Source organism: Bufo gargarizans, chromosome 1 (assembly GCF_014858855.1).
Source record: "Bufo gargarizans isolate SCDJY-AF-19 chromosome 1, ASM1485885v1, whole genome shotgun sequence".
NCBI lineage: Eukaryota > Metazoa > Chordata > Amphibia > Anura > Bufonidae > Bufo > Bufo gargarizans.
In genome coordinates, this window is record NC_058080.1 from 274428943 (window position 1) to 274573121 (window position 144179).

The 144179-nt window shown below is 44.7% G+C and overlaps 1 protein-coding gene and 1 long non-coding RNA gene across 5 annotated transcripts; one reads left to right on the forward strand and one right to left on the reverse strand.

Annotated features, from left to right (window-relative positions):
* Nucleotides 1-3304: 3304 nt before the first annotated feature.
* LOC122944855 lies at nucleotides 3305-18645 on the reverse strand. 4 transcript variants are annotated; one of them, XR_006391058.1, is made up of 5 exons: nucleotides 8706-8738; nucleotides 8170-8247; nucleotides 4473-4658; nucleotides 3843-3906; nucleotides 3305-3383 (listed from the first exon to the last, which is right to left on the reverse strand). It is a non-coding gene; the product is annotated as an uncharacterized LOC122944855 (long non-coding RNA). The 4 variants fall into 4 exon arrangements; XR_006391057.1 differs by lacking the exons at nucleotides 8170-8247; nucleotides 8706-8738 and adding an exon at nucleotides 18495-18645; XR_006391059.1 differs by lacking the exons at nucleotides 8170-8247; nucleotides 8706-8738 and adding an exon at nucleotides 18505-18636.
* A 25-nt stretch (nucleotides 18646-18670) lies between these two features.
* Nucleotides 18671-113385, forward strand: MOB1B (MOB kinase activator 1B). The gene is made up of 6 exons (XM_044303531.1): nucleotides 18671-18803; nucleotides 56781-56947; nucleotides 71429-71522; nucleotides 77192-77325; nucleotides 96140-96303; nucleotides 112487-113385. The coding sequence occupies exons 1-6, from the start codon at nucleotides 18790-18792 to the stop codon at nucleotides 112562-112564; spliced, it is 651 nt and encodes a 216-aa protein (XP_044159466.1). The 5' UTR covers nucleotides 18671-18789; the 3' UTR covers nucleotides 112565-113385.
* The last annotated feature ends 30794 nt before the right edge of the window (nucleotides 113386-144179 follow it).

Below are 144179 nucleotides of genomic sequence, written 5' to 3' on the forward strand. Positions count from 1 at the left end.
TTCATATATTGCGGGATTATTTATAGTGCTAAAAAAGTGGTATGCTATCTTATGAATATTAAGTGCAAGATAAATATGCATACATTATTAGATATTTACATGATGAAAGGGGAAAAAGGTAGTGCAATTATATACATGATTAGACATCAAAAATAATCAATTATACATAAATAGGTAATAATATAAAAATGGATAAAGTGCTATAGTGCAAATTTAAATTAGATACAATTGCGGGCATTAAGCCAGCTATAATTAGGTGACTAAACACATAATGAGTTTACATAGTGGACAGATATAATATAAAAAAGTATATATAAGATGTGCCTTTTTCAAATAACATTTTGCTCCTCCAGCATGCCCCATACAACCGTATTAGTTACTAACTTAGGCATGCATAGCATGAGACGAGATTGGCACAGTGCGCATGACGGTCCTGTGGCCAGCGGACTTCCCTCTGTCTCCAAGGAGACCGGACGCCGGTGACGTCAGCCCGTGCCGTACGCGACGCGTGGCTGCCCTCGCCGCCGCCTGGACTCGGGAGACGGGCGGAAGCAGTCACAGCAGCGGCCGGAAGTGACGCGCCATGCGCCAGCGTTGCCCATCTCGTCCTAGTCGACACATGTGATCCCAAACGCCCCATTTCATTGGATAACATATATCAATATAAACTGGTCATCTAGCCCCATTAATTTACTCCTCCTGAGGACGCAGAACGGCGAAACGTACGTCGGGGAGATCCAGAGCCTCATTCTTTGACCCCTCTTGACTGGTTTCACATTTTCATCTTACGGTTAGTAGCTTTAGATTTTAGCTTTACTAATTAGCACTTTGCCCACCGCCCTGGTGTCAGTCTCTTTTATATAGCTAAATGGGTGTTTGCTACTAGTATACAGATTCTAGTACACCCCAGATACAATTCCTAATAGAGTCCACCATTGTGCAGTGTTTTAGACCCAGATGATCCCTTTCTATGAGAATAGTCACATTATATGAACCGGCTCTGTAGCAATTAGTTACTTTCACTTTTATGGCTTGGTACAACTTTTACGAAATATTGTTATAAAGTTATGTAATCATGTTCATTCTGATTTTCTAATAAAGACTATATAAATTTTAAGATGATATGGGTTTCATTGTACTCATTTATTAAGGGTGTTTATTGATATTTCCGAGTACCCCAGTAACAGTATAGTTACTATTTTTCTGACCGTCTAGGTATTTTTTACGATATATTTTCTGTTTTCCCAACAGATTAAGGTCAACGACATGGAGATGGGAGCCAGAGAACAAGCGTGGCTCTTACAGGCAGATAGCCTTTTTAGTGGAGGTTCTAATTCTATTTTAAATGACACAGCATTTCAGATGGGGGAGCTTCAAAAAAAGTATAAGACCTTGTGCCATAAGAAAATTAAAATGTGGTGGAATAAAGCATCCCTACAAAATTATAGTACTAAACAAATTGTCCCTAGGGGTTTGAGGATACAAATTTTCCCAAGCTTTGGCCTAGATGATCAAGATCTAAAAGACAGGTGGGAAGAGGGAATCACTAAATGTTCCCTGGAATTCCTGGATATCCTGACAGAAGCAAGTAATAGAAAATTAAAAATTCTAGAGGAGGAAATTACTACTTTAGAGTCAGTCCTAAAGAGAGATATGAGTAGAGACAACTTCACAAAATTGGAAGAAGAAACCAATGATTCTTTTCAGATCTGGGAGAAAGACATCACGGCGCAAAAAATTAAAAAATTTCAGAGGGATCTTAGCGATTATAAGAATAAGAAAGTTTATAGATGGCAACAGGTGAGAGGAGGGCAGGATGTAAGAGTTAGGGCACCCTCCTTCTCATCCACTGGATCTCTATCTGAAACAACCTCACGAACTGGTGATGAAGTATCCTTAAGATCAGGAAGATCTAAAACCAACTGGAGGGGTGGTAATCAAGGAGGCAAAAGAAAACTGGATATTAAAAATGACAACAAAAATAAAAAAGGAAAAGATGATCTATTACAGGTAATAAACCTATCTAAGGTCACATTGACATCTAATCAACTTAAAGTGTTATCTAAAGGACTCAGTTTTTGCCCCACAGCTAATATGGATCTTTTTACAGTGACCAAAGATGTACACCTATATGCCAGGAAACTGCTTTTAAAACGTTTACATTTTCATGGAGAAGAATATCAATGGTTTAATACACCAGCAGAAAAGGAGGCTCTTCAAATTTTGGAGGATTTAGAGAAAGAAAATGAGGGTGAAGAACAGGTAAGCTTATTGCCTAGAGGAATGGGCAAAAAGTCCACAACTTTCCCGCCATTCAATATCTGCCCCGCTTTGGACATCTTTGTAAAACTGGTCTGTGAAGACCTGAAAAAACTAGAAAAAGAAACAGGGAGATTTAACCTGACTAGAGCTGAAAATAATGCTCTACAGGATTTAAAAAAACTTAACGGCATAGTAATTAAACAAGCAGACAAGGGGGGCAATGTTGTAATCTGGCCCTCAGAAATGTATGAAAAACAAGTCTTTAAATTACTAAAAGACAAAACCTGCTATAAATGCATGCCAAATAATCCCCTATTGATTTTTCAGGATAACTTATGCGAAATGCTCCTGCAGGCTTTTGAAAATAACATCATCCCCAAAAAGACTTTGGAAACTCTACAAGTAACTCATCCTAGGACGCCAACCTTTTATATCATCCCCAAAATCCACAAAAATAAAGAAGATCCGCCAGGAAGGCCAATCGTAGCTGGTAATGAGGGACTCTGCGAGAATATCTGCCGTTTTGTAGATTATTATTTGCAATTGCAGGTGGCTAATTTACCTTCATTCGTACAGGATACCACAGCAGTACTAAAAAGATTACAAAATATTCAAATGGATGATGATATGTGGTTGGTGACGGCAGATGTCGAATCACTATATACAAGTATCAGACATGGCGATGGCCTGAAGGCAACAGCGGATTTCCTGAAAGGTAATAACTGTGACCAGAGCCTTAATGGCTTCATTTTGGACCTCCTACAATTTATATTGGAACATAACTTTTTCGTCTTCAAGGATAAATATTATTTACAACTGCAGGGGGTTGCGATGGGGGCCACTTGTGCCCCGTCGTATGCCAACCTTTTCCTTGGAGCATGGGAACGGTCCATTTTTCAGGATGGGCAAATCGTCAATGTAGACAAGGTCCATAATCGGATACGCTACATTGACGATATCCTATTCATTTGGGAAGGACCATTGGAGGATCTAAATGATTTCATGTATGTGCTCAATACGAATGAGCTAAATATCAAACTTACCTTTCAGGCTGCAAGAGAGCTGGACTTCCTGGATCTTCACATTCTGGTGGGTGAGGATGGGATGCTCAAAACAGATATCTACAGGAAAAAGACAGCAGTTAATTCCATCTTACATGCAGAGTCAGCACATCCCAGGACAACTATCAATGGAATCCCCACAGGTCAGTTTCTAAGGCTAAAAAGAATCTGTTCGGAAAAAACCCAATATCACAAACAATCAAAAATAATGAAAGACAGATTCCTAGATAGGGGTTACAGTAATCGGCAAATTAAAAAAAAGCATGAATGTGGCAAAACAAAGAACAAGAGAAAAATTGCTGTACCCGAATGATAAAATTATCAAGGATCAGAGCCAGGAACCAAGATTTATAACTAATTACAACAGACAGTGGGGGCAAATTAACAAAGTCCTAAATAAACATTGGGAGGTGCTGCTAACTGATATTAAATTAAAACAAATTGTTATGAATAGACCTTTAATCACTGCAAGAAGGTCAAAAAATTTAAAAGACATCCTGGTTCACAGCCACTATATACCTGAGGTAGTGGGAAAGAAGGATGAAATGAAAGGCGGCTCATATGCTTGCGGCAGATGCAAAGCCTGTAAAAACATGGAAAGGACAAATGTGTTCACGGACGGAGATAAACAGAGAACTTATGATATCCGGGAGTATATATCTTGCTCCTCCACGGGAGTAGTTTATTATGCTACCTGCCCGTGTGATAAAATATATGTAGGTCTGACCACACGAGAATTGCGCAAAAGGATCAGAGAACATGTTAGAGACATAGAAAAGGCGAATGATGAGGAAGACCTAGCAAATTTAAAAGCCATACCCAAACATTTTAAAATTTTCCACAAAGCTAATCCAAGTGGACTTAGGTTTAGGGGTATTGACCTAATCCATTTAGGGACCAGAGGAGGAAATAAGGGCAAAAAACTAGCACAACTAGAAAGCAAATGGATCTTTCGACTAAATTCCCTCACACCGGTAGGACTTAATGAAAATTTTGGATTCAGCTCTTTCCTCTGAAATGCAGTGTCTTTTAATCCATTTTATGGGGAAAATAAATGTTATTTTAATGGCTTCTAATTATTCTAGGATATAATATTTTCATATTATATTTTTTTAACAGCTCCATTTAATCATGACTAAATATACTTACTTTAATTTGTTTTGTCCAAAAGCAGTTTGGGTTCCATCTTCCCACACACATGTGCGATTTTTTTGGAGAAGTATTATGCAGGATGCTGTAGAATCAATCCATCAGGAGAAGATACACCGTCTTCGGTCCCTTCTTAGAAATGAATTTATATGCACAATTAAACCTCCATTAGCAGTTGGAGGTGGACTATAAGATAAAATAACATAGTCAACACATCTTATATATACTTTTTTATATTATATCTGTCCACTATGTACACTCATTATGTGTTTAGTCACCTAATTATAGCTGGCTTAATGCCCGCAATTGTATCTAATTTAAATTTGCACTATAGCACTTTATCCATTTTTATATTATTACCTATTTATGTATAATTGATTATTTTTGATGTCTAATCATGTATATAATTGCACTACCTTTTTCCCCTTTCATCATGTAAATATCTAATAATGTATGCATATTTATCTTGCACTTAATATTCATAAGATAGCATACCACTTTTTTAGCACTATAAATAATCCCGCAATATATGAATTCATTTTTAAATTTGATATTAATTAATAGTTCCAACTATATATTAATATTATAGAAATCAGTTACGGTGGTTGTTGAACATTATTCATTATTAATTTCCTTGTTTACACCATCCATCATATTTATCCCCAGGTTTTATATATTGTAGAGTCCTTAACAATGATTACACAATTATAATAAGCCTTTTTCAAATAACATTTTGCTCCTCCAGCATGCCCCATACAACCGCATTAGTTACTAACTTAGGCATGCATAGCATGAGACGAGATTGGCACAGTGCGCATGACGGTCCTGTGGCCAGCGGACTTCCCTCTGTCTCCAAGGGGACCGGACGCCGGTGACGTCAGCCCGTGCCGTACGCGACGCGTGGCTGCCCTCGCCGCCGCCTGGACTCGGGAGACGGGCGGAAGCAGTCACAGCAGCGGCCGGAAGTGACGCGCCATGCGCCAGCGTTGCCCATCTCGTCCTAGTCGACACATGTGATCCCAAACGCCCCATTTCATTGGATAACATATATCAATATAAACTGGTCATCTAGCCCCATTAATTTACTCCTCCTGAGGACGCAGAACGGCGAAACGTACGTCGGGGAGATCCAGAGCCTCATTCTTTGACCCCTCTTGACTGGTTTCACATTTTCATCTTACGGTTAGTAGCTTTAGATTTTAGCTTTACTAATTAGCACTTTGCCCACCGCCCTGGTGTCAGTCTCTTTTATATAGCTAAATGGGTGTTTGCTACTAGTATACAGATTCTAGTACACCCCAGATACAATTCCTAATAGAGTCCACCATTGTGCAGTGTTTTAGACCCAGATGATCCCTTTCTATGAGAATAGTCACATTATATGAACCGGCTCTGTAGCAATTAGTTACTTTCACTTTTATGGCTTGGTACAACTTTTACGAAATATTGTTATAAAGTTATGTAATCATGTTCATTCTGATTTTCTAATAAAGACTATATAAATTTTAAGATGATATGGGTTTCATTGTACTCATTTATTAAGGGTGTTTATTGATATTTCCGAGTACCCCAGTAACAGTATAGTTACTATTTTTCTGACCGTCTAGGTATTTTTTACGATATATTTTCTGTTTTCCCAACAGATTAAGGTCAACGACATGGAGATGGGAGCCAGAGAACAAGCGTGGCTCTTACAGGCAGATAGCCTTTTTAGTGGAGGTTCTAATTCTATTTTAAATGACACAGCATTTCAGATGGGGGAGCTTCAAAAAAAGTATAAGACCTTGTGCCATAAGAAAATTAAAATGTGGTGGAATAAAGCATCCATACAAAATTATAGTACTAAACAAATTGTCCCTAGGGGTTTGAGGATACAAATTTTCCCAAGCTTTGGCCTAGATGATCAAGATCTAAAAGACAGGTGGGAAGAGGGAATCACTAAATGTTCCCTGGAATTCCTGGATATCCTGACAGAAGCAAGTAATAGAAAATTAAAAATTCTAGAGGAGGAAATTACTACTTTAGAGTCAGTCCTAAAGAGAGATATGAGTAGAGACAACTTCACAAAATTGGAAGAAGAAACCAATGATTCTTTTCAGATCTGGGAGAAAGACATCACGGCGCAAAAAATTAAAACATTTCAGAGGGATCTTAGCGATTATAAGAATAAGAAAGTTTATAGATGGCAACAGGTGAGAGGAGGGCAGGATGTAAGAGTTAGGGCACCCTCCTTCTCATCCACTGGATCTCTATCTGAAACAACCTCACGAACTGGTGATGAAGTATCCTTAAGATCAGGAAGATCTAAAACCAACTGGAGGGGTGGTAATCAAGGAGGCAAAAGAAAACTGGATATTAAAAATGACAACAAAAATAAAAAAGGAAAAGATGATCTATTACAGGTAATAAACCTATCTAAGGTCACATTGACATCTAATCAACTTAAAGTGTTATCTAAAGGACTCAGTTTTTGCCCCACAGCTAATATGGATCTTTTTACAGTGACCAAAGACGTACACCTATATGCCAGGAAACTGCTTTTAAAACGTTTACATTTTCATGGAGAAGAATATCAATGGTTTAATACACCAGCAGAAAAGGAGGCTCTTCAAATTTTGGAGGATTTAGAGAAAGAAAATGAGGGTGAAGAACAGGTAAGCTTATTGCCTAGAGGAATGGGCAAAAAGTCCACAACTTTCCCGCCATTCAATATCTGCCCCGCTTTGGACATCTTTGTAAAACTGGTCTGTGAAGACCTGAAAAAACTAGAAAAAGAAACAGGGAGATTTAACCTGACTAGAGCTGAAAATAATGCTCTACAGGATTTAAAAAAACTTAAAGGCATAGTAATTAAACAAGCAGACAAGGGGGGCAATGTTGTAATCTGGCCCTCAGAAATGTATGAAAAACAAGTCTTTAAATTACTAAAAGACAAAACCTGCTATAAATGCATGCCAAATAATCCCCTATTGATTTTTCAGGATAACTTATGCGAAATGCTCCTGCAGGCTTTTGAAAATAACATCATCCCCAAAAAGACTTTGGAAACTCTACAAGTAACTCATCCTAGGACGCCAACCTTTTATATCATCCCCAAAATCCACAAAAATAAAGAAGATCCGCCAGGAAGGCCAATCGTAGCTGGTAATGAGGGACTCTGCGAGAATATCTGCCGTTTTGTAGATTATTATTTGCAATTGCAGGTGGCTAATTTACCTTCATTCGTACAGGATACCACAGCAGTACTAAAAAGATTACAAAATATTCAAATGGATGATGATATGTGGTTGGTGACGGCAGATGTCGAATCACTATATACAAGTATCAGACATGGCGATGGCCTGAAGGCAACAGCGGATTTCCTGAAAGGTAATAACTGTGACCAGAGCCTTAATGGCTTCATTTTGGACCTCCTACAATTTATATTGGAACATAACTTTTTCGTCTTCAAGGATAAATATTATTTACAACTGCAGGGGGTTGCGATGGGGGCCACTTGTGCCCCGTCGTATGCCAACCTTTTCCTTGGAGCATGGGAACGGTCCATTTTTCAGGATGGGCAAATCGTCAATGTAGACAAGGTCCATAATTGGATACGCTACATTGACGATATCCTATTCATTTGGGAAGGACCATTGGAGGATCTAAATGATTTCATGTATGTGCTCAATACGAATGAGCTAAATATCAAACTTACCTTTCAGGCTGCAAGAGAGCTGGACTTCCTGGATCTTCACATTCTGGTGGGTGAGGATGGGATGCTCAAAACAGATATCTACAGGAAAAAGACAGCAGTTAATTCCATCTTACATGCAGAGTCAGCACATCCCAGGACAACTATCAATGGAATCCCCACAGGTCAGTTTCTAAGGCTAAAAAGAATCTGTTCGGAAAAAACCCAATATCACAAACAATCAAAAATAATGAAAGACAGATTCCTAGATAGGGGTTACAGTAATCGGCAAATTAAAAAAAGCATGAATGTGGCAAAACAAAGAACAAGAGAAAAATTGCTGTACCCGAATGATAAAATTATCAAGGATCAGAGCCAGGAACCAAGATTTATAACTAATTACAACAGACAGTGGGGGCAAATTAACAAAGTCCTAAATAAACATTGGGAGGTGCTGCTAACTGATATTAAATTAAAACAAATTGTTATGAATAGACCTTTAATCACTGCAAGAAGGTCAAAAAATTTAAAAGACATCCTGGTTCACAGCCACTATATACCTGAGGTAGTGGGAAAGAGGATGAAATGAAAGGCGGCTCATATGCTTGCGGCAGATGCAAAGCCTGTAAAAACATGGAAAGGACAAATGTGTTCACTGGACGGAGATAAACAGAGAACTTATGATATCCGGGAGTATATATCTTGCTCCTCCACGGGAGTAGTTATTATGCTACCTGCCCGTGTGATAAAATATATGTAGGTCTGACCACACGAGAATTGCGCAAAAGGATCAGAGAACATGTTAGAGACATAGAAAAGGCGAATGACTGAGGAAGACCTAGCAAATTTAAAAGCCATACCCAAACATTTTAAAATTTTCCACAAAGCTAATCCAAGTGGACTTAGGTTTAGGGGTATTGACCTAATCCATTTAGGGACCAGAGGAGGAAATAAGGGCAAAAAACTAGCACAACTAGAAAGCAAATGGATCTTTCGACTAAATTCCCTCACACCGGTAGGACTTAATGAAAATTTTGGATTTAGCTCTTTCCTCTGAAATGCAGTGTCTTTTAATCCATTTTATGGGGAAAATAAATGTTATTTTAATGGTTTCTAATTATTTTAGGATATAATACTTTTATATTATATTTTTTTTAACAGTTCCATTTAATCATGACTATATATACTTACTTTGGTTTGTTTTGTCCAGGGGCAGTTTGGGTTCCATCTTCCCTTACACATGTGCGATTTTTTGGAGAGGTATCGTGCGGCATTCTGTGGAGTTAATCCATCTGGAGAGGATACATCGTCTTTGGTCCCTTTTAGAAATGAATTTATATGTACAATTAAACCTCCATTAGCGGTTGGAGGCGGACTATAAGATAAAATAACATAGTCAACACATTTTATATATATTTTTTCATATTACATCAGTTCACAATGTTTATTTATTATGAGTTCAGTCACTTAATTTTAGCTGGCCTAATGCCCGCAATTGTATTTAATCTACATTTGCACTATAGCACTTTATCCATTTTTATATTATTATCTATTTATGTATAATTGATTATTTTGATGTTAATCATGTATATAATTGCACTACCTTTTTTCTCGTTCACCATGTAAACACTTAATAATATATGCATATTTATTTTGCACTTAATATTCATAAGATAAGAATACCACGTTTTTTAGCACTATAAATAATCCCGCAACATATGAATTCATTTTTAAACTTGATATTAATTAATAGTCTTAACCAAATACTAATATTATAGAAATCAGTTACGGTGGTTGTTGAATATTATTCATTATTGATCTTCCTTTTTATCACCATCTATCACATTTATCCCCAGGTTTTATATATTGTAGAGTTCTTAATAATGATCACGCAATTATAACAAGCCTTTTTATAATAAAAAACATCTTGCTCCTCCAGCATGCCCCGTACAACCGTATTAGTTACCACCTTAGGCATGCATAGCATGAGACGAGATTGGCACAGTGCGCATGACGGTCCTGCGGCCAGCGGACTTCCCTCTGTCTCCAAGGAGATCGGACGCCGGTGACGTCAGCCCGTGCCGTACGCGACGCGTGGCTGCCCTCGCCGCCGCCTGGACTCGGGAGACGGGCGGAAGTAGTCACAGCAGCGGCCGGAAGTGACGCGCCATGCGCCAGCGTTGCCCATCTCGTCCTAGTCGACACATGTGATCCCAAACGCCCCATTTCATTGGCTAACATATATCAATATAAACTGGTCATCTAGCCCCATTAATTTACTCCTCCTGAGGACGCAGAACGGCGAAACGTACGTCGGGGAGATCCAGAGCCTCATTCTTTGACCCCTCTTGACTGGTTTTACATTTTCATCTGACGGTCAGTAGCTTTAGAATTTAGCTTCACTAATTAGCACTTTGTCCACCGCCTTGGTGTCAGTCTCTTTTATATAGCTAAATGGGTGTTTGCTACTAGTATACAGATTCTAGTACACCCCAGATACAATTCCTAATAGAGTCCACCATTGTGCAGTGTTTTAGACCCAGATGATCCCTTTCTATGAGAATAGTCACATTATATGAACCGGCTCTGTAGCAATTAGTTACTTTCACTTTTATGGCTTGGTACAACTTTTACGAAATATTGTTATAAAGTTATGTAATCATGTTCATTCTGATTTTCTAATAAAGACTATATAAATTTTAAGATGATATGGGTTTCATTGTACTCATTTATTAAGGGTGTTTGTTTAATAACAGTGTGTCATCCACAGATCCCCCCATAACAGTGTGTCATCCACAGGTCCCCCATAACAGTGTGTCATCCACAGTGCATCCATAACAGTGTCATCCACAGATCCCCCATAACAGCGTATCATACACAGATCCCCAGAACAGTGCCCCAGAACAGTGACATCCACAGTGCCGCAATAACAGTGACATCCACAGTGCCGCCATAACAGTGTCATCCACAGCACCGCAATAACCGCGACCTCCACAGTGCCCCAATAACAGTGACATCCACATCGCCTAATAACAGTGACATCCACAGTGCCCCTCTTGTGCCATCCTGTGCCCCTCTTGTGCCCCCTTGTGCCATCCAGCGCCCCTCATGTGCCATCCTGTGCCCCCTTGTGCCATCCAGCACCCCTCATGTGCCATCCAGAGCCTCTTGTGCCACCCTGTTCCCCCTTGTGCCATCCTGTGCCTCTAGTGTGCCATTCAGTGCCCCCTTTGTGCCATCCTGCACCCCTCTTGTGCCATCCTGTGCCCCCTTGTGCCATCCTGCACCCCTCTTGTTGCATCATGTGCCCCCTTGTGCCATCCAGAACCCCTCTTGTGCCATCTAGTGCCCCTCTTAGGGCATACTGTGCCCCCTTGTGCCATCCAGCACCCCCCTTGTGCCATCCTGCCCCTTCTCTTGTTGCATCCTGTGCCCCCTTGTGCCATCCAGTGCCCCCTGACATGCACAGCATAGCGATCAGCCTCTGTGGCTGATCGCTATGCTGTCACTCCTGCACAGCGCTTACATCGCGCTGTGCAGGAGTCAATACAGGCTTCACATGCAGTGTGAAGGACCACCCCCCCCTGTCTTCTGTTTATACTAAAGGGAAGACAGATAAGCCATAGCAACGGTCTTTTAAGAGCCATTAGAGACATTAATGAAAGCTGTTATTATAAGGTAATTACAGATGTTTTGGCGATCATTGACAGACTAACTCAGGTATACATGCCTAGCTCTAATAAACTAGCAGATACAAAAATGACAGTTACCCTTTAAACCACATCAAGCACAGGAAAGGCATGGCCGGTTGGTTCTAGCTGCTTTTGGTTGCATCACTATCTGTAAGTGCACCTTAAGTATTTAGGGCTTGTGCTCATGTAGTGAACAACAAGACACCAAAATTCCACAAGTGTCACCATAACTGGTTACCAGTATAGTTAGGGCTCCCAGGAGGCTTAGGTCGCATGAAGAGGTCATGTCACTCGGAGACAGGTGGTGGGGAAAAGTAGTATTTGGGGTGTGTTCAGTTTTTTAGGGGCTGTGAGAGTGTTTCTATTTTAAGTGTGTGGTCTCGTGTAGGGTTGCACTGGGTATCAAAGTATCTATACTTTTAGACCCGGATTGATTCGATACCGGGATTTGCCATTTTCCGATTACTAGGCTGCGCTACTGTAGTATCTGTTAGAAAACATGGCACGCTCCACTCTCTGAGCGCACCATGTTCTCCAGAGAAGGATAGTGGAGGAGGAGGCAGACGCGGCTGCCGCTGCCACCAATGAAGGGATAGTGCTGAGGAGGAGGGGAGGGGCTGTGACTACTGCGCCACCAATGAAGATAATTGACCCATTAATTCAAATGTAGGCTGCGGGTGCCGGCGGTATCACATACCGGACCTCTATGACAGGGCATTTGATCCTGCGAATCGCGGCAATTAACTCCTCAGGTGCCGCACCTGAGGGGTTAATTGATGCAGACCGCAGTGCCCTGTCATAGAGGCTGAGTGTCGGGTATGTGATACCACTGGCACCCGCAGCCTACATTTGAATAAATGGGTCATTGGTGGCAGTGGCTACAGGGTCCTCTCCGCCCTCTTCACTCTTCATTGGTGGTGCAGTAGCAGCTTCCGATCGTAGCCCCAGCAGTGAAATCGCGGTGCTCCGATCGGTTACCATGGCAGCCAAGACGCTACTGAAGTCCTGGCTGCCATGGTAAGCTCCCTGCTGCCGTGTGCACTATGCATAGGGCAGCAGGGACAGTGTAAAATCCTATTCAGCCTTAATAGAGCTCTATTAAGGTGAATAGGACAAGGGATTAAAAGGTCCCAGGTTCTAGCCCTAAGGAGGCTAATGGTTATTAAATAAAAAGTTTAAAAAAAAAACACCAAAATATAAAAAGTTTAAATCACCCCCTTTCCCAATTTTACATGAAAAATATATACACAATAAAAAAATAAACATATTACATATCGCTACGTCCAAAAAAGTCCAAACTATTAAAATATAAAAAAATATCTCCTATGCGGTGAACGCCGTAACAGAAAAAAAAGCACAATTCGCCAATTTTTTTAGTTACGTTGTCCCCCAACTGTCATGGATTCGGTGGGACAGGATTTTGGCGGCCTTCCTTTGGTCATGGAGGGTACGGCAGAGGGGTTTGCGCTGAGTACGGGCACCCTTATATCCCACTATCACCCACATGGCTCAGTCTATTCATGTGTAGAGAGGCTGGCATCATTCCTGACTCATCCATTAGGAAGAAATCTGTGGCACTCACCAATAAAACTTAATCCATAAAATACAGCCAGGGCTAGAGGAATGTTTTTGTAATTGTCTATAAAGTCCAAATGTGTGATAATTACTATGTTTATAAGATGTCATTTTAAAGGGATTCTCCAGGATCACTATGGTTATTAACACATATGCTCATCTAGGTGCTTTCCTCATATACATCTTCCCCATGACTTTATTATTATTATTTTTTTGGACTCTCCTGACCTGTTTTTATCATAGCACTTCCTGTTCCTGTAACCAACCAAACCCATGATGCACCTCTCCTTTCTCTACCACAGCTCCAGCACCAGCCCTAACACCCAGCTAGTTAGAGATATACTACCCTATCACTGCCAGGTAGTAGACTAGGAACTTAACCTCTTGGGTACCAAAGGTTTTTGCATTTTCATTTTTCTTCCCTGTCTTCCTAGAGTCATAAGTTTTTCATTTTTCCGTTCACATAGATGTATGAGGGCTTGTTTTTTGGGGGGACAAGTTGTACTTTCTAATGCCACCATTTAATGTTGCATAGGATGTAGTGGGAAGCAGGAAAAAAATCCAAATGGAATTGGGGAAAAAAAATAACTTTTTTTTTAATGGCGTTCACTATGCAGTAAAACTTGTGCTCTTCATTGTCCAGGTCAGTATGAATCCGGCGATACCACATATGTATAGTTGAAATAAAATATATATTATTTCTTTCTTTTTTTTTTGAGAAGCAATGAAATAATGGCGAATTGGCCGGTTTGATATTTTTTTCCTCTGGATAGATCATCAGCATCTGAGAGTCAGGGGTCCGACACCCGGGACCACCGCCGATCAGCTGTTTGAGAAGGCAGCGGCCCAGTGATGTCACGACTAGTCTCACTGGCCTGGGCCGCGGCTAAGCTCTGTTCACTTGAATGGAGCTTAGCCCCGGCCAGGCAAGTTGATACAAGTCGTGACATCACTGGGCCAGCAGTAAACAGCGTCTCAAACAGCTGATCGGCGGTGGTGATGAAGCGCCACTGCCTTCTCAAACAGCTGATCAGCTGATGATCTATCCTGAGGATAGATCATCAGTTTAAACAAACTGCAGAACCCCATTAACCCTTTAAGGACCCTTTTTTGCATTTTCGTTTTTCACTCCCTGCCTTCCCATAGTCCTAACTATTTTATTTTTCGATTCACATAGCCTTATGAGGGCTTGTTTTTTGTGGGACAAGTTGTTCTTTTTTGCACGCGGCTTCTGCTTCCGGACTGATCCGATGCCGTGGTCACATTTGACCACAGCATCTTAAGGGGAAAATGTATGCGATCAGCCTTATGTGTCGCGGGTCTCTACCATTTAAAATAGCAGAAACCTGGCGGCTATGGCGCCCGTTGCACGTGCAAGCGGGCGCCATGTTTAAAGACTAGACGGATCGCCGTAATCTCGCGCATGCGCAGTGCCGGCATAGTATTCCTTCCCTGTGCTGGCATCAGCCTCAGGGAAGGAACTCCGCAATGCGAGATTATGGCGACCACCTAGAGGTCACTACATGAAAAAAATAAACATTGCTTTCTTACCCCTAGTTGTGCTATAGGACCCCCTCCCCCCAGGCCCTAGAGCACTCACGAAGGTCTGCCTACACTAGCGTTCGATCGGATCCGTTCTGAACGGATCCGCTCATATTAATGCAGACGGTGGCTCCGTTCAGAACGGATCCGTCTGCATTATAACTTAGAAAAATTTTCTAAGTGTGAAAGTAGCCTGAGCGGATCCGTTCAGACTTTACATTGAAAGTCAATGGGGGACAGATCCGCTTGAAGATTGAGCCATATGGTGTCATCTTCAAGCGGATCCGTCCCCATTGACTTCCATTATAAGTCTGGACGGATCCGCTCGCCTCCGCACGGCCAGGCGGACACCCGAACGCTGCTTGCAGCGTTGAGGTGTTCCGCTCACTGAGCGGAGCGGAGGCTGAGCGCTGGCAGGCGGGTGCATTCTCAGTTGATCTGCCTCCACTGAGAATGCATTAGGGCCAGACGGCTGCGTTCAGGGCCGCTCGTGAGCCCCTTCAAACGGAGCTCACGAGCGGACACCTGAACGCAGGTGTGAAAGGAGCCTTACATGTAATTCTTTCTTTTTTTCTATACAATGTAATTTCAATATTTAGGACCTCCTTAACTGACTGGGTACAATCAGTAAGGACATTCTGCAAAAACTCGAAGGTTTGGATTAAAAGTACAGATGGGTGTCCCTGCACAGTCTGATTGGACAGTGTAAGACTGTGCAGGGACAGACCCCTAACTAGTAACATTTTGTTAAACATTTATTAGTACATTTCTAGCAGGAATAAGAGGAATGCCACAACACAGAGTCATAAGGATAAATGCTCTGGAATTGTTATTACATGGGGAATACAAGTAGCTACTAAAATAGACATGTCTGGAGAGGTGTCATGTCCTCTTTAAAGGGGTTCTCTGGGCTTTTACTATTGATGACCTATCTTGAAGATCAGCGGGGGTCCGACACCTGGCACCCCCGTCGATCAGCTGTATGAGGAGACGGTTCGCACAAAGACCAGGGACAGCTGCAGCGGACATGAAGAAAGAAGGGAGACGGCACGTGTGCACTGCGCATGTGCAATCTCCTCATACAGCTGATCAGTTGGTGTGTCGGACCCCCACTGATCTGATATTAATGACGTATCCTGAGGATAGGTCATCAATAGTAAAAGCCTGGACAACCCCTTTAAGTTACTCTTCAGAAACTGCTTGGTATTATTTAAAGTGCTCCCTTCACAGGCAGTAATATGCCCAGTAAAGTGCTCCCTTCACAGGCAGTAATATGCCCAATAAAGTGCTCCCGTCACAGGCAGTAATATGCCCAGCTGTGCCCCTTCACAGGCAGTAATATGCCCAGTTGTTCCCTCTTCACAGGCAGTAATGTGCCCAGCTGTGCCCTCTTCACAGGTAGTAATATGCCCAGTAAAGTGCCCCCTTCCCAGGCAGTAATATGCCTAGAAGTTGCCCCCTTCACAGGCAGTAATATGCCCAGTAAAGTGCTCCCGTCACAGGCAGTAATATGCCAAGCTGTGCCCCCTTCATAGGCAGTAATATGCCCAGCTGTGCCCCCTTCACAGGCAGTAATATGCCCAGCTGTGCCCCCTTCACAGGCAGTAATATGCCCAGCTGTGCCCTCTTCACAGGTAGTAATTTGGCCAGTAAAGTGCCCCCTTCCCAGGCAGTAATATGCCTAGATGTGCCCCCTTCACAGGTAGTAATATGCCCAGTAAAGTGCTCCCGTCACAGGCAGTAATATGCCCAGCTGTGCCCCCCTTCACAGGCAGTAATATGCCCAGCTGTGCCCCCTTCACAGGCAGTAATATGCCCAGCTGTGCCCCCTTCACAGGCAGTAATATACCCAGCTGTGCCCCCTTCACAGGCAGTAATATGCCCAGCTGTGTCCTCTTCACAGGTAGTAATTTGGCCAGTAAAGTGCCCCCTTCCCAGGCAGTAATATGCCTAGATGTGCCCTCTTCACAGGTAGTAATATGCCCAGCAAAGTGCTGCCATCACAGGCAGTAATATGCCCAGCTGTGCCCTCTTCACAGGTAGTAATTTGGCCAGTAAAGTGCCCCCTTCCCAGGCAGTAATATGCCTAGATGTGTCCCCTTCACAGGCAGTAATATGCCCAGCTGTGCCCCCTTGACAGGCAGTAATATGCCCAGCTGTGCCCCCTTGACAGGCAGTAATATGCCCAGCTGTGCCCCCTTGACAGGCAGTAATATGCCCAGCTGTGCCCCCTTGACAGATAGTAATATGCCCAGATGTGCCCCCTTCACAGGTAGTAATTTGGCCAGTGAAGTGCCCCCTTCCCAGGCAGTAATATGCCCAGCTGTGCCCCCTTGACAGGCAGTAATATGCCCAGCTGTGCCCCCTTGACAGGCATTAATATGGCCAGTAAAGTGCCCCTTCACAGGTAGTAATTTGGCCAGTAAAGTGCCCCCTTCCCAGGCAGTAATATGCCTAGATGTGTCCCCTTCACAGGCAGTAATATGCCCAGCTGTGCCCATTTCCCAGGCAGTAATATGCCTAGCTGTGCCCCCTTCCCAGGCAGTAATATGCCTAGCTGTGCCCCCTTCACAGGCAGTTATATGCCCAGCTGTGCCCCCTTCACAGGCAGTAATATGCCCAGCTGTGCCCCCTTCACAGGCAGTAATATGCCCAGCTGTGCCCCCTTCACAGGCAGTAATATGCCCAGCTGTGCCCCCTTCACAGGCAGTAATATGCCCAGCTGTGCCCTCTTCACAGGTAGTAATATGCCCAGTAAAGTGCCCCCTTCCCAGGCAGTAATATGCCTAGATGTTGCCCCCTTCACAGGCAGTAATATGCCCAGTAAAGTGCTCCCGTCACAGGCAGTAATATGCCAAGCTGTGCCCCCTTCACAGGCAGTAATATGCCCAGCTGTGCCCTCTTCACAGGCAGTAATATGCCCAGTAAAGTGCTCCCGTCACAGGCAGTAATATGCCAAGCCTTGCCCTCTTCACAGGCAGTAATATGCCCAGCTGTGCCCCTTCACAGGCAGTAATATGCCAAGCTGTGCCCCCTTCACAGGCAGTAATATGCCCAGCTGTGCCCTCTTCACAGGCAGTAATATGCCCAGCTGTGCCCCCTTCACAGGCAGTAATATGCCCAGCTGTGCCCTCTTCACAGGCAGTAATATGCCCAGTAAAGTGCCCCCTTCACAGGCAGTACAAATAAATAAATCTCCACATACTTACCTAGTTCCCCAGCACCCTGCCACGCCCCCTCCCCAGACCTGCAGTGTGGAGCGCCGGAATGATGGAGCAGGGAGCCGACGGGCGGCTCTTGCTACATCCTTACAGGCAGCCGTCTCTGCTTCCTATGGAAGACAGCTGCCAGAAAGCAGGCTCCTTGGCGACTGGGACCTGTCATTACTGGCTCCATTATTGTATAGTAACTGCAGAAGGAAATCACTCACCTCAACTCTGCGGAATGGTCTATATTTTCTGTGAGCTAGAAAGTTCTAGGAATCAAATGACATGACACCAACATATGCCACAGCACTGTACAGAGATTGCCATCACTTACTGGGACTCACAATCTATATGCCTCGCACACAGTAGGGCCAATTATCTAGAAAGTCAATTAACATGAAAAGACAAAGCATGTCAGAAACTGGCTACTGATTGCGGTCTAGGTTTTGGAACATTTTCTGCTCGTCCTTGTTTTGTCATCCTTGTCCTTTTTAAATAAAGTTGCGGTGAAAAAAAAAGGCGTTGTGCAGCGTGTGGTTCACACCCCCGTCTGTGGCAGAAGGAGCACAGCTGCTGTTCGGAGTGGACTGTCACCTCCTGCGCTCTGCTGCTGCCCCCGCTGCAAGGAGATGAGCTTCTTGTTGTGAGTGTCACCCTGTCCTTCTCTCTTTAGTGTCCCTTGTCACCCCGAGTTAGGTGTCCGTCACTCTGTGGTTTTGCCCTTTGGCTGTCTGGACTCACTACTGAACTCAATGCGTTTTTATGGGTAGGCTTTCTCTAGTGCTAGGTCGGTCCGTGCATTATACAGTGTGGGGTTGTGTTCTCCTCTATAGGTGTCATATACACAATGGCAGTAAACTTTTCAGGACCTCGGGGCCTAGCCTGCACCGTTACTATCAGGCAGTATGGCAGGCAGGGATTGTGCTCTGCAGGAAAGGGACCTATGACAGGCTGGGGTATTATGGTGTAATTGGATGTGTTGTATTCATCAGCTATCCTCCTAGTCACCACTGAAAAGGACCTTCAGTCGGTGGAGCTGATGTGTGTGGTTGACTGAGAGGGACCACCGATCCATGTAGAAGAATGGTGCTGTGCAGGTGCAGCCCTAGTGGCAGTGGGACCCACCGCTGTGTACAGGTGAAACTCGCAAAATTAGAATATCGTGCAAACGTCCATTTATTTCAGTAATGCACATTAAAAGGAATTGCATTAATGCAGCTTAAAATTAGAATTTTGTGAAAAGGTTTAATATTTTCGGGCTCAAAGTGTCATACTCAGCTAATTAATCCATACCCCCCGAGCAAAGGGTACCTCAAAATTGAGACTTTGGGGTTTCATTAGCTGTAAGCCACAATCATCCAAATTATAACAAATGAAGGCTTGGAATATCTCGTTTTGCATGTAATGAGTCTATCTCATATGTTTAAGTTGCATTACTGCAATAAATGAACTTTGCACAATATTCCAATTTTTCGAGTTTCACCTTTTATGAAGTAGTTTTAGAGGAGTTGTACAATTTAGAGCCTAGTTTCATAGACCCTGTTAGGAATTTCTGAGTTAAAGGGCTTCTGTCACCCCACTAAAGTCATATATTTTTTTTTGGCTAGTTACATTCCTTATAGTGCGATATATGAGAATATAATGGTGTTACTTACTTTCATTCGGCCCTTTCTTATAAAAACGAAGTTTTATAATATGCAAATCAGGTCTCTACCAGCAACTAGGGCGTCTACTTGCTGGTAGCCGCCGCAAAAAACCGCCCCCCTCGTCGTGTTGATTGACAGGGCCAGCCGCGATCTCCTCCTCCGGCCGGCCCTGTCAGCATTTTAAAAATCGCCGAAAGAGAAGACGTCATCGGCGCAGGCGCACTGAGGGAGTTCTGAGGAGACGAGCCTCCTCATCTCAGAGCGCCTGCGCCGAATCAACAGAGGCGCGCGATTTTTAAGATGCTGACAGGGCCGGCCGGAGGAGGAGATCGCGGCTGGCCCTGCCAATCAACACGACGAGGGGGGGGCGGTTTTTTGCGGCGGCTACCAGCAAGTAGACACCCTACTTGCTGGTAGAGACCTGATTTGCATATTATAAAACTTCGTTTTTATAAGAAACGGCCGAATGAAAGTAAGTAACAACATTATATTCTCATATATCGCACTATAAGGAATGTAACTAGCCCCCCCCAAAAAAATGACTTTAGTGGGGTGACAGAAGCCCTTTAAGCTGTAGGCCTCTTTCACACTACCGTATGGCTATTTCAGTGTTTTGCAGTCTGTTTTTCACGGATCCGTTGTTCCATTTTTTTTTTTTTTTTTTTTTTTTTTTTTTTTTGTTTCCGTTGTGTTTCCATTTCGGTTCCGTATGGCGTATACAGTAATTACATAGAACAAATTGGGCTGGGCATAACATTTTCAATAGATGGTTCTGCAAAAAACGGAACGGATACGAAAGACATACGGATGCATTCCGTTTTTTTATTTTTTTGCAGACCCGTTGACTTTAATGAAGCCACGGAACGTGATTTGCGGTCAAATATAGGACATGTTCTATCTTTGCACAGAACGGAGATAAGGAAACGGAATGCATACGGAGTACATTCTGGTTTTTTTTTTGCGGACCCATTGAAATGAATGCTTACATATACAGACCGTATAAGGAACGCAAAAAAAGCCTGCAAAACGGGAAAAAAAAAAAAGGTACTGTGAAAGAGGCCTTAGGTTACATGCACACAAACATTGTTTCCGTGTCCGTTCCTTTGTTTTTTGCAGATAGGATGCGGACCCATTGATTTCAATGGGTCCGCTAAAAATGCGGACAGCACACCGTGTGCTGTCCGCATCAGTATGTCTGTTCTGTAGCCCCACAAAAAAAAAAAATGGAACATGTCCTATACTTGTCCGTTTTAGTGATTGTTACAACGGATCCGCAAAAAAAAAGGATGGCATACGGAGGTAATCTGTTTTTTTTTTGCAGATCTGCAATTTGCGGACCTCAACACACATACGGTCGTGTGCATGTAGCCTTAATCACACGTCAGTGATTGAGTCAAAACCAGAAGTGGAGCCTCCACAGACATAAGGTATAAGAGAAAGATCTGCACCTGTTCTGTGGTTAGACCCGCACCTGGTTTTGGCTCAGAATCACTGACCAAACATTGACGTGTGAATGAGGCAATAATAGAGTTGTGCCCTCTGTTCAGGATCCTCATTTTTTGGGATGGAGAGCATTTACAACGAGTGTATGTCACTTTGGTGAACCATTCCTTAGTTTCCTCTATCACAGAATGAGCAATGTGTAATACTTAATTGAACACTTACTGCCAGGTTTTCTCACAGATTACAGCTGAATATGAGGGTCCTGGCAGGGTGCACTTAGTGGTCAGTTCGTTGTCGAGAGACCCTTCTAATACTTGAGATTGTGAAGAGACCCTTTAAAGGATAACTGTCACATTTAGACCCTAATTTCAATTTTCATATATGTAGTTACTAATAACATGATATTCCAGAATCAGTTCCTATTAGACTGACTTATCCCATATTTAATAAGATTCAGCCCTTAGCAACCAGTCTGCATAAAACTGCAATTTCACTATTCAGGTAAGATGGCCGCCACTGCCCTCACCCTGAGGCTAATCCCGCCTGCCCTCACTAGCCAGTAACAATAGCCCCCCAAAACCCCAAAAGTGTCAGTAACCAGAGCCCTCCCCCCTAAAGGGTTAATCTCCTGCAGCACAAAGGGGTCCTCTTACCACATGTTGCTTTCATTTATACACTGAGCTGCAGATCTCCCTTCCCTGCGCTGCGCTGCTCCAACTCTGCATCCTCCAGCTCTGCTGAGTGAGGGAGCGTCTGCCAAGCGCAGGGACAGGGAGAAGTGCACACAGCCCAGGCACTGTTATCAGCTGCTGGGGAGACCTGGCTTTAATCATTTACACACAGTCCCTGGCTGTCAGTAACCTGACCTTGCAGGCTGCGTGCTTCTGCGTCCTGCAACACATAGACGGATCATGCCTAGCAACCTGATTTTAAGCACAGGTAAAAGTAGGCAGTACAGGGAACAAAAGTGTGGAATTAAGGGGTAATTGAGTACACAGTGAAAAGTTGAAATAGGGCCACCAAGGAGATATTAATCACCACAATCCAATACTCCAAAAAAAAAAGAAAAATGACAGTTATACTCACATTGCCAGTGAGTGGCGAGTGTTCACCTTTGGGGCCTTTCTGTCAAACCCCCTGCCTCCCATGCTACTGGACCATAGTTACCTGCTCTCCGCTGCTCAGTTTTGGCTCCTTCTGTCCCCCACCACCTAGGGTTGTTGCGGGTATCGAAATTTCGATACCCAATCGATACTTTTGTCCCGGTATCGATACGATACCGGGATTTCCGTTTTTTCGATACTGGGCTGCGCTTCTGCGCAGTCTAGTATCTCTGAACATGAGCGCGCTGCTATCGGCGCGCTCATGTTCTCTCTCAGCAGCACGGGGAGAAGGAAGCTGTCCTCCCTCCCCCTGTGCTGCTGCTGCCGCTGCCACCAATGAGAAGCGAGGGGCGGAGGAGGGGCGGCAATGAGAAGCGAGGGGCGGAGGAGGGGCAGCGCCGGCAATGAGAAGCGAGGGGCGGAGGAGGGGCAGCGCCGGCAATGAGAAGCGAGGGGCGGAGGAGGGGCAGCGCCGGCAATGAGAAGCGAGGGGCGGAGGAGGGGCGGCGCCGGCAATGAGAAGAGAGGGGCGGAGGAGGGGCAGCGCCGGCAATGAGAAGCGAGGGGCGGAGGAGGGGCAGCGCCGGCAATGAGAAGCGAGGGGCGGAGGAGGGGCAGCGCCGGCAATGAGAAGCGAGGGGCGGAGGAGGGGCGGCGCCGGCAATGAGAAGAGAGGGGCGGAGGAGGGGCGGGCGCACTGCGCCACCAATGATAGGATTATTTCAACACAGAGCTGCGCCCAGCGATGCCCCAGCACTCACCATTAGTCCTGGGCGCCGCTCCGTTCGCCTGCAGTGCCCCATTACTGTCTCCTCTCCTGCTCCACATGCTGCTGATTACTATCGGAGCGATGGGAGGAGACATCAGCTTCACTAGTAGGCGTTCCTTCTCCCTGCGCTGCGATTGGACAGCGCTACAGCCAGGGAGAAGGAACGCCCACTAGTGAATCTGATGTCTCCTCCCATCGCTCCGATAGTAATCAGCAGCATGTGGAGCAGGAGAGGAGACAGTAATGGAGCACTGCAGGCGAACGGAGCGGCGCCCAGGACTAATGGTGAGTGCTGGGACATTGCTGGGCGCCGCTCTGTGTGGCCTGATAGTGAAAGTCTGGACTCATATACAGTAGTCAGTCTTTAACACATACAGGAGGCGGGTGCCGGCAGCAGAATCGCATTGCCGGCACCCTGCCCCTGACAGGGAGCTGCGATCAGCGGCAGTTAACTGCCGCTGATCTGCCAGTACCCGCCTCCTGTATAAAGAGGTAGTTATCATTGCCCCCCCCCCCCTCAACCCACCCATCCCATTAAAATCATTGGTGGCACAGTGTGCCGGCCCCTCTCAACCCCCCAGTATTAAAATCATTGGTGGCAGTGGCCACAGGGACCTCTTCCCCCCCCCCCCCTCATTGGTGGTGCAGTGGCAGCTTCTGATCGGAGCCCCAGCTGTGTAAGCCTGGGGCTCCGATCGGTTACCATGGCAGCCAGGACGCTACAGAAGCCCTGGTTGCCATGGTAACATCCCTGATGCTGTGTGCACAGAGCAGCAGGGACAGTGTGGAGTCCTATTCACCCTAATAGAGATCTATCAGGCTGAATAGGAAAAGGGATGAAAGATCCCAGGTTCTAGCCCCTAAGGGGAAAATAGTCATTAAATAAAAAGTGTAAAAAAAACAAACAAAAAACACTAAAATATGAAGTATAAATCACCCCCTTTTCCCAATTTCACATATAAAATATTTAAATAATAAACATATTACATCGCCACGTCAGAAAAGTCCAAACTATTAAAATATATAAAAAAAAATCTAGGTGGTGAATGCCGGAACAGAAAAAATAAAATAAAAACTGCGCGATTCGCCATTTTTAAAAATGAGGAATGCACGTGGCTTTTTTTGTTTATTTTTTTCGCGTGGTATCGAATGGTATCGAGTATCGCAATACTTTTTCATGGTATCGAAACCGAATCAAAAAATTGGTATCGCAACAACTCTACCACCACCACTGCCTGTCAACATCCTGTGTGACGAGAGTCACTCGGACCCTGTAGCCAATGACTGGCCACAGAAGTGACGTGACCCGTGTGGGCTTTGGCAGAAAGGCCCCCAAAGGTGAACAACTCCTTTAGGCATCTTGACAGATGAATTGGAGAACAGTTTATCCTAGGGTTCTTCCATGATGCAGGGGGTCCTGAGAACGGCTCAGGTTTGCCAGGTACTGAAGCTGGGACTGTCCTGTGGGATTGGTAAATGAATGTCATTGGAATTTACATACAGGATACTGCATTTCAAACCTAAGAGCTCCTCACACACAAGCATACTATGGGGGAATTCATCAGAAAACTGGCCTAAAAAAGTTGCAAATTTGGCACAAGCCCTACTTGTGGGGCCTAGGTCAGGTAAATTTATTATTATTAACGTCAGAAAACTGGTCTAGATTTCAGCTGTGGCACACATAATAGGTGTCCGCCTCTTTATAACTGTGGCACACCTGACACCAGCGGACCACAGATTAAAGGGGTAATCTGACTATTTGTAACTGATGACCTATCCTCTGGATAGGTCTCCAGTATCTGATCGGTGGGGGTCCGACCAGGGTGTCAGACCCCCACCGATCAGATGCTGATGACCTAGCCAGATGATAGGTGGGTCATCAATTACAAATAGTTGGACAATGTAAAAAGCCAGTCTTCTAAATGTCCCCCAGTGTGGTGAGTACAACGTAGCCTTTATGTTCATAGATATGGATATGATACTTTAATTTTTTACTTTTTTACATTTTCCCATTCTTTTAGCCTATGAATGAATCTGGTCAGCAATCAGAACATATACAGCAGTTTCTCTGTTAATTCATCTTAAAGGACATCTGTCAGCAGATTTGTACCTATGAAACTGGCTGCCCTGTTACATGTGGAGCCTGTGTTGGTCCCATGTTTATATGTGTCTGCGTTTCTGAGAAAAATTATTATGTTTTAATAAATGAAAAGGAGCCTCTAGGAGCAACCGGGGCATTGCCTTTGCTCCTAGAGACTCGGCTCTCTCTGCAACTGCCACACCCACTGCACTTTGATTGACAGGGCCAGGCTGGCGTGATGCCGTTTTCAGTGCCTGACCTTGTCAATAACATTCTCAGAAATGCGGGGACATATGAACACAGGACCAAAACGCACTTGCAGCAGGTCAGCCAGTTTCATTGGTACCAGTCTGCTGACAGATGCCCTTTAGGGAGGGTGCTGAGGATGGTCATTTAGTAGGTCCTGCAGGCTTTAAGCATTTTATAGCTCCAAACTTCTGGTTGGAAACATCTTTTTGTTGCTCAAGTGAAGTTCTAGTGTCCTTTACTTTCCATGACATAAATCTCCTGTACAAGCATGGCCCGGAAAGGCTGAAGGAAAGAGAAAAGCGCAGCTGCCTAGATTATCAGTGTATGTTTCCAGTAAAAAAGTGAAATAACACTCTAGTGTTATCAACCCCCTATTGTGTTGGTTTAAAGGGGTTTTGGCACTTCCGCAAATGGCATTTATCATGTAGATAAGGCCTGTGCACTCCGTGGCCGTATTGCGGACTGCATTTGTAGCACAGAGCACAGAACTGCAGTGTAGATGAGTTGTGGGACCTCACATGACCAGAAGACTTTGTAGAGAAATATATATCCCCAATGCATGGGCAACATCTGTTCAGCGGGCCGGACCCATTCAACTTAACATGTCATATTTTTTCATGGTGCGGTACTACGGAATGAAACCCCACGGAAGCACTCCGTAGTGCTTCTGGTGTTCCGTTCCATGACTCCGTTCTGCATCTCCGGAATTGCGGACTCATTCAAGTGAATGGGTCCGCATCCGTGATGCTGGGTGCACACAGCCGGCATCCGTGGATTGCAGACCCGCGCCGCCCAACGGCCGTGTGCTTGAGGCCACTGACCGGAAGACTGGGGCCGGGCTTCGGAAATGTGGATTCGGACAGCACACTGTGTGCTGTCCGCATCTCTTCTGGCCCCATAGAGAATGAATGGGTCCGGATTAGTTCCGCAACGTTGCGGAACGGATTCGGGCCCATTCTACGGACGTGTGACTGGATCTTGAGAGAGTTTTTGTTTTCCACATTTTTTACTAGTTGTAATTCACATATGTGCATTTATTTCCAAAATCCCCCTTGAAAAATATACTTGCTGCAGTCTGCTATGTGGCTGTAGGCTTTGCACTGGTTACAAGAAGACTCTTATTGGTGAGCACCATGCGAACCAGTCCATTTCTTTAACATAGCACCTATTGTGTCTTATATTGTTTTAGTATTCATGTATGATTCCTGAGAGATCTCAGAATTTCGGTATTCATAGAACAGTGGGTTGTATCCGTGCATCCGTTCCGTGCATTGGGGACCGCAATACAGCCATGGGCACACAACATTCAAGAGGCCTAAGGATCAGCCTGGATTTCTGGTGAAAAGCTATGCATCAGCTATAGGCTTCATGCACACGGCCGTGTTCCGCAGCCGAGAGCGGACCGTGGAAACCCGGCCGGGATTCAGTAATACACTAGTATAGTGTATTACTGTACAGCAGCGGCTGCATGAAGCGCACGGCGTCATAGCAACCCATGACGCTGTGTGCTCATGCTGTCAGCAGGAATCCCGGCCGGGTTTCCATGGTCCGCTCTCGTCCGCGGAACTCGGCCGAGAGCGCCGGTATGAGGCCATACCCTGACATCAGCATATTCCACTTTCAGAGAACAGGTCAGAAGGCGGAGGAAGTTCGGATTTCCTTAGTTCTGTAAATATGATTTCTGACTTCCTAAAGCCTTCTGATATATTTTTCTAGTAGTCGTGACTCTCTAGGTAATAAGTACTTGAAGTGAAGATGTGGTATTATACAGCGGAACGCTTGTTCAGCTAACCGCTATTCCTTCTGACCATCCTATACATTTTAATGCTCAGCCTTAGGGCTCATTCACACGATCGTATCAGATTACGGATCCGCAGAACAAAGATATCGTCCATTTTGTATTGCACATTTTGCGGAACCGAACGTCCGGCCCTCTATAGAACTGTCCTATCCTTGGTGCGGACCAAAAATCCATTTGTGTGCATGAGACCTGACATATACTAGACAGGCCACTACTTTGTCACCCTTGAGAGATTGAGAATGTTGAAATCTAACATGCCCAACCATCCTTTCTTGCCATGTCGTTGGGAGACCCCGAATATGTGGATGGCCACATTTAGTCTTTGCTATGTAGATGTACATTTGTATGGACAGGCATAGCATGTTCCTACAGCCCTGTTATTGCAGTCTGTAGCATGATTCCAAAGTTCTCTGTGTCTTTGCTGTTGTGCCAAGTCCAAAAACAGACAATGTAAATTGTGGTTTTGAAGTCAAGGGGGCAGCAGCTTTCTCGCTTGAAGTCATGCTTGCCGCGCCCCCTTTCCCGCCCCTTAACGTTTGATAGAAGTTTTTATTCCCTCATTGGCGGACACCAGAACGTAGTCTCGCGCATGTGATGTTTCCCCACCGTTCCGGGCCAAAGCTCATGACCGGGCCAACCAGTATGACTGTAGGTGTAATGGCAACACCCCCGTTGCTCCTAGAGGCTCATAGGCTCATATGAAGATGAGACCAACACAGATGCCTTCAGCTGCCAAGCGCAGATGTAACAGGTCCGCTAGTCTCATAGGTACAAATCTGCTGACAGATGTCCTTTTAGAGGGCTTCTGTCACCCCACTAAACCTTTTTATTTATTTTTTTGCTTACTTATAATCCCTACACTTCGATTTATGGCTACATGATCAAATTAATCATTTTAGTCCTGTAGATTTAGTTTAGAACAAGCTTTTAAAATATGCTAATTACCTTGCTACCAGCAAATAGGGTGGCTACTTGCTGCTAGCAGCCACATCCTCCGATCGTAAAGATGCCCCCTCCAAATTGTGATTGACAGGGCCAGGGAACGGGATTTTAAATGCAAACAGGCAGGGCCAGCAGAGAGCGATCCCGTTCCCTGGCCCTGTCAATCACAATGTGGAGGGGGCGTCTTTACGATCGGAGGATGCGGCTGCTACCAGCAAGTAGCCGCCCTACTTGCTGGTAGCAAGGTAATTAGCATAGTTTAAAAGCTTGTTTTAAACTAAATCTACAGGACCAAAATGATTAATTTGATCATGTAGGCATAAATCGCAGTGTAGGGATTATAAGTAAGCAAAAAAAAAAAAGGTTTAGTGGGGTGACAGAAGCCCTTTAAAGGGGTTCTCTGGGCTAACCCTAAATTTGGGGCATAATTCTAACCTGTGGAGGGAAGAATGTTGGTCTGGTACTTAACTTCCACAGCGCACCCCTTTCCAAGATTCGCCTCCCGGTCTTGTGACTGGTCTTCCGGTAAGTCTCAGTCTTCTTCTCTTCCTTTCTTGAGCAGGAGACGGATCGTCATGAATGACATCACTGCCTCCTGCAAAAGAAAGCTCCGCGCCGGCTTCACTCACCGCGCATGCACACAAGCATTTAGCTAGTGCGCATGCGCGGGATTATCGGCCGCTCTCTGCAGTGTACAGGCTTCTATGTGAAGCCTGTACTGACTCCTGCACAGCACGATATAAGAGCTCTGCAGGAGTGACAGCATAGCCACAGTGGCTGATTGCTATGCTGTGGATCTCACTGGGGGAACTGACTGGCACTGTGGATGGCACACTGGGGCAATGAGGATGGCACATGGGGGCACTGGATTTCACTGGGCACTGTGGATGGCACATGGGGCACTTTGGATGGCAACGGGAGCACTATTGATAGCACATGGGGGCACTGGATGGCACATAGAAGAACATGATGGCACATGGGGCACACTGGGTGGCAATACTAAAGTGGTAATACTAAAGTGCGCATACATGAGGTGAAGTGGGGCAACGGTGTCCTTTTGGCATAGGGACTGTGGGGGAAATGGAAACCCTTCTGCAATATATATATTAGATTTGAGTCTCCTTATTTGCTTCAATATAGAACGTGAGGCTTCTCATAGCTGAGCTGTTTGTAGAATACTTACAGGTAAAACTCGAAAAATTAGAATATTGTGCAAAGTTCATTAATTTCAGTAATGCAAATTAAAAGGAGAAACTAATATGAGAGACTCATTACATGCAAAGCGAGATATTCCAAGCCTTTATTTGTTATTTGGATGATTTCGGCTTACAGCTTATGAAACCCCAAAGTCACAATCTCAGGTACCCTTTGCTCAGGGGGTATGGATTAATTAGCCGACTGAGTGTGACACTTTGAGCCTAGAATATTGAACCTTTTCACAATATTCTAATTTTAAGCAGCATTCATGCAATTCCTTTTAATTTACATTACTGAAATAAATGGACTTTTGCACGATATTCAAATTTTTCGAGTTTTACATGTATGTGCCTCAAAATATCTGAGTTGTATTCATGATCCTTAAGGCCTCTTTCACACGGGCGTCATATTTTTGGCCTGGATAAGGGGGTGGGTGCTTTGCGGGAACACGCGCGAGTGCAAAACATTGTAATGCGTTTTGCACTTGCGTGAGAAAAATCGCACATGTTTGGTACCCGAACTTCTTCACAGAAGTTCGGACTTGGGATCGATGTTCTGAAGATTGTATTATTTTCCCTTATAACATGGAAAACAATAGCATTCTGAATACAGAATGCATAGTATAATAGTGCTGGAGGGGTTAAAAAAAATTAAAAAAAAATTTAACTCACCTTCTCCTCTTGATCACGTAGTTCCCGGTCTCTTCTTTACTTAATGATGAGCTGTGGGCTAAATGACCTGTGGTGACGTCAGATCACATGCTCCAATCGCATGGTCCATCGCCGTGGTGATGGAGCATGTGATCTGACATCACCACAGGTCCTTTAGCCCACAGCTCATCATTCAAGAAGTAAAGAAGAGACCGGGAACTACGCGATCAAGAGGAGAGGGTGAGTTAACTTTTTTTTATTTTTTTTAACCCCTCCAGCACTATTATACTATGCATTCTGTATTCAGAATGCTATTATTTTCCCTTTTAACCATGGCATTAGGGAAAATAATACAGTGAATAGACTGTCACCTAGCAACCATGCATGAAAATCGCACTGCATCAGCACTTGCTTGCGGATGCTTGTGATTTTCACGCAACCCCATTCATTTCTATGGGGCCTACGTTACGTGAAAAACGCAGAATATAGAACATGCTGCGATTTTCACGCAACGCATAAGTGATGCGTGAAAATCACCGCTCATGTGAACAGCCCCATAGAAATGAATGGGTCCGGATTCAGTGCTGGTGCAATGCGTTCAACTCGCGCATCGCACCTGCGTGGAATACTCGCCCGTGTGAAAGGGGCCTAACTGTTCCTTGCTGAGTTGTAAGGAGCCTTTCTGGACTCCTCTGAATTCAGATGATATTGTATGTGATTGTTCATGCCACACAAGTTTTTTCACTGCAGGGCATTTAGTCCCTTGCTGTCACGGACGTTCCCGCAACAGGTGGCAGGAGATCGGTGAAACTGGCAACGCGTGGTTTGATCTGACAGGTTTTCCCTGTGGATCAATAAGCGTCTGTGTTGTTTCTGGTAATGGCCACACCCCTTGCCTCAGGTGTTGCTAATGTGGTAATTTAACCTTCCTTATTTATTGTTTCTTCTCCCACAATGCTGTACGGTTTATAGCTTCAGTGTCAGTTGTGGAGATGATGTGCAGATCTCGGCAGAGTTCCTGGTGCTTCCATAGCCCCTTTGAAATTTAAGTCTTTTTTTCCTTTTTTGTATTTTGTTTGGGTTCTGTGTGTTGCATTTCCCTATTGTTTGTATTAGGCCTGAGGGAGACTCCTATTCGTCCTTCCTTTTGGAGGAACAGGTAGTCTCGTCCCTGCCATTAGTACCAGGGTCCTATAGGACTCTAGGTATTCTTGCGTGAACACCTACCTCTGGAGTCTGTTCATACTGGTAGTCAGTTAAGCCGTGCCCGTGCTGCGGGCCGCAATGCACGATTGCCAGCCGAGGGTGAGCCGCATCGGATCGCGGACCCATTCACTTTAATGGGTCCGCGATCCACCCGTTCCGCAAAAAGATAGGACCTGTTCTATCTTTTTGCGGAACGGAAGTATGGGACGCAACCCCACGGAAGCACTCCGTAGTGCTTCCGAGGGGTCCCGTTCCGTGCAGCCATTCCGCAATTCCGGGTTTGCGGACCCGTTGAAGTGAATGGGTCGACCCCCCCCCCCCCCCCCCCCCCCTCTTCCAATGCTTGGTGTGGTGTTTTCTTCCCACACTGAAGCGTGACACTTGAGCACTGACCACACCATGAGCTGTAAATACGCTTCCAGCGGCACAGCTTGCACGTGTTGATTGTTTCCTGACATTATGATATTGATTGTTGCTCAGGGATGCTTGGATCTGTGCCTCAGGGGGGGAACAGCATGGCCTCTTGCTTTCTTTTATTTTTCTTCCCACGTGCATTGTGTTGTTGCTCTGTGAAGGCCATGTGTTTCCATTAAGCTAACTGAAGTATATTTATATATCTTTTAAAGGGCTTCTGTCACCCCACTAAATGCATTCTTTTACCTTTCTACCACTAAATGCATGGTAGAAAGGTAATTAGCATATCATAAAAGTATGTTTTTGGCTAAATCTACTGAACGAAAATTATTAATAACATAATGTATGGCAATATGGCAGGATAGGGATTAAAAGTAGACAAAAAAAATAATATACGTTTAAGGCTACTTTCACACTAGCGTTCGGGCGGATCCGTTCTGAACGGATCCGCTCATAATAATGCAGACGGAGGCTCCGTTCAGAACGGATCCGTCTGCATTAAAATGGAAAAAAAAAAGCTAAGTGTGAAAATAGCCTCGGACGGATCCGTCCAGACTTTCAATGTAAAGTCAATGGGGGACGGATCCGCTTGAAGATTGAGCCACATTGTGGCATCTTCAAACGGATCCGTCCCCATTGACTTACATTGTAAGTCGGGACGGATCCGCCCGGCCAGGCGGACCCCCGAACGCTGCAAGCAGCGTTCAGCTGTCCGCCTGTCCGTGCGGAGGCGAGCGGAGCGGAGGCTGAACGCCGCCAGACTGATGCAGTCTGAGCGGATCCGCTCCATTCAGACTGCATCAGGGCTGGACGGCTGCGTTCGGGTCCGCTCGTGAGCCCCTTCAAACGGAGCTCACGAGCGGACCGACGAACGCTAGTGTGAAAGTAGCCTTAGTGGGGTGACAGAAGCCCTTTAAATTTATTTCATTACACCGAAGTAATGGTTTACCACAAAAGAACAAGATGGAGGTATTTTAAAATGTTCAGAAAGAATCTGAGAACCTCCTATAGATGTCATTCAATATCAAAAATGAATTCTGAAACTTCATTCTAGAAAACTTTTTGGCCAGGTTCAAAACTGGCACAACTAATGGTACACAGTGTTTTGTCAGTCGAACATGCCAAGAACGGTGGGTTTGGCTGACAGTCTAATGTGTTTGGGGAGATCCTGACTGTCCACCGACAGATGATGCCAGGAAAGAGAAGGGTTGGGCGAAGTGAATATTTTTGCCCAATCCCTTTGTATTCCCAGGAGATGCCTATCTGGTTGTTCCAGGTCCTTAATTGTCCTTTTGTGATCGAATTAAAATCAGATCACCAGGCATCCGACACCAGCGACCCTGCACTGGCAGTGGATCGGCAAAGTTATGTAGAGGCGAAGTTAATACAAGACACTAATTTATTGTGATTGTCCATATTGCCTCCTTTGCTGGCTGAATTCATTTTTCCATCACATTCTATCTACACCACCCATTTCCAGGGGTTACGACCACTGCTGCAACAGCGCAGATACGATGTGGTGGGGACGGGAGCTGCTGCGCATGTGTGCCTATGCATTAATTTCATATTTTGAAGTTCGGGTTGTGGTATAATCTGAATTGCATTATGGATTCCGTTACCACGAACCATAACGCAATTCCAGAGGGGCTGGCACATTTTTCTACAGTGTACAAGCACAGCCACTGCTGCTGGATTACAGCAGTGGTCGTAAGCCCAGAAGCTGGTAATGTATAATGTGATGGAAAAAGGAATCCAGCCATCAAAGGAGGCAATATGGACAATCACAATACATTAGTAAGTGCTTTGTATTAAAACAGTATTCTAGTTAATTGAAGTTGAACTTATGCTTATCAATATAATAAAGTCCCCAATACACTGTTATTTAAAGTATTCTTTGTAGTCCTCCCTGCCTAATAGTTACCCTCCGTTTCGCTTGGTTACAACCTGTAGTCTCTTGTCAAGCTACATTCAAACATGTGCAGTTCCTTCCTCTCTTGTCCATTTAGTTGTCCAAGATCATTAAAAATCTCACAGTCCCACATACAATGTGACAGCTCGTCACTGCTACAACCAGTCCCTCTCCTCAGTGATATACATTTACAAGACCACTGAGTTCAGTGATTGGCTGCAGTGATCACATGCCGTATACAGCTTTGTCACTGCTACAGCCTGGAAACAGAAACTGGAGATGGGACCTGGAGAAGCAGTGCAAGAACGGTGGGGACTAAGTGACTGGTATATTCTTTTATCACATGCACGAAGATTGAAGCTCTATTGAAACTGTAGTTTGCAGGATGACGATATCCCTAAGGCTACTTTCACACTAGTGTTTCTGGATCCGGCAGGGTTCAGCAAAAAAGCTTCTGTTACTGACAATACAACCGTCTGCATCCGTTATGAACAGATCCGGTTGTATTATCTTTAACATAACCAAGACTGATCCGTCATGAACTCCATTGAAAGTCAATGGGGGACGGATCCGTTTTCTATTATAGCAGATTGTGGCAGAGAAAACAGATCCGTCCCCATTGACTTGGATTGGGGGTCATGCCGGATCCGTCTTGATCAGTTTCCCAGGACGGAAAGCAAAATACAACATGTTGCGGTTTGCTCTCCGGTCAGGGAACGCAACTAAATGGAACGGAATGCATTTTGGAGCACTCCGTTTTGTTCAGTTCAGTTTTGTCCCCATTGACAATGAATAGAGACAAAACTGAAGTGTTTTTTTCCGGTATTGAGCCCCTATGACGGAACTCAATACCAGAAAACTAAAACGCTAGTGTGATAGTGCCCTAAACCTACCGTAACATTTGCCAAGGAGTGGCTGGAAAATGAAGGGTTCTTGAATGATAAAGTTAAAGCCTGGTTCTATATCCTATTTAGATGCTGTTGGGGGTGTTTGAAATGGGTTCTCTGTACAGGATTGGGCAAAATATCTCTCAATCCATGTCAGAGACAGACATTTAACAAGCCGCTTCAGGAAATCGTTTCTGTTAGCAGCAGGTTTCTTCCTGCTCAGTATACATAAGGTTTCCTCTGGCTTGTCTCTAATTTTTGTGCTGCTTTCTTGTCCATGACGGCACAGTACAATTAGTGTTTGGAGCTGGTCTAGAGAACGCTTCCTATAATCTTCTTTTTCCTGTTTTCTTCTGGGTGGCTGGAGTCATCCATTTCCTTATTGGCTTTAAACAATGCAATTATGTTTAGAGAATTGGAGTAATATTTCTTACATAGCCTGTAACCTCATCATGACTCGTGTTTGTCTTCTGGACAGAGGAAACAAAGCATCTACTTCAGTTGTGGTTGTGTGCAAGAGGTCTAATGCCTGGACAATACTTCTGTAGTAATACTTCGTTCCACCGGCTAATCACAACATGTTGGCAACTTTGAGGCTGTGTTCACACCTGAGCGTTTTACAGCGCGTTCCTACTCGCTGTAAAACGCTCAACAAGGGGAAACCAATGCTTCCCTATGGGAATGGTTCTCACCTGGGCCTTTTACAGCGCGTACGATCGCGCTGTAAAACGCCCAACGCCCCAAGAAGTACATGAGCTTCTTTGGGGCGTCTTGTCGCGCGTTCCCGTACATAGACTTTCGGGAACGCGCAACAATGGGCGTTCGCTTGTCTCTGTATGCGCGATTGCAAACGCCCGTACAATCGCGCATACAGAGCGCTCCTTCCAGAACGCTCAGGTCTGAACCCAGCGTAAAAGGTTGAAGACCTCCTTTACCACCTTGGCCCATACTAATCCTAAGGGCTGTTTCACGTTTGGAGTAAACAGATTTGGCAGGCTGTCTGGCCCAATTTACTGTAGATGTGTGGTCTAACAGAATGTGCAAACTGGGGGTACTTTCAGACTAGCGTTAGAAGAATCCGTATGTAAACTGATCTCCTTTTTTTTTTTTTTTTTTTTTTTTCCGGATCCGTTAGACTTTTGCATTAGAATAATGGATCCGTCTTTCCGGTATCATCTGGAATAATTGATCCGGTATTAAATTTTTTCAAAGCTAGAAAGAACTGCGCATGTGCAGACTGGAAAACTGGATCTGGCAATGCGGCAATTTCCAGAACACTTGGTACCGGATCCGGCATTAAAAGGGTATTCCCATCTTAGACAATGGGGGCATATTGCTAGGATATGCCCCCATTGTCTGATAGGTGCGGGTCCCACCGCTGAGACCCGCACCTATATCGAGAACGGAGCGGGGAGCACTGTGGCTAGAGGACCCCAGATTTCCCAGGGTCCGTCCACCACCAAGCACTAATTCCCACCTCTCCCATAGAAGTGAATGGGAGTGTGCCGCGCATGTGCAGCCTATGCTTCCATTCATTTCTATGGGGCAGGCAGCAATAGCTTAGCCAGCGCTCGGCTATTTTCGCGGCCCCATAGAAATGAATGGAGGGCAGCTGCGCATGCGCAGTGCACTCTCCTTCACTTTCGGGTCTCCGTTCTCGATATAGGTGCGGGACCTGCTGCGGTATTTTGTCCGGTCAAATACCGTACAAGGGACTGAACTGAAGACATCCTGATGCATACTGAACGGATTGCTTTCCATTCAGAATGCAATAGGACAAAACTGATGCGTTTTTTTTCCGGTATTGAGACTCTTTACCGGATTTCAATACCGGAAAAGAATAATTCTGGTGTAAAAGTACCCTTAGGCAGTCTAAATAAAAATGTGGTCCTACAGGAGAAATAAAAGGGCCGAAAAAACCACCATACCTGGAACATCGGATTGATCCTTTCATTTTCCAAAGGAACTCTGAAAAATTAAAGGTGAAATCTGCAACTTAGCCAGTTTGCCTTTGCACCAATTTTGATAAGTCACCCCATTTGTATGTAGTCTTATAAAAAATTGATCATGGACTTAATGTCATGGAAATAACGTCTGACTGCAGCATTTTTTTTTTTATTGCAAAAAACACTACAAAATTCAGCAAAACACTGTGGTTACTAATGTGCCTGCGCCCCAAATCTGTCTAAAAAAGTTTCTCAATTTTGCACATTTAGGGTTTCTACACTTTTTCCCCGACATGCTTAGTGGAAAGTGGGGGGAGCGTTGTTGGAAAATGAAAGGTGCAATTTGGTTGCTATGGGCGACTACGTTTTTCTTTGCACCATTCCCCCACAGAGTCGATGAGCCTCTGTGATAGACCTGGTGCAGATCTAGACAGCCTGTCTAAGCTTACACCTATATAGGATTAGTAAGGCTAGGACTACTTGGCGGCACGCGCAGCAGAAAAGTCGCTCAACATTTTTTTATAATGATAGTCAATGGTGTCGCACTGCAAGTTGTATTTTTGTGCAACTGTGGAGTCCCAGTTGCAGCATGTCACAGTGTGACACCATTGACTATAATTATATAAAATGTCATGCCACGTGAATGTCACAGTGTAGTTGTACCCTTTTGTCGCCGTGGACCCCTAGCCTGCATCTGGGCCTTGAAGCAACTTTTCTATTAGGCCCCTTTCACATGGGCGTTCCGGATTTGCTCCGGATGTATCGTGTGTGCATTGCGGGAAACCTGCTTGAGTAGGCGCGCAATTGCAGTCAGTTTTGACTGTGATTGCGTTCCGATGTTCAGTTTCTTTCCGCCCAAGTGCAATGCGCTTCGCACGCGCTTGAGAAAAAACTGAATGTGGTACTCAGACCTGAACTCGGACTTCTTCTTCACTGAATGGTTATAAAGGAAAATAATAGCATTCTTAATATAGAATGCTTAGTAAAATGTGGATTGAGGGGTTAGAAAAATGTAAAAAATGTACTAACCTCATCCACTTGATCGCGCAGCCGGCATTGTCTTCTTTCTTCTTCTATCAGGACCTGCAAAAGGACCTTTGACGTATTTTGCGCTCACCACGAGGTCCTGCTGAATGAAGACAGGTCCTGAAAGAAGAAGAAAGAAGACAATGCCGGCTGTGCGATCAAGTGGATGAGGTGAGTTAATTTTTTATATTTTAACCCCTCAAGCCACATTTTACTTTGCATTCTGTATTAAAGAATGCTATTATTTTCCTTTATAACCATGTTATAAGGGAAAATAATACAGGGAATACACTTTAATGGGGTCCAGGGTTGCTTTCATCCTTATCATCTCCTAGCAACTGTGCGTGATTTTCACACACACCCATTCATTTCTATGGGGCTTGCGTTGCGTGAAAAACGCAGAATATAGAACATCCTGCGATTTTTCACGCAACGCAGAAGTGATGCATGAAAATCACGTGTTCTCCACGGACAGCACACGTCCCTATTCATTTTAATGTGTGTATTCACACATTAGTGTTTCAGCACGGTCCGTGGGTCCTTTTTTTTTAACCACGGATGCATGCTTTATTTTGTCCACGGATCCATCACGCTTATTATAGTCTATGGGTCCATGAAAACCACGGATGCCATCCGTGTTGCATCCGTGTTTCACGGATCATTAACGAGATTTTAAAATTATTTTTCAGCTGTTGATTGTTAGTGAAACACTGACAGCAAAAAACTGACCCACGGATCTGTCACGGGAAAAAACACGGATTGAACACGGTCCATGTTACCACTGATCCAAAACTGACACGGGCGTCCACATGAGGCATTAGGCTGGGTTCACATGACCTTTTTGCTTAAAATAAATGATTTTAGTTTTAGATTTTTTGATGGATCAGAAGAATGGAAATGAAAACGGTGATTTGAACCAGGCCTTAGTTGTGTTGAGCTGTTTACCGGTAAATTGTTCTTATTTGATTGGTTTATCACAAAGAGTTGAAATTTGGTAAATTTGTACAGAATCACAGGTATTTTACTACATTCAAAGAACAGAAATGAACAGACTTTAACAGAACCTAAACGTGGTGTTTCCTTTTTAAAAGGTGCAGTATGATATGTGTAGAATACCTATGTATCTATCTGTACTTCTTCATTAATAGGGAACATCATATTTCTCAGTAATGCGGGCGCATATGAACATGGGACCAACACAGATGCCTTCAGCTGCCAACCGCACATGTAACAGGTCAGCCAGTGTCATAGGTACAAAACTGCTGACAGATGCCCTTTAACTATGGGGTGCTGGTTGGTTATCCCAGATGGACTTTAGTGACAGAGGGAAGGGGTCTAGAACCTCGGTTCATCTCAGCTCCTCAGTTCTCTAGTACTCGCCATACCCTTTGGTGCAGTCAAGTCCTCATTTGTATACAGAATAAAAGTTTTTATTTATTTATTTTTCGCGGGGGAAGCCACAACAGATTTTAATCAGCAGGGTCAATCCTACTAGAGAGTAGGTCTGGGGTTATAGGGTTGATCCTGCTGACAGGTGCTCTCTAAAGTAGCTAGTTAGATTCTCTATTATTGTGTAACTGATCTTTCACACTACTTAACGGCCTGACGTCAGGTGTGGAGAGACATAGGTGGCACGCCAGCTTGGACACTTGCCAAGTAAACTGTACAACGCCTGAGGAGTCCTGTGCCCGGGATGTCTAATAGGACCCATGCTAAGTGTGCTTTCTGCATTTCTCCATGTCTTGTGTAAGGTCAGCGGAGGTACAGTGACACTTCAATACTACGTTCCCTATGTCATGACTTATTCCTCTAGACACAGGCTGTAGCCTGTCATTTGGATGTATATGTAAAGTATGTAGGTTACTTCTGTACATACTGCAAAGTGATGCTCAAGGATGGACACGTTTTTCGTGATTCCATGATGTAAACTTAAATCACTGGGTTAAACCACTGGGTTGGCATTTTCTTGTGTTTAGGGAAGGAGCCCATGGTGCCAGGTCTCCAACTAATAACGGACTATATAATGCAGCTGAGATCTGAAAATACGGTATTCGTGAGCGAAGGAGCCAAAATGATACTGGGGAGCTTAATGCTACATTGTCAAAGAAGGCACAGCTGGTAAATTATAGTTATTTCGGTCTTTCACTGCATCATGCCCACATACAGTTGCCAAGAGGTTTTGGATAGGAATGATCTTTCTCTGAAGGAAACAAATGGAGAAGTAGATTGTGTCACAGTTCCAAGACTCCTAAGTGTTGTGCATCCCCTGCAGGTGGGGCTCAAATATATGTGGTAAATAAAGACTTCTTGTGGGCGGTAAGATTGGATGTGTGCTGTGTCATTTGTGCTAAGTTAAGCAAAATTAAACTGGAAAATAAGAAAGAATTACTTCTAAAAATATCTTTACGTGTATGCAGCTGCTTCTCTAACGTGGCATAGTAATTAGAACAGTCATTGATGGGTTCATCCCTTCTTCTACCCAACAAGGTGAGATACACCTATCCCAGTTTCCCATGTAGACCTCCATTCCCCCTCCCCCCATAACATACCTTAAAGGGGTTGTGCAGTGTCATGATATTGATGACTTATCTTCAGAATAGATCATCAATATCAGATTGGCATGGGTGCTGGGAGTCAGGCCCCTGCTAATCTAATATTGATGATCAGCTGTTTGAAGGGGTCTTCTTCAATGTTTACTTAGAGTTTAGCAGTTGTAATGACACTATACAGTGTGCAGGTAAGCATTGAAGAAGACACAGAACTCGCACAAGGACCACAACCCATTCAAACCTTCTGATTGGTGGGGGTGCTGCCAATCCTGAGGATACCTCATCATTATCCTGACACTACGAACAAGGGGACAACCTTAAATCCTGGGGGGAGGAACCTTGACCTGTAGCCTGCTTTCTGCACAACCTAGTCCTCCCACATCCGAACTCCCAGTTGTACTGTTCTTAGGATTAAAGTGGACAAAAAGTAGTTCAGGGTCACTTTTTCCTGACTAATATCACGCACTGATTGCATATTCTACCTATGTGTCATCAATGTTAGATCTTAGCAAACCTCCTTGAGAAAAATGCAGACATGCATGAAAAGCATTGTATTTGTGGTACTGTCAATCATATTTCTATAGAAACAGTTCTAGGAACACCCTAAAAATCACAGTGAAAAATAAATGACTTATGCTTTCTTCACACTTGTGTCAGAGGTTCCATTAGGAGCTTCCTTAAAAAGACAGGTTTTGTTGCAATCTGACCTTATTGTAAGGCAATGGGGTCTATCAGTCGCCATGAAGGACACCACAATAGAAATGTTAACAAAGCCTTAGGCTACTTTCACACCTGCGTTAGGTGGGGATCCGTCTGGTATCTGCCTATACCTATATATATATATAATATATATATATATATATATATATATATATATATATATATATATATATACCTATAATGCAAATGCTTGTATCCGTTCAGAACGGATCCGTTTGTATTACCATGATCATGATACCATGATGATGCAAACTGATCTGTTTTGACTTACACTGAAAGTCAATGGGAGGCGGATCCGTTTTCAATTGCACCATATTGTGTCAGTGAAAACTGATCCGTCCCCATTGACTTACATTGTAAGTCAGGACGGATCCGTTTGTCTCAAGCAGCGTTTTGGTGTCCATCTCCAGAGCAGAATGGAGGCTGAACAGAGCCAAACTGATGCATTCTGAACGGATCCTTATCCATTCAGAATGCATTGGGGCTAAACCAGGCATCTCCAAACTGCGGCCCTCCAGCTATTGCAAAACTACAACTCCCAGCATGCTCTAATAGCTGTAAGCTATCCAGGCATGCTGGGAGTTGTAGTTTTGGAACAGCTGGAGGGCCGCAGTTTGGACATGCCTGGGCTAAACTGATCCGTCTTGGGCCACGTATGAGAGCCCTGAAACGGATCTCACAGGCGGACCCAGAAACGCCAGTGTGAAAGTAGCCTTACATGGGTCTTTTTGCTGCAAATTTCCCAGGTTATCCCCTTTTGTATGAATCCAAATTGAAAAGGAATTAATGATTGCATGAACTACTTTAGTGATACAAAAAGGTGATTACATCCAAATAAAGTATATACAAATGATGAAAAGATTCCCTTAATTGTCTCATGATAGACGCACAAAAGCAGCTGATGAGCTGAGTCCTAAAGTGATACTTTGGAGCCATTTTAAATATTGTCAAGTACAGTGATCCCTCAACATACAATGACCTCAGGATACAATATTTTCAACTTAGTGTTTTTTCCCTGGGCCATTGTAAGTTGAAACCAGACTCGACATACAATGTCTCAGATTCACATGATCCTACCAATCAACATGGCCACTTCACTGGTCAAACACCTGTATTGGTTGTCTAGTAGCTCCTCTTTACAGTACAGAGTGGTACTACGTGTCCTGTACTGCCCTCGGTCTGTGCCAGGAGGAGCTGCTTCTTTGGAGGTCGGGTGAGGGGTTAATCCATTTTATTTTTCTAGTGTACTGTGGACAGAATCTCCTGTCTTCATCATAGAAAGTGACTTCCGGCATCTATTTCTGACTGTAATAGGTAAGGCATTGCTTTATCTGTCTTAACTATCTGCTTATTTTTCTTAAATCATAATTTCCTCTTATTTTGGGTGACATTTTGGGGCTTTGGAACCAATTACAATTTTTTTCCTTGGAGTTCCGAACTCAAGTTACAGTGGTTTCAACTTACAGCGGTTGTTCCAGTTGATCGACTGGCGAGTTCTCCTCTTCATCCAGTAAATCCTGCGCCGCCCCGTTTAGTATTTGTCGCAGTGAGAGAAGGACGCGCTCACCCACTGCACCTGTGCCGAATACTAAACGGGATGGCGCCTGCGCAGTGAGTGAAGCAGGCGCAGTGAGTGAGGCCGGCAGCAGGAGCGCGTCCACTCACTGCGCCTGCGCCGAATACTAAACGGGACGGCGCAGGATTTACTGGACGAAGAGGAGAACTCGCCAGTCAATCAACTGTACCTTGATGTGCCAAAGGGTGCGTAGACCGAGTCTCTAGGTGCTGAAGCAAGCCCTCATAGCACCTTGAGGCTCATTAGCATATTATAAAAGTCTTTATTATAAGAGAACGGCGGCAGCCAGGGAGTTATAAAGCATGCTGGTCTGTACTGCTGACATTAGCCCATCACTAATGTCAGTCAGCTACATAACGTTATTTCTCATGACAGAAACCCTTTAACTATTGCAACTTGAGGGACCACCGTACGATGTTTGGGAAGTGCATTATAAACAGAAGCAATTCCAACAGTAAGCTGCTGCCCTCCAAGGATATCTGTAGATCATGGTCTATCATCCGTTCACAGAATACAAACTGCCATACACGACTTGTATTTTGCCGGTAATGCTAGATGATCAGGTGCTAGGATTTTGATTTCTATGCAGTCTTTCAAGTCTACTATCCCGTCTCACTTGTAAAAGGAGTGATAATGTAGCTGTGTTTGCATGCTTCAATATTTTTTACACAGAAAATACAGAAAAATATGTTTCATGGACTTAAGCTTAAAATGTTACAAAGTTTCTCAGTGTGCATTCCAACTGAGATGTTTAAAGGGGTTGGCCAATTTTTTTGCCTACTTGTGACCAACGTGTATGTAAGATGACAATATAGCACTTACCGTACTAATATAGCCCTTGTTGATAATTTGTACTGTTTGCTAAATTTAATAAGCCATGCATGCACCCTTTTTAAGCAAACCTACTGTGCTGCCACATAGAAGTCCTGATCATAAGATAGCTGCTGATGGATGGTCTCTCAACAGTGCAAGTGCAGTTAACGGGCGCCTATATTATGCGTATTTCAGGTGCAGATGGCAGCGTAGTGGTTAGTTGTGCCGCAATCTGCAACTTTTCCCTGCTCACTCCAGCTCTAAAAAAAAAAGGCAGGCAGGCCCATCTCATTCATAATTTTCTACCCCTGTTTTAGGCGTAGAAAATTGTCTAAATGTAAGCCGGCTGACATTTAGAAGCTGCGCTGGATGCGATGAAATTATGTAGAGGCGCTGGCGATCCAGTGCAGAGGCTTTATTAACACCGGCTTCAAAAACGCTGGTCTTAAAGGGGTTGTCCGAGTTATATTTATTGATGACCTATCCTCAGGATAGGTCATCAATATCAGAGCAGCGGGGGTCTGACACCCGGCACCCCCGCTGCCACCTCTTCACTGTTTACCTTCTCGCCGTTGCATCTGCAGTGGTGAGCAGGTGTAATTGCACCCAACTGTCTCATTCGTTTTTATGGGACGGATCCCTCCTATACACTTGTATAGAAACAATCCATACCATTGAAATGAATGGGACGGCTTGGGTGTAATTACACCTGCTCACCGCTGCAGATGCAACGGCGAGAAGGTAAACGGTGAAGAGGAGGCAGCGGGGGTGCCGGGTGTCAGACCCCCGCCGATCTGATATTGATGACCTATATGCCATATAATTATCTTACAACACATTGATGGACAATAACCAGCTCTGACCCACTCCTATTTCTCTTGATCATCTTTGAGATGTTTCTAAATCATGATTGTAGTCCACCTTTGTAGTGGTAAATTCAGTTGATTGGACATGATTTGGAGGACACATCACTGTCTATATAAAGGCTCACAGCTGATAACGCATATCAGAGCAAAAACTTGCAGAGGGTCAACCCATCACTGCAGCACTCCACCAGTCTAGGCTTTATCGCAGAGTGACCAGAAAGTTTGCAAAAAAGCACCTAAAGGACTCTCAGACTGTGAGAAATAAGATTCTCTGGCCAATTGAAGCCAAGATTGAACATTTTGGCCTTAAGGCTGGGTTATGCTATTCTTTTCCCTTATAACCATATTATAATGGAAAATAATAAAATCTACACTACAACTAACTCAAACCCGAATTTCATTGAAGAAGTTTTGGTCTGGGAACCACATTCAGTTTTTTCTCACGCACGTGCAAGATGCTTTGCACTCGCGCAAAACGCAATCGCAGTCAAAACTGACTGAAATTGCGTACCTACTCGTACGGGTTTGCCGCAATGCACCCGGGACGCATCCTGAGCCAAAACGTGACGTCCGTGTGAACCCAGCCTAATTCTAAGCGTCATGTCTGGAGAAAACCAGACCCTACAGTGAAGCATGGTGGTGACGGCATCATCTTGTGGGGGTTGTTTTCATGATAATGGAGAGGGAGACAGATCAGGGTTGAGGGAAAACTGAATGGGGCAAAGTATAGATATTATCTTAATGAAAACTTGATCCAGAGTGCTGTGGACTTCTGTCTGAGCCAAAGGTTAACCTTTTAACATGATAAGCACTTAGCCAAGACAACACAGGAGCGGCTTAGGGAGAACTCTGTGAATGTCCTTGAGTGGCCCAGTCAGAGCCCTGACTTGAACCCAATCAAACCTGAAAATGGCTGTCCACCAATGGCCCCCTTTAAACCTGACAGAGCTTGAGAGGATCTGCAGAGAAAAATGGCAGAACCACACACAGGATCTTTGGAGCACAGCCAGAGTGACCATTGGGTTCTAACAAGAGCGTACTGGATACTTAAAGTAGCCCTGGAAAGAACAACTAAAAGTGGCCTCGGATACCACGTGCAGCACAAAATACTACCTCAGCAGAACCAGATACCACAGTGCAGCACAAAATACTGCCTAAATTAATGCTAAGAGCATTGGATATTATGTACCTTGCTTTTGGCCAAAAAAAGGGCTTAGGTGGCCCTCTGGGCATTGTCCCAGTGGGAAATTTCCTTGTAGGGTGTATGGCCAGTCTGCCCCTGGGTTCTAGGTCAGCACTCTTATAAGACCCTTCTCTCCTGATTGCCTAATTTGGTGGTGCAACTAGCTCTAAGAAGAGTCCTGATTGTTCCAAACTTTTTATATTTAAGAATTATGAACTAAATTTTGTTGTTGGGAACTTTCTTGGCAGCAGAAATTTTTTTTGTACCCTTCTTCAGATATGTGCCTCCACACAGTGCTGTCTCTGAGCTCTATAGGCAGTTCTTTACTCCTCATGGCTTGGATTTTGCTCTGACATGCATTGTCTACTGTGTGACTATATAGACAGGGGATGTCTTTCCAAATTATGTCCAATCAACTGGATTTTCCAGAGGTGGACTCCAATCAAGGTGAGAAACAGCCCAAAAGTGATCAATAGGAATGGAGGGCCCCCAGAGATAAATTTCAAGTGTCATAGCAAAGGGTCAGAATTTTTAGTTTTTCTTTTTAACCTCTTCAGGACATGATGTACCGGTACGTCATGTATGGTTCCGATCACTGCCGCCCGGCGGGCAGTGATCGGAACCCGGTGCCTGCCTTAGGCTAAATGCGCTGGGGGTGCATTTATTATTATGCAGGGGGGGTGTTGCAGGCGGTGCGGCAGGCGGGATCGTGATCGCCCGCCTCCTCTTGAATATTCATTGGTGTCCAGTGGTTATACCAGAGTGTCAGCACATTGTCACTCTGGTATAAACGGCTGACATCTGTGCTGCGATGTCAGCCGTTTAACCCTTTCCATACTGCGGTTCGTGGTATGGAAAGGGTTAACAGTCAGGGAGCTCCCTCTCCCATCGGGGAGCTGCTGTGCCTTTGCAGCCCCTAGACAGGATGGGGTGACAGAGGGAAGGAGCTCCCCTCCTTCCCCGTCTGCTCAGTTGGGGCAGACGGGGAAGGTTCCCATGGCAACAGGACACCTTCTCAGGCATCCTGCTGTCCATGGTGCTGAACAGATCTGTGCTAAAGGCATAGATTTGTTCAGACAAAGTGTAAGTAAAATACAGTACAATACCCTATATAGTGTACTGTACTGTATTATAGAGACATCAGACCCACTGGATCTTAAAGAACCAAGTGGGTCTGGGTCCAAAAAATGTAAAAAAAAGTGAAAAAAAAGTAAAAATCAAAAAACACATTTATCACTGATTAAAAATTACAAAATAAAATTCCCTACACATGTTTGATATCACTGTGTCCGTAACGACCTGATCTATAAAACGGTCATGTTACTTTACCCAAACAGTGAACGCCATAAAAGAATAAATAAAAAACAATGATGAAATTACAATTTTGCACACCTTACTTCCCAAAAAAGGTAATAAAAGTGATAAAAAATGTCATATGTTAGCCAAAGTAGTACTAATCAAACCATCGCCTCATCCCGCAAAATATGAGACCGTACCTAAGATAATCGCTCAAAAACTGAAAAAACTATGGCTCTCAGAATATGGAGACACTAAAACTTGATTTTTTTTGTATATGTTTCAAAAATAAAATCATTGTGTAAAACTTACATAAATAAAAAAATAGTATACATATTGGGTATCGCCGCGTCTGTGACAACCTGCTCTATAAAAATATTACATGATCTAACCCCTCAGATAAACACCGTAAAAAAAAAAAAAAAAAAAAAAAACGGTGTAAAAAAAAAAAGCAATTTTTGTTGTAATAGCAAGCGATCAAAAAGTCATACGCACCCCAAAATAGTGCCAATCAAACTGTCATCTCATCCCGCAAAAATCATACCCTACCCAAGATATTTGCCCAAAAACTGAAAAAACTATGGCACTATGGAGACACTAAAACATGATTTTTTGTTTTTTGTTTCAAAAATGAAATCATTGTGTAAAACTTGTCCGTGACAACCTGCCCTATAAAACTATTACATGATCTAACCTGTCAGATGAATGTTGAAAATGACAAAAAATAAAAACGGTGCCAAAACAGCTATTTCTTGTTACCTTGCCTCACAAACAGTGTAATATAGAGCAACCAAAAATCATATGTACCCTAAACTAGTACCAACAATACTGCCACCCTATCCCGTAGTTTCTAAAATGGGGGCACTTTTTTTGGAGTTTCTACTCTAGGGGTGCATCAGAGGGGCTTAAAATGGGACAGTGTCAAAAAAAAACGGTCCAGCAAAATCTGCCTTCCAAAACCGTATGGCATTCCTTTTCTTCTGCGCCCTGCCGTGTGCCCGTACAGCGGTTTACGACCACATATGGGGTGTTTCTGTAAATTACAGAATCGGAGCCATAAATATTGAGTTTTGTTTGGCTGTTAACCCTTGCTTTGTAACTGGAAAAAAAATATTTTAATGGGAATCTGCCAAAAAAGTGAAATTTTGAAATTGTATCTCTATTTTCCATTAAATCTTGTGGAACACCTAAAGGGTTAACAAAGTTTGTGAAATCAGTTTTGAATACATTGAGAGGTGTAGTTTCTTAGATGGGGTCACTTTTATGGAGTTTCTACTCTAGGGGGGCTTCAAATGGGACATTGTGTCAAAAAAACCAGTCCAGCAAAATCTGCCTTCCAAAAACCATAAGGCTGGGTTCACACCTGAGCGTTTTACAGCGCGTTCCTGCGCGCTGTAAAACGCTCAACAAAGAGAAACCAGTGCTTCCCTATCAGCATGGTTCTCACCTGGGCGTTTTACAGCGCGTACGATCGCGCTGTAAAACGCCCGACGCCCCAAGAAGTACATGAGCTTCTTTGGGGCGTCTTCTTGCGCGTTCCCGTACATAGACTTTCGGGAACGCGCGACAACGGGCGTTCGCTTGTCTCTGTATGTGCGATTGCAAACGCCGGTACAATCGCGCATACAGAGCGCTCCTTTCAGAACGTTCAGGTGTGAACCCATTGTCAGGCGCACCTTTCCCTCTACGCCCTACTGTGTGCCCGTACAGTAGTTTACGGCCATATATGGGGTGTTTCTGCAAACTACAGAATCGGGGCAATAAATATAGCATTTTGTTTGGCTGTTAAGGGTACTTTCACACTTGCGGCAGGATGGACCCGACAGGCTGTTCACCCCGTCGGATCCGTCCTTCCGCTATTTCGCCGGACCGCCGCTATAATGGGGAAAGGGGCGGCGTTCCGGCGCAGTACGGCAGTTTGTGGTCAGAGGCCGCCGGACTAAAAAGTCGGACATGCAGGACTTTTAGTCCGGTGGCCTTTCGCCATGCACTGCCGTACTGAGGTGGAGCGCCGCCCCCGTCCCCATTATAGTCAATGGGGACGGAGCGGCGGTCCTGCAGCACGGCGAAACAGCAGAAGGACGGAACCGACAGGGTGAACAGCCTGTCGGATCCGTCCTGCCGCAAGTGTGAAGGTACCCTAACCCTTGCTTTGTTACTGGGAAAAATGGATTAAAATGGAAAATTTGCTAAAAAATCTAAATTCTGAAATTTTATCACCATTTGCCATTAACTCTTGTGGAACACCTAAAGGGTTAACAACGTTTGTGAAATCAGTTTTGAATACCTTGAGGGGTGTAGTTTCTAGAATGGAGTTTCTATTATGTAAGTCTCGCAAAGTGACTTCAGACCTGAACTGGTCCCTAAAAAGTGGGTTATTGAAAACTTCTGAAAAATTTCAAGATTTGCTTCTAAACTTCTAAGCCTTGCAACATCCCCCCAAAAATAAAATATAATTCCCAAATTGATCCAAACATGAAGTAGACATATGGGGAATGTAAAGTAATGACTATTTTTGTAGGTATTACTATGTATTATAGAAGTAGAGAAATTGAAACTTGGAAATTAGCAATTCTTTAAAAAAAAATGGTAAATTTTTTTTAATAAATTAAAAATGTTTTGTTTTGTTTTTTTTTACTTCATTTTACCAGTGTCATGAAGTACAATATGTGACGAAAAAACAAGCTCAGAATGGCCTGGATAAGTCAAAGCGTTTTAAAGTTATTAGCACTTAAAGTGACACTGGTCAGATTTGCAAAAAATGACCTGGTCCTTAAGGTGAAATATGGCTGTGTCCTTAAGGGGTTAACCAGCTCAGCTACCCTAGCTTAAACCCCCTTAATGACCAGACCACTTTTTACAATTCTGCACTACACTACTTTCACGGTTTATTGCTCGGTCATGCAACTTACCACCCAAATGAATTTTATCTCCTTTTCTTCTCACTAATAGGGCTTTCATTTGGTGGTATTTCATTGCTGCTGACATTTTTTACTTTTTTTGTTATTAATCGAAATTTTAGAAAATAAATGCCATTTTTCAATTTCAGTTGTAATTTTTTTTTTTTTAAAAACTACATTTCTATATACATTTTTCTCTAAATGTATTGTTCTAAATGTCTTTGATAAAAAAAAAAAATGGTTTGGGTAAAAAAAAAAAATGGTTTGGGTAAAAGTTATAGCGTTTACAAACTATGGTACAAAAATGTGAATTTCCGCTTTTTGAAGCAGCTCTGACTTTCTGAGCACCTGTCATGTTTCCTGAGGCTCTACAATGCGCAGACAGTAGAAAAACCCCACAAATGACCCCATTTCGGAAAGTAGACACCCTAAGGTATTCGCTGATGGGCATAGTGAGTTCATAGAACTTTTTATTTTTTGTCACAAGTTTTTTTTTTATATTTTTTTTCCTTACAAAGTTTCATATTCCACTAACTTGTGACAAAAAATAAAAACTTCCATGAACTCGCTATGCCCATCACGAAATACCTTGGGGTGTCTTCTTTCCAAAGTGGGGTAGTTATACTGCCCTGGCATTTTAGTGGCCCTAATGCGTGAGAAGTAGTTTGAAATCAAAATGTGTAAAAATTGCCCTGTGAAATCCTCAAGGTGCTCTTTGGAATGTGGGCCCCTTTGCCCACCTAGGCTGCAAAAAAGTGTCACACATGTGGTATCTCCGTACTCAGAAGAAGTAGGGCAATGTGTTTTGGGGTGTATTTTTACACATGCCCATGCTGGGTGAGAGAAATATCTCTCTAAAAGTCAACTTTTCCTATTTTTTTTTATACAAAGTTGTAATTATAGAGAGAGATTTCTCTCACCCAGCATGGGTATATGTAAAAAGACACCCCAAAACACATTGCCCTACTTCTCCTGAGTACGGCGATACCACATGTGTGACACTTTTTTGCAGCCTAGATGCGCAAAGGGGCCCAAATTCCTTTTAGGAGGGCATTTTTAGACATTTGGATCCCAGACTTCTTCTCACGCTTTAGGGCCCCTAAAATGCCAGGGCAGTATAAATACCCCACATGTGACCCCATTTTGGAAAGAAGACACCCAAAGGTATTCAATGAGTGGCATGGCGAGTTCATAGAAGATTTTTTGGGCACAAGTTAGTGGAAATTGATTTTTTTATTATTTTTTTTATTTATTTATTTTCCTCTCGCAAAGTCTCCCTTTCCGCTATCTTGGGACAAAAAGTTAAATCTTTCATGGACTCAATATGCCCCTCAGCGAATACCTTGGGGTGTCTTCTTTCCGAAATGGGGTCACATGTGGGGTATTTATACTGCCCTGGCATTTTAGGGGCCCTAAAGCGTGAGAAGAAGTCTGGAATATAAATGTCTAAAAAATGTTACGCATTTGGATTCCGTGAGGGGTATGGTTAGTTCATGTGAGATTTTTATTTTTTGACACAAGTTAGTGGAATATTAATATCTGAATGGAGCCTTACAGGGGGGTGATCAATGACAGGGGGGTGATCAGGGAGTCTATATGGGGTGATCACCACCCTGTCATTGATCACCCCCCCCCCCTGTAAAGGCTCCATTCAGACATCCGTATGTGTTTTGCGGATCTGCGGTGTCCGTGTTTTGCGGATCCGCAAAACACATACGGACGTCTGAATGGAGCCTTACAGGGGGGTGATCACCCTATATACACTCCCTGATCACCCCCCTGTAAGCCTCCATTCAGACGTCCGTATGTGTTTTGCGGATCTGATTCATGGATCCGTGGATCCGTAAAACACATACGGACGTCTGAATGGAGCCTTACAGGGGGGTGATCAATGACAGGGGGGTGATCAGGAAGTCTATATGGGGTGATCAGGGGTTAATAAGGGATTAATAAGTGACAGGGGGGGTGTAGTGTAGTGTGGTGCTTGGTGCTACTTATTACAGAGCTGCCTGTGTCCTCTGGTGGTCGGTCCAAGCAAAAGAGACCACCAGAGGACCAGGTAGCAGGTATATTAGACGCTGTTATCAAAACGGCGTCTAATATACCTGTTAGGGGTTAAAAAAAATCGATCGCCGCTGGCAGGCTGTAGATCCACTCGCTTACCTGCAGTTCCTGTGAACGCGCGCGTCTGTGTGCGTGCGTTCACAGGAAATCTTGCGTTTCGCGAGATGACGCATAGATGCGTGACTGTGCCTGAGACAGCCGCCTCCAGAACGCGATCCTGCGTTAGACGGTCCGGAGGCGGTTAAAGGGGTTGTCCGAGTTATGAAAAAAAAAAATATAGCACTGAAAATCTGATATATAAATGAGCTAAGCAAGTTTTATGCAGAAAAAAATATATATATTTCCTCATTTCCCTGGTTTTTTTCTGGCCCTTTGTTTACATGCAATAAAAACAATCTCTGCCCCTCCCCCTGCACTGCTAAGGGAGTGAATACAAGAGCTGCCCTGAGTGACATGTCTGCCTGCTGGGAGACTCTGCAGCATGTTGTATGTGTAGAACTACAAGTCCCAGCTTTACAATGACACTGCTAAGGGGGTGAATACAAGAGCTGCCCTGAGTGACATGTCTGCCTGCTGGGAGACTCTGCAGCATGTTGTATGTGTAGGACTACAAGTCCAAGCTGTATAATGACACTGGTAAGGGAGTGAATACAAGAGCTGCCCTGAGTGCTGGGAAAATCAACAGCAACTTGTATTTGTAGAACTACATGTCCCAGCTGTATAATGACACTGCTAATACACACGGGATCTTCCCCCTACCTTCGTGTGCAATGCTCTCTCTAGTATGTCAGCCTCAGTGCCCAGCATTGTCTACTCACTGCCTGCAAAGCTGTGCAGCTGAAGGGGATAAGAATCCTAGCAGAGAGTAGACGGCAGTGAAGGAGGGGGGGGGGGGGGGCCAGCACAGTGACGTCTCGTTTACAGGCTTGTAAGTGACCTTTATCAGAGCAGGGAGAGAAGCTGACATCACAGGTCATGTGACCCTCAGTGAAATCTGAGAAACCAGGCACCGGAGATAAAGTGAGTGAATTGGAAAGCTGTTACATTTGCTTAGTTAGGAACATAGAAAGAAAAAAATAACTTGGATAACCCCTTTAGGGTGAAATATGTGTCCTTAAGGGGTTAATAAATTAGCAAATCATCATCTATTAATAATTCTCTTGTTATTGTGCCCATTGCTGCTGTTTAAATTTCCTCTCAGAACGTCCACCTAATGTGTCCAGTGCTAAGCAGGAATCAAAAGAACTCCATAACAAGTTTGTAACCCAAGTGTCACACACGAGACGCTGGAGGATGTTTTTAAATGATTCCAATTGAAAACCTATGTTTTGCTTGGTCTAACAGAGGAATTAACATTTAATTAGAACTCATTTTAATGAAGCTAAGAATATATACCATAGTTTGCTTTCCTCTTGGTTTCCTGTGTCAGATCCAAGTCTGCATACTGATTACAGGGCACATGTAACTTATATTCTTTCTTTGCATGGAAACAGTGAGGAGAATGTATAGAGAGGGTTTCTCAAGTATCAAAGAAGGCTCAGTACTGGTTTTCCGCACAGCAACTGAGCCAAGCTTCACTGTTGGAACGGGGACAACTTTTACTGCTATTTATATTAGTTCTTAAAGAGGACCTTTCATCTGGCAAAACATTGTGAACTAAGTGTCATGATCTCTGTACAGCGGCGCCCAGGGATCTCACTGCACTTACTATTATCCCTGGGCGCTGCTCCGTTCTCCTGCTATGCCCTCCGTATGCCCAGGCTGTGAGCTCTGCACTGCGATTGGCCAGCGCTACATCCTGGGAGAAGGATACGCCCAGGAGAACAAGGACAGTCTCCTACTATAACCAAGTCCCCTAAGTCTCCGCCTACTATAACCAAGTGACCGAACATACCGGAGGGCATAGTAGGAGAACGGAGCAGTGCCCAGGGATAATAGTAAGTGCAGTGAGATCCCTGGGCGCCGCTGTACAGATCATGACACTTAGTTCACAATGTTTTGCCAGATGAAAGGTCCCCTTTAACATGGCTATATCTAATTATTTTGCCATCATTCATAAAAGAAAGAAAAAGGTCCAGAAGCAAACAAAACTACCGTAGGCATTATATTTTTAAAAAGTACCAGTGCTGTGCTTGGTGGAAGGAAGCTTGAAATATGGTGCTAATTTTTAGACAAAGACCTCACTCTCACTTTGATCAGTATTTTGGTTCTTTTTTTATTATTTTTTTTTATATAAACCAGTAGTGGATTTTAAACTCAAAAAAAGATAATAGAAACATTTATGGGGGAATTTATCATTTCCCCCACGCCAATTTTCTGGCATAAAAAAGTCACAAACCTCATGTTGCATTCAACAAATTTTGGAAGAAGTGCTGTTACTATGCCTATCTCGCCACTTTCCAAAAAAAAAGTAGTAAAGAGCTGCCAAAGATTTCTGTTTAGGCTCACGGATTGCCAGAGGATGTGCTTAATTTATGACGAAGAGTGCGCTTTGTCATAAATCAGGCGCATCCTCCGGCAACGCAGAGGATATCATAGAATGGTGTAATGACTTATTTTTCAGTCCATTTCTGAACAGTATTAAATACTTACCAACTTTTCTGTTGGTTAATTTGGGGCATTTAATCCCCACCCTGGGCATGCCCCAAGCCAGGCTAATGATGTAATTTTCAGCCCAGGACAAGCCAAATTTGATGGAATTATCTTTTGAAAATTCTGTAAAGTCCCTTAAACTTGGCACTGTTGGCAAATATGTTTCATACTGAGCAGCTCATTCATGTTCCCCTTCCCCTGTCCATAGACTTCTATGGGAACGTGTAATCTGATCCTTCAGTGAGCAGGCAGACTGTCTTGGTCTCTCAAAATGAATTTATCAGAGAACTCAGAGTGAATTCAGGGTGAATCAGAGTGAATGTTACTTTAGATTAGGAAAGTGAGGGATGAAGAAACAGCTGATAACTGGAGAACAAAGCATATTTTTCTGATGAGATCTATTACAAATGTTCTTATATTCACCAGTATTATTGATTTATGCAAATCTATATGAAAGTACAGTGACCATTTCAAGTAAGTGTATTTTTAAGGTAGTCTACCTGATTCAACATATTTTTAAGATTCTCTGGCACTATTGTCAGTCTGTAGGGGTCTCCAGTGTTTTTGGTGCAAGAATAGTGCAGTCGGCAGTGTTGTTCTTCCCATAAAAAATACTGGAAACCTGTCTGACTTTATTACAACTCTATTCATTATTCTGGATCTCTCTGCAGTGTTTCACTCTATAGACTACCTAACTTCTACGCAGCATGCTCTACTTGACTGGCCTAAAGGATAATGCTCTCTCTTGGTTTCCTTCTTACATCTCTGACCACTCATTCAGTGCATCATTTCCTGGTGCTACTTCTTCTCTTTCCTTTGTTTTTGTTTTTTTGGGGTGCAGTCTATCTTCTTTTATTTTTTCGCTATGCTGCCCTAATTAGTCAAACTATCAGAAGATGTTCGGTACCATCTCTACATTTTTTACGCCAAATTGTATCTTCCTGTGACATCAGCCTTGCACTACTACAAAACACTAGTGAATATCAGCTATTTCTAAAATCATATCTTCTTTTTGTGTAGCGCCAACATATTCTGCAAACCTTCCAATCAGAGGGTACAAGTAAAAACAAGATCAGACATTACATTGTAACAAACTAATCAACGACAACACTTCGCAGGAGTTTACATGGCATGAGGAAATCTGCATGACACAAGAGCTAAAAGTGCTTGTTTTGTACAATAGCCCAGCGATCTCAAACTAGAAAGTGGAGCACACATAAAGCTTCATGAACTGGTCACCAGCCAGTATGAAGTGTATGGGGTTTGGGGCTTACTGCTAATCTCCCTAAATCAGAGTTTTCCATTTCAGACTTTAGTACTCCCTGAACGCTTATGTTTGATGCAGATTTTTTGTTCACCGCCTATGTTCAATCTCTTGTCACCTGCACCTCAAAAACATTTCCATAATACACCCTTTTCTTTATGTGAAAACAATAAAAACTATGTTACTGTTGCTCTGATCCATTCTTACCTATTGTAACTCATTACTGTACTCATTATCATACTGCCCCTCAGTAAACTCTCCCCTCTCCAATCTATCCTAAATGTAGAAGCCAGGTTTATCAGTCTGTCCTATGCTGATGCCCTCACCCTGTGACAGTTGCCGCACTGTTTGCCCATCCACTATAGAATACAGTTTAAAATTACCGTGCTCATTCACAAAGCTCTCCAGATTAATGTACCACCTGCATCTCACTTCTCATCTCTTTCGAACACCTTGTCCATTATCTATGTTCTGCCAACGATCTAAGGTTAACATCCTCCATAATCTGAACCTCCTACTTAGGTTTCCAAATCTTTTCTCATGCCGCATCCGTTCCTTAGAATGCACTACCCAAGACAATCAGGTGAATTCCCATATTCACAGCTTTATATGTGCCCTGAAACCACAACTCTTTAGGGTGGCATATTACATTCCTTAAAGGAAATCTCTCAGCAGATTTGTACCTGTGAAACTGGCCGACTTGTGTGCTTGGCAGCTGAAGACATTTGTGTTGGTCTCATGTTCATATGTGTCCGCATTGCTGAGAAAAATAATGTTTTACTATATGCAAATGAGCCGAGTTTACACTGCCGGTGCCTGTGTTTTGTGGACCACTATGTGTGGTCCACAACATGGCCAAGGCGACCATACAGTTTTATGAATGGGCCCTAAATGCAATACATATCTGTGCATACACAGATATTGGTTGGGTGACTAGATCATGCAGATTTATGTGTACCTCCTTGTCCTAGAAAAGATGGCTAGACCATTGTGCATAACAATAAAAGAAAATATTTGGTGAATCCATTCTTTGGACTGGTGGATCAGGGGAAACTATCTGTTCATCTGTGTTAGGTTCCATTTACACGTCCGTATAATGGGTCCGCATACGTTCCGCAAATTGCGGAACGGGTGCAGACACATTCATTCTCTATGGGGATGGAATGGATGTGGAGAGCACACTATGTGCTCTCCGCATCCGCATTTCCGGAGCGCGCCCCCGATCTTCCGGCCTGTGGCTCCGGAAAAAAATAGAACATGTCCTATTCTTGTCCAATTGCGGACAAGAATAGGCAGTTCTATGGGGGTGCAAGCTGGGTGTATTGCGGATCCGCAATGCACTACGGACGTCTGAATGGACCCTTAGAAGATGATCTCTATATCCAGGAGCTCCAACTACTGTGTGCTCATATACCACCAAAAACATGTATATGTAAATAAGTTGCTGTGATGAGATTACCTCTTTAAATTGTGAAACATAAATATTAATGCTATTTTTTTTTTTTTTTTTTTTTTTTTTTTTTTTCCAGTGGCAATCGATCCTCTAAAACCTTTAAGCCAAAAAAGAGTATTCCTGAGGGTTCCCACCAATACGAGTTGCTAAAACATGCGGAAGCCACCCTGGGTAGTGGAAACCTGCGCATGGCTGTCATGCTGCCAGAGGGAGAAGATCTCAATGAGTGGGTGGCCGTGAATAGTAAGTGCTTAGAAAGTATGCTAAACAGGTGTATTTGGTAAAAGAAGTTAACTACGTAATTCTGTTTAATAGGTGAGGTGACGTGCCATTGCTGCCATTCTCTGCCTGCACAATGCCAGTCCAGCTATGACTTGAATGGCTGAATCTCATCCGCCAATCTATTTAAGAATACACTGCAAGTCTTTTCAATGGAGTTTGTCAGGCAGCTTTTCCCTACTAACCACAGGACAGAGGTCAAAGCAGAAGTGCCAGTAAAATGTGGGCACAGTTTGAGCAAGGAAGTTTGATGGTACTCATGCCATATGTTTCTTGTAGTGTCAACTTACATTCAGTTTTACAAAAAATATCATTACGTACAGATTCTCATAAAGGGTTTTTCCAGGTCTTCGATATTGGTGACCTATCCTCAGGATAGGTCATCATATGTGATTGGCGGGGGCTTGCAGCATACCAAGCACAGTGCCATCCATTGGATAAGCCACTGTGCTTGGTATTCCAGCTTGGGCCCATCCACTTGAATAGAACCCATTATTTATCGCAAAGTGCCAACACGGCAATTTAACCTGAATACTACAGTCCAAAATACAAATCGGATTCCAAAAAAGTTGGGACACTATACAAATCGTGAATAAAAACTGAATGCAATGATGTGGAGGTGCCAACTTCTAATATTTTATTCAGAATAGAACATAAATCACGGAACAAAAGTTTAAACTGAGAAAATGTACCATTTTAAGGGAAAAATATGTTGAATCAGAATTTCATGGTGTCAACAAATCCCCAAAAAGTTGGGACAAGGCCATTTTCACCACTGTGTGGCATCTCCCCTTCTTCTTACATCACTCAACAGACGTCTGGGGACCGAGGAGACCAGTTTCTCAAGTTTAGAAATAGGAATGCTCTCCCATTCTTGTCTAATACAGGACTCTAACTGTTCAATCGTCTTGGGCCTTCTTTGTTGCACCTTCCTCTTTATGATGCGCCAAATGTTCTCTATAGGTGAAAGATCTGGACTGCAGACTGGCCATTTCAGTACCCGGATCCTTCTCCTACGCAGCCATGATGTTGTGATTGATGCAGAATGTGGTCTGGCATTATCTTGTTGAAAAATGCAGGGTCTTCCCTGAAAGAGATGACGTCTGGATGGGAGCATATGTTGTTCTAGAACCTGAATATATTTTTCTGCATTGATGGTGCCTTTCCAGACATGCAAGATGCCCATGCCACACGCACTCATGCAACCCCATACCATCAGAGATCCAGGCTTCTGAACTGAGCGTTGATAACAACTTGGGTTGTCCTTGTCCTCTTTGGTCCGGATGACATGACGTCCCAGATTTTAAAAAAAGAACTTCGAATCGTGACTCGTCTGACCACAGAACAGTCTTCCATTTTGCCACACTCCATTTTAAATGATCCCTGGCCCAGTGAAAACGCCTGAGCTTGTGGATCTTGCTTAGAAATGGCTTCTTCTTTGCACTGTAGAGTTTCAACTGGCAACGGCGGATGGCACGGTGGATTGTGTTCACTGACAATGGTTTCTGGAAGTATTCCTGAGCCCATTCTGTGATTTCCTTTACAGTAGCATTCCTGTTTGTGGTGCAGTGTCGTTTAAGGGCCCGGAGATCACGGGCATCCAGTATGGTTTTACGGCCTTGACCCTTACGCACAGAGATTGTTCCAGATTCTCTGAATCTTCGGATGATGTTATGCACAGTTGATGATGATAGATGCAAAGTCTTTGCAATTTTTCGCTGGGTAACACCTTTCTGATATTGCTCCACTATCTTTCTGCGCAACATTGTGGGAATTGGTGATCCTCTACCCATCTTGGCTTCTGAGAGACACTGCCACTCTGAGAAGCTATTTTTATACCCAATCATGTTGCCAATTGACCTAATTAGTGTTAATTGGTCTTCCAGCTCTTCGTTATGCTCAAATTTACTTTTTCCAGCCTCTTATTGCTACTTGTCCCAACTTTTTGGGGATTTGTTGACACCGTGAAAATTTGAATCAACGTATTTTTCCTTTAAAATGATACATTTACTCGGATTAAACGTTTGATCTGTCATCTACGTTCTATTACAAATAAAATATTGACATTTGCCATCTCCACATAATTGCATTCAGTTTTTATTCACAATTTGTTTAGTGTCCCAACTTTTTGGGAATCCAGTTTGTAGTATATCCTCCATATAATTTATAATTTAGCTATAATAGCCTGCCTACATTCAGTGCGCTGCCTGTCCTGTTTATAGAGCGCCCTGCGCTGATGAATGGCAGGAGAAGTCTAAGGCATATTGCTATACCATAGACTTTTTCCAGGGTGCGAGTGCCCACAGAGAGGGCTCTGAGTGCCGCCTCTGGCACCTGTGCCATAGGTTCGCCACCACTGACCTAGGCCATGTGACTCCACTGGCCTAGGAAGAGGTCACTGTGCTGGCTCACTGGAGCGCAGTAGCCTCTTCAAACAGCTGATCAGCAATAGTGTCACGAGTTGGACCCCCATCATTATAGAAGAACTGGTAAACCCTTTAAAGAGCCTCTGTCAGCATGATCAAGCCTATTAAACCTGGCATACTGCCTGATGGGGCTCATCATGCGATTAAAACTATACCTTTCTTTTATCTGTATGCTAAATAGCTGCAAAGATATCTGCAAGTTCGAGCACCAAGGGGCCGGGCTGAATCCTTTGAACACTGCTTTGTAACACCCACCTATGCTCTGCAAACTCCCCCCTCCATTTGATTGACAGGGCTAGACATCAGCATGCTGAGGGCAGAGCTGTGTCCTATAGTTGTCTCCTAGCATCTACATATAGCTTTACCATATTGAGATATGCTCAGAAAGCTAAGAATATTTCTACTTTATTTACAGGCAGAATATATGATTCTAAAGACATCAGTAATACGTGTTTGCTTTGTGTGCACAGAAAACCATTCTTCTGTATGTAGAAAGGTTATCGCTCAGTCTTGTATATAAACATCCTAAGTTCAAATCCTAGGCGAGATGTGTTCAATTTCCCCCCCCCCCTCACTCATTTAACCTGTAATAAAAGGCTATATAATAATATTTAATTATTAAATACCGATTTTAAAAATACCAGACCGCATGAAAAATAATTACCATATTAATTGGCAAAAATAATTAAATACTATAAAATCAAGTGCAGGGAATGGCATATCGCTCCGAAAATGTATCAAAAATTATGTAAAGTGCAATAAAGAACATTAACAACAATTGCAAAAAACAGAATCGGTTACCCATATTGTGTCTCCTCCGGGATGGCGCCAAACCCGATGCGCATTTCGGCGAACCTTCGTCTGGGGGTGGCGTCCTCGCTGCAGGACACACAATAAATACCCCTAGTAACCAATCATATTGTTCTATATAATTATAGACTACACACACCTGGATCTCAATTATACACAAGCTTGTATACAGCGGGCTGCATATTTGTTGTGTAATGTGCCGCATGACCTCCAGTCACGTGAACAACCATCCAGTCACATGATGACACTGGCAAGCCTCGCGATATTCGCGGGACAAGTATCAGCGGAATCAAAACAAGTATAGCGCAGGCCTGGCATAATCCCACTAGGAATAAGACAAACCACATTGTGTGTGTGTGTGTGTGTGTGTGTGTGTGTGTATATATATATATATATATATATATATATATATATATATATATATATATATATATATATACACACACACACAGGAAAAATGGCGGCACTGGAACACAATCAAAGAAAAAGAGGGTGCACGTCTCCAGGGGAATAGGCTTCTTACCCCAATGTATAATCCAGAAAAGTAGGCGGCACTCCAAGAAAGATGACAAGTGAACTTTATTCACCCAGGTGGTGCAACGTTTCGGTTCCTCACTAGAACCTTTTTCAAGCCTCTAGTGAGGAACCGAAACGTTGCACCACCTGGGTGAATAAAGTTCACTTGTCATCTTTCTTGGAGTGCCGCCTACTTTTCTGGATTATATATATATATATATATATATATATATATATATATATTATTATATTCACAGGCAGAATATATGATTCTAAAGAAATCAGTAAGGCTACTTTCACATTAGCGTTTTTCTTTTATGGCATAGAGTTCCGTCACAGGGGCTCTATACCGGAAAAGAACTGATCAGGCATATCCCCATGCAGTCTGAATGGCGAGTAATCCGTTCAGGATGTCTTCAGTTCAGTCATTTTGACTGATCAGGCAAAAGAGAAAACTGTAGCATGCTACGGTTTTATCTCCGGCGAAAAAAAACTGAAGCCTTGCCTGAATGGCATTTTTTTCCATAGGAATGTATTGGTGCTGGATCCGGCATTCAAAATACCGGAATGCCAGATCCGTCCTTCCGGTCTGCTCATGCGCAGACCTTTTAAAAGTGAGAAAAAAAAAAAAATGCCGGATCTGTTTTGCCTGATGACACCGGAAAAACGGATCCGGTATTGCAATGCATTTTTCTGACTGATCAGGCATTTTTCAGACTGATCAGGATCCAGAAAAAATGACATGCGTTTGCATACAGTTTGCTTGATCAGGCAGGCAGTTCAGGAAATGGAACTGCCTGCCGGAATCAAACAACGCAAGTGTGAAAGTACCCTAATACGTGTTCGCGTGGGGTTCAATGGGGTACGGATCAGTTTTTGTGTCAGTGAAAAACGGATACGTTGTAAGTCAGGACGGATCCGTTTGGCTCTGCATAGTTAGACGGTCACCAAAACGCTGCAAGCTGCGTTTTAGTGACAGTCTAAAAAACGCAACGGAGACCAAACGCAGCCAAAGTGATGCATTCTGAACGGATTCTTATCCATTCAGAATGCATTGGGGCTTAACTGACCGTTTTGGACCGCTTGTGAGAGCCCTGAACTGATTTCACAAGCAGACCCAGGAACACCAGTGTGAAAGTCGCCTTAGTGTTAAGTGTTTAAGGGCTCAGTCTTGTATGTAAACATCCCAAGTTCAAATCCTAGGAGAGATGTGTTCAATTTTTCCCCTTTCTCATTTAACCTGTAATAAAAGGCTATACTATAATTAGGGGTGGGCGGTATAGGCGATATAGGCGATATGCGATATGAATTTGGGCCACGATATGGATTTTCGCCATATCGCCGGACTGCGATATGATCATTTTCTCCTGAGCCGGCACAGCGGAGGGAGGAGGAGGAGGAGGAGGAGGAGGAGGGAGTCCCTCCCTCCCTCCCCACTGTGCGCGGCTGCCGCTGAAAACCAATGAGGACAGAGTAGGAGGAGGAGGGGAGGGACTGTGGCCACTGCGCCACCAATGAATGTGCTGGCCATATCCCACAGGGTCCCCCCCCCCCCCCCCCATCATTGGTGGCAGTTTGCCGTTCCGATCGGAGCCCCAGCAGTGTAATGCTGGGGCTCCGATCGGTTACCATGGCAGCCAGGAGTCACGCTACTGAAGTCCTGGCTGCCATGGTATGTTAGTGAGCAGAGAGCAGCGCATTATACTCACGTGCGCTGTGGCCGCCGGTCGCTGCTTCTTCTGTCTGTGCGGCGGATTGCTAATGCTTACAGCATTAGCAATGCGCCGCACAGACCTATGAGAAGGAGCGACCAGCGGCCACAGCGCACGTGAGTATAATGCGCTGCTCTCTGCTCACTAACATACCATGGCAGCCAGGACTTCAGTAGCGTGACTCCTGGCTGCCATGGTAACCGATCGGAGCCCCAGCATTACACTGCTGGGGCTCCGATCGGAACGGCAAACTGCCACCAATGATGGGGGGGAGGAGGGGGACCCTGTGGCCACTGCCACCAATGATTAATGCGTTGCGTTACCAGAGGGGACATATCAGAGGCAGGGGGAGAAGATCAGAGGCTGGGGAAGGGGGACATATCAGAGGCAGGGGGAGAAGATCAGAGGCTGGGGAAGGGGGACATATCAGAGGCTGGGGAAGGGGGACATATCAGAGGCTGGGGAAGGGGGACATATCAGAGGCTGGGGGAGAAGATCAGAGGCTGGGGAAGGGGGGCAGATCAGAGGCTGGGGGGGGCAGATCAGAGGCTGGGGGGGGCAGATCAGAGGCTGGGGGGGGCAGATCAGAGGCTGGGGGGGGGGCAGATCAGAGGCTGGCGCCATGGTCAGCTCCCTGCTGTTGTGTGTACTATGCACAGGGCAGCAGGGAGAGTGTAAAGTCCTATTCACCCTAATAGAGCTCTATTAGGGTGAATATGACAAGGGTTCTAGCCCTTAATGAGGCCAATAGTTAATAAATAAAAAGTAAAAAAAAAAAATGTAAACACCCCCCCCCCCCCCAATATAGAAAACAATATATCGCAATATATATCGCATATCGCACATGCTTAAAATTATATCGCAATATAGATTTTAGGCCATATCGCCCACCCCTAACTATAATATATAATTACTAGCAAAAGGACCTGGCTACCTGGCTTTGCACAGGTATATTTCATTTTCCACTGAAGAAGGAGCAGCACGCTCCGAAACGCGTATGGGATATTGAGTCAGCCTATTCAAACTAGCTAGCACCAAGGAAAAGGATCCTATAACCTAACAGAAGCTCCGGAGCTATTTTTCTTCCCCTCCTGTTCAAACTGCAGCATTTTCCCGCCACCCACTCCCACGTGGCAAGCCGACACCAATTCGAGTGGGAAACTCCACTTCAAACGCATGTGACGTCACCGGAAGTGAAGACCGCACGGCCGGAATACTCAGCCTGCGGGTAACTGACACGTGCACGCCGCTCTGCAGGAAGGAGCCGCTTACTATTCCATCAGCGACCAACAGGAGGGTAACGTACCTGCTTACACAGCAGTAGTTTTTTTCATATATACAGCTCATGACATCGGACCTGTAAAGAAACTCTGCTCACAAGGAGACACTTACCTTATTAGTTCACCAGATGTCTTTTTCCTCCAACAGGACTTGAATACAATTGACATTTCAGGACATTATCCAGTATTTACAGGATTTGTACATTCATCCCCTCTAATGGGTATTGCATCATAAGATTGGACTTTCCCTCCACAGGCTCTTCTTCAACAGGTGTCAAATACCTCTCCTTGAACATTGGGATTCAATTCCCACAGAATTTTTTATGAGTTGACATTTAAATTACCATTTTACCAGTTGGTTATTTTATATTTTATACTGTATACAAGTGTTGATACCTACAGATATACAGGTCCTTTTCAAAAAATTAGCATATTGTGATAAAGTTCATTATTTTCTGTAATGTACTGATAAACATTAGACTTTCATATATTTTAGATTCATTACACACCAACTGAAGTAGTTCAAGCCTTTTATTGTTTTAATATTGATGATTTTGGCATACAGCTCATGAAAACCCAAATTTCCTATCTCAAAAAATTAGCATATTTCATCCGACGAATAAAAGAAAAGTGTTTTTAATACAAAAAAAAAAGTCAACCTTCAAATAATTATGTTCAGTTATGCACTCAATACTTGGTCGGGAATCCTTTTGCAGAAATGACTGCTTCAATGCGGCGTGGCATGGAGGCAATCAGCCTGTGGCACTGCTGAGGTGTTATGGAGGCCCAGGATGCTTCGATAGCGGCCTTAAGCTCATCCAGAGTGTTGGGTCTTGCGTCTCTCAACTTTCTCTTCCCAATATCCCACAGATTCTCTATGGGGTTCAGGTCAGGAGAGTTGGCAGGCCAATTGAGCACAGTAATACCATGGTCAGTAAACCATTTACTAGTGGTTTTGGCACTGTGAGCAGGTGCCAGGTCGTGCTGAAAAATTAAATCTTCATCTCCATAAAGCTTTTCAGCAGATGGAAGCATGAAGTGCTCCAAAATCTCCTGATAGATAGCTGCATTGACCCTGCCCTTGATAAAACACAGTGGACCAACACCAGCAGCTGACATGGCACCCCAGACCATCACTGACTGTGGGTACTTGACACTGGACTTCAGGTATTTTGGCATTTCCCTCTCCCCAGTCTTCCTCCAGACTCTGGCACCTTGATTTCCGAATGACATGCAACAGTCCAGTGCTGCTTCTCTGTAGCCCAGGTCAGGCGCTTCTGCCGCTGTTTCTGGTTCAAAAGTGGCTTGACCTGGGGAATGCGGCACCTGTAGCCCATTTCCTGCACACGCCTGTACACGGTGGCTCTGGATGTTTCTACTGCAGACTCAGTCCACTGCTTCCGCAGGTCCCCCAAGGTCTGGAATCAGTCCTTCTCCACAATCTTCCTCAGGGTCCGGTCACCTCTTCTCGTTGTGCAGCGTTTTCTGCCACACTTTTTCCTTCCCACAGACTTCCCACTGAGGTGCCTTGATACAGCACTCTGGGAACAGCCTATTCGTTCAGAAATTTCTTTCTGCGTCTTACCCTCTTGCTTGAGGGTGTCAATGATAGCCTTCTGGACAGCAGTCAGGTCAGCAGTCTTACCCATGATTGCGGTTTTGAGTAATGAACCAGGCTGGGAGTTTTTAAAAGCCTCAGGAATCTTTTGCAGGTGTTTAGAGTTAATTAGTTGATTCAGATGATTAGGTTAATAGCGCGTTTAGAGAACCTTTTCATGATATGCTAATTTTTAGATAGGAATTTTGGGTTTTCATGAGCTGTATGCCAAAATCATCAATATTAAAACAATAAAAGGCTTGAACTACTTCAGTTGGTGTGTAATGAATCTAAAATATATGAAAGTCTAATGTTTATCAGTACATTACAGAAAATAATGAACTTTATCACAATATGCTAATTTTTTTGAGAAGGACCTGTATATATACATACATATATATTTACTAGCGATCTGCCTTATGAAATTGTTCACATCTATTTGTCGACACATTTTATGATACTATTTTTATTCAGGCATACCCAGCCATTGTTTTTTAGGCACATCCAGCCATTATTTAATAAATAATCTTTGAATCTACCTATCCTCCATACATCACCTATGTTTTGAGTGCCATCCCTCTACTTCCACTTACTCCTCCTCCATTACAAGCGTTGGGTACGCTTTGTTTGGATTGAGCACCATATTCCACCCCTTGGAGTTATAGTGAGCCGCCTCTTACCTATATTTTATATTTCATTTAATGTTTGTGTGTGTCATTAAAATGTATCAACACTATCCACTATAACAGTGACTGTTTCAACCATCGATGGTTGTGTTTTTGAGTGATCACGGAACATAGATATATACGTATATATTTTATTAATAAAAGGCCTTACTATATATTTGAAACCTATATTATCTATTATATTAGAAACCTAAAACCCATTACTGGATTATTCAGAGTCACAATATATGATGATAAAGAAACCAGCAATATTTATTAGCTTTTTAAAGGGATTCTGTCACCTCCCCTCAGCCAAAAAACGATTTAAAAGCAGCCATGCAGCACAGCTTACCTGGATTAAGCTGTGCTGTTTAATCTTGAAATCCGTCCAGCAGTTAAGGCAAAAAACGACTTTGATCAATGAGGAAATGCGTCCTGAAGGTGCCCAGAGGGGCGTTTTTTTCTTCCTAGTGAGCCCAGTACCGCCCCTCTTTCAGTGCCCAGCCCGCCTTCCTTGTATTTTCTAACTGCCGCCCCCAGCCTGCCACAGCCTCTCCTGCCTCTCCTCCCCCTCCCTCACGCCGAACGAACTCTCGCACAGGCGCAGTACCCACTGAGGGCTGCGCCTGTGCGATCATCAGGAGACTGAGGGCGGCAGCTTCATCTTCGTCACTGGGCATGCGCCGAGCCCAGTGACGTCCGATGCTCTCTCTTCCCTGCTGACTGAGGGAAGAGCGAGCATCGGACGTCACTGGGCTCGGCGCATGCCCAGTGACGAAGATGAAGCTGCCGCCCTCAGTCTCCTGATGATCGCACAGGCGCAGCCCTCAGTGGGTACTGCGCCTGTGCGAGACTTCGTTCGGCGTGAGGGAGGGGGAGGAGAGGCTGTGGCAGGCTGGGGGCGGCAGTTAGAAAATACAAGGAAGGCGGGCTGGGCACTGAAAGAGGGGCGGTACTGGGCTCACTAGGAAGAAAAAAACGCCCCTCTGGGCACCTTCAGGACGCATTTCCTCATTGATCAAAGTCGTTTTTTGCCTTAACTGCTGGACGGATTTCAAGATTAAACAGCACAGCTTAATCCAGGTAAGCTGTGCTGCATGGCTGCTTTTAAATCGTTTTTTGGCTGAGGGGAGGTGACAGAATCCCTTTAAGCATAAAAAACATTATTCTCCATATAAGGATATACATTTTCATTATGGGTTAAATGTGGAAGAAAAGAAGATGCAAACCTGGGAATGCTACATACAAAACTGTGTACTTAGCACTAAGCCATTGTCTTTTCACATAGAGAAGACAGTTTTATTTTTATTTTCTATGCTTAGACGCCAACTCACATTACTGATGTCTTTATAATCATATATCCTGCCTGTGAATAAAGTAGATAAAGGCTTATTAGCTTTCTGAGCATATGTTAATGTGGTAAAGCTATAGTACATGGTGTATATGATATGTAGATGCTAGGACACAGCTCTTCCCTCAGCATGCTGATGTCTAGCATTGTCAAGTGGAGGTGTTACAAAGCAGTGCTCCAATGGTTCAGTCCTGCCCCTTGGTGCTTGAACCTGATCATTTGCATATGAATAAAACACATCTATTTTTGTAGCTGTTTAGCATACAGACAAAAGAAAGGTATAGTTTTAATCAGCATTATGAGTCCTACCAGTCAGTATGTCTAGTTTAATAGGGTTAATCCTGGTGGCAGAGCCTCTTTAAAGTATTTTAAATACTGGTCTAGTGCAGTAACAGTTTCATCTTATGCAATGCCAACAGCCAGCAGCATGGTCTCTCTGTGTTCCTGTGGGTAGTTTATTGTAGGACACAAATAAATCTTTTTTTTTTTTTTATTTCATATGAACCGTGTGTTCAGTAAATAATACAGTTGTATTAAATTTGAACTTGGAAGTTTGATCCATGATAAATTTTATAGCCTTTCTTGTGATATGAACTTGCACATTGTTTACTGTGATATTATTAAAAGGTAATAGAAAAATGGGTTGGACTGGCACTCATATAAGGAATAACACGGTTTATTACATATGAATACAATGTGAAATGTAGTTTTCTTCACCTGTCACAAATAAAATACGAATAAAATACAATGAATGCAATATTCTACCTAAAATCTTATTAAATCACAAGAAAATAAAATAAAATTATAAAAATTGCAGGAACCACAGGCACCAACCGTTCACAAAATTCACTGGTTCTGGTTGTATGTCCAATGGTCGATGATGCCACCGGTTACTGCAAACCCATATGGTATTAAAACAAGAGTTACGTTTCTATGTATTATTCCACCTAAACAATTCCACAAGTTAGGAGATCTCAGAAGCGCAAGGTTCAGAGCTTTCAATAAGTTGGTGCTAGTATTTTCAAAAGTATAGCAACTTTTCAATATAATAATAGTGTGTCTTTATCCTCAATGTTGCAAGACACCGTTTGATAGTCAGTGTTTAAGATGATAATTCCTGCACAGCAAATTTTCAGGGAGACAGTGTAGCATTTTCCACAGCTGACACTGCTCAAACAAATTGTCCGCTGTTTATAGTTACCCGCAGAGATGTTTTCTTTGGGTTGGAAGCTGTTATTTAATCCACCATGTAATGCGGTCCTATTATTTTCTTATATAATAGCGGCAATGACCGTTGTAGTAAGTCTCAATTCAATGAAAGAGTTGTAAGTTTTCCCACAGGTTTTCCCACTGAGGAAGGGGACAGCGTTTCCCCGAAACGCGTTTGGTGAGCATCTGGGTAACATCCCAGACTAAAAGACCCCGCATCCTATCTTGGAAAATAAGTGCACTTATACAAAGAGAAAGATTTCCTGGACACGCACCGGAAAAGAGTGATTACGTCATCCCGCCAGCGCTCAGAAACAAGCGACTGCATACCTCACGTAAGTACACCACGTGAGAAGCAGCAGTGAAGAGCCACGAGGGACGCGAATACCGCAGCCGGGACGCCGGCACTTTGAGCGGCCGAAAAAGACCATCTACTAGTCCCACTGAGCAGAGCGCAGGCGGAGGTAAGCCCACACCTGTGGGAAAACTTACAACTCTTTCATTGAATTGAGACTTACTACAACGGTCATTGCCGCTATTATATAAGAAAATAATAGGACCGCATTACATGGTGGATTAAATAACAGCTTCCAACCCAAAGAAAACATCTCTGCGGGTAACTATAAACAGCGGACAATTTGTTTGAGCAGTGTCAGCTGTGGAAAATGCTACACTGTCTCCCTGAAAATTTGCTGTGCAGGAATTATCATCTTAAACACTGACTATCAAACGGTGTCTTGCAACATTGAGGATAAAGACACACTATTATTATATTGAAAAGTTGCTATACTTTTGAAAACACTAGTACCAACTTATTGAAAGCTCTGAACCTTGCGCTTCTGAGATCTCCTAACTTGTGGAATTGTTTAGGTGGAATAATACATAGAAACGTAACTCTTGTTTTAATACCATATGGGTTTGCAGTAACCGGTGGCATCATCGACCATTGGACATACAACCAGAACCAGTGAATTTTGTGAACGGTTGGTGCCTGTGGTTCCTGCAATTTTTATAATTTTATTTTCTTGTGATTTAATAAGATTTTAGGTAGAATATTGCATTCATTGTATTTTATTCGTATTTTATTTGTGACAGGTGAAGAAAACTACATTTCACATTGTATTCATATGTAATAAACCGTGTTATTCCTTATATGAGTGCCAGTCCAACCCATTTTTCTATTACCAATTTGCTTTGAGGGGTGTCTCAATTTTTGGACTAGAGCACCTGCCCTGAGGGGACAGAGGTGAGCGGACCCTATTTTTGATTTATTCTTGGACTATATTATTAAAAGGGTTGTATGAGACTGCGTGCATGATTCTGAGCTGCAAAAAATGCAGATCCTTTATTCTCAAACGTTTCTTGTAGCTAAAAATAAGATTTGCACAATGTTGAGGAGGGGTTTTGGACCATTTCTCTCTGCAAAAGAGGTCCAGCTACTCAATATTTCTGGGATTCTATCCATGAACAGCCCTCCTCAGGTCTTGCCATAGCATCTCCGTAGGGGTAAGGTCAGGCCTCTGCCATTGGCCATTTCAAAGATCTTCAACCAACTTTTAGTTGATTTACTTGGTGTCTTGTTAAATCGCCCAGCTTGAGACCACTTACTTTTTCTTGCAACTGTGTCTATTCAGAAGAGCTGCATATCATAAAAACTGAGCTCTGGCTACAATAAAAATGTGTGATGAAATTATAGGCTATGGACACCTTTTGGGCCAATTTTTTTTCCGATTGCATTTTACTTATTTTGGGCTAAACATAATTTTTTTATAAAAAAAATATTAAGCCATTTTCAGTCCATTTGCAGATTATCACTTCTCAGTCCAATCAGCTGACGGCTCAAGTAAAGCCTCATCTCTGAGTCTGATCTCCTGACCTCATAAACACTCATTATAGCTAAACTCTTAAAGGGGTTGTCCGGGTTCAGAGCTGAATAATTTCACCCAGGCAGCCCCCTAATGTTAGCATGAAATGCTCTGATGCTCTCCTTTGCCCTGCGCTGGGTCGCGCAGGGCAAGGGCTCTTTTATTTACAATAACACACTGCGGGGCGGAGGCTTCCGCCCAGCATTGTGTTCGGGGATGTCACCGACTCTGATGGGCAGGCTTTAGTGCTGCCGTAGCTGGGCTAAGGCCCACCCATCAGTGCCGGTGACATCACCGGGCTCACTGCTGGGCGGACGGTTCTGCCTGGCAGCCCTATGGATAGCCTGGTTCATCACCGGAACTCCAGAAAATGCCTTTGCCCTGCGCGATTTAGCGCAGGGCAAAGGAGAGCGTCGGAACATGAACTGCTCTGATGCTTAAGTCAGGGGGATGCCTGGGTGAAAATGGGCATAGCTCTGTGTTCAGCTTTGAACCTGGACAACCCCTTTTTATAAACTGATAGGAATATGGGTTAAATGAGTGTTGAAGAGGTTAGGAGATCAGAAATAAGGCTTCACATGAGCTATCAGCTGACAGGACCTTTGTATTTCAAAATGGCTAAAAATGTTTATAGCCCAAAATGACTAAAATGATATCATTAAAAATTGCCCTAAAAGTCTGTATGTAGCACACAATGTTGAATCAATTACATTTTTCATCATAAGAATGCTAAATGGTTTGCATGGATGGACATACATTTTACTTTATATGTGAAGTTACAATACTTTTACCAAAAAATACCTCTAACACTGACATCTGATAATTAATTTACTAGGGTAGTACAATACAATAGTTACTGTGAAAATAATGGTGTAATGATTTGATTAGATCTAATTAGCTGTATTCTTGCACAGTGTCATCCATCCTTAGTAATTGTTCTGGCCATATTTCATATACTTGTTTTTGCTAATTGCTTATATGTCCAATGGTAACCGGATTTCCTTTCATTTACAGCTGTGGATTTTTTCAACCAGATCAATATGTTATATGGGACCATAACAGATTTCTGTACAGAGGAAAGTTGTCCAGTAATGTCTGCTGGTCCAAAGTAAGACAGTGATATTTTCTTTGCTACTAGTATGTGCCTGAATGACTAGAAGTTCCAGTAGAATCATTAAATGTACTGCTTAAAGGTGTTTTACCATCACAGACAATGGGGGCATATCGATAGGATATGCTCCCATTGTATGATCGGTGTGGGTCCCACCTCTGGCACTCGCACCTACACCGAGAATGGAGCGTGAAAGGTGGCGGAGAGCGCACTGCACATGCGCAGGCTCCCTCTATTAATTTCTATGGGGTCGTGAAAATAGCCGAGCGCTGGCTTGGCTATTTCTGTCTTCCCCAAAGAAATGAATGGGAGCGTGGCCTTGCAAGCACAGTGCGCTCCCATTAACTTGTATGGGGAGAGCGCTTTGCGATGGCCGGACCCCGTGGTCCTCCAGCCACCACTTTCCCAGCTCCGTTCTCGGCATAGGTGCGGGTCCCAGAGGTGGGACCCGCACCTATCAAACAATAGGGGCATATCCTAGCCATATGCCCAAATTGTCTCTGATGGGAATACACCTTTAAGTTAGCTACAGATGAAGTAGCTGAATATTGAAGGGTTATACATTTTGTTTTAAATTAAAAGGGTTGTCTGGGTTCAGAACTGAACCCAGACATATCCCATTCTTTCCCCACTCAGCCCCTCTGACATGAGGGCTTTTTCTCATGGCTTTTTCTGGAGATCTGGTGACGTACTGGGCTTTTAATGTGTAAGTTAGGCGGAGGCTTCTGCTAAGCAGTGAGCCGGGTGACATCACAGGTGCTAATGGGCAGGATTTAATGCTGCCCTAGCCTGTAAAATGGCTAGGTCAGTGCTAAAGCCCACCCATCAGAGCCGGTGACGTTACAGGGAACACTGCTAGGCTGAAGCCTCCGCCTAGCAGTGCAAGAATGTAAACAAAAAAGCCCTTGCTCTGCGCAGTTCAGCGCAGTGTAACAGAGGGCATCGGGGCATGAAATGCATCCGATGCTCATGTCAGAGGGGCTAAGTGTGGGAAGAAGAGGATATGTCCGGGTTCAACCCCTTTAAATAGCTGTAGCCCTTTCAATCAGCTGATCAATGGTGGGGTCTAAAGGGGTACAAAGAGTTGGATCTAATGATGGCCTATAACAACTTTAACATTTTAGGATTTTAGCATAATACATTGTCATGGTAAGGCAGGCCATATGACTTTGGTACGATCAGTTGTCAAAAGTGGGTTTTAACAAGCTTAATTCTTAGTTTCCCAGAGAGATGGGTGTCTGGCAGTTGTTTATTCCTCCCATGTTCAAGCTCAGGAGAACAAGTCGTGCCTTGGACATCTGGATTTCTGCAAAACCTTTGCATACAAATCCACATAAACCACTAATAAGTTAATGAAAATTGGGCATAAAATTGGGTCTTCCTGAAACTTTAATATTGTGACCTAGCCTTCAGATGGGTCATTAACCCCTTCCTGCGTCTAGGCTGCTGCAGGTAAGTAGTTAGCACCCAGCGTCGTACATGTATGTCGGGATGTACATGTATTGTACAGCTGGCACCCTGCCGTTGCTGCCAGGAGTGGCAGTGACACATTTGTGCATAAAAGCCGAATATGCATAGCCTCTGTTTCAGTTTTTGAGAGCACAAGCTCTTATCGATGTCTATATGAGCTTCGTACACCTTGACATTTTATTTCTACATTATGTTTGTGTGTAAACCTCTGCTTGGTTGTGAGTTTTTGATGTTTTAAAACATTATTTTTTTTATAAAAAAAAAAAAATTCTGTTTGTCACAAAGTTATATAACGATGGACATGGTTGTCAACAACCCATCAATACAACTGCAATTATTAGGAGACATCCTACAGGAGATATACAGTACAGACCAAAAGTTTGGACACACCTTCTCATTCAAAGAGTTTTTTCTTTATTTTCATGACTATGAAAATTGTAGATTCACACTGAAGGCATCAAAACTATGAATTAACACATGTGGAATTATATACATAACAAAAAAGTGTGAAACAACTGAAAATATGTCATATTCTAGGTTCTTCACAGTAGCCACCTTTTGCTTTGATTACTGCTTTGCACACTCTTGGCATTCTCTTGATGAGCTTCAAGAGGTAGTCACCTGAAATGGTTTTCACTTCACAGGTGTGCCCTGTCAGGTTTAATGAGTGGGATTTCTTGCATTCTAAATGGGGTTGGGACCATCAGTTGCCTTGTGGAGAAGTCAGGTGGATACACAGCTGATAGTCGTACTGAATAGACTGTTAGAATTTGTATTATGGCAAGAAAAAAGCAGCTAAGTAAAGAAAAACGAGTGGCCATCATTACTTTAAGAAATGAAGGTCAGTTAGTCCGAAAAATTAGGAAAACTTTGGAAGTGTCCCTAAGTGCAGTCACAAAAACCATCAAGCGCTACAAAGAAACTGGCTCACATGCGGACCGCCCCAGGAAAGGAAGACCAAGAGTCACCTCTGCTGCGGAGGATAAGTTCTTCCGAGTCACCAGCCTCAGAAATCGCAGGTTAACAGCAGCTCAGATTAGAGACCAGGTCAATGCCACACAGAGTTCTAGCAGCAGACCCATCTCTAGAACAACTGTTAAGAGGAGACTGTGTGAATCAGGCCTTCATGGTAGAATATCTGCTAGGAAACCACTGCTAAGGACAGGCAACAAGCAGAAGAGACTTGTTTGGGCTAAAGAACACAAGGAATGGACATTAGACCAGTTTAAATCTGTGCTTTGGTCTGATGAGTCCAAATTTGAGATCTTTTGTTCCAAACACTGTGTCTTTGTGCGACACAGAAAAGGTGAACGGATGGACTCTACATGCCTGGTTCCCACCGTGAAGCATGGAGGAGGAGGTGTGATGGTGCTTTGCTGGTGACACTGTTGGGGATTTATTCAAAATTTAAGGCATACTGAACCAGCATGGCTACCACAGCATCTTGCAGCGGCATGCTATTCCATCCGGTTTGCGTTTAGTTGGACCATCATTTATTTTTCAACAGGACAATGACCCCAAACACACCTCCAGGCTGTGTAAGGGCTGTTTGACCATGAAGGAGAGTGATGGGGTGCTGCGCCAGATGACCTGGCCTCCACAGTCACCGGACCTGAACCCAATTGAGATGGTTTGGGATGAGCTGGACCGCAGAGTGAAGGCAAAAGGGCCAACAAGTTCTAAGCCTCTCTGGGAACTCCTTCAAGACTGTTCGAAGACCACTTAAGGTGACTACCTCTTGAAGCTCATCAAGAGAATGCCAAGAGTGTGCAAAGCAGAAATCAAAGCAAAAGGTGGCTACTTTGAAGAACCTAGAATATGACATATTTTCAGTTGTTTCACACTTTTTTTGTTATGTATATAATTCCACATGTGTTAATTCATAGGGTTGATGCCTTCAGTGTGAATCTACAATTTTCATAGTCATGAAAATAAAGAAAACTCTTTGAATGAGAAGGTGTGTCCAAACTTTTGGTCTGTACTGTATATCTATGTGTCGGACATTCACTTACTTTTCAAGATGTGTAATCCTTGTGTTTTTATAGGTTGCTTTTTTTCTTCTTTCCAGCTGAAAAACATATTTTTGGTCTTTTCCAATTCTAGTGATTTCTATGGAGATATGTGAATTTAGGCCTATTTGGGACCAGGAGATTCACCTGCTACACAGGGGGTTCCTCGCGGGTTGCTCAGTGGAAAAACGCTAGTCTAGCTCTTAGGCCAAGTTCACACTTCAGTTATTTCAGCAGTTATGTCCATCAGTTATTGGGAGCCCAAACCAGAACAGGTGCAAATCTTTACATTACACCTGATCTCTGTGGAGGCCTCACTACCGGTTTTGGCTCACAATAACTGATGGAAATAACTGAAGTGTGAACTTGGACTTACACTGTAATTACATACTGACAAACCTCCTGAGGCTACTTTCACACCTGCGTTCAGGTGTCCGCTCGTGAGCTCCGTTTGAAGGGGCTCACAAACGGCCCTGAACGCAGCCGTCTGGCCCTAATGCATTCTCAGTGGAGGCGGATCCACTGAGAATGCATCCGCCTGCCAGCGCTCAGCCTCCGCTCCGCTCAGTGAGCGGACACCTGAACGCTGCAAGCAGCGTTCGGGTGTCCGCCTGGCCATGCGGAGGCGAGCGGATCCGTTCCGACTTACAATGTAAGTCAATGGGGACGGATCCGCTTGAAGATGACACCATATGGCTCAATCTTCAAGCGGATCCGTCCCCCATTGACTTTCAATGTAAAGTCTGAACGGATCCGCTCAGGCTACTTTCACACTTAGAAAATTTTTCTAAGTTATAATGCAGACGGATCCGTTCTGAACGGAGCCACCGTCTGCATTAATATGAGCGGATCCGTTCAGAACGGATCCGATCGAACGCTAGTGTGAAAGTAGCCTGACCCTGTTGTTTTTTTATGGTGGAGATCAATGGGTACATAACAAAAACACCAGTAGCAAAAGAACACTTGTGATTTGCAATTCATATTTCCCAAAGGTTCCTGCTAACATCTGGAGCTGGTATTTAAAAAAAAAAAACACACCAGATGCAAAAAAAATCGATGAGGAAATGCATTTGCAATAGTTTTGTAGATTGAAAATATGGCAGAACACTTGTTTCCTCTCAAATAAGACCTAATGATGTTTTCATTTTTCCAAATACTTTATTTACCCCTTCGCGCAAAATCACATACGTGTACGTGAGGGAATGTTGTGCCTTACCGCATCCTGACATGCATGCATGTATGTGATGTGATCACGCGGGTGCATCTGCCGGCATCACTGTATGCGGTGATGTCGGTGGATTAACCCTTTCACATGGCGCGGTCAGCGCTGACCGTGGCATGTGTAGGGTTTACAGATGGGCTTCCTTTTGACTCCATCGACCCCCCCCCCCTCCGCGCTGGCTGACAGGCATCAGGTGTCTGCCAGCTACGGAAGCCCAGGAGATCCAGCCTGAGGGCTGGGTCTGCTAGGAAACTGTCAGCATCTTACTGTGTATCACTATCTATTTAAAAAGCAGAGAAATTGAAATTTTTAAAATTGTGAATTTCTCCAAATTTTTGGTTATTTTTTTTATTTTATAAATAAAAATGAAATATTGACTGAATTTTACCACTGTCATGAAGTACAATATGTGATGAGAAAACAATCTCAGAATGGCCTGGATAAGTAAAAACCTTTTTTTCAAGTTATTACTACGTAAAGTGACACGTCAGATTTGCAAAATTATGCTGTGTCCTGAAGGTGAAAATTGGGTATGTCCTGAAGGGGTTAAAACTTATTGTAAATGCCATAAAATAAATGTTTGTCAGCGAAATAGGCAGCTGAAGTTCACATTTCATACACACATTGGTGTTACATTAAGATGAAATAAAACATAAAAAAATGATTAGATACTATTTTGTGATGATGAATGCCACACAACTTCAGGCACCTTTAAGGGAGGTGAGAGGAACCGAAGTGTCACATCAGACCATGCAAAACCATTTACATCAGCGTGGTCTGCATGCTAGATGACCTTCAAGAGTACCTGACCACACCACCAGGCACAGGCGTTATCATCTACTCTTCCTGGCTCTGTTGAAAAGTTTTTGTATTCATCATCGAAGAAAATAAAATATTTATAATAAACAAAAAAAAGATTAAATAAAACATAAAAAAATTGTAAAAAGATCCTATTTTGTTTCCAGGTATGAATACCACTGGGCAGATGGAACAAATATAAAGAAGCCGATTAAGTGCTCTGCTCCCAAATATATTGATTACCTAATGACTTGGGTACAGGACCAGCTTGATGATGAAACACTTTTCCCCTCAAAAATAGGTAAGACTATAAGCGCAAATAAGGAATTAGTATATGATTTTTATTTCACACTTATTATTTAACAAATCTGGTTGGTTAGAGCTCATGCACATACCGTAAGTGCTGTCCAGGCAACACCCACAGTCAAAAAGGACCCATTAAAGTCAATGGTGGAGATTTATTAAGACTGCCGTTTTCTTTATATCCCCTGTGCCACATCCCTGTCATAAATTAGGCACATCACCCCGCAGTCCATGCACCTATATGAAATCTACACATGCCTTTTCGTTAAGTGAGGAAGGCACCATAAATTTTTTTATTTTTTTTGCACAAATGACATATAAAAACCTGTAACTTTTTTTTACACCAGTCTTCTGGCATAGGGGGTTGGTAAATATCTCCCAGTGGGTTTATACACGATTGCTTTGTGTGAAAGAAAAAGCAGCACACTGGATGGTGGCTCATTTCTCACTGATGGGTGCTAGGTAAAGCAGTGTGTTATTCTTGTTATTCTTCAGTTTTTCACACGCACATGAAAAATGCATGAAACCTGATAGGAAAAAAAAAAAAAATTAACAGAATTACAGAAAACACTGAAACAAAGTGAAGCAGGTAGTGAATAAAGATGATGTACCTTTCAAGTCACCCTCCATGCAACTGATATACAGAACTAATCCACTGGTCAGTTATGCAGTATTCCTCAAGAGATGTGCACGGGCTTGTGTATTACTTTGATATTACTGACTTATCACTTGCTACACTATTTGACATCTCAAAAACTGTGTGTGTGTGTATATATGTATTAAGGCTGGTTACAGCCTTCATTTGTGGGTGGGGGTGCCGGCTATATCTTCCCATGCGACCTCACCCCGAGGACGGTCACTTCGTGCAGCTTTCCTCAGTCCGTTCCGTCACTTCCAGTTCCCTGCCACGTCACTTCCGGGTAAGTCTCTGCTCTCCAGGCCTCCTCAGCTGGGGGCAGCGTTCATCCGGCATGCCTGGCCGGGCTTGGCGGGTCTTCCTATCTCCTTCAGCTCCTGGGGGAGCCTCCTCACAGCGTGTGTGTTCCTCTTGTCTGCGGTCAGGGTTCGGCAGAACCGGCATCCACGGCACTTCAGGTAGGGCTGTCCGTTCCTGCTGGGCTCGGCTTGCGCCACAAGTTCCTTAGCCCCTACCACAACTACGTTCACACACGCCTTGTTTTCAACCTATGCAGCTGAGCTGACTTTGTCTGGTTTAGCAGAGCTGAAAGTGTTACCCCCCCCCCCCAAAAAAGAAAAAGTAAACAGCATGCCCAGCTCTTCTGCCTCTGTGTGAATTAGTGTTCTACCAAGCAGGCATGTGCTTCGCACCGCGTTTTATACGGCACAGTCGTGTTGTGCCGCCCTCCTATGCACATGTCTGTGACACCTGTTATGCCGCCCTCCTGTGCACATGTACACCATGCAGCATGTCATACCGCCCTCCTGTGCACTTGTTTATAGCGCAGTGGTGTGATGCCGCCCTTCTGTGCACATTATACGGCTTAGCGGTGTTGTGCCACCCTCCTGTGCTCGGCTATTTGGCACGGCTGTCTCGTGCCGCCCTCTTGTGCACATGCATGTGGCACCGCTGTTGTGCCGCCCTTCCGTGCTTGGGTATTTGGCACAGCTGTCTCGTGCCGCCCTCCTGTGCACATGCGTGTGGCACTGCCGTGTTTTACCGCCCCTGACGCATGTGTGGGGGAGGGCGGGATATCCCTTAAACGCGTCCTTCCCTTCTCAGGTGGAGATGCTGTTTTCCGGTTGTCTTATGTGCCATTTCGGGCTCAGGGCTTTCTTTATGAGCTTATTGTGTATACCTGGGTGCAGATAAGTTTTTTTCCCAACATGAACAGGACTGCAGTACCGTCTGATATCCAGACTTCCCGTTCAGCCAAGTAGCTGCTCGTCAGGTTCCTGAATTTCAGGTATCTCGCATATGTCATTTTTTCTGTTTCTATGTTTTTTGTCTTGCTCTCACACGCCATCGGTAGTCTCCCTGGACCACCCAGGCTTATTCTGTCGCTCTCTTCCTGGATCGCCCAGGCTCGCTTTGTCGCTGTCTTCCTGGATCGCCCAGGCTCGCTTTGTCGCTGTCTTCCTGGATCGCCCAGGCTCGCTTTGTCGCTGTCTTCCTGGATCGCCCAGGCTCGCTTTGTCGCTGTCTTCCTGGATCGCCCAGGCTCGCTTTGTCGCTGTCTTCCTGGATCGCCCAGGCTCGCTTTGTCGCTGTCTTCCTGGATCGCCCAGGCTCGCTTTGTCGCTGTCTTCCTGGATCGCCCAGGCTCGCTTTGTCGCTGTCTTCCTGGATCGCCCAGGCTCGCTTTGTCGCTGTCTTCCTGGATCGCCCAGGCTCGCTTTGTCGCTGTCTTCCTGGATCGCCCAGGCTCGCTTTGTCGCTGTCTTCCTGGATCACCCAGGCTCGCTTTGTCGCTGTCTTCCTGGATCACCCAGGCTCGCTTTGTCGCTGTCTTCCTGGATCACCCAGGCTCACGTTGTCGCTGTCTTCCTGGATCGCCCAGGCTCACGTTGTCGCTGTCTTCCTGGATCGCCCAGGCTCACTCTGTCCCTGTCATCCTGGTTCATCCATTCACGTTCCCTCTAGGCCTTCCTGAGCACGTCGGGTCCACCTAGACAGACCCTTTCTCCAGTTTCTCTTCTGCCTCCAGGGTCAATTTCCTGCCTGATTCGCACAGGCATCCTTCCTGGCCGGTGTCCACCTGGATCGCCCAGGTCCTCCCACTGGCTGTCTTTTTCTAATTTCACCCCATGTCGCTCGGGTCACCTTTCCATCACGGCACGTACACGTCCAGGATCGTCACTCGACTCACCCAGGTCCATTCAGCTGGGACCAGATGCGTTTCAGTTCCTCTTGTCACCAATTCACCTGCCCCCGGCACATTCCGGCCCTCTTTTCCCAGCACTCCGTATTTTCGCCTTGGGTCCTCCCTCTCGTTCATTTTCCACTCTCATCCTTGCTCCCCGGCCACGGTCCTCCTTTTTCTCTTCTTCCTTCTCTCCCCGGCTACGGTCCTCCTTTTTCTCTTCTTCCTTCTCTCCCCGGCTCTCCTAAAGCGGTGTTTATTCGTGGCTATCTATTTCTTGTGTTCACAGGTACTTTTTTCCCGTACTGTCTCCAGTACCCTCCTGTAGCAAGTACCAGTTCTGCGCGATTCGGGTAGGATCACGTTTCCTTCACGTCTCTCTCCATTTTTTTTATTTTTTTATTGGCTTTTCCTTTTACAGGTTCAAGATGTCCCAACCATCTGATATTGAGGACACCTTCTCGGGTCCCGGCTCATCGGTTTCAGGGCACGCTAGTAACCCATCACTAAGGCGTTGGACCGTCCCTAAACTTATCGCTGAATTGAATAAGAGTGGTATTCCCCATCCAGCTTCACCTCGGAAGGCGGAGCTCTACCGCCTTCTAAGGACAGAGTCGGGGAGCTGAAATTCACAGTCCTCCCTCTCATCTATACAGCTGTCACTGAACCAGCTGCAAGCCACCATCAGCGGCCTCGTTGGTTCTTTGGCGGACGTCCAATCCAGAGTGACCGAGCTAGAGTCACGTGGCCCAGAGGATCCCCCGGCTGCGGTCACGGCGATCGTTCCCTCGACCTCTCAAGAACCAGCGTTGGGTACGCTCAACGCTAGTCCAGTTGTGGCCCCAGCCCAAGTATAGCGGCTCCAATTTTTACGATTACCATTGTTCTTTCTCCGCCAAAGCTGCGGCAGCCCTAGTCCAATTTCAGTTTGTTACCAACTGGGCGAACTTGGACATGGAGCTCTTTTTCCGGCACTTCGCCGGGCTGAGAGCTCCCACCTGCACGACATGCCAGTCCATCTCGCACATGGCGGACTGGTGCCCTTTGTTGGCCACCCCGGGTCTTGACCGGGCCCTCCCGTGTTCTTCTGGCCAAAGAAGCCAGCCGGCCGTGGACAAGTTGGACAGGCCTATCGTGTTCCTTGGGCAGAGCCAGGTTTGTAATAATTTGAATGCAGGAGGGTGCGGTTTTGGTAGCTGTAGAGCCTTGCACATCTGCTCCCTGTGCTTTAGGGCTCACCCCCGTTCTTCCTGTCTTAAAAAATCTTCCAAACCATGACTAGCCGACATTAACATTGAGTTATTGGCTGTCCTCTTGCAGGAACACCCCAATCAGCAATTGGTCCAGTTCCTCCTTTCAGGATTCAGGAGGGGTTTTCATACTGGGTTGATCGCCCTCCCTCTGGAGTCCTGGGAGGGAAAAAATCTGCAGTCGGCAATGCAGGATTCGGGCGCAGTCGACAGTCTGTTGTTAGCGGAGGTCCATAAAGGGTTCCTGCTGGGCCCATTTGACTCAATCCCATTTGATATCTGGAGGATTAGCCCGATCGGGTTAGTCTCCAAGCAGTCATCCAAAAAAAAAAAGGTTAATTTACGGCCTGTCTGCGCCCCATATGTCCTCCACACCCAGCTTGAATTCCCTGATTCAGTCAGAGGAGTTTGCCATGTCTTATTCCACCATAGGGGAAGCAATCAAATTAATTTTGCAGTCAGGGAGAGGGGCCCTTCTTGCTAAAGCCGATATAGCAGACGCCTTTAAGCTGCTTCCCATTGCACCTCAACTCTGGGGATTTTATGGCATCAAGTGGGATCATAATTATTATTTTGCCAATAGACTCACCTTTGGCTCCAAGAGCAGCCCTTGGTTATTCGACCAGTTCGCGGGCGCCCTGCACTGGATCTTGGGTCACCACGGGGGTTTGGATATGGTCATTCACTATCTCGACGACTACTTAATCATCCAAAACCCCCGGGGTGATTCCTCCGGGATGGATGTCCTGCTCCAGCTGTTTTCCAGTCTCCAGGTCCCAGTCGCTACCTCCAAGACTGAGGGGCCTAGCACAAGGGTCACCTTCCTAGGTATCGTGTTAGATTCCGTCCGTATGGAAGCAAGTCTGCCGGAGCCGAAGTTATCAAAGATCAGGACTGCAGTCTCCGCCGCGGCTTCCTCCCGGGTTCTCACCAAGCTGGAGTTGCAGTCCCTCCTGGGTTCTCTTAATTTCGCCTCCCGGATCATGCCCCAGGGTAGATCCTTCGTGTCTAGGCTCCTCACTCTTCTCCCCTCGGCTCCAGACCAGGATTCCACCGTCCATCTTGACAACCAAGCTGTTGCGGATCTGCCCAAGTGGCACTCCTTCCTGACTTCCTGGAACGGCATATCCCTTTTTATGCCCACCTTGGATGCCTCTTCCCCGAGGATCCATTCCGATGCCGCCGCCTCCCTCGGGTTTGCGGCCATTTTTCATCCGCGCTGGTTGGCGATTGGCCGGTGGAATTCTCCCTCGATGGCGAGTCCCTCAAATCTTCCCCTCTCCTGGAACTATATCCGCTGGTGGCGGCTGTCCAGGTCTGGGGCCCCCTCTGGGCCAACAAACCCGTAGCGTTCGTTACGTATAGCCTAGTTCTGGTAGAGGTTCTTTCCAAAGGCAGGGCCAAATCACCAAGGATCATGTCCCTCCTCCGCAGGTTGGTTTGGCTTTCCCTGCGGCACAACTTCCATATATTCCCTTCCCACATCGCGGGGGCTGAGAATGTGTCGGCTGACGCCTTGTCCCGATTTAACTTCACCATCTTCTTCCAGGCAATACCAGACGCAGACCCGGTGGGTACACCCGTTCCCCTCTTCAGCCTCCTGACCATGGACTAGGACAGCTGGTGGCATCCACGAAGAAGTTGGTCCAAGGATCTTTAGCTTAGAACACCGCCAGGAACTATCTCACGGGATACGAGGCGTTCCGCCGCTTCATGCTTAGCCACCCGCAGAATGGGCAGGACAATGTGACCTTTCTCATGGCATTCATCGCCCACTGCCATCTCCACTTGCACCTCTCTTACAACACCATCAAGGGGTATTTAGCGGGGGTCCAGCATTACAGATTACTTGACGATCCCTCCTGCCAATCCATCTTGGCCAACCAAGCTGTAAAGGCAACCCTTAGGGGCATACAAAAAAACAGTGCAAGCCCAGTGGCGCGGAGACAGTTTCTGGTGAGTTATTTCGGGGTTTGTCCCTAGCTCTAGATGGTTCCCCCTTTGGGCACCCAGCAAGCCTTATCATCAAGGCTGCAATATATCTATCTCGGGTTTTACGGCTTTCTAAGACCTAGGGAATTCACTTCTAGTGCCATGACACGCTCCACCCTCCTTAAACGCCATTTCGTTCGTCAGGGTGGCCAGTTTTCCTTATTTCTCCCTTCTTCCAAGACTAGTCAAGTAGGTCCTCCCGTCAAGATAAGGTTCTTTCCCACATCAAACAGCTGGTGCCCCGTCAAGGTACTGGGGGATCTTGCCGAGTTTCTCCTTCCTCTTGCTCTGGAGGACCCGCTACTTCCCCTCCAGGGCAGGCCTCTCACCGCGGCTCAGTTCGTGTCCCACGTTCGCACGTTAGCGGCAGGATTAGGGTATAACCCAGATACGATCTCAGGGCACTCATTCCGCATAGGAGCCACCTCCTCGGCCTCTAAGCACCAGGTACCCGCGCATGTCACCGCAAGATGGGGCGCTGGCGAGCCTCGTGCTTTGCCAGGTATATACCCAGCCCGCAGGTCGAGATTTCCAGGGCTTTTGGTCCATTGGCTTTGTAATTTGTCCCATTCGTTCAAATAAATATTTTACACCTAACAGCGTTGGTAGTCTTCTTGCCCACATATTCAGGCCTACCCCGCACTGGCTCCGGGCACAGTTCAGCCAAATAAGATCATGGAGGGTGGTAGGCATCCCTCCCAACTCCACGCTCATATACACCTCAGCCCCTACCACAAGTATTAAGGCTGGTTACAGCCTGCATTTGTGGGCGGGGCTGCCAGCTATATCTTCCCATGCGACCTCACCCTGAGGACGGTCGCTTTGTGCCCCACCCTTCCAACCCTTCTTTCTTTCATTCCACTCTCTTGGGTGGCCCACATATTCAGGCCTACCCTGCATTGGCTCCGGGCACAGTTCAGACAAATAAGATCATGGAGGGTGGTAGGCATCCCTCCCAACTCCACGCTCATATACACCTTAGCCCCTACCACAAATATAGTTAGGGATATTTGGCTTGTGGGTAAAATTTCAAGATGCACCTAAAATGCACTCTAACCTTTACAGGTGAACTTAATGTGACTTTCTCTAAACTTTTGAATGCACATGTCCAACTGTTCAATGTTTCAGTACTGTTTGCACAACTTGCTGTTCTCTAACAAGGAGCTTAAAGAGAACCTTTTACCACTCCTGTTTTAATAGTCTAATGCATTCCCCATGTAATAACAATTCCAGAACATCTATTCTTAAATATCTATTTTTGGGCCATTCCTCTAGTAGAAATAATAAAAGTTATGAATGAATTGCTAGCAGTCTGCAGTAAGAAACATAGAAACATAGAATGTGTCGGCAGATAAGAACCATTTGGCCCATCTAGTCTGCCCAATATATCTGAATCCTATGAATAGTCCCTGGCCCTATCTTATATGAAGGATAGCCTTATGCCTATCCCATGCATGCTTAAACTCCTTCACTGTATTTGCAGCTACCACTTCTGCAGGAAGGCTATTCCATGCATCCACTACTCTCTCAGTAAAGTAATACTTCCTTATATTACTTTTAAACCTTTGCCCCTCTAATTTAAAACGGTGTCCTCTTGTGGTAGTTTTTCTTCTTTTAAATATGCTCTCCTCCTTTACCGAGTTGATTCCCTTTATGTATTTAAAAGTTTCTATCATATCCCCTCTGTCTCTTCTTTCTTCCAAGCTATACATATTAAGGTCTTTTAACCTTTCCTGGTAAGTTTTATCCTGCAATCCATGTACTAGTTTAGTAGCTCTTCTCTGAACTCTCTCTAGAGTATCTATATCCTTCTGGAGATATGGCCTCCAGTACTGCGCACAATACTCCAAGTGAGGTCTCACCAGTGTTCTGTACAGCGGCATAAGCACTTCACTCTTTCTACTGCTTATACCTCTCCCTATACATCCAAGCATTCTGCTGGCATTTTGTGCTGCTTTATTACATTGTCTTCCCACCTTTAAGTCTTCTGAAATAATTACTCCTAAATCCCTTTCCTCAGATACTGAGGTCAAGACTGTGTCAAATATTCTATATTCTGCCCTTGGGTTTTTACGCCCCAGGTGCATTATCTTGCACTTATCCACATTAAATTTCAGTTGCCAGAGTTCTGACCATTCTTCTAGTTTTCCTAAATCCTTTTCCATTTGGCTTTTCCCTCCAGGAACATCAACCCTGTTACATATCTTTGTGTCATCAGCAAAAAGACAAACCTTACCATCGAGGCCTTTTGCAATATCACTTATGAAGATATTAAACAAAATTGGTCCCAGTACAGATCCCTGTGGAATCCCACTGGTAACATGACCTTGTTTTGAATGTTCTCCATTGACTACAACCCTCTGTTGTCTGTCACTCAGCCACTGCCTAATCCACTCAACAATATGGGAGTCCATGCTCAATGACTGCAGTTTATTGATAAGTCTTCTATGTGGGACAGTGTCAAAAGCCTTACTAAAATCTAGATATGCGATGTCTACTGCACCTCCACCGTCTATTATTTTAGTCACCCAGTCAAAAAAATCTATAAGATTTGTTTGACATGATCTCCCTGAAGTAAACCCATGTTGTTTTTCATCTTGCAATCCATGGGATTTTAGATGTTCCACAATCCTATCCTTTAGTAGGGTTTCCATTAATTTGCCTACTATTGATGTCAGACTCACTGGTCTATAGTTGCTCGATTCCTCCCTACTACCTTTCTTGTGAATGGGCACGACATTTGCCAATTTCCAATCTTCCGGGACGACTCCTGTTACTAATGATTGGTTAAATAAATCTGTTAACGGTTTTGCCAGCTCACCACTAAGCTCTTTTAATAATTTTGGGTGTATCTCATCAGGTCCCTGTGACTTATTTGTCTTCACTTTAGACAGCAAACTTAGAACATCTTCCTCTGTAAAGACACATGCATCAAACGATTTATTAGTCATCCTTTCTAGTGGAGGTCCTTCTCCTTTTTCTTTTGTAAAAACTGAACAGAAGTATTCATTAAGGCAGTCGGCTAGCCCTTTATTCTCTTCTACATACCTTCCGTCCTTTGTTTTTAATTTAGTTATTCCTTGTTTTAATTTCCTTTTTTCATTTATATATCTGAAGAATGTCTTATCCCCTTTTTTCATAGACTGAGCTAGTTTTTCTTCTGCCTGAGCTTTAGAAGTTCTTATAACTTGCTTGGCCTCTTTCTGCCTAATCTTGTAGATTTCCTTATCTTCATTGCTCTGGGTTTTTTTATAATTACAAAATGCTAGCTTTTTATTTTTAATGATTTGGGCCACTTCTGCTGAGTACCACAGTGGTCTCTTCCTTTTTTTGCTTTTACTGACAAGTCTAATGCAATTTTCTGTTGCCTTCAATAATGCACCTTTTAAGTAGTCCCATTTCTCCTGGACTCCATGTAATCCGTTCCAGTCTGATAAGGACTCATTTATGACTAATTTCATTTTTGAAAAGTCTGTTTTTCTAAAATCTAAAACTTTTGTTTTTGTGTGGTGGGACTCTTTCACAGTTCTTATATTAAACCACACTGACTGGTGATCACTAGATCCCAAGGTTTCGCCTACAATGACATCATATACCGAATCCCCATTTGTGAATATCAAATCCAAAATGGCCTCCCTCCGGGTTGGCTCCTCAACCATTTGTTGTAGGGATAACCCCAGTAGGGAATTTAGAATATCTGTACTCCTGGTAGAACTTGCTATTTTGTTTTTCCAGTTTATATCTGGAAGATTGAAATCTCCCATAATGATAACTTCTCCTTTCATTGTCATTTTAGCTATTTCTTCAACTAGTAGATCATCTAGTTCTTTAACTTGATCAGGTGGTCTATATATCACACCTACACGAGTTACTGCATGATTAGCAAACTGCAACGTAACCCAAACTGACTCTATGTTGGCCTCACCAACTTGTATTAGGTTAGATTTAATGCTATCTTTCACATACAGGGCCACTCCTCCTCCTTTCTTGCCTTCTCTGTCTCTTCTGTATAAAGAGTACCCTGGTATGGTTATGTCCCAGTCATTTCTTTCATTAAACCATGTCTCCGTAACAGCCACTAAATCTACATTCTCAGATGCCATTATTGACCCAAGTTCATTGATTTTTTTACCTAAACTGCGAGCATTTGTAGACAGGACTCTGAGCTTATCATTTCTTACCCTCTGTGCTTCTGACCTGTTCTGGCATTGTTTCGGGGGGCAATTGGACTCTTAATAAGGGTACAGAGGGGAGGCAACCAGCTGAGGGTGGGTATCTGCGCAGACTCACTCTATCTAATAAGTGCTGCCACTTTTAGATTGTGCAGGTACATACCCCCAACTTGTCACCAACCCTCTGTACCCTTACTGCAGACTGTTAGAGATGCATTCACAACTTCTAGTAGAAATAATAAAGGAATAGCACAACATAGAGCCATAAGAATAGACGCTCCATAATTATTGTCTCTTGCATGTCTCTTTTAACGGCAAAATTCACAACAGGTGTTTGATCCATGAAATCGCCCAATAAATTTCCTGGTTCATTTAGAATTGATATTTAAACAGTCCTCGTCATCATCATGCTGTTCATTTTGACATCATGAGACCAAGACGACACCTAACAATTGATCAACAGGACCTCGCCATTGCGAGGCTTCAAGCAGGACGTTCTCATACGGAAGTGGCCACTGAGCTTAGAGTGTCATCAGCCGGTTGCAACAGAGATAGAGACAGACTGGTAGAGTCACAGAAAGGCATAGATGTAGACATCCTTTGGCCACATCCTACACATAACCACTTCATTGTGAACAAGGCCCTGCGGAACCGGATGATGAATGCCACACAACTTCAGGCACCTTTAAGGCAGATGAGATGAACCGAAGCGTCACATCAGACCATGCAAAACCATTTACATCAGCGTGGTCTGCATGCTAGACAAAACTGAAGGGAAAATGGCCCAAGAACAATCAGGAACTGAAGACAGTTGCAGTAGAGGCCTGGCAGAGCATCACCAGGGATGAAACCCAGCGTCTGGTGATGTTCCAGACTTCAGGCTGTAATTGACTGCAAAGGATTTGCAACCAAGTATTAAAAAGTGAAAGTTTGATTTTATGATTATTATTCTGTCCCATTACTTTTGGTCCCTTAACCCCTTAAGGACACATGACGTATCGGTACGGCATGTTTCCCGAGTCCTTAAGGACACATGACGTACCGGTACGTCATGTGTTGTTCCGATCACTGCCGTGCGGCCGGCTGTGATCGGAACAAGGTGCCTGCTCAAATCATTGAGCAGGCACCTCGGCTAAATGCGCGGGGGGGTCCCGTGACCCCCCCATGTCCGCGATCGCAACAAACCGCAGGTCAATTCAGACCTGCGGTTTGTTGCGCTTTCTGCAGTTTCTGATCGCTGCGGTCCCTGACCGCGGCGATCAGAAACTTTAGTGTGGCGAAAATATATATTTATTACCCCCCCTGCACCTCTGAATGATTTTAGCCCGGTGGGAGGTGCAGGGGGGGTGTTGCGGGCGGTGGGGGCGGTGCGGGAGGCGGGCGGTGCGGCAGGCGGGATCGCGATCCCCCGCCCGCCTCCTATTGCGTAATCGTTGGTGTACAGTGGGTATACCAGGGTGCCAGCACATTGCTGGCACCCTGGTATAAACGGCTGACATCGGTGATGCGATGTCAGCCGTTTAACCCTTTCCATACAGCGGTCCGTACGGACCGCTGTATGGAAAAAGTTAACAGTAAGAGGGAGCTCCCTCCCTCTCCGATCGGGGGGCTGCAGTGCCTTTGCAGCCCCTCAATGGAGAGGGAGAGAGCCCCCAGACAGCCCCCCCAGAGCCCCGTCCTTACCCTTCCCCGTCTGCGCAGTTCTGACCATAACTGAGCAGACGGGGAAGGTTCCCATGGCAACAGGACGCCTCTCAGGCGTCCTGCTGTCCATGGTGCTGAACAGATCTGTGCTGAAAGCATAGATCTGTTCAGTGTAAGTAAAATATAGTACAGTGCAATATATATTGTACTGTACTGTATTATACAGACATCAGACCCACTGGATCTTCAAGAACCAAGTGGGTCTGGGTCAAAAAAAAAGTGAAAAAAAGGTAAAAATCAAAAAACACATTTATCACTGATTAAAAATTAAAAAAATAAAATTCCCTACACATGTTTGGTATCGCCGCGTCCGTAACGACCTGATCTATAAAACGGTCATGTTACTTTACCCGAACGGTGAACGCCATAAAAATAAAAAATAAAAAACTATGATGAAATTGAAATTTTGTCCACCTTACTTCCCAAAAAAAGGTAATAAAAGTGATCAAAAAAGTCGCATGTACGCCAAAATTGTAACAATCAAACCGTCATCTCATCCCGCAAAAAATGAGACCCTACTTAAGATAATCGCCCAAAAACTGAAAAAACTATGGCTCTTAGACTATGGAAACACTAAAACATCATTTTTTTTGTTTCAAAAATGAAATCATTGTGTAAAACTTACATAAATAAAAAAAAAGTATACATATTAGGTATCGCCACGTCCGTATCGACCGGCTCTATAAAAATATCACATGACCTAACCCCTCAGGTGACCACCGTAAAAAAATAAAAATAAAAACGGTGTAAAAAAAGCCATTTTTTGTCATCTTACGTCACAAAAAGTGTAATAGCAAGCGATCAAAAAGTCATATGCACCCCAAAATAGTGCCAATCAAACCGTCATCTCATCCCGCAAAAAATGAGACCCTACTTAAGATAATCACCCAAAAACTGAAAAAACAATGGCTCTTAGACTATGGAGACACTAAAACATTTTTTTTGTTTTAAAAATGAAATCATTGTGTAAAACGTACATAAATAAAAAAAATTGTATACATATTAGGTATCGCCGCGTCCGTGACAACCTGCTCTATAAAATTACCACATGATCTAACCTGTCAGATGAATGTTGTAAATAAAAAAATAAAAAACGCTGCCAAAAAAGCTATTTCTTGTTACCTTGCCGCACAAAAAGTGTAATATAGAGCAACCAAAAATCATATGTACCCTAAACTAGTACCAACAAAACTGCCAACCTATCCCGTAGTTTCTAAAATGGGGTCACTTTTTTGGAGTTTCTACTCTAGGGGTGCATCAGGGGGGCTTCAAATGGGACATGGTGTAAAAAAAAATAGTCCAGCAAAACCTGCCTTCCAAAAACCGTATGGCATTCCTTTCCTTCTGCGCCCTGCCGTGTGCCCGTACAGCGGTTTACGACCACATATGGGGTGTTTCTGTAAACTACAGAATCAGGGCCATAAATAATGAGTTTTGTTTGGCTGTTAACCCTTGCTTTGTAACTGGAAAAAAAAAATTAAAATGGAAAATCTGCCAAAAAAGTGAAATTTTGAAATTGTATCTCTATTTTCCATTAAATCTTGTGCAACACCTAAAGGGTTAACAAAGTTTGTAAAATCCGTTTTGAATACCTTGATGGGTGTAGTTTCTTAGATGGGGTCACTTTTATGGAGTTTATAATCTGGGGGTGCATCAGGGGGGCTTCAAATGGGACTTGGTGTCAAAAAACCGGTCCATAAAAATCAGCCCTCCAAAAAACAAACGGCGCACCTTTCCCTCTACGCCCCGCTGTGTGGCCGTACAGTAGTTTACGGCCACATATGGGGTGTTTCTGTAAACAGCAGAGTCAGGGCAATAAAGATACAGTCTTGTTTGGCTGTTAACCCTTGCTTTGTTAGTGGAAAAAATGGGTTAAAATGGAAAATTAGGCAAAAAAATGAAATTCTCAAATTTCATCGCCATTTGCCAATAACTCTTGTGCAACACCTAAAGGGTTAACGACGTATGTAAAATCAGTTTTGAATACCTTGAGGGGTGTAGTTTCTTAGATAGGGTCACTTTTATGGAGTTTCTATGGGTGCATCAGGGGGCTTCAAATGGGACATGGTGTAAATAAACCAGTCCATAAAAATCAGCCTTCCAAAAACCAAACTGCGCACCTTTCACTCTACGCCCCGCTGTGTGGCCGTACAGTAGTTTACGGCCACATATTGGGTGTTTCTGTAAACGGCAGAGTCAGGGCAATAAAGATACCGTCTTGTTTGGCTGTTAACCCTTGCTTTGTTAGTGGAAAAAATGGGTTAAAATGAAAAATTAGACAAAAAAATAAAATTCTCAAATTTCCTCCCCATTTGCCAATAACTCTTGTGCAACACCTAAAGGGTTAACAACGTATTCAAAATCAGTTTTGAATACCTTGAGGGGTGTAGTTTCTTAGATGGGGTCATTTTTGGGTGGTTTCTATTATGTAAGCCTCGCAAAGTGACTTGAGACCTGAACTGGTCCCTAAAAATTGAGTTTTTGTAAATTTCTGAAAAATTTCAAGATTTGCTTCTAAACTTCTAAGCCTTATAACATCCCCAAAAAATAAAATATCATTCCCAAAATAATTCAAACATGAAGTAGACATATGGGGAATGTAAAGTCATCCAAATTTTTGGGGGTATTACTATGTATTACAGAAGTAGAGAAACTGGAACTTTGAAATTTGCTAATTTTTCAAAATTTTTGTTAAATTTGGTATTTTTTGGTGCAAAAAAAATAATTTTTTTGACTTCATTTTACCAGTGTCATGAAGTACAATATGTGACGAAAAAACAATCTCAGAATGGCCTGGATAAGTCAAAGCGTTTTAAAGTTATCAGCACTTAAAGTGACTCTGGTCAGATTTGCAAAAAATGGCCTGGTCCTTAAGGTGAAATAGGGCTGTGTCCTTAAGGGGTTAACAAGTGAGACGCACATATGCAAACTGTTGTAATTCCTACACCGTTCACCTGATTTGGATGTAAATACCCTCAAATTAAAGCTGACAGTCTGCAGTTAAAGCACATCTTGTTCATTTCATTTCAAATCCATTGTGATGGTGTATAGAGCCAAAGATGTTAGAATTGTGTTGATGTCCCAATATTTATGGACCTGACTGTATGTCCATCAGTTATTGGGAGCCCAAACCAGAACAGGTGCAAATCTTTACATTACACCTGATCTCTGTGGAGGCCTCACTACCGGTTTTGGCTCACAATAACTGATGGAAATAACTGAAGTGTGAACTTGGACTTACACTGTAATTACATACTGACAAACCTCCTGACCCTGTTGTTTTTTTATGGTGGAGATCAATGGGTACATAACAAAAACACCAGTAGCAAAAGAACACTTGTGATTTGCAATTCATATTTCCCAAAGGTTCCTGCTAACATCTGGAGCTGGTATTTTTACAAAAAAAAAACACACCAGATGCAAAAAAAAATCTATGAGGAAATGCATTTGCAATAGTTTTATAGATTGAAAATATGGCATAGTACTTGTTTCCTCTCAAATAAGACCTAATGATGTTTTCATTTTTCCATATACTTTATTAAAACTTATTGTAAATGCCATAAAATAAATGTTTGTAATATACTTAATTTTTTTAACGGTTTCCCAGCAAAATAGGCAGCTGAAGTTCACTTTTTATACTCACATTGGTGTTGCATTAAGATTAAATAAAACATAAAAACATGATGGATACTATTTTGTGATAATGAATGCCACACAACTTCAGGCACCTTTAAGGGAGGTGAGAGGAACCGAAGTGTCACATCAGACCATGCAAAACCATTTACATCAGCGTGGTCTGCATGCTAGATGACCTGCAAGGGTACCTGGCCACACCACCAGGCACAGGCGTTATCGTCTTTTCATCTACGCTGGACGAGGGACCAGTGGGTGTCAGTGCTGAAAGTCGATTCACGCTGAGCAGAAATGATGCCCGCCAACAATGTTGGAGACATCAAGGAGAACAACTTGTGAACAGCATGAGACATTCTTGTCAAGCTGTAATTGATGCTCAATGCCATATGACAAGTTATTGAGGGGGCATACTCACCACTGTTGGCTTTTTTTCTTTCAATAAAATGTTTGAGATGAGGAAATCACCATTGCGTACTTTTACTTAAATGTCCTACTTTCAGGATCTAATATCACTCTAGTGTGAACTTTTTACGTTTTCCATAAATGTCACCCAAAACCCAAATATCTCAAATTTTTGGTGAGTAGTGTCTAGAAAAAAACATAATGGTTCTGCTTGCATATAAAAAGTTTTTATTTTAGATAGACCTGTTAAATGGAGCTTTGAATGACAAATGTAAGTACCGTATTTTTCGCCCTATAAGACGCACTTTTCCCCCCCCAAAATTGGGGGGGGAAGGCAGTGCGTCTTATGTGGCGCATACTTAAGTTTGTATACCGCCGACCGCATGCTGCGCAGCGCGGTGGCGGGTGTATTAGTAGGCATGGATGAGGGAGGAGGGGCCGGCATCCAGCTCTGTAACTACAGCGGGCCCGGTGCAGTCACTGTATTCTGCTACACCGGGCCCGCTCACTGTAGGAATCCTAACTGCAGGCAATGCTAACAGTAGTCTTTTATGCAGCCTGTACTTACGATACTAACTTTCCGGCAGCCAGCAGGCAGGAGGCTGAGCTGGCGGGCGGGCGCTGACAACGTAACTCACTATGTCACGCGCCGGCTCCGCCCACTTTATGAATGAAGAAGGGAGAGCCGGGGCGTGACATAGTGAGTTACGTTTTCAGCGCCCGCCCGCCAGCTCAGCCTCCTGCCTGCCGGAAAGTTAGTATCGTAAGTACAGGCTGCATAAAAGACTACTGTTACGGTACCTTAATCAGCATACAGCATTGTCTGCTGTTAGGATTCCTACAGTGAGCGGGCCCGGTGTAGCAGAATACAGTGACTGCACCGAGCCCGCTGTAATTACAGAGCTAGATGCCGGCCCCTCCTCCCTATTGGGGGTCATTCTATGGATAGCACTGTTATGGGGATTTGTGGATGGCACTGTTATGGGGGTCTGTGGATGACACATAGCGTAAAATGCTATTTGTGTCATCAACAGATCCCCCATAACAGTGCCATCCACAGTCCCCAATAACCGTGCCATCCACAGTGCCCCCCATAACCGTGCCATCCACAGTGCCCCCCATAACCGTGCCATCCACAGTGCCCCCCATAACCGTGCCATCCACAGTGCCCCCCATAACCGTGCCATCCACAGATCCCCATAACCGTGCCATCCACAGATCCCCATAACCGTGCCATCCACAGATCCCCATAACCGTGCCATCCACAGATCCCCATAACCGTGCCATCCACAGATCCCCATAACCGTGCCATCCACAGATCCCCATAACCGTGCCATCCACAGATCCCCATAACCGTGCCATCCACAGATCCCCATAACCGTGCCATCCACAGATCCCCATAACCGTGCCATCCACAGATCCCCATAACCGTGCCATCCACAGATCCCCATAACCGTGCCATCCACAGATCCCCATAACCGTGCCATCCACAGATCCCCATAACCGTGCCATCCACAGATCCCCATAACCGTGCCATCCACAGATCCCCATAACCGTGCCATCCACAGATCCCCATAACCGTGCCATCCACAGATCCCCATAACCGTGCCATCCACAGATCCCCATAACCGTGCCATCCACAGATCCCCATAACCGTGCCATCCACAGATCCCCATAACCGTGCCATCCACAGATCCCCATAACCGTGCCATCCACAGATCCCCATAACCGTGCCATCCACAGATCCCCATAACCGTGCCATCCACAGATCCCCATAACCGTGCCATCCACAGATCCCCATAACCGTGCCATCCACAGATCCCCATAACCGTGCCATCCACAGATCCCCATAACCGTGCCATCCACAGATCCCCATAACCGTGCCATCCACAGATCCCCATAACCGTGCCATCCACAGATCCCCATAACCGTGCCATCCACAGATCCCCATAACCGTGCCATCCACAGATCCCCATAACCGTGCCATCCACAGATCCCCATAACCGTGCCATCCACAGATCCCCATAACCGTGCCATCCACAGATCCCCATAACCGTGCCATCCACAGATCCCCATAACCGTGCCATCCACAGATCCCCATAACCGTGCCATCCACAGATCCCCATAACCGTGCCATCCACAGATCCCCATAACCGTGCCATCCACAGATCCCCATAACCGTGCCATCCACAGATCCCCATAACCGTGCCATCCACAGATCCCCATAACCGTGCCATCCACAGATCCCCATAACCGTGCCATCCACAGATCCCCATAACCGTGCCATCCACAGATCCCCATAACCGTGCCATCCACAGATCCCCATAACCGTGCCATCCACAGATCCCCATAACCGTGCCATCCACAGATCCCCATAACCGTGCCATCCACAGATCCCCATAACAGTGCCATCCACAGATCCCCATAACAGTGCCATCCACAGATCCCCATAACCGTGCCATCCACAGATCCCCATAACCGTGCCATCCACAGATCCCCATAACCGTGCCATCCACAGATCCCCATAACAGTGCCATCCACAGATCCCCATAACAGTGCCATCCACCGACCCCCCCCCCCCCCATAACAGTGCCATCCCCAGATCCCACATAACACCATTAGGCACACCTTTTGGTTCAAATGTATATATATTTTTTTCCTCCTTTAAAAACCTAGGTGCGTCTTATAGGGCGAAAAATACGGTATATGTCTACAAAGATATATATTCCCTGCAGTATTATGTCTCTGTAATTGTGCCAATTATCAGGAGTCTCTAGGCTAATGTTAACTGTCTGTTGTTTGGCTGTGGTATAATTTATAATTTTCTTACGTTTTAGGAGTTCCGTTTCCAAAGAACTTTATGTCCGTAGCCAAAATTATATTAAAGCGACTTTTCCGAGTTTATGCCCACATCTACCACCAGCACTTTGACTCCGTTATCCAGCTGCAGGAAGAGGCACATCTCAACACATCATTTAAGCACTTTATATTTTTTGTCCAGGTAATAATGTTATCCTCTACTCATTTTGACACATTTTAGGAAAATCTGCCTGCACTGTTTGCCAGTGTCAGTTATAGACAAAACCTATGTTGCAAACACCGTCTTAATGTAACATAATTTATTTTATTTTTTTTAAAAAGCACAGTGCCATTTTTATATGTTGTTATAAGTGCTCTCTGTTTGTAATAGAATTCAAGCAAAAGTTTAAAAGCCCCGATCATATGGTCTTTTCAGCATGGCATACAGCAGGAGGAGCTGGGCAGATTGATATATAATTTTATGAGAAAAAGGTCATGTATATTATTCCTTTTAATCCCTGTTCCTTCGATGCTGAGAGGTCATAGACAGGTCTATCTCTGTATGCACAGCTGAAGGCTGTCAATCATTGAGCAGGACTGCCCATTGGACTCCTAATGATAGAAAATAGTGAATAATTTCCAACAAAACTGTATATCAGTCTATATATTCCTTTAATGGGAACGTGTGAGGACAAAAATGCAGTGCAATCAGTAGGCAGAATGTTATAGAGCCGGAGGGGCTTACCAGATTGATATATAGCTTGGAGGGAAAAGATTTAATACAGCTGCAATGCTTCCGCTGTGTCCATGTTCCACTGGAACTAATGCCTGGTATTATCTGTGACGTGCTGCTTTTGTCCACATGTAAGCATGCCCTTGTAGTGCTGGAAGACTGGACACAGCAGATGCATTGCAGAGGACCGGAGCGGCAGGGAGCAGGTAAGTATCAATCTTCTGTTTACGGAGGCAGCCTGGTAGTACTTGCTGAAAAACTGTATAACCAGAGAACACTTAACGACCGGGACAATTTTCATTTTTGCGTTTTAAGTTTTTCTTTCCTGCCTTCCAAAAGTCATAACTTTTTTACTTTCCCATTAGCGTAGTTATATAAGGGCTTATTTTTTGTATGTAAAATTGATGGAGTCTTTTACCATATAGTGTTGTGAAAAAAATTCACTGTAGTTTAAGGGGGGTGGGGGGGGGGAGGGAACGCAAGTCTACCATTTTATATATTTTTTTGTTAGGGCGTTTACTATGTGCTGAAAATGATATGAAGGATATAATAAAACAAAAAGAAGTCGGGTGAACAGGGATGTAGGACAGCAAAGGAGGGAATAGGATATGAGGCGCCAGGGCCGTTTGAAGGAATTTGGGGGCCCCAAGCAAAATAGACATGGAGGCCCCCCCCTCCACACCTTACGCACGCAAAGCCTACAGGAACCACAGTATAGTCATACAGTTTAAGTTCACCCACACTTTATATAAATAAAAAAGGTTTACAGTGCAAATACTGTGGATGGCACTGTTTAGGGGGGGATCTGTGGATGGCACTGTTCAGGGGGGAGATCTGTGGATGGCACTGTTTAGGGGGGATCTGTGGGTGGCACTGTTTAGGGGGGAGATCTGTGGGTGGCACTGTTTAGGGGAGGGGGATCTGTGGATGGCACTGTAGGGGGATCTGTGGATGGCACTGTTTAGGGGGGATCTGTGGATGGCACTGTTTAGGGGAGGGGGATCTGTGGATGGCACTGTTTAGGGGGGATCTGTGGATGGCACTGTTTAGGGGGGATCTGTGGATGGCACTGTTTAGGGGGGAGATCTGTGGGTGGCACTGTTTAGGGGGGAGATCTGTGGATGGCACTGTTTAGGGGAGGGGGGATCTGTGGATGGCACTGTAGAGGGATCTGTGGATGGCACTGTAGAGGGATCTGTGGATGGCACTGTAGAGGGATCTGTGGATGGCACTGTTTAGGGGAGGGGGGATCTGTGGATGGCACTGTAGGGGGATCTGTGGATGGCACTGTTTAGGGGAGGGGGGATCTGTGGATGGCACTGTTTAGGGGGGGGGGATCTGTGGATGGCACTGTTTAGGGGAGGGGGGATCTGTGGATGGCACTGTAGGGGGATCTGTGGATGGCACTGCCATCCACAGATCCCCCTACAGTGCCATCCACAGATCCCCCTCCCCGACGCTCACAGCAGTATATTTATAAACTAATCAGTAACTACTTTAACTTTATTCATTGCTCATTGCTGAGCTCTTAACTTGGATTATTTGGATATCTCTTACTTTGTCTTCGCTCCGGTAACTAACAGCAGGCAGTGCAGGCGGCGCTCACTCACTGACGTCACGCGCCTGCGCCGCCTAGTGGGAGGAGCAGGCGCCTGACGTCAGTGACAGTCAGTGAGCGCCGCCCCCCGCTGCCTGCTGTTAGTTACCGGAGCGAAGACAAAGTAAGAGATATCCAAATAATCCAAGTTAAGAGCTCAGCAATGAGCAATGAATAAAGTTAAAGTAGTTACTGATTGGTTTAAAATATACTGCTGTGAGCGGCGTGGCCCTGTATATTCTAACCCCCAGGCAAGCGTCCCCGTCACCATGGGAACGCCTGGGGGTTAGAATATACCATTGGATTTGAGTTTTTGCGATCTCACTGAGCTCGTAAAACTCAGATCCGATGGTATATTCTAACCCCCAGGCGTTCCCATGGTGACGGGGATGCTTGCCTGGGGGCTAGAATATACCATCGAATCTTCTGAGTTACTCTGTTTGGCCCCGTCCAGCTCGGGGCCCCAAGCAATTGTTTGTTTTGCCTGTCCCTTAGCGACGGGCCTGTGAGGCGCCAATGGATATCTGCAATGAATGGTAGTGAAAGGTCTAGATGTGATGACTCAAAGGGAATAAGGCAGCTCCCCAAACCATGAAAATCAGTGCACACCAGTGAACTGCTGGAATGAAAAGAGATAAGAAAGGCGGTTATACAATGCTGTTCCAGGTATATCCCGGGAGCACAGTGGGGGTGCCAGAGGGCCAGACACCGGTCTGCAGTATTCAATTATCGTCCAATGCCAGAGTGGTGAACAAAATTAACAGTACCCCTTTATCAAGTTTCCTGCTCCTTGATAAAGGGGTACTGTCCCGAAACGCGTCAAGCTTATGTATTGAAGACCTCTACTTTGGAACTTGGAGCCCTGGTGTCATCCTTTTGGGGGACGTAGAAGTCACATCCACCATTACAAGACTATCTCTGCGGGGGAGGTACAAGTATAGGTGTTATGTGCTTAGCCTATACTTCCCTCCCCGGTAAAATAAGTCCTTTACCAGTGCTTATTTTATGCTCATGAAGGCGATACACTGAGATTTGTTGATATACACCAAGTTGAGTATATTTAAATACAATCCATGTATCCTATAATTGATTTTTATATGATTTTTATACTTCAATTAGTAATTTTATACTGTCTATTTGTCACTTAGAGACTTTTTTTATTCACTTCCTGGTACACTTTTACCTTGCTACTCTATTAAGAGTTCATTTTGTTCACCACTCTGGCATTGGACGATAATTTAACCACTTCAACCCCGCTAGCTGAAACCCCCTTAATGACCAGGCCACTTTTTACACTTCTGCACTACACTACTTTCACCGTTTATTGCTCGGTCATGCAACTTACCACCCAAATGAATTTTACCTCCTTTTCTTCTCACTAATAGAGCTTTCATTTGGTGGTATTTCATTGCTGCTGACATTTTTACTTTTTTTGTTATTAATCGAAATTTAACGTTTTTTTTTTTTTTTTAAATGACATTTTTCACTTTCAGTTGTAAAATTTTGCAAAAAAAAAACGACATCCATATATAAATTTTTCGCTAAATTTATTGTTCTACATGTCTTTGATAAAAAAAAAATGTTTGGGTCAAAAAAAAATGGTTTGGGTAAAAGTTATAGCGTTTACAAACTATGGTACAAAAATGTGAATTTCCGCTTTTTGAAGCAGCTCTGACTTTCTGAGCACCTGTCATGTTTCCTGAGGTTCTACAATGCCCAGACAGTACAAACACCCCACAAATGACCCCAGTTCGGAAAGTAGACACCCTAAGGTATTCACTGATGGGCATAGTGAGTTCATAGAACTTTTTATTTTTTGTCACAAGTTAGCGGAAAATGATGATTTTATTTATTTTTTTCTAACAAAGTCTCATATTCCACTAACTTGTGACAAAAAATAAAAACTTCCATGAACTCACTATGCCCATCACGAAATACCTTGGGGTGTCTTCTTTCCAAAATGGGGTCACTTGTCGGGTAGTTATACTGCCCTGGCATTTTAGGGGCCCTAGTGTGTGCAAAGTAGTTTGAAATCAAAATGTGTAAAAAATGACCTGTGAAATCCTAAAGGTGCTCTTTTGGAATGTGTGCCGTTTGCCCACCTAGGAGGCAAAAAAGTTTCACACATGTGGTATCGCCGTACTCAGGAGAAGTTGGGGAATGTATTTTGGGGTGTCATTTTACATATACCCATGCTGGGTGAGAGAAATATCTTGGCAAAAGACAACTTTTCCCATTTTTTTATACAAAGTTGGCATTTGACCAAGATATTTATCTCACCCAGCATGGGTATATGTAAAATGACACCCCAAAACACATTCCCCAACTTCTCCTGAGTACGGCGATACCGCATGTGTGACACTTTTTTGCAGCCTAGATGTGCAAAGCGGCCCAAATTCCTTTTAGGAGGGCATTTTTAGACATTTGGATCCCAGACTTCTTCTCACGCTTTCGGGCCCCTAAAATGCCAGGGCAGTATAAATACCCCACATGTGACCCCATTTTGGAAAGAAGACACCCCAAGGTATTCTGTGAGGGGCATGGCGAGTTCCTAGAATGTTTTTTTTTTTTTGGCACAAGTTAGCGTAAATTTTTTTTTTTTGTATTTTCTCACAAAGTCTCCCTTTCCGCTAACTTAGGACAAAAATTTCAATCTTTCATGGACTCAATATGCCCCTCACGGAATACCTTGGGGTGTCTTCTTTCCAAAATGGGGTCACATGTGGGGTATTTATACTGCCCTGGCATTTTAGGGGCCCTAAAGCGTGAGAGGAAGTCTGGAATATAAATGTCTAAAAAATTTTACGCATTTGGATTCCGTGAGGGGTATGGTGAGTTCATGTGAGATTTTATTTTTTGACACAAGTTAGTGGAATATGAGACTTAGTAAGAAAAAAGAAAAAAATTTAATAAAATAAAAGCTAACTTGGGTGAAAAAAAAATGTCTGAATGGAGCCTTACAGGGAGTGATCAATGACAGGGGGGTGATCAGGGAGTCTATATGGGGTGATCACCGCCCTGTCATTGATCACCCCCCTGTAAGGCTCCATTCAGACGTCCGTATGATTTTTACGGATCCACGGATACATGGATCGGATCCGCAAAACACATACGGACGTCTGAATGGAGCCTTACAGGGGGGTGATCAATGACAGGGGGGTGATCACCCATATAGACTCCCTGATCACCCCCCTGTCATTGATCACCCCCCTGTAAGGCTCCATTCAGACGTCCGTATGTGTTTTGCGGATCCGATCCATGTATCCGTGGATCCGTAAAAATCATACGGACGTCTGAATGGAGCCTTACAGGGGGGTGATCAATGACAGGGAAGTGATCAGGAAGTCTATATGCGTGATCATCCCCTTGTCATTGATCACCCCCCTGTAAGGCTCCATTCAGACGTCCATATGTGTTTTGCGGATCCGATCCATGTATCCGTGGATCCCTAAAAATCATTCGGACGTCTGAAGCCTTACAGGGGGGTGATCAATGACAGGGGGGTGATCAGGGAATCTATATGGGTGATCACCTCCCTGTCATTGATCACCCCCCTGTAAGGCTCCATTCAGATGTCCGTACGTGTTTTGCGGATCCGATCCATGTATCCGTGGATCTGTAAAAATCATACGGACGTCTGAATGGAGCCTTACAGGGGGGTGATCAATGACAGGGGGGTGATCAGGGAGTCTAAATGGGGTGATCATGGGTGAGCAGGGGTTCATAAGGGGTTAATAAGTGACAGGGGGGGGTGTAGTGTAGTGGTGTTTTGTGGTACTTTACACAGCTACCTGTGTCCTCTGGTGGTCGATCCAAACAAAAGGGACCACCAGAGGACCAGGTAGCAGGTATATTAGACGCTGTTATCAAAACAGCGTCTAATATACCTGTTAGGGGTTAAAAAAAATCACATCTCCAGCCTGCCAGCGAACGATCGCCGATGGCAGGCTGGAGATCCACTCGCTTACCTTCCGTTCCTGTGAACGCACGCGCCTGTGTGCGCGCGTTCACAGGAAATCGCGGCTCTCGCGAGATGACGCATATATGCGTGACTCTGTGCAGAGCTGCCACCTCCGGAACGCGAATCTGCGTTAGGCGGTCCGGAGGTGGTTAATACTGCAGACCGGGTGTCTGGCCTTCTTGCGCCCACTGTGCCCCCAGGATATACCTGGAACAGCACTGTATAACCGCCTTTCTTTCTGATCTCTAAAAATGACATGGCAGACATGATAAATATTTATATATTTTAATAGTTCTGATATTTTCAGACATGTCAATACCAATTGTGTTTTATTTTTGGTTTAATTTATATGTAAAAGTGGCAAAGGGGATGATTTGAATATTTTAGTGTGTTTTTTTATATTTTAAAAACATTTTTTTATTTAATATTTAGTCCACATAGGGGATTTGAACTTGCAATCCTCTGGATCAGAGTTCCTTAACTCCAGTCCTCAGGGCCTACCTGCTGATCATGTTTTCAGGATTTCCTTAGTATTGAGGAGGTGATATAAATATTGTCAATGCATCAGGGCGTACCACAGGTATTCATTCTGTGGGATAATTCTCAAATCATGACTGGCATGTGGGCCCTGAGGACTGGAGTTGAGGAACACTGCTCTGGATGCTTACATTATAGACAGCATTGTTATACTATTGTATTTTTACAAGATTCCTATTAAGCCCTGCTGCAGCCAGGTCTTAAAAAGCAGCTTCCCATGAGAGGCCTGAAACCCTTCACAAGGCCCCACGCTGCCATAATAACTGATTGAAACCCCACGTTTATGCAGTTACAGTCCAATGGGAGGACAGAGGAACCCCTTTCCTCTGTCTACTGCTCAGATTCCGCAGTTACTTTTGACCGTGCTGCCGCTTATGGACAGGCTCAGCTTATGAGCCTGTTCCATACTCTTCCTGCTCGTAAATAACACAGATTGAGCTAAAAAAAAAAAACACAGATTCGGAATATGTGATTGTTATCTTACTACTTACTTTCATTTCATTCTCCCACATTAAAGGGAACCTGTCATCAACTTTATGCTGACCGTACTGACGGCAGTAAAAAGTAGTGACGGAAATGCTGATTTCAGCGGTGTGTCACACATCAGCTAAAAGTGGTTGCTGAGAACCAGCATCATAATCATTACAGCCCAGGCCTGGAAAAGAGTCAAATTTACCTGAGAAGAGTCATGTTTATTCCTAATCTGCTCTCCCCACCCATCTGCTGATTGGCAGTCTAATACCTAGTTTTCTCCCTTTCTCTCTAGTAGAGAACTGCCAATCATCAGCAGATGGGCAGGAGGGCAGGAGAGTATATGAATAACCTTGACTCTTTTCAAGGCCTGTGCTGCAATGATTATGATGCTGGTTCTCGGTGTGTCAGGTGCAGCACTATGAAGTGCCTTTTGCGCTGTGGCATTAGAAGAATTTTGATTATATCTGACTTTTAGTGTAACCAGACTGTCTATTACTCTGTAATTCCTCTAGCGCCATTCTATGTAAACAGTAGGTTTAAAGAGCACACCAAATGATTTAAATAAACTTGTATGGTGGAACTGTAAGTAAACATACATATAACCAGTTCAGTATACAGTTCTAATCACTATATTAAAAGTAGGAACATTATATAAGTGTTTTAAATACCTACTTTCTGCTTCCATAAAACATAGCTCTAAGGCCTCTTTCACACTTGCGTTGTCCGGATCCGGCGTGTACTCCACTTACCGGAATTACACGCCTGGTTGCCATAGTAGTAGTGGGGAGCGGGGGGGCGGTATACTTACAGTCCGCGCGGCTCCCGGGGCGCTCCAGAGTGACGTCAGAGCGCCCAATGCGCATGGATGACGTGCCATGCGATCATGTCATCCATGTGCGTGGGGCGCCCTGACGTCACTCTGGAGCGCCCCGGGAGCCGCACGGACTGTAAGTATGCTGCTCCCCGCTAAACTTTACCATGGCTGCCAGGACTTTAGCGTCCCGGCAGCCATGGTAACCACTCTAAAAAAGCTAAACGTCGGATTCGGCAATGCGCCGAAACGACGTTTAGCTTAAGGCCGGATACAGATCAATGCCTTTCAATGGGCATTCATTCCGGATCCGGCCTTGCGGCAAGTCTTCAGGATTTTTGGCCGGAGCAAAAAGCGCAGCATGCTGCGGTATTTTCTCCGGCCAAAAAACGTTCCGTTCCGTTCCGGAACTGAAGACATCCTGATGCATCCTGAACGGATCTTACTCCATTCAGAATGCATGGGGATAATCCTGATCAGGATTCTTCCGGCATAGAGCCCCGACGACGGAACTCTATGCCGGAAGACAATAACGCAGGTGTGAAAGAGCCCTTAGTTGAGTGAATGTCTTTTCAGCTTCTCTCCTCTGGTGTAATTTATTCTAGCAGCTCCTTCTAGGGGGAGTTCCCATACAGGCTGTGTGTAAGGCTGGCTGTGATTGGTCAAAACTCTTGCTGTGTGTGAGGCTGGGTGTGATCGGTCAAAACTCCTGCCCAGCAACAAGAGTTTAACTCTATGCTTTCTGTTGTTTCTGCTGTGTCATTGAGCTTAACTTACATTATATAATGATTCTTAAAGGCATATATTTTTTTTTCTGCTTCTGTAAACAAAATATATAACAGTTTTATGACATCAAAACATGAAGTCACTGTAAAAAAACAAACATAGGAACTGTATTAAGGTTATTTGCAGGTTTAGCTGTATAAATATATAAGCTATATTAGCAACCTAGGACAGGTCTGCAATTACTTACTTTTAGCTGATGTGTGACACCGCTGAAATCGGCATTTCCACTTCATCACCACGACGGCTACAAGGAGATTGACCCCTGACCTCTGTAGGGGCAGGAACAGAGAGAGGGTTTAAATCCCCCCCTCCCACCACCAACACCAGTGTTTCCTGTCCCTACAGAGGACAGGGGCAGAGAGAGTCTCCCTGCGGGGAGATGAAGATGAAAGCGGTAATTCCTGACACCTACCGGGTGTTCCCCCTGCCCTCCTGCGGTCTCCGTACTAACGCTGGGCAGGGGCGAAGGAGGGAGGCCTCGCTCCATTATTATATGTGAGCCTGCTCCCGGTCGCGATCTCCCGCCGGGCCTGTTCGGCTATCGCCGGGTGCGCGCCTAAGCGCTTCAGGATAACGGCCGTCGTCACTTCCGGGTGCCGAAAGGAAGTGACGTCATTCAGAAGCGTCTCCGAGTTCAAATTTTCGCGCGCAGCAGCGCCGAATGTCTCAGTGTACCGGCGTACATCGGAGCCAGCGTGCAGTCATGTCGGCTGAACCTCGCTCCCCTGGAGACCCTTCTGTGCCGCCTGTAGTAAGTCCCCTGTGGGGAAGCGCTTTTTCCTTTACCCTGTACTTGTCCATACACTGTACCAGGTTGCTTGTCCCTCCTCCTCCACATCTCTGGCTTGGGGCTATATCCTGCTGTTAGCATGTGTACTTACCATAGCTAATTAGGGTTGTTCTCCCCAGGTCACTAAGGAGGCTCAGAGAAAGATCAAAAAACAGTCCAAATGTGTGTCCTGCCTCAAACGGCTACCGGACGACTACCGTAAAAAGCTTTGTAAGGACTGCATATCTAATGTGATTGCCGAGGAACAGCCTTCTTTCCTTAAAGATCTAAGGTCCATGATCCATGAGGAAGTCAAAACCTCCTTGTCTCAGATACCTTTACCTAGGGATGCACCCCCTTCAAAAAGACATAGGGGCCCATCCCCTTCACTATCTGATCCAGAGATTATAGAGGAGGAGGCCTCGTCCTCCAGAACGCGGGAGGACGAGGCGGTCTCCTCTGATTTTGAGACTTCAGAATCAGATCAAAGATTCTGCTTCTCCTTGGACGAGATGCCAGACCTGCTAAGGGCAGTCCGGGCCACTATGGGGGTCGAAGAAACCCCTAAAGCACACTCAGTCCAGGATGAGATGTTTGGGAGACTCAGGGTTAAAAAAACCCGGGTGTTCCCAATCAATGAGAACATACGGGATATGGTGCTGGACGAGTGGTCCAACCCAGAAAAAAGGTTGGGGGTATCCAGGTCCTTTAAAAACCGGCTGTTGTTTGACACGGAAGAAGTTAAAATCTTCAGTGAAACACCGAAAATTGATATTCAGGTCGCAAAGGTCAATAAAAAGACTGCCTTGCCCTTTGAAGACACCTCTCAACTGCGTGATCCCATGGACAGGAAGGCAGATAGCCTCTTAAAAAAATCATGGGAAGCAGCGATGCTTGTCTTAAAAACAAACATCGCAGCTACCTCAGTGGCAAGATCCATGAAACTGTGGCTAGAGGAACTGGAATCTCGTATCACAGATAATACTCCTAGGGATGAGATCTTGAGATCCCTCCCCCTGTTAAAATCCGCCACAGCATTTATGGCTGACGCCTCAGCGGAATCGGTCAGATTCGCCGCAAAGGACGCGGGACTCTCCAATGCGGCCCGTCGCGCCCTATGGATGAAAAGCTGGTCGGGCGACAACACATCAAAGATGAAGCTTTGCTCCATCCCGTTCTCAGGGGAATACGTCTTTGGGCCCGTCCTAGACCGTATCCTGGAGAAAGCGGCGGACAAGAAAAAGGGATTCCCAGAAGAGAGACCCTACAAAAGGAAATATCCCTTTCGGGCCCCCACTAGCCAGAACAATCCCTTTAAGGGTAAAGGGAAGTCAGGACGCTGGAGTTACCCCAAAGGGGGCAGGGGTAGGAATAACCCCTCCTCCTCCCAGAGTAAACCCTCGGATAAACAATGACGTCAGAGTGGGGGGGAGATTGAAGAACTTCCTGACTCCTTGGGAGTCCATTACTCCGAACCCTTGGGTCCGGGACATCATAAGATCCGGGTACCGGATCGAACTCTCTTCATCTCCCCCAAACCGCTTCATTGTTACCAACCCACATTCCCCCAAAGTACGCGGAAAGATCCTGGAAGGAATCCAAAGCCTTCTGGCAACGGACGTAATAGTACAGGTCCCGCCAACACAGCAAAAACAAGGTTTCTACTCAAACCTGTTTTTGGTAGAGAAAAAAGAAGGCTCGTTCCGTACGATCATAAATCTGAAAGCCCTGAACAAATTCGTCATCTATCGAAAGTTCAGGATGGAATCCCTGAAATCCCTGATTCCATTGATAAAAAGGAATGCCCTGATGTGCTCAGTAGACCTCCAGGACGCATACTATCACGTCCCAATTCATCCAGAGTCACAAAGGCTCTTGAGGTTCGCCATCCAGGACCACAAGAGGGTAACCCGTCACTACCAGTTTACGGCCCTTCCCTTTGGGATATCATCTGCACCCAGAGTGTTTACAAAGCTGGTAGTGGAGATGATGGCCTTCTTGAGACACAAGGGACTGGTGATCATACCGTACCTGGACGATTTCCTCCTAATCGGCAATTCAGAGAAAGAACTCAGAACAGACCTGCAAACCTTTCTGTCTCTTGTCCAGGATCTGGGTTGGTTGGTGAACTTAAAGAAATCAAACCTGGTGCCCTCCAGCACTATCCAGTTCCTGGGTGTTATCCTGGATTCCCGAACACAACGTACCTTCCTTCCGCCAGACAAGGTCAGAAACCTTCAATTAAAGGTCCGACGATTCCAGCACAGGAGATCCTGTCCTATAAGAGAAGCTATGAGTCTCCTGGGTCTTCTCTCGTCCTGCATCACGTCCGTCCCATGGAGCCAGTCCCACTTCAGATCCCTCCAGTCGTGGATCCTCAGAGCTTGGAACAGACAGCAGGCCTCCTTGGATCAGAAGGTCCTGATCCCTCTGGCAGTAAAAACCTCCCTAGATTGGTGGAAAAACACAAGCAATCTGTCCTTGGGGGTCGTTTGGGAGAAAATCCCCTACATTCAGGTGCTTACAGACGCAAGCGAGAAAGGATGGGGAGCGACAGTGGGAGACCGTTGGTTTCAAGGTTCCTGGACCCCAACTATCCGCTCTCAGTCCTCCAACTTCAGGGAACTAGAAGCGGTCTGGAAAGCCCTGAAAACCGCAGAGATACTTCTGAGGGGTCAACACGTAAAGGTTCTTTCAGACAACACGACGACGGTGGCGTACCTATCTCACCAGGGAGGCACGAGATCGGAGAAACTGATGTCTATTACAAAGAAGATCTTCAACTGGGCAGAATCCCACGTGAATTCCATCTCCGCAATCCACTTAAAAGGGATACTGAACGTGGAAGCGGACTATCTCAGTCGCCAGTCGATAGACCAGACAGAGTGGTCCTTGAATCCAGAAGTGTTCCAGCTGCTGGCAGGAAGATGGGGCACTCCACAGGTGGATCTATTCGCATCCAAAAGAAACGCAAAGGTACCGACGTTCTGTTCGTTAAACCCACGGGACAATCCCTGGGCGTTGGATGCGCTCACAATTCGTTGGGACTGGGATCTCAGTTATGCGTTCCCACCATTGCCTCTACTTCCCAGGATAATCCAGAAACTCTACCTGGAAGATACGACACTCATCCTGATAGCTCCCTATTGGCCGAAGAGGAGCTGGTTTCCTGCTCTAAGGAATCTATCAGTAGAGGACCCATGGCCTCTTCCTGCCAGGAGGGACCTGCTTCACCAAGGCCCAATACTACATCCAGACCCAAGCTTCCTCAAGTTGTCAGCTTGGATCCTGAGGTCCAGAAGTTGAGGTCACAGGGGCTCTCGGACCAAGTGATAACTACCCTTAAAGCTAGTAGGAAGAAGGTTACCTTCTCAATCTATCTAAAAATTTGGAAGAGATTCTGTACATGGATGGGGAACCCAGCCCCAAACTTAGAGCCGCCCAATTTCTTGAAGATCTTGGACTTCCTCCAGCAGGGACTTGAACTAGGTCTCAGACCCTCTACCCTAAAGGTACAGGTCTCGGCACTAGCCTGCTTCTTTGATCGAGATATAGCCAGTCATCACTGGATCAGGAGATTCATGAAAGCTGCCTCCCGTCTACGTCCCTCTCTAAAATCTAGGATCCCCAGCTGGGACCTTAACGTGGTACTCTCTGGCTTAACTCTCGCTCCATTTGAACCCCTATTTGATTGTTCCATCAAACATCTATCATTTAAAACTGCTTTCTTGGTGGCCATCACGTCCGCAAGAAGGATAGGCGAGATCCAAGCATTATCGATACAGGAACCCTATCTCCGTATCACCGATGATAGGATTATTCTTAAATTGGACCCGGGTTTCCTGCCTAAAGTAGTATCGGATTTCCACCGAAACCAGGAGATAGTCTTACCCTCCTTTTGCAATGATCCCTCTAACGATAGGGAATCTAATTTCCACTCTCTAGACGTAAGACGCTCTGTCTTACGGTATCTTGAAGTGTCAAAAGGGTTCCGTAGATCCAATAACCTGTTTGTCCTCTTCTCGGGGAAGAATAAGGGTCTAAAAGCCTCCAGATCCTCTCTAGCACGGTGGATAAAAGACTCCATTTCCATTTCTTACGAGTCCCAAGACCTGTCTTGCCCCTCAAATTTAAGAGCTCACTCTACCCGGGCTATGTCCTCCTCCCAGGCAGAACGGGCCGGAGCTTCCCTTGAAGACATTTGTAAAGCCGCTACGTGGTCTAACATCCACACCTTTACAAAACACTATAGGTTAGACCTATCCAGCTCAGACTTGTCTTTTGGACGAAAAGTCCTTCAGGCGGTCGTCCCCCCCTAAGCTATAATTTTTTATATCTCCTTGTAGCCGTCGTGGTGATGAAGTGGAAAGCCGGAATTAGACTTACCGGTAATTCAATTTCCACGAGATCACCACGACGGCTACAAGGAGATTGACCCCTGACCTCTGTAGGGGCAGGAACAGAGAGAGGGTTTAAATCCCCCCCTCCCACTACCAACACCAGTGTGTCCAAAATTACAGAGACAGAAAAAAAAAGTGGTGAGAACAAAACATACTAAACCGAGAGGGTATTACTTCATAGCCTCCCAGATAAGGCTTAAGGAAGGGTAGGGAATATATGTGCCGTCGTGGTGATCTCGTGGAAATTGAATTACCGGTAAGTCTAATTCCGGCTTTCTGTCACTACTTTATACTTTCCTCAGTACGGTCAGCATAAAGTTGATGACCGGTTCCCTTTTAAGCCCGCAAAGGGTGTATGCACTGTATGCTAATATATACGAGGACTGTTAACGTCTCTGATATAATAGATAGGACTCTTAAGTGCTTTAGCGCATGAACACTTTGCAGGCTTAAATCTGGGTTTGTGACTTGTAACATCATAGCGCCTAAATCTAGGTGTAAGTGACATTTGTAGGCCAGTCTCCTTTTAGGAAAATGGCGGTTCCATAAACCCCAACATGCATTTATGCCAGTTTTCTGTATGACGGAAATCTACAGCAGCTATGATCTGGTGTAAATTTCATTTTAGGCACAAGGACTGCCTGAGCCTCATCCTAAATTAAGCAAATCCTTCAGAGGAGCAGGAAATATCAATGACATTCCCCCCAATAGGTTTACACACCTTGGTGTTTGTTTTCTCTTTCAAGATCACTCTGTGTGTAGCGATCAGTGGGTATGGAACCTCTCTTTCAACCAACCAGTTTGAATTTGGCTTAAAACTAAGGGGAGTTATCCTGGCAGTCCCCTGGTGTTCAGTCTTTATACAGGGACTTCTCTGCAGGGGAGCCACAAAGCTGCTACTTCTTGGAGTAGTCCCAATATGTTTGACAGCTGACCCACGGGGGTCAGAGGCACCAATGTTGAAAACCGAGGGGTCAGGCAAAACTCATAGTCAGTAACAAGCCATTACTACATTGAAGTGAATGGGTTCATATCCGACCCGCAAACAATGCGGCTTGGATGCGGACTCAAACCACATTCGTGTGCATGAGCCCTAATATTGCTTGTATGCATGAGCCTTTGGTGAAGTGCAACGAGAAAGATTCTCTTTAAAGCAGTCACAAGGCATGACAGCTTTTTTTTCAATGATTGTCCTAGCCAATATGATCTCTCCGGTAGTCATGTTGCTTTGAATTTTAAACTATTTCTTCCCTAATCTGTGACTATGCTGATGCCTGTGATATACTGTATGTTAGCAAAATGGAAGTGATTTTAGACAGCTAAGAGACATTACTTGCCAGCTAGAAAAGAAGCTGCAAGGGAACAAAGTGAGTATTTTTTAAACCAGTTTTTAATCCACTGGATTGGGGGTGAAGGGTTACATAATGACTGTCCAGTCAGGGAACACTTTAGAGGGAATCAGTCAGCCTGTATGCCCATGTTAAACTGTTGACAGCACTAGGTACTGGCTGAGAAAAGGACAAATCTTTTGTGGAAATTTTCTCATCAGGAGTAGTGAGAATATGAACTTCTATTTTACCAGATTCTGCTCTTTCAAGTGCCCAGGGCAGGGCCTTACTTTGAAGTGCTCTCTGCATTGAGCTGCTTCACAGCCCCTCCCCACTGTTCTGAGTGACAGCTGTAGAGGTCTTCTGGTTGGATGCTATAGCTGTCACTCAGAGCAGAGGGGAGGGGCTGTGAAGCAGCTCAGTGCAGAGATCACTTCATAGTGAAGCCCCAACCTGGGCACTTGAAAGAGCAGAATCTGGTAGAATAAAAATTAATAGTCTCATTCAGCATCAGACTGTGATTCCTTGGGTCCAACCCCTATATAATTAATAATATCTAATTGATTCAAAACCTAACATATGGACCCTAGTGGACATTGATTAGTTAAAAAAGCATCTCCAAATCCAAGTTTTCTGTTGGACCTTTTGTGGCCCATTATGGTTTCACAGACTGGGCCCACCGGAGGATCCTCTGGTGGGCCAGTCTGAATCTGGTCTCGTTTCTCCTGGTGAGAGAAGCTTCACAAAAGGTATGTTTATACTGCTGTCCCCAGACCCTACCTAGCGCCGTTAGCAGTTGTCATGGTCATGGTCAACCTCTTTTTAAGATGAAAATAGCAGCATGTTATGGAAACGTGTAGGGCCTAACTATACATCTACAGTAATTTGGCTTCCACAAATACAGGTTGAGTAGCTACCATAGCAAACATGATGTAATTCTATGAGCTTCTTGGCTTGCTTTAATGGTAAATGTTATTGACAATTCACAGGAGTTCAACTTAATTGACAGAAGAGAACAAGCTCCCCTGCAAGAACTAATTGAAAAGCTGACATCCAAGGACAGATAAGATCTAAGACACAGTGCACAGATGCCTTTCATGCGTGCAAGCTTTGTGTCATCATTTCTGGTCCGTTTATAACAGCCAAAACCAATTTTATTTTTGTTAATTTTTTGCGTGTGTGCTTACAGAGGGAATGTGATGTATCTATTTTCTTGCCTTCTAGTGATTCCAGTTGAATGTATTTTACATAAGCAGTTTTGGAGGAGAAGGAATCTGTTGTACCCCTGTAATACTTTGCACACCCTTTACTGCACTGATGAGGTTATGTATAATGTGCCTAATTGAAATAACGCCTCAGTTTCTACTCAACCACTAAAGATATTGTACATTATTACATGAATGCTTGCTGATTTCCTAGCTAGTGTAGTAAATGGCCAAACGGAACATGAGCTCCAATGTGAAGGAGGCGTGCTTTGCCCATAAACCAGACACTGTAAACACATTTTAATGGTATGTATGCATCCGAAATAGACTTTTAAAGATGAGAAATAGCATAAAAAGTTGAGATTTTTTTTAAAATTTGGTTTACAGTAAGTGGAGCTAATATACAGTATATATATTTTGGACCGTAGCAGCGTTTCGGACCTTAATGTTTCAATAATGTATGCCTTAAGCTAAAGCAGTTCCTACACCCTAACAAGGAAGAGTTGAGAGTTTTGAGACCTACAAAATCCTGAATTATTTTGTGGTTTGGCTTTGTAACAAGAAGCAGGTAAGCAGTAAGAGGACTGTAATATGTCATGAAAGTGCACATAGAACAAATACTTTCATTTGCATAGCAATATTTGGAAATGTTTGGACAAAAAAGATTAAAAACTGACATATGACAGGACTGTATGGAAATTAAGTCTGCTGCATCATGTCAAAGAAACCATCAGGTTAGTCCAACATGTGGACTCAGTCAAGGGCACTACTCTGGTCAATCTCCACAATCAGACCTATAGGGATCATATACTGGTAAGCAAAATAAGTATTCACTTACATGACTTGGCCATATCTCCACTTCTGTGCATCATATCTATGCTGTTTATCTAAAAGAAACCATGAAAATGAACTCCTCAGTACTAAGAGAGTCAATGGTCTCTCCAAGATACTAAAGGTAACCATATAAAATAAATGTTGGTGTAATCTGATTTATAGCAGAGCAGGCCAACCATCCAACTATATGAGGGTGTCGCAACTCTTTCCAGACAGCAAATTTGGCGAGAGAGAAAAAGGAGTGGGCACATTTTGTTTGCATCCTGCCAATCCTTTTATTTTCAAGGGTGATAACCCATCACCAGAGAAGTCCTCTGCCATGCTTGTGCATTGGGTGAAAGGGTGGAAAGGAATAGCTATCAGATAAATGAGATGTTGGATATCTAAGGTGTATGGCTACCATAAAGGCCCCCATACACATTAGTGTATTGCCGGCGGAACCTGCTGAGAATGGCAAGTTCGTCTGACAGTTTAATGTGTGGGGAGCTCCCCAATCTACCCGGACAGATGATATGGGTGGAGAGAAGGATCAGGTTAAATGAATATTTTTGCCCAATCCTTTTGTTCTCCCGGGAAATAAGCCATCACCAGAAGTGTCTAGAAATAGCTCTGTCCATTCTCCCCATTAAAGACGCATACACATTTGGCGAAATCAAACATGCATGTATGCAAGGGATTCCAGAGACATAGCTGTCGGTCGAATGATCGTTTTGCTTACAGCTATGAATGTGTATGGCTACCTTAACACTTAAACTGAGATATGGCCAGTTGCTACTAATATGTACAGTGAGGAACAGAAGTATTTGAACACCCTGCGATTTTGCAAGTTCTCCCACTTGGAAATCATGGAGGGGTCTGAAATTCACATTGTAGGTGCATTCCCACTCTGAGAGACAGAATTTAAAAACAAAATGCATGTAATCACAGTGTATGATTTTAAAAGAATTTATTTGTCTTGCACTGCTGAACATAAGTATTTGAACACCTGTGAAAATCAGTGTTAATATTTAGTACAGAAGCCTTTGTTTGCAATTACAGAGGTCAGACATTTCCTGTAGTTTTTTTTTACCAGGTTTGCACACACTGCAACAGGGATTTTGGCCCACACCTCCACACAGATCTCCTCTAGATCTGTCAGGTTTCAGGGCTGTCGCTGAGCAACACAGCGTTTCAGCTACCTCCAAAGATGTTCTATTGGATTCAGGTCTGGACACTGGCTAGGCCACTCCAGAACCTTGATATGCTTCTTCCGGGCCACTCCCTGGTTATCCTGGCTGTGTGCTTCGGGTCGTCATGTTGGAAGAACCAGCCACGACCCATCTTCAATGCTCTGACTGAGGGAAGGAGGTTGTTGCTCCAAATCTCACAATAAATGGCCCCAGTCCGAGGAAGACTGACAGTAGTCTTTAGCCTCTTCCATTTTCTAACAATTGCTCCAACAGTTTTACCAAGCTGCTTGGCAATTGACCCGTAACCCTTTCCAGCCTTGTGGAGGTCCACAATTTTGTTTCTGGTGGTTTTTTTGACAGCTCTTTGGTCTTGCCCATGGTAGTAGTTGGCGTCTGACTGACTGTGGGGTGGACAGGTGTCTTTAAAGAGCTCAGACAGGTGCTACTAAGTTAGATTAATGAGTAGAGTAGTGGTGGACTTTTTAAAGTCATACTAAGAGGTCTTTGAGATCCAGAATTCTTGCTGTTTCTCCGGTGTTCAAATACTGATGTTAAGCAGTGCAAGACAAATAAGTTCTTTTAAAAATCATACAATGTGATTTCCTGAATTTTTTGTTTAAATTCTGTCTCTGAGTGGGAATGCACCTACAATGTAAATTTCAGACCCCTCCATTTTCAGGTGGAAGAACTTGCAAAATTGCAGGGTGTTCAAATACTTCTGTTCCTCACTGTATATTACCATGAAGTCTACAGTATCGGTAAAACTAAAGATGCAAAGGAAAACTTTTGCCAGTTTGATAGTTATAGACCAGTGATGCCCAACATGCAGCCCTCCAGCTGTTGTAAAACTACAACTCCCACCATGCCCTGTTGTAGGCTGATAGATATAGACTGTCTGAGCATGCTGTGAATTGTAGTTTTGCAACAGCTGGAGGGCCACAGGTTGGGCTACCATATTATAGACCATGGTGTTCTCATAATCTACTGATACAAATGTCAACCATGGGTGCTGGTGGGTAACTGTATTGGATAATGATATTGACATTATAGTTATTGGCAATGCAATCCACATACAGTTTGAGGTTTTGTGGTCAGAATTTCTGAAGACACGATATTTGACAACTTAGGCTGACTTGTACTTTGCTTTATTAAAATGATTTTGATATGCATGTTCCTTAAAGGGGTTATGCCATGATTGATATACAAAATGAAAATCAGTCATCATATAGTATATGACAGTCTCTAAGAAAGTTACAACCAGCTGTGTACCTCATATGGATCCAGAGATCTTCTCATTCATTGCTCCAGTTGCTCTGTTTTTTTCAGGCTGGCAGCTTAGTGCGTGTGTCATTTGTCAAAGGAGGTGTCCTTTCTGCGATAGCTCTTTCCCTGTAACTGCCACAGCTTTTAACAGAATATATAGCTCGTAGCAGTTAAAGAGGTAAATAGAACATGTGTGACCACCTCAGGGAGGTGGGCAAGAAATAAGGGAAAGAACAAACAGCAATTTGAGATATACAGATCCATTTTATTAAATAACTGAGTGACTATACAAAATTTTTTATTCCATACAATTACAAAAATATTCAGGTGCTGGTTTGAAAAACGTATAATATTTTTTTTGTGGCACAACCCCTTTAATATCATACAACTATGATATATACAGTAAATCTGTAGATAACAAACTGCCATCATGAGAAGATCCGGAAAGAAGCATTTGACTTTGTGTCTATTTCCAATATTAAACATTGTGAACAATTACTTTTGTCTGGAAATATTAATGCCGTAACATAGGAATATCATTAATACCACAGCATATATCAATCACCTAACAAGATATACTGCTCCATTGTACTGAGTAGTCCTGGGTAGATATTTGTTATACTGTACGTGTACACTTATCTAATAAACTTAAAGTGGAACTAAACCCAATGGACTGAAACATGACCTCGCCACCTATGGAAAGCAAATACCCCCAAAGAATGAGGCTCAGCCTATATTGCCTCTAACAGGATCCAATCTACTGCGCAGGAGTACATGGCCATAGTTTTCCTACAGTCAATGGCCAACATGCCCGCCCTCTCCACTCATTCTTTTCTTATAGGTTTAGCTCCAATTTAAGTGATCAACATATTATTATTTTTTTATTCTACAAAATAACTGATATAGCATTTACTGGTAAAGATATGTCCATTATAATGAAACATTACTTCTAGGGATGAGCTAATCAACTTTGGATGAAACATCCGAAGTAGATTCCCATAAAACTTCATTCTAATACTGTACGCTCCGGAGCGCTTGATGTATTGCTTCGCGAAGTCTCGTGAGACTTCTTGTAATAACTTCACAAATTAATTTGTACTGTAAAAAAGCATTTCCCGAACTCAGGTTCGTTTCCAATAAATTTATGAAGTTATGCAAAGTTTCACAAGCCTTTGCGAAGCAATAACTTCGGCTCATCGGCGCCAATATATTCTAATACTGTACGGAACTCCTGCTCTGTACAGTATTAGAACAAAGTTTTATGTGAATCGACTTTGGATGTTTTATCCAAAGTCGATTCGCTCATCCCTAATTACTTCAAATGCAATATATGTTTTGCAGAACCTTTATTGTTGAATAAACCTAGAGAACTCCTGTCTCCGAAAATGCTTTTTTTTTGGGCCGTCATTGCTTAATACGTAGATCCCATAGCCAAATGGTCGGAGCTGCAATACTGGTGTTTTTGAGGAGTTCCCCAATCCCACAATCAAATTGTCTCGGTGTCTTCTTTGTTTCAGTGGTATGTTAATTAAATGTTACATATACAATACTAATGAGTTAAATGTATTGAATTTATACAGAAGTTTATTGTTATAAAGTGTTGTGAACGAATCGAAGCATCCGAAGTGGAATTCTATCCGAAGTTTGACTCTTAACGATTCGTTTCATTGTAATAAATAGTTTTTTCTTAAGATGGAGGCTACACATGTTACAGTGTGAAATTCAGAAGCCTGGGAACTCGAGATCACCCATAATGCTGTGCAGACAGCCAAGCAGCCCCTGGGATGTCACAGCCCTTTAAAAGTTTCATCCCGTCAGGTATCCGCCATTTCACTGTGAGCTGATCATAGGGAGGGACGTGACAAGCGCTTGGGACAGTGTTGCTAAAAGCTTCTTTTTTTTAACTTGTTTTATTAACGATAAACCGTTCACGTATGAATCTAGTAGGATAAAGCATATTAGTTTCCCATGCAGGGGAGTAACATATGATACAGGTACAGAGTGATGCAAGACACAGGGCATACAATTTAAGACAAAAATAAATCATGTGAAAAAGTGCTGAGAATGAAAGCATACAACTTCACACATTTATGAGAAACTGAACACATCCCCTTTAACCCAAACTTGGATTGTCAGTCGCTGAGTACATATGAGAGGTTTGCAGGGTTAATGTGGAGGAGCACCATTCTCCCCCAAACTTCTGGAATTTTTTGCGGGCACTTCCTGTGTTTAAAGACGATGTTTTCCATGGACACTACGTGGTTGACAAGGGACTTCCCCTGACCCAGAGATGGTGGTCTGTCTCCCATCCATCGGAGCGCAATAGCTTTTCTAGCTAGGAATAATGCTTCCCCTAAAAATATTCTATTGTAATGGGACCATGTCTCCTCATCCAGCACCCCGAGTATACAAAGTTTGGGACAGAGAGGGATCGCAGCAGGAACCATTGTGGATAACACCCCAAGGACCGAAGTCCAGAAGCTGCGGATATAACTGCATTCCCAGAACATATGCCAGCAGCCGGCACTGTCCGCCGAGCATTTATGGCACCTACTATGAGGGATCCTTCCCATCTTATGTAGCCTGGTTGGAGTGAGGTAGCTCCTATGTAGAATAAACATCTGGATCAATCTATTATTAATAGAGGGTGAAACCATGGTCGGAGTAAGGAGCGCCTCACTCCAATCATCCTCCGTCAGAGAGGGTATGGATAGCTTCCATTTGTTTTCAATAGCAAGAGGGTTCATTGTCATGCGGTTGCATAGCAGATAGGTGTACAGGATGGAGATGATCCCTCTCTGACCCTGCGATCTCAGCACTCTTATCAAAGGGTATTTTGAGAAAACCCTCTCCAATACTCTTAGCTGAGCCTGCAGGGCGTGTCTCAATTGCAGGTACCTAAAAAACATATTGCGAGGCACACCAAATTTGTCCTGAATCTGCGAGAAGGAGCGTAAATGCCCACCCTCATACAAATATTCCAGTTTGCAGACCCCATGGAGCTTCCACATATCAACCCCATCCACCACACTCATATGAGCAAACATGGGATTATCCCACAAGGGAACTACATCAGGCAGATCCTTATGTGAATGTAGTTTAGAAGCCTGCCACACTTGATGTGCCAGCCTGTTGAGAGGGAGCAAGGGACCGCAAAGGCAATTTGAATTCTCCCAGAACTGGCCAGAGAGTATCCAGACCCAAGTGTTCCTGTAGAAAGTACTCAGCATTGGGCAAATGATACCGATGATACCCAGGGCCTCAGGAACTTAAGCTGCCCAGCCAAGAAGTAAAGAAAGAAGTCCGGGAGAGAAGCACCCCCTTGCGTCTTAGGCCTCGGAAGCACAGCCAAGGTTAGTTTTCTTCTAGCTCCACCCCAGACAAACGAGGCAACCAGGGCGTGAACACGATCAAAGAAGCCTTTAGATATGGGAGCGCACGCATGAGCTAGAATGTATAGGCCCTTCGGGAGCAGTATCATTTTAATAAGATTCAATCTGCCCATAATGGAAAGGGGGAGAGATCTCCACGACTTGAATTTGTCTGCAAAGAGAGCCACCAGGGGTTCAATATTCAAAGTGTATGATAGATGTGCATTTCTAGTGATTACTATCCCTAGGTACTTAAAACGATCCAGCACGGGTAGATAGTGGTAGTGAGACGGCCAGGTGTGATCCCAGAGAGGCATGATAGCTGATTTGGTCCAGTTTATGCGCAGCCTGGAGAATCTGCCAAACTGTTTAATAATCTTGATTGCTCTAGGGAGCGATGCCTCGGGGTCAGACATAAACAGGAGCAAATTGTCCGCATATAGTCCTATTTTAGCTAACCTGCCTCCCATGGTGATACCTGTGTATATCTGATCCTGCCTGATTCTTAGAGCTAAATGTTCTATAGCTACTGCGAATAACAGAGGCGACAAAGGGCATCACTGCCTTGTGCCCCTATTCAGTGGGAAGGAGCTGGAGTGATGGCCATTAATTAATATATCTGCCCTCGGTCGTTTGTATAAAATCTCAATCCAACTGTTGAATTTCGGACCGAAGCCAAAGCTCTTCAACACGGCAAGCAGAAATGTCCACTCAATCGAATCGAAGGCCTTGGCGGTGTCCAAGGAGGCCATAGCCCAATGCGCCCCCTCAGCCGCCCCTATCTGTGCAATCACCTGGGCTCTCATGATGTTATCAGAGGTGGACCTGCTCAGCATAAAGCCCGACTGATCACTATGTACTACTGTAAGTGATCACTCTATTAAGACGATTTGCTAGAACTCTGGTGAGAATCTTATAATCTAGATTCAAAAGGGAAATAGGACAGTATGATCCACGTTCCACCGGGTCTTTATCGGGCTTCAGAATAACCACTATTGTGGCGTCATACATAGAGTCCGACAAAAGTCCACGGGTGTGAGCTGTCTTATATAATTTATGAAGTTGCAAACCTAATGTCAGTGTATCTGGAGTATACTTCTATTGGGATGCCATCCGGGCCAGGGGCCTTCCCAGCAGTGATCTCCTCCAAAGTGATATCATCCTCCAAGACAATTCTATCCAAATCACTAAGGCGAGGATGAGGCACCTCAAGAAGGTATTCCTCCATCTCTTGCGCTGTGTAGGTCACAACAGAGTCATATAAATCTGTGTAAAAGCTCTCAAAGCATTCTAGGATACCTTCTGCTGACTCCCTCACTAGCCCACCAGGGCCCCTAATTCTGATAACTGAAGGAGACATGTTGCTGCCACGCGCCAGGTGCGCAAGGAGCTTGCCAGCCTGATTGCCCATCTCAAAGGTCTGATGATTTGAGACAACCTCTCGGATACGCCTTCATGGTATCCCATAGCAGCAAGCCGTCTGTCTCAATATCCTGCACCTCTAAAAACATCAGCAACTGATCAGGGACCCTGTCGTTGCTAGCAAAAAGAGACAGCCAGAAGGGGTGGATGCGCATCTTCCTTCCCTGTCTAGCAACATCAGAGAGTTTAAGCTCTGCCCATATCGGGGCGTGGTCTGAAGGGCCCTGGGGCCCGTATCTCACATAATTAAGATCAGTGTAAAGCAAAGCATTCCCTAAAATATAATCAATCCGGGAGAGAGCTCCCCTGGATGGGGTGAAGCATGAGTATTCCTGTATTAGTGGATGTCTGATCCTCCACAAATCCAGCCACCCCATCTCAGCAGCTACTCTAGAGAGAACAGTATCAGGAGGAGAATCATCATGCACACTAGAATCCCCGCGAAATCTATCCATCCCACAATGCATAACCATGTTAAAATCGCCCATGAAAAGCAGTCTAACATTGGGGTATTGCGCGACAAATCCAATCACAGTTTGCAGTAGGGAGGTAGAAGCAGGCGGCGTATTATATACATTAATCACTACGTAGGGAGTACAGTTAATATGCACGTATAGGAAAATATATTGACCCTCTGGATCAGTAACCACCTGATGCACCTCCCATCTAAGACTACTATGGACCATTATAGCAACCCCCCTAGAGTGTGAACTTCCAAATGCCTTGGCTAAATATTGAACCCAGGGTTTTTTAAGTCTACTCCCAGTCTCAGGCATCAGGTGGGTCTCCTGCAGACCAATAATGTGAGGGTTAAAGGAGCGAATGTGTGAGAATACCGCTATCCTTTTCTTTGGCTCCCCCAGTCCCCTTACATTCCAAGACAGGATTTTCATGGAGGCCATTTTGGGTTCATCTCTGATCTTATAGGATGTCTTGCTACTTTTCCCACTAGAAAGAAGCGAACCATTACTATACACCACTGAACTGTCATTCCTGTCTAACCCTGCTAGAGAAGAAATCCATACCTGAAGAAAACAAATCCTAAAGGAACATAACTTAATGCGTTGAAGTAACAAGGTGAATATATGGTCGTAGGGAGTCTGATCCAACTAGTATATGGGCCCATATTTCGGGGACCTGCATAGTGCAATTAGATGGAGTACCTATGCAGGTAGTGCTCCCATCCCAAATTATTGAGCAACAACAATATATGTTCACTTATAGTGACAAGGCATGCACAATAAGGTGAAATAAGCTATGACATAACTCCCACATGAGTGAAATTTGCAGTTAGCGGAACAAAAAGACCCACACCCGCAGACATAATAATAAGTGGGTGATAGAACGATCAGTAAGTCACCAAACAGCAGTAATACTTGCGCAATGAATGCAACCAGCGGGTCAGTGTAGTCCTGAACGTCCCGATTTCCTGGAGACCCAATCTTCTGCTTCTTTAGGGTCAGCAAAGAATATGGTTTTCTCCCCATCCACTACACGTAGGTGCGCTGGATATGCCATAGAATACTGCAGATTCAGGTCCCGCAGTCACCGCTTGACTGAGACAAATGTGGCTCTCTTCTTTTGTAGATCGGCCGAGAAATCTGGGAATAAAGAGAGTGTCACATTTTCATGCTTGATTACTTGCTTGATCCACGCTTGGCTAAGGATGAGATCTCTATCCTTCCAATTTAAAAATCTCGCAAGGAGAGGTCTCGGTGGAGCACCGGGAGGAGGGGATTTGACAGGAACCCTGTGTGCCCTTTCTATGGCGTATGCGTTGGAAAATGGCGCTTCTGGAAATAATGCTTTGAACCAGAGCTCGAGAAAAGTGGCAGGGTCCCGACCCTCTGCTTTTTCCGGAAGACCCAGGATTTGGACGTTTTTTCGTCTGGCTCTGTTCTCCAGCTCGTCACACTTCTGCTGCCACTGATTCACAGAGTGCTCAAGATCTTGTACCTTGCCCACCAAGGGCCTGGTCAGGTCTTCAAGTGAAGATACCCTGTCCTCAGTATTCTTAACGCAATCTCTAAGCAGCTGGACATCATGCCGAAGCAGGCCCAGGTCCACCCTCATCTCCTCAATCTTGCCGGTAAGCGATGTTTTGTCAGAAGTATCACTGACATGAGCTGTATATAGCCTCTTGTCTGGCGTACTGTTTGAGCTTTTCAGCTGCAGTTTGCGCTTTGTTTGGACCAAGTTTCGGTGCGCGGGGTTTCCTCTTGCGCTTGCACACGGTCCACTCTAGGATAGGAGTCGGCAGGTTGCCAGGATTGAGACGGGGAATCGGAGCAGATCTCAGATGCGTGCTCATATGCCGGTAGTTGGCCACGTTCCCCGTTGCTAAAAGCTTTTAATTGTGGAATATTGTATAGGGAGAGAGCAGGGACAGTGCCAGAGAAACCGTAGGGAGAGTTTTTACACTGTAGTGAGAGCATAGGGAGACTGCAGGGACAGTAAGCTCAAGCTGAAGGGATCCATAGGAGACGGCGCAGTTTGCATCAATCCCTGTGTAGGGCACAGAGCTATCTAATTGAACAGTGTCCATCATATTTAATAGATGAGCAATTCTATTATGCCTTGATTCTCAAATTGGAGTGAATAGGCTGTCTAATACTATTGTTATTGGAGTGTCCACCTGCCTATCACAGTAACTGTTTGGGCTGTTTCACACGAGTGGATGCCGTGCGTGGCATCCGCTTCGTGAAAGAGTGCCAAGACCCGATGCAGACTGCAGAGGCACGGAGCATTAACATGACTGATAATGCTCCGTGCCTCTCTGTAACCTCTTTACTCCGAAATCACTGTGATTTCGTAGTAAAGAGATCACAGAGAGGCACGGAGCATTATCAGTCATGTTAATGCTCCGTGCCTCTGCAGTCTGCATCGGGTCTTGGCACTCTTTCACGGAGCGGATGCCATGCACGGCATCCGCTCGTGTGAAACAGCCCTTTTACTATCTGAAAGGACTAGCTATGCATGTTGCTGCAGTGCACAGTTAGGCCGGGATATAGCTGATTTAAGGTGCTTTGTGACAAATTATTTTGGAACTCAGATAATTTCTTGAAAGAATTTGGCGAAGCATCCAAATAATTTTTTTTAAAACATTGCTCATCTCTAAACACAATGTAATAGCATCACAGTTGTATAACCTTTGTTTGGTAAGGCCTCTTTTACATAAGCAAGTTTTCCGAAGGGCGAGATGTGTGACACAAACACAGCATCTGGACTGAATCGTGACCCATTTATTTCAACGGGTCTGTTCTGCATTAAAGAAAAATCGCAGCATGTTCTATATACTGCGTTTTTTCACACAGCTCTGGGGCCATAGAAGTGAATCGGGCTTCAGTGAAAAATGGATTGCATCTGGATGCAATGCGTTTTTCACTGATGATTGCTGGGAGATGTAGATTGTTATTCTTCAGTTTTTTCATGCACATTAAAAAAGCATCAAAAACTGATTGCACCCGCAGAGAAACCATCAGTTTTTTTTCCTGAACAGACCCGTAGGGAATCTGTAATGCTTGTGTGTAAGAGGCCTAAGGCCCCTTGCACATGGGCGTCACAAATTTGGTCTGGATGCGTTGCAGGTGCATTGTGGGAAACTCACGCGAGTGAGCACGCAATATCAGTAAGTTTTGTCTGCGATTACGTTGTTCAGTTTTCGCGTAAGTGCAAAGCGTTTTAATGCATTTTGCACGCGCGTGATAAAAAACTGAATGTGGTATCCAGACCCGAACTCGGACTTCTTCACTGAAGTTTGGGTTCGGTGTTCTGTAGTTTTTATTATTTTCCATTATAACATGGTTATAATGGAAAATAATAGCATTCTTTAATACAGAATGCTAAGTATAATGTCCCTTGAAGTTAAAAAAAATAATAAATTACTAACCTCATCCACTTGATCGTGCAGCCGTTATCGTCTTCTTTCTTCTTCTTGCAGGACCTGCAAAAGGGCCCACGCTGACGTCACCGCACTCGCCACGTGGTGAGCGCGGTGACGTCAGAGCAGGTCCTGCTGAATGAAAGAACAAAAAACAGCCAAAATAGTTGCAGAGTAGTAATTAAATAAGCAAGTAGTCATTGTGTCTTGCCCACGAACGTTTTTATTTTCTGTTTACATTCCATTTTTTGCGTTCCGTATACGGAACCATTCATTTCAATGGGTCTGCAAAAAAACCTGAATGTACTCCGTATGCATTCCATTTCCGTTCCGTTGTAAGATAGAACATGTCCTATTATTGCCCGCAAATCTGTAAAAAAAATGTATGCCCAGCGCAATTTTTCTATGTATATGCCATGCTTCCTTTTTTGATCTGCAAAAAACGGAAACCAGACGGAAAAGCAGAACGGCAAAACGGAACGGAAGCACTACACGGATCCACAATACACGGGTTCCGTTCCGTGGGCATTACACATCACGGATGCGGGCAGGTCTGCTGCCAGCAAAGGATATCTTTTTTACCCTGCAAAAAAATTGTGATTGCCCAAGTTTTCTCATTGAATAATCGGCGGCACTTTTACACAGGGAGATCATCACTAACGAGCTTTCCTAAGAACACTTGTTAGGGTGGGTTCACATCAGCGTTATGTATTCCGTTATGGCTTTCCATTATAACATGGCCTTTAAGACGCATTCCGTCATAATAGAAGTCTATGGGAATCATAACAGATCCGTCCGGTTCCCGTTATGCAAGACGGAAACCAAAGTTCTGTCGACAGGACTTTTTTTTTTTCCGTTCTGCATAACGGAAACCAGACGGAGCCGTTATAATTCCCATAGACTTCTATTATGATGGAAAGCAAAACTGAATGTCTTCTAACGCCTTAGTGACCAAGCCTGTTTGGGCCTTTATGACCAAGCGTTTTTCTTCCTTTTTTCATCGTCTCGTTCCAAGAGCTATAACTTTTTATTTTTTCGTCTATATAGCTTTATAAGTGGTTGTTTTTTACGGGCGCCATTTTGGGGTACACATAACTTTCTGATTAACTTTTATTAACTCTTTCTGGGAGGGTGATGGGGAAAAATAGCAATCTGCCACTGCGTTTTTACATGATAAATTTTACGGCGTTCATTTTTCGGTACAAATAACATAATATCTTTATTCTCTGGGTCAGTACGATTACAGTGATACTAAATACTTATAATTTTTTTTATGTTTTACTACTTTTTTTTTCCAATAAAACCCCTTTTATTAACCCCAAAAATGATTTTGCATTGCCACTTCACAAGACCCATAACTTTTTTTATTTTATTTTATTTTTTCTATAGAGATGTGTGAGGGCTTGATTTTTGAGGGACAACTTGTATTTTTCATTGGTATAATTTTGGAGTAAATGCCACTTTTTGATCGCTTGTTATTAGGTTTTTTTTCGGTGGAGACTTAGAATAAATTAGAAATTTTGTCATTTTTTTTTTTACGGCGTTCACCATAGGGGATAATTTATGGAGTCCGGGTCGTTACGGACACGGCAATACCAAACATATGGGGGATATTTTCTTTTTGCAATTTTTTTCATTGAAAAGCGTATTTTCAATGAAAAAAAAAGCATATTTATTTATTTTATGGAATTTTTTTATTTAATAAATGTGTATTTTTTTTACTACTTAACCACTTCAACCCCGCTAGCTAAAACCCCCTTAATGACCAGGCCACTTTTTACACTTCTGCACTACACTACTTTCACCGTTTATCGCTCGGTCATGCAACTTACCACCCAAATGAATTTTACCTCCTTTTCTTCTCACTAATAGAGCTTTCATTTGGTGGTATTTTATTGCTGCTGACATTTTTACTTTTTTTGTTATTAATCGAAATTTAAAGATTTTTTTTGCCAAAAAATGACATTTTTCACTTTCAGCTGTAAAATTTTGCAAAAAAAACGACATCCATATATAAATTTTTCGCTAAATTTATTGTTCTACATGTCTTTGATTAAAAAAAAATGTTTGGGCAAAAGAAAAATGGTTTGGGTAAAAGTTATAGCGTTTACAAACTAAGGTACAAAAATGTGAATTTCCGCTTTTTGAAGCAGCTCTGACTTTCTGAGCACCTGTCATGTTTCCTGAGGTTCTACAATGCCCAGACAGTAGAAAACCCCCACAAATGACCCCATTTCAGAAAGTAGACACCCTAAGGTATTCGCTGATGGGCATAGTGAATTCATAGAACTTTTTATTTTTTGTCACAAGTTAGCGGAAAATGATGATTTTTTATTTTATTTATTTTTTTCTTACAAAGTCTCATATTCCACTAACTTGCGACAAAAAATAAAAAATTCTAGGAACTCGCCATGCCCCTCACGGAATACCTTGGGGTGTCTTCTTTCCAAAATGGGGTCACTTGTGGCGTAGTTATACTGCCCTGGCAATTTAGGGGCCCATATGTGTGAGAAGTACTTTTCAATCAAAATGTATAAAAAATGGCCTGCGAAATCCGAAAGGTGCTCTTTGGAATGTGTGCCCCTTTGCCCACCTAGGCTGCAAAAAAGTGTCACACATCTGGTATCGCCGTACTCAGGAGAAGTTGGGGAATGTGTTTTGGGGTGTCATTTTACATATACCCATGCTGGGTGAGAGAAATATCTTGGCAAAAGACAACTTTTCCAATTTTTTTATACAAAGTTGGCATTTGACCAAGATATTTATCTCACCCAGCATGGGTATATGTAAAATGACACCCCAAAACACATTCCCCAACTTCTCCTGAGTACGGCGATACCACATGTGTGACACTTTTTTGCAGCCTAGATGCGCAAAGCGGCCCAAATTCCTTTTAGGAGGGCATTTTTAGACATTTGGATCCCAGACTTCTTCTCATGCTTTAGGGCCCCTAACATGCCAGAGCAGTATAAATACCCCACATGTGACCCCATTTTGGAAAGAAGACACCCCAAGGTATTCCGTGAGGGGCATGGCGAGTGCCTAGAATTTTTTATTTTTTTTTGCACAAGTTAGCGGAAATTGATTTTTTTTGTATTTTCTCACAAAGTCTCCCTTTCCGCTAACTTGGGACCAAAATTTCAATCTTTCATGGACTCAATATGCCCCTCACGGAATACCTTGGGGTGTCTTCTTTCCGAAATGGGGTCACATGTGGGGTATTTATACTGCCCTGGCATTTTAGGGGCCCTAAAGCGTGAGAAGTCTGGAATATAAATGTCTAAAAAATTTTACGCATTTGGATTCCGTGAGGGGTATGGTGAGTTCATGTGAGATTTTATTTTTTGACACAAGTTAGTGGAATATGAGACTTAGTAAGAAAAAACAAAAACAAACAAAAAATTTCCGCTAACTTGTGCCCAAAAAAATGTCTGAATGGAGCCTTACAGGGGGTGATCAATGACAGGGGGGTGATCAGGGAGTCTATATGGGGTGATCACCCCCCTGTCATTGATCACCCCCCCTGTAAGGCTCCATTCAGACGTCCGTATGATTTTTTACGGATCCACGGATACATGGATCGGATCCGCAAAACACATGCGGACGTCTGAATGGAGCCTTACAGGGGGGTGATCAATGACGGAGGTGATCAGGGAGTCTATATGGGTGATCACCCCTCTGTCATTGATCACCCCCCTGTAAGGCTCCATTCAGACGTCCGCATGTGTTTTGCGGATCCGATCCATGTATCAGTGGATCCGTAAAAATCATACGGACCTCTGAATGGAGCCTTACAGGGGGTGATCAATGACAGGGGGGTGATCAGGGAGTCTATATGGGGTGATCAGGGGTGATTAGTGGTTCATAAGGGGTTAATAAGTGACAGGGGGGGGGTGTAGTGTAGTGTAGTGTAGTGGTGTTTTCTGGTACTTTGCACAGCTACCTGTGTCCTCTGGTGGTCGATCTAAACTAAAGGGACCACCAGAGGACCAGGTAGCAGGTATATTAGACGCTGTTATCAAAACAGCGTCTAATATACCTGTTAGGGGTTAAAAAAATCGCATCTCCAGCCTGCCAGCGAGCGATCGCCGCTGGCAGGCTGGAGATCCACTCTCTTACCTTCCGTTCCTGTGAGCGCGCGCGCCTGTGTGCGCGCGTTTACAGGAAATCTCGCGTCTCGCGAGATGACGCATATATGCGTGACTGTGCGCAGGGCTGCCGCCTCCGGACCGCACATCTGCGTTAGGCGGTCCGGAGGCAGTTAAAAGTCCCACAAGGGGACTATAATATACAGTATTTTGATTGCTTTTAAAATGTAATGCGTTATCTCTATAATGCATTACATTTCAATAGCAATGCTATTCAAAGATTGACCAGCAGGCTGCGCCAGAGAGGCACAGCCTGCTGGAGATAACTGCAGACAGGCTCAGGGCCCTGATCGGAAGCAAGGTAAGCTTCCCAACACATCAGCACCCCACGGTCGCATTTTTGGGGTGCTGATAGGAGACAGAGGGAGTCCGTTCCCTCTGTCACCACTTTACATGCAGCGGGTGCCATTGCGCCTGGCATGTAAAGGGTTAAACAGCCCAGATCGGCACTTCTGCCAGTCAGGGCTGTTAGAGCAGGGCCCAGGCTCTCATGTGAAAGAGCCGGGTCCGCGCTCCCCGCTGCACTGGGGAGCCGTGCAGCGCTTAGACTGAGCCACCGTAAAAAGGCGGCGGCCCAGCCTAAGGCCTCTTAGTGACCGCCGTAAAAAGGCGTATGGTCACTAAGGGGTTAAAGGCTTTCGTTTTGCATTCTGTCATAATACAAGTCTATGGGCAGCATAACGGATCCGTCTGGTTTCCACTATCCAGGACTGGACTTATGAAGGATCAAAACGGAATGCCTCTTAAAGGCTTCGGTTTTGACTTCCGTCTTATAGATTCTGTTATTTTCAGTTATAACCATGTTATAACGGAAAGCCATAACGGAATATATAATGCTGATGTGAACCCATCCTTAGCGATGATCTGGCCAACCATCTCCAGGTCTAACACAGCCCTTACTCTTTTTCTGGAAACAAGAAAAAAAACATACATTCTCCTAAGGCCTCTTGCACACGAACATGTGCGCCCCGTGGCCATGCTGCGGCCCACAATGCGCGAACACCAACCGTGGGGCAGCCGCAGCGGATTGCTGACTCCTTCAATTTAATGGGTCCGCGATCCGCCCGTTCCGCAAAAAGGTAGGACATTTCGCGGAACGGAAGCACTCCATAGTGCTTCCGTAGAGTTCCGTATCTCCGGATTTGCAGACCCATTCAAATGAATGGGTCTGCATCTGTGATGCAGAATGCCCACAGAACAGCAACTGTGTATTGTGGATCCGCAAATGCGGTCCGCAATACGGCCACGGAGCACACCTTTTTACTACGATCACTAAGGGGCCTCAGGCTAGGCTGACACATTTTTATAGCCGCCTGGTCTAAACATTGCAGCGGTCTCCCATGCAAAGCTCAGGAGTTCACCTTTCTCATAAAATGCGATCTCTCTGACAGCCATCATCACTGCCGCTAATGAGATCACAGGTTGCCAATATCTGTACACAGCAGCTGGGTTTGCAGAAAAGGCCACTGGGTCTGCCCTCTGTGTATGCCTATTAAGCTGTGCCAGAGGCAGAGCCTAATAGGCTGCCTTTGAGTATCCTTTTGACAGCATAATACATTGTGCTACACAAGAACTACAGTGTATCATGGAAGTGATTGGAGGACTGCATGTCAAAGTCCCCTCATAGGACTAATAAGTGGTAAAAAAAAAAGACATTTTTATCTGCAAAATGCAAGCTAAAAAAAAAAAAAAAAAAACAGTGGTTAGCTGGCATGGCAGCAGGGCGCAGATTTAGAGAGCTCCATGCTGCCAGCTTATATCCCTACTCATCAAGGCAGCGGCTCACCTCATACAGATCCCGCTCACTCCTACCTCTGCAGCCCCTGAACAAAAAAAAAAACAACTGTGGACACTACCCTACATCTGGGGAACACTCTATGTACAGGGGCAATCTTCCTACCATAGTGGCTTACACAGCCCCTCCTAACCTAAGTGGACTCTTTGCATAAAGGTGCTGCTATTTTCCTTCAACCTCTAGCTGACCAGTGGTGCTCCATTTTTATTTCAGCTGCGTAGTTGCTAACATTTCTACAGGTCCTATTCTGCAATATGGAATATTTTTTACACATTACTATAACCAATGTACCACTCACTATGGCTTCTTCTTTTCGTGAAAATAATGATTATGGAGCCAAACTCCTGCTGACATTCTAAGCCCCATTCGTGGCATGATTTTTTTTTTCATCTTTCCTTATTTTTCTGATATTTTATTTTAGTTTTTTTCTTATGGTCTAAATATATATCTATTCTAAACACCTGAGTGAAACATGCTACAAAGTCACAAAAAAAGGAACCGCATGGGCAAGCTTCCTCTTGGCAAACCCTTCCTGAGCTCTTTCGTACTCCACATGTCTGACATGGACCGTCCTGACTCCCCAACGCAGTACTAGTTCGCTGCTGCCATCTGAACCCGAGCCTGCGGTGGATTGCAAACATTAAAAACCTCTCTCCCTCCTCCTGATCCCTTTTTTATTTTACTTTTATTTATCATTTATTTGTTCTTTTCTCTATTCTGCCACTTTCGCTATTATTTCTTTTAATGATTGCCGCAGATCTGGATTCCATGATCTCCCCGCGCTTTAGGCGTTTCGGGACACGTTGTCCACACATTTTGTTTGATGCGTGGTTCCTGACTGTTAATGTTCAAGTACTTCTGTTATATTTTAAGAGTTATTGACTCCTTTCTTACGAAGCTGATGTGTGGCTCTCAATCGCCTCTCCTGGTCTTTTTCCTTTTGCCTTCCCATTGCGTTCCTCTTTCTCTTTTAATATGCTCTGGACATGACTTACGGTCTCAAGATACCAGGGGGTTTAATTCTCCACAAACGAGACGTAAGGCTTTCCTCCAATATGATCGGCTTAAGAGTCCATTCACACGTCCGTTTTTTCTTTCCTGATCTGTTCCGTTTTTTGCGGAACAGATCTGGACCCATTCATTTTCAATAGGTCCTGAAAAAAATCGGACAGCACAATGTGTGCTGTCCGTTTCCGTTGTTCCGTTCCGCATGTCCGAAAAAATATAAAACATGTCCTATTCTTTTCCGCAAAAATCGGATCCTGGTACAATACAAAGTCAATGGATCCGCAAAAAACGGAAGACATTCGTATGTCATTACGTATGTCATCAGTTTTTATGCGGATTCCGTTCCTGAAAATTAAATCCTGCAAACAGAAACTTTTTTTTTTTCAATTTTTTTTTCAAAGAAATCCAAACAACTTTATTTGCTTATTGAAATTTATACATGTTTCCGTTTTTTGCGGATCCGCAAAAAACGGATGACATACGGAAACATTTTTAGGAACAACGGATCCGCTAAAAACAGACCGAAATTCGGGATATAGAAAAATACTGACGTGTGAATGTAGCCTAAACCTGATATTATTTGTATTCAAGAATCACATTTTACTCCAACCTCATCTCTTAGGCATTTCCATAATCGATATATCTTGCTGCGTTTCCCACTAAAAGCAGAGGCGTCGCTATTTTTACTAAAAACTCCTTACCTTTCCAGATTGATCCCACTATTATAGACCCTGATGGACGATATATTATTGTGGTAGGCGCTCTATATAATAAGACGGTGGGTGGACTCTCAGTTCCCCATCTATATAAGCATTATCTAGCAGCCAGACTATCACAATTAGTATCATTACATGTGTTCCCTAATCCTCTGTCATTCCATGTGCTCCCTAATACTTTGCAGTGGGTTCTACTTGAATCCGATCTATTGATACCAGTGTCCCTGTTAGCATTAATTTGGTCACCTGATATCTCCTCGGGGATAGTCAACACCTTAGTGAAAATCCCCTATCTTATCTTACAACTTTGGAGGACAGTTCGATTAAAATTTAAATTACAAAGTCCGATCTCACCAATGCTCCTTATATTTAGAAACCCCCTCTCTTCACCTGGGTTATGTTTGGTGGAAACATGCCACACTACGCTATGTTGGTATCTTCTTGCTTAACTCTAAACTCATGTCCAGAGCATATTTCATTTCTACTTTCTCACCTCCAAATTCTGAACTCTAGAGGCACCCAGGTCTTCCATTTTTTTTATCCTCCCTGGTCTCAACAAACACCACAATAGACTTCACAATGTTTAACGACTTTGAAAATATAGAGCTTCAGAGAGGGGTATTCTCTCCCTTCTTTATTCTATTTTGAATTCACCACTGTCTGACACAAAGTTAACCTTTATGCACGAATGAGAGGTGGATTTGGGAGAGACCCTCACATTGGAGCAGTGGCATGAATGCTGTACCATGATCAGTAACAGGGGTTCAGACCTGAGCGTTCTGAAACGAGCGCTCTGTATGCGCGATTGTACGGGCGTTTACAATCGCGCATACAGAGACAGGCGTGCACACATTGTCGCGCGTTCCCGAATATCTGTGTGCGGGAACGCGCGACTAACGCCCCCAAAAAAAGCTCAAGAACTTGTTTGAGCGTCGGGTGTTTTACAGCGCGATCGTACGCGCTGTAAAACGCCCAGGTGAGAACCATTACCATAGGGAATCATTGGTTTCTCCGTGTTGAGCGTTTTACAGTGCGTAGGAACGCGCTGTAAAACGCTCAGGTCTGAACTTAGGGTAAGGGAAGCTGGCAGGTTACCTTAAAGGGGTTGTCTGAGTTCAAAGCTGAACCCGGACATCCCACCATTTTCACCCCGACAGCCCCCCTGACATGAGCATAGGAGCAGTTCATGCTCTGATGCTCTCCTTTGCCCTGTGCTAAATTGCGCAGGGCAAAGGCATTTTTAGGAGTTCCGGTGACGTAACTGGGCTCTCCATGGGGCTGACAGGAACCCCGGTGATGTCACCGGCACTGATGGGCGGGATTTAGCTGTGCCCTAGCCAGTAAAACAGCTAGGGCAGAGCTAAAGCCCGCCCCTCAGAGCCGGTGACATCACTAAACACACTGCCGGGCGGAAGTTACCGCCCGGCAGTGTGTTATTGAAAACAAAAAAAAGCCTGTGCCCTGCACGATTTAGCGCAGGGCACGGGAGCGCATCAGAGCATGAGATTCTACGATGCTAGCCTCAGGGGGGCTGCCTGGGTGAAAAAAAAGGGTATGTCCAGGTTCAGCTCTGAACCCGGACAACCCCTTTAATGGAGACCTCTTTAAATATACTTCACAGAGTTTATATGGTGCCTTCTAGATTACACCTCCAAAGGTTTCTCCTTTGTTTTAGAGGTTGCCAAGAAACCGGTAACACCCCTCATATTTGGTGGACTTGTCCCATAGTGAGACAGTTCTGTACCAACATCAAAAAGGAGATTTTTGTGAAACTCACCTGTAAAATCTTTTTCTCGTCTTTTCCATTGGGGGACACAGACCATGGGTATAGCTTAGAGGTATTACTAGGAGGGACACTATGCAAAAGTCGTTGCAAAAGCAGTAGGAGAAGGAGAACTGAAAAAAACCACAATGGAAACCAACACACCAACTAAACAAAAAAAGCGGGCGGGAGCTGTGTCCCCCAATGGAAAAGACGAGAAAAAGATTTTACAGGTGAGTTTCACAAAAATCTCCTTTTCTCGTACATTCCATTGGGGGACACAGACCATGGGACGTCCAAAAGCAGTCCATGGGGTGGGAAAAACCAACACCGCCAGGAGAAAAAACGTCCAACCGTTAAACGGGCACCACGGCCTGCAATACCCTGCGCCCGAGGACAGCATCAGCCGAAGCCAGCGAGTGCAACTGATAAAACTTTGTGAACGTATGCAAGGACGACCAAGTGGCAGCCTTACACAACTGGGAGGCGGAGGCGCGATTGCGTCTGGCCCAGGAAGCTCCCACTGCCCTTGTGAAGTGAGCGGTAATCCGCGACGGGGGAACCTGACCACGAGCGCGATAGGCCGCAGCAATAGCGGAACGGATCCACCGCGCCACAGTAACCTTGGAAGCCGCCAGACCCTTACGAGACCCCTCGGGAACCACAAAGAGGGAGTCCGAACGACGAAAGGAGGCGGTGGCCCCCAGATACACTTTCAGGGCCCTGACGACGTCCAGGGAGTGGAGAGCACGTTCCTTGGGGTTCGCCGGAGAAGGACAAAAAGAGGGCAGGACAAGATCCTCGTTAAGGTGGAACGGGGAAACCACCTTGGGCAAAAAAGAAGGAACCGGCCATAGCACCACCTTATCCTGGTGGAAGACCAGAAAAGGCTCCCGACAGGAAAGCGCGGCCAGCTCCGAAACCCTCCTGATGGAGATAATGGCCACCAGAAAAACCACCTTCCAGGTGAGGAAGACTAGGGAGACCTCCCTCAGAGGCTCAAAAGGCGCATCCTGAAGGGCGCGCAGGACCAGGTTAAGATCCCAGGGGGGTAAGGGAGGAACATACGGAGGAACCGAATGCGCCACCCTCTGCAGGAAGGTTCTCACAGGCCCCAAAAAGGCAATAGACCGTTGAAAAAAGACCGCCAAGGCCGAAACCTGACCCTTCAAAGAACTGAGCGACAGCCCCACCTCAACGCCGGACTGTAGAAAGGCCAGCACCACCGGAACAGAGAAACGAAGCGGCGGAAAACCCGACTTCTCACAAAAGGTTAGATAGGCCCTCCAGGTGCGATAATAGATCCGCGAAGAAGCCGGCTTTCGAGCTCTGATCATGGTTCTCACCACTGCATCAGAGAAGCCTCTCTTCCTCAGGATGTAGGTCTCAATAGCCACGCCGTTAAACGCAACTGACGTGAATTCTGGTGGAAGAGCGGTCCCTGAGATAGAAGATCCTCTCTGTCGGGAAGAGGCCACGGAACGTCCGCTAACATTCGGACGACGTTGGAGAACCAGGCGCGGCGAGGCCAATCCGGAGCGAGAAGAATGGTTAGTATCCCCTCCGCCTCGATCTTGCGCAGCACCTTCGGCAACAGAGGAAGTGGAGGGAAGACATAGAGGAGGTCGAATCGCTGCCAAGGAGACACCAGCGCGTCCACTCCGCACGCCCTTGGGTCCCGAGCGCGGGCCAGGAACACCGGCACCTTGTTGTTTAGCCGGGACGCCATTAAATCCACGTCCGGACGGCCCCATCGGCGGCAGATGTCCTCGAACACCTCCGGATGTAGGGACCACTCTCCCGGATCCACCTTGGTGCGGCTCAGAAAATCTGCCGTCCAGTTGTCGATGCCCGGAATGTACACCACCAACAACACTGGAACATGAGACTCCGCCCATAGGAGGATCCTCGCCACCTCCTGCATCACTGCCCGACTGCGCGTTCCGCCCCGATGATTGACGTAGGCCTACAGCCGTGGCATTGTCCGACTGAACACGCACCGGCCGAGCCGCAAGGAGGGAAGTCCAGTGGGAGAGGGAGTTGAAGATCGCCCTTAGTTCCAAAACGTTTATCGGAAGACGGGATTCCTCCGTCGACCAGACCCCCTGAACTCTGAGGTTCCGGAGAACGCCTCCCCAACCGATGAGGCTGGCATCGGTGGTGACTATCGTCCAGGAGAACGGAAGGAAGGACCTCCCTGATGAGAGATTCGGGGAGGCCTGCCACCAGGGGAGAGACAACCGAACGTGCCGGGACAGGCGGACGGGAGCGTCCAGACCACGAGAGGTCTTGTCCCATAGGGCAAGAATCCACTGTTGTAATGGTCGAGTGTGGAACTGGGCATACGGAATCACCTCGAAGGAGGCGACCATAAGGCCCAGAACCCGCATGCACTCCCGAATGGTGGGACGAGGAGCTTGTAGAAGGAGCGACACCGCCCTCCGAATCTGAGAGGACTTGGAATCCGGAAGAAACACCCGAGAACTCGAGGTGTCCAAAATCATCCCCAGGAAGGAGAGTCTCTGGGAAGGGTGCAGAGAGGATTTTGGTAGATCAGCCACCCGAACCGTTCTAGAGATTGAACGGTAATTCGGACGCTGTCCTCGGCCTGTGGAAGAGACGGGGCTTTTATCAAGATGTCATCCAGGTAGGGCAACAACGAGATGCCCCTGGTGCGAAGAAGCGCCATGAGAGGCGCCAAAACCTTGGTGAAAACGTGAGGGGCGGTCGCCAACCCAAAAGGCAGGGCGACGAACTGGTAATGACGACCCCAGATGGCAAAACGCAGAAAGCGATGGTGAGACTTCGCAATCGGGACGTGTAAGTAGGCGTCTTGAATGTCCACAGACGCGAGAAATTCCCCCGGAAGCAGAGAAGCAATAACGGAGCGAAGGTACTCCATGCGAAACTTCCGCACCCTTAGAAACTTGTTCAGAAGCTTCAGATCCAGTATCGGGCGCACCGACCCCTCCTTCTTCGGAACGACGAACAGGTTTGAATAAAAACCTGTTCCCTGTTCCTCCGGGGGAACGGGAAAAATGACACCCCGGTCCAGAAGAGAGGAGACCGCCAAAAGGAGGTCCGAGGCCCTGGCTGGATCCCCCGGAACGCGAGACGGGAAAAAGCGTTCCGGCGGGCTGGACGCAAACTCCAATTTGTAACCGGACGTCACAATCTCCAGAGCCCAGGCGTCCTGAACGTGAGCCCTCCAGACCTGCTGAAAGGAGAGCAAACGGCCCCCCACCACGAGAGGTGGGGGCACCCCTTCATGCGGAGGGCTGCTTGGGAGCAGGGGGACGGGTTGACTGTGCCCGTGGTCGCCAAGAGGGCTGGGGTTTGAAGAAAGGCTTCTTGCGGGATTCCTGGGATCCCCCAGCCGACAAGGACGAAGACGTCCTGGCTGTGGAGACGCGACGAAAGGACTGGCCCCGGAACCATGAAGCCCGAGATCGAAAGGGCCGTTTGGATCTGGGTTGAGGCAGATGAGTACTCTTGCCCCCCGTTGCGGCAGAAATGAATTCGTCCAACTGGGCTCCAAAGAGTCTAGATCCTTCAAAGGGAAGGTTAGCGAGGGAACGCTTGGAAGAAGCATCAGCATCCCACACCTTCAACCAAACCTCTCTACGCTGAATGACCGAGAGGGCCGAAATACGGGCAAATAGGGAACCGATATCCATTGAAGCCTCACAGAGATATTTAGAAGCCTGAGACATTTGGAGAATAAATTCCAAAGTGTCTGCAGGGGCGCCCTGTTCCGTCAGATCCTGGTGGTGGCGCCGCAACCACGCCGTAAGGGCTCTGGCAACCCAAGCCGACGCAAAAGCCGGTCGCAGGGACGTGCCCGCCAGAGAGAAGATGGACTTGGAAAGTGAATCCAGGCGTCTGTCCACCGCATCCTGCAGGGAGGAACCGTCTAGGACAGGAAGGGCCGTGTTCTTGGCCAACCTGGCCACCGGAGGATCTACCTTAGGGGAAGAAGTCCACTTTTCCACCGAGTCAGAGGGGAAAGGGTAAAGCGTATCCATGCGCTTGGTGGCCGAAAATTTCTGATTGGGTCGGTCCCAAGCCTTTGATATGACCGCTGTGAATTCCTCATGAATGGGGAACACCGCGGATTCGGGCCTTTTGGGCGGAAAGAGGGAGAACTCCCGACTAGTGGAGGGAGTGGAATCTCCGTGGATATTAAAAGTGTCACGGACAGCCTCCACCAATTCGGATACCATGGTGGAAAGCTAAGGCAGGGGTTCCCGCTCCGTGGCCTCGTCCGATCCGGACAATTCCCCTTCGGATTTGCGCTCCCCACGAGAGGGAGAGTCAACCGGGCATGCCTCAAGGCGTGGGGGAGAAGCGGAGTCATCCGATGAGGAATGCTGCCGCTCACGCTGCCTCTTAGATGTCAGACACCCCCTGTGAGAATCACTGAGAGGAGATGGAGCGGTGGACGCCACTGGAGTAGTAGCTGCCATACGCTCCATGAAGGACATGGCTGCCTTGGCAACTAGGGCCAGATCCGCTGCCGCACTAGACATGGCGGAAGCCCAGGCGGGTACCGCCGGTTCCGCAGGGGCAGAGGGAGGACTGGGCTGAGCAAGAGAAGGAGGCTGATCCTGTCCAGGAGCAGGGCACGAGTCACAGGTGCCAGAGGCAGAAAAAGGCAGAAGGCACACCTTGCATGACCCCAAAAGAGCCTGAGAGGAGGCCTTGGCAGATTTAAGTGCCCCAGGCTTTGGCATGATGGAACCCCACAGTAAAAGATCTCCTACCAGTTGCTGCAAAGATCAGGAGCAGAGCAAGCTGTTCTCCTACCACCCAGGCAACGCTAGCAGAAGTCTCCGGTGTAGAGAGATGAGGAGCTGCACGGCCGTGAGCAAACAGAGTCTCCGGTGTAAGGAGAGTCAGAGCGGCATGCCGAGGCTCCGCCCCCCCCGAACGCGTCACTATGGCGCGAAAAAATGGCGCGAAAATAAGCGCGCGCGCGATTTAAACAAACACGTGGTGCAGCAGGGGTTAACGAGGCCATGGAGGAGCGGCCTGCCGGCGGGCGCTGAGAGAGCGCAGCAGCCAAGGCCCGACGAGAGAATCGCTGAAGCCCACAGTTTAAGGGGGAAGAGATGCCAGTACTCCAGTTCAGGATCCTTCTTCAAGCTCACCCAGGTAGCCACAGACAAACAGACACAGAGGGAGGGGGAGGGACTGGGCAATACTTATCTGCTCAGCATGCTCCCTCGATGTCCAGACCAGCAGGGATGCGCCTCTTCAGACTTCTGACTCCAATCCAGGAGAACAGTGCTCTGGAGGAGGGTAGGCAGCAGGCGTCCCAGCAGCTGGTGGGATGCCAGAGCTGACATGTTGAGCCTGGATCCACTTTTCTTCTGTGGGGGGATGGGAGGTAGCCAGGACACGTCGAAAGACGGTGGCAGACACTCCACGGGGGCCAGGAAAGCGCAATGCTGACCTGCGTCCCCATCTGAAAACAGAAAAAAAAAATAACAAACAGGAGAAGAGTAAGCGTCACCTCCTTGGACAGACACTAAGCAAAGACTGAAGTCCTCCTGGAGGTGTCTGGGGGTATAGCCCGAGGAGGAGGAGCTTCGTTTTTGCATAGTGTCCCTCCTAGTAATACCTCTAAGCTATACCCATGGTCTGTGTCCCCCAATGGAATGTACGAGAAAGAGGACTATTTGAAGTGTTTAGGAAAGATCTCCCCTTGACGGTAACTGTATATTTGCTAGGCCTTAAACCGCTGACATTTAACAACACTGCCCATAGGCTTCTACATTATATTCTAATGTCTGCAAGGATTCTTATTGTCTCCAGGTGGTGGTCTCCCTCACTTTCGGTATCAGCGGTTATTTTCAGAGTTAAACTCATTGCGTTATATAAAAAATTAAATGCCACTTTGAATGATACCAGGGAACGATGCTTGCCAATATGGAATTCCTATGCGAACTTACAGCATTTCCTATCTCTCTAAATATCTTCTTTAGTACATGGAACAGTTGACTACTTATCCCCCCCCCCTATCCTATACAAATATATATATGGTCAAAATGGCCCACATAGGTACAGGTAAATCTCCCGATGGGCCCCTGAGCAAGGTGGGCCTCTAGTCTTCCACCCCCTGCACAAGTGGCACATAACACAGTAGACTTACTGTACTACATACATTAGAAACAAAGAAAATAGGAGCTCATAATGCCAAAAATATTATACATTTTATTAAAGCATGATTAAAATGACATAAATAGATAAATCGAAGGGTATGATGCCATAAACAGGAGCGGAGGGCAAAAAAAAGCAGAAAGCGCCACCTTGGGAGAAGAACACACGGATCAAAATGGTAAAAAATGGTGTATACATACAGCATGGGGATAAAAGTACTGGATGGAAAATCTAGACCCATGCAGAAATAAAATGGATGGGGTCACCTGGTGAGATTCCCGTCAGCACATACACCTCCAATGGGCAATAAATGGTATGCAAATAATAATAGTAGCAATAACAATAATGCAGACCAATCAGTAAAGACCAAGTGAGTAAATAACACGGTCAAATAGCTCATGGAGGGTGGTGGAGAACAGGAACTCACCGGAGACGAACCGCGTGTGAAGAGACCCAGGGTGGCACTACCCCCAACGCGCGTTTCGGCGTACCTTCGTCAGGGGGTAGCGCCATCACTGTGAATCTGGTATAAAAACTCTCCCCCAGCCAATAAGAAGGTCGACATTTACTCGTCCCCAGGTGTGTATGTATACAGGCGCGTGAAAATCCAGGGAAGCGGAATCCAGCCGCCCCACGGGCGGCGTCCTGTCGGCACGCCCACACCACGTGATGAAGTCACATGATCGGGCGGCTATGACGTGAGGACGCACGGACGTGAGGCGCCGGATGACGCGCGCACACATCACACGAGGGGAAGAGAGTCGGGAAGTCACCATACACTAAGAATCAGAGGTCAAAGTGCTAGAGTGTAGGCTATTATATATAAATATATTAATGCGGCATATCTCATATGGAGTGATATAAACATATAAAAAAAAGCATATAGAAAACCAGAGACACCTATATATATATATATATATATATATATATATACACACACACAGGGAGTGCAGAATTATTAGGCAAATTAGTACTTTGACCACATCATCCTCTTTATGCATGTTGTCTTACTCCAAGCTGTATAGGCTCGAAAGCCTACTACCAATTAAGCATATTAGGTGATGTGCATCTCTGTAATGAGAAGGGGTGTGGTCTAATGACATCAACACCCTATATCAGGTGTGCATAATTATTAGGCAACTTCCTTTCCTTTGGCAAAATGGGTCAAAAGAAGGACTTGACAGGCTCAGAAAAGTCAAAAATAGTGAGATATCTTGCAGGGGGATGCAGCACTCTTAAAATTGCAAAGCTTCTGAAGCGTGATCATCGAACAATCAAGCGTTTCATTCAAAATAGTCAACAGGGTCACAAGAAGCGTGTGGAAAAACCAAGGCGCAAAATAACTGCCCATGAACTGAGAAAAGTCAAGCGTGCAGCTGCCAAGATGCCACTTGCCACCAGTTTGGCCATATTTCAGAGCTGCAACATCACTGGAGTGCCCAAAAGCACAAGGTGTGCAATACTCAGAGACATGGCCAAGGTAAGAAAGGCTGAAAGACGACCACCACTGAACAAGACACACAAGCTGAAACGTCAAGACTGGGCCAAGAAATATCTCAAGACTGATTTTTCTAAGGTTTTATGGACTGATGAAATGAGAGTGAGTCTTGATGGGCCAGATGGATGGGCCCGTGGCTGGATTGGTAAAGGGCAGAGAGCTCCAGTCCGACTCAGACGCCAGCAAGGTGGAGGTGGAGTACTGGTTTGGGCTGGTATCATCAAAGATGAGCTTGTGGGGCCTTTTCGGGTTGAGGATGGAGTCAAGCTCAACTCCCAGTCCTACTGCCAGTTTCTGGAAGACACCTTCTTCAAGCAGTGGTACAGGAAGAAGTCTGCATCCTTCAAGAAAAACATGATTTTCATGCAGGACAATGCTCCATCACACGCGTCCAAGTACTCCACAGCGTGACTGGCAAGAAAGGGTATAAAAGAAGAAAATCTAATGACATGGCCTCCTTGTTCACCTGATCTGAACCCCATTGAGAACCTGTGGTCCATCATCAAATGTGAGATTTACAAGGAGGGAAAACAGTACACCTCTCTGAACAGTGTCTGGGAGGCTGTGGTTGCTGCTGCACGCAATGTTGATGGTGAACAGATCAAAACACTGACAGAATCCATGGATGGCAGGCTTTTGAGTGTCCTTGCAAAGAAAGGTGGCTATATTGGTCACTGATTTGTTTTTGAATGTCAGAAATGTATATTTGTGAATGTTGAGATGTTATATTGGTTTCACTGGTAAAAATAAATAAATGAAATGGGTATATATTTGTTTTTTGTTAAGTTGCCTAATAATTATGCACAGTAATAGTCACTTGCACACACAGATATCCCCCTAAAATAGCTAAAACTAAAAACAAACTAAAAACTACTTCCAAAAATATTCAACTTTGATATTAATGAGTTTTTTGGGTTCATTGAGAACATGGTTGTTGTTCAATAATAAAATTAATCCTCAAAAATACAACTTGCCTAATAATTCTGCACTCCCTGTATATATATATATATATATATATATATATATATATATATATACATATCATTCATAGAACAAAAGTAATAAAATCTAAGTGTCATGATTCAGATAAATACAGTAATCAATAGAAACAATCATTACAGACATAATAATAACAAAAAACAATGATGAATATATTGAAAAAATTACCTATAAACCCAATAGATATAAATATACATGATTGTAGAAATTAATAATATATAAAATTAGTGTATACGATTTATATAAATGGTGAAAAGGAAGAGTGATGATGAAAATACATATAAAATAATATGTAAGAAAATCATGATAAACCTCAATAAATGAATAAATAAAATAAATAAAAAATGAGTGGAAGAATTCATAATATGTATAGACCAAGGATCAATAGTGTGTAAATAAGATGCATGATATGCATAGGACAGGAAGAAAAAAACAAAGTGAAAAGTGCACAATGAGAAAGCATAATTTAAAAAGGGCATATATGGCAATATAGACATATGTATGCAATAAACAATATATGTTGTAACAATGTACAGAAGCGTATGCCGCATGTGATGGACCATGCCCGAAAAAGGTCCAATCATAATAGTTCAGCTGTAGACAAGATGACTTGATATCCCGCACAAAATGGCTAGAGGGAAATGAATAAATAATAATAAAAAACAGTAAATATGACATATTTTCAGTTGTTTCACACCTTTTTGTTATGTATATAATTCCACATGTGTTAATTCACAGTTTTGATACCTTCAGTCTGAATCTACAATTTTCATAGTCATGAAAATAAGGCTGCTTTCACACTAGCGTTCATGGGTCCGTTCGTGAGCTCCGTTTGAAGGAGCTCACGAGCGGACCCGAACGCCTCCGTCCAGCCCTGATGCAGTCTGAATGGAGCGGATCCGCTCAGACTGCATCAGTCTGGCGGCGTTCAGCCTCCGCTCCGCTCGCCTCCGCACGGACAGGCGGACAGCTGAACGCTGCTTGCAGCGTTCAGCTGTCCGTGCGGATCCGTTCAGACTTACAATGTAAGTCAATGGGAACGGATCCGCTTGAAGGTGACACCATATGGCTCAATCTTCAAGCGGATCCGTCCCCCATTGACTTTACATTGAAAGTCTGAACGGATCCGCTCAGGCTGCTTTCACACTTAGAAAATTTTCTAAGTTATTAATGCAGACGGATCGGTACTGAACGGAGCCTCCGTCTGCATTAATATGATCGGATCCGTTCAGAACGGATCCGATCAAGCGCAAGTGTGAAAGTAGCCTTAAGAAAACTCTTTGAATGAGAAGGTGTGTCCAAACTTTTGGTCTGTACTGTATATATATATATATATATATATATATATACACACACACACATACACAGTATTTTCCGCCCTATAAGACGCACCTAGGTTTTGGAGGAGGACAATAAGAAAAAAATATTTTTAATTGCGCCTCAGGTCAGA

Excerpts from the sequence above, each read along its gene's own strand:
- MOB1B (XM_044303531.1), top strand. Across the intron at positions 56,948-71,428 it reads TGAGTGGGTGGCCGTGAATA|CTGTGGATTTTTTCAACCAG; the intron begins GTAAGTGCTTAG and ends TTTCATTTACAG. Across the intron at positions 77,326-96,139 it reads ACTTTTCCCCTCAAAAATAG|GAGTTCCGTTTCCAAAGAAC; the intron begins GTAAGACTATAA and ends CTTACGTTTTAG.